This window comes from Eubalaena glacialis, chromosome 2 (assembly GCF_028564815.1).
Source record: "Eubalaena glacialis isolate mEubGla1 chromosome 2, mEubGla1.1.hap2.+ XY, whole genome shotgun sequence".
In the NCBI taxonomy this organism is placed as follows: domain Eukaryota; kingdom Metazoa; phylum Chordata; class Mammalia; order Artiodactyla; family Balaenidae; genus Eubalaena; species Eubalaena glacialis.
In genome coordinates, this window is record NC_083717.1 from 189,811,469 (window position 1) to 189,955,647 (window position 144,179).

The 144,179-nt window shown below is 49.6% G+C and overlaps 1 protein-coding gene across 4 annotated transcripts; it reads right to left on the reverse strand.

The window, feature by feature from the left end:
• Positions 1 to 18,236: 18,236 nt before the first annotated feature.
• Positions 18,237 to 109,038, reverse strand: BCL11B (BCL11 transcription factor B). Of its 4 annotated transcripts, none has more exons than XM_061182885.1 (4): positions 108,981 to 109,038; positions 95,430 to 95,795; positions 69,513 to 69,728; positions 18,237 to 20,302 (listed from the first exon to the last, which is right to left on the reverse strand). In XM_061182885.1, the coding sequence occupies exons 1-4, from the start codon at positions 109,036 to 109,038 to the stop codon at positions 18,237 to 18,239; spliced, it is 2,706 nt and encodes a 901-aa protein (XP_061038868.1). The 4 variants fall into 4 exon arrangements, with proteins under 4 accessions (XP_061038868.1, XP_061038867.1, XP_061038870.1 ...); XM_061182884.1 differs by having other exon boundaries at positions 95,430 to 95,798; XM_061182887.1 differs by lacking the exon at positions 69,513 to 69,728.
• Between the last annotated feature and the right edge of the window lie 35,141 nt (positions 109,039 to 144,179).

Genomic DNA, 144,179 nt, shown 5'->3' on the forward strand with positions numbered 1-144,179 from the left:
AATCTCAGTTATGTTTTATTTATGGGGAGTGGTGGCACATCGAGGGTGTGTTAACAAACAAAGATGATTGCTTCTGAGCCACTCTCGTCCTGAGGTAATTAACACAAAGTAATGCACCAGTTGGGGGATTCAAAGAGCCGACAACATCTTCCATAGGAAAATGATCTGCAACACCCAGGCCAAAAGGGTGGAATCTGGAGAAATGAGGAAGTGTTTTATCTCTGGTTAAAGGTGCCTCATTAAAAGGCACTGGCATACATTATCGTTCCTTTTTTTAAAAAATCCATATAACATTAAGAAAACTACAGAGTATAAAATGTCAGGGGCAGAGATGTGTGGATTTGCAGCTGTTGGTAAAGTGGGCCAGGGGCTCCCGGTGTATCTTGCATGGCATAAATTAAAAATATTGACTGCAACCCAAATAGCATTTGCAATCAGCTCAATGTGGCAATGTGTTATGCAGACCATTTGCTTTTAAAAAAATTAAAATATGAATCAAACTTGGATGACAAAGAAGTTCAACTTGGGAAAAATCAAATACATCATCAAAAGGTCACAATTCGTAGACAAATTGCTGTTAAAATTTATGACTTGTTTGCAAAACGTACTGTTGATCATTGGTAACTGCTAAATGCTTGGGCGCCTTCTGACAAAATAAATAAATAAATAAAGCACTCTGCATTCTTTAGGGGGAAAAAATATGAAAAACTACCTGGGATGCTAATACCTAGCTGAGGGAGGGTAGAGGCTGAGGCTGCTAGTCTGGGCGAAGCAGAGGAGGAAGGACTTGGGGAGCTCAGAATCCAAAAGCAAAGAGGAATGAGTATCCGCCAGGCTGACTCACGATCACTCCTTGGGAAAATCTGAGATGGCCAATTGCCTAAAAATCACAAAAATCAGAGCATCTAAACATTAACCAGCAAGGTTCCTGAGGCCCCAGAAGACGTGCTTAGAGATTCTGTGCAATTCTAAACTTCCCTAGGGCCCCAGCTCTGACCCTCATCTGTGCCGCGTTCTCTAACCTTATTCCCTACACGTCTCTGAACTCCCTGGTGGCAGAGACCACGCCCAGGTCAGATGGGCCCCTCCAGTGCCCAGCAGAGCACCCAGCACCGAGCAAGGCAAACTGGAGGGCTTTGTGGTCTCTCCCCAGCATCCCTTCCACCCTTCTTGCATTGGGAAGCAGCTACAGATCTAGGGTAAGGTAGAAATGCCCCCGCCATTCCAATCCTAGGCCCCTGGCCACCCTGATTGGTTTAGAAAACCAGGATTAAGCCAGTTGGCACATGGCTTTCTTCTGGCCAAGGAATTGGTTCAGAAATAGCCGTGTGGTCCATTTCAGGCCAATGAGAAGTGAGGGAGAGTTGGTTGGGGAATTCTAGGAAAGGGGGTTCCTCCCTCTTCTGAGAGAGCCCCTAGAAACCTGTACCCTCACTCCTTGGGACCACGTGAGGTGGGGATAGGAAGTGGAATAGAAGGAGATGAAAGGGGGAAGGTACACTGAACCCAGTTGTGAAGGATTTGAACGCCATGCTGAAGCCTCCGCAGCCCCCACTAAAGTTAGGTTGGGGCCATGTCATTGCTTTCTGGCCAAGGGGATGGGGACAGAAGTGATACTCACCACTCCCTGTCCTGACCCAGTAGGACACCTGCGTGTGACTCTCCATATTTCCCAATACTGATGGCTCAGTGCAGAGGATCCAGCAGAGACCCCCGAGGAGACTCTGATCAGCTCCATCCAATAGAACTCTCTGTGACGGTGGAAATGTCTTATGTCTGTACTGCCCAATAGTATGACCACTAGTCACATGTGGCTACTGAGCCCTTGAAAGGTGGCCAGTGCAACTGAGGACCTGAATTTTTAATTTTACTGATTTTTAAAATTCACTTGAATTTAAATAGTTTCTGGTAGCTACCATATTGGACAGCACAGTTCTAGAAGATGGCAGCAAAACAAGACAGAAGGGGCTGGAATCCCTGAATCTCTCCATAGGAAGCTGCCCACCATTCACTTTATGGAACTGTGACATTAACAAGAAATCAACCTTCATTACATTGAGTCATTGGGATTTTGAGGTTGTGCCAGCAGAAGTGTGAATGATCCTGGCTGACACACTGGAGCTTATTGGGTGTTGACTCAGTGCGCCGTGCTGAGCACTTTGCACGCCGTATCTTATTCAATCATCCCAACAACTGAAGGAGGTGGGTAGCATTAGTACCCACATGTTACAGATGAGGAAACTGAGGTGTAGGGTGGTCATACCTATGGAAAGAGGCTGAATGGGATTACAACCCAAGATATCCAGCTTCAGAGCCCCTCCAAGGTTAAAACCAAGGGACCCATGAGGGGTGTTCTTGTCGGGACCCAGAAGGAAGGCAGTGGCTACATTGGAGATGAACCCCAAAGAGTTCTATGATCTAAGGGAGCTCAGAGAAGAAGGCCCCATGCAAAAAAAAGGCACCAGGTACCTGGTGGTCTTGTTCCTGGCTTTGAACTCCTCCTTGCCATGCTGGTTTCACAGTGCCTCTGAGGGGAGGGTAGCTGATTCCCCAGGGTTCTGTACCCCCCCACACACAGGTGGGTGTTCCCCCCACTGAGCACAATGGGACACTTCCTCCTTCCTCAACTCATAGCCCTCCAGGACCTGGGATGCTAAAAGCCACAGGGGACCGTGCCAGGGCCTATGTGCCCATAGGTGAGAAAGCAGCACATGGCCTGGGGTGCGGGAGGTCCAGGAGATGGGGCAGGAGAGGATCTCAAATCATATGTCCCATAGGACATGGATGGGAGGGGACACGTATTCCTGAAGGCGGGGACAGCGTGGAGAAAGGCCAGATGTCTGGGAAGAGCTTGCAGTGTTCACAGGGGCAGGAGGCTTCCTCTGAGGGATGCGCTGTGGCAGGTGAGGTGAACTTGGGGTTGCCATCATTCATTTGGTTGTTTATTTAATACATCCATCATTTTCTGATATATGTCTAGGAGCGTAAGTTCTTCAGAGCCTTCCTCATGCCTCACCTCATCAATCTTCCAACCGTGCTGTGAGGACGGCACATCCACCCCGGTTTGCACAGAAGGAAACAGCCTGAGGAGTGATGGGACCAGTCCGGGGTGAGGCCTCAGAAAAAACTGTGGAGCCAGGAGGCGCCAGCTGATGGGGGCAAGGCCAACTCTCCCTCGCTTCCCATCGGCCTGAAATGGACCGCACCAGCTCTGGAGATGAGCGCTCATTTAACCCACACGGGACTTCTCGCATGTGAACCTCCCCAAAACACCCGGCATCAGAATCTCTCAGGATTTATGTTTAAAATGCATACTCCATATTACTCAGCCACAAAAAAAGAATGAAATAACACCATTTGCAGCAACATGGATGGACCTAGAGATGATCATACTAAGTGAAGGAAGTCAGACAGAGAAAGACAAATATCATATGATATCACTCATATGTGGAATCTAATTTTTAAAATATGATACAAATGAACTTAGTTACAAAACAGAAACAGACTTACAGACTTAGAAAACAAACTTATGAAACGTGGTGGGGAGGAATAAAGCACGAGCTTGGAATTAACATACACACACTACTATATATAAGGTAGATAACCAAAAAGGACCTACTGTATACAGGGAACTCTACTCAATATTCTATCATAACCTATATGGGAAAAGAATCTGAAAAAGAATGAATATGTGTATATGTATAACTGAATCACTTTGCTGTACACCTGAAACTAACACAACATTGTAAATCAACTCTACTCCAATTAAAAAATGCATATTCCAGGACCCAGACCTGCAGACTCAGAATCTCTGAGCAGCATGAGCTGGAAATCTGTATTTTAAATACAGCCTCCATGGATGATGCTTCTACTAGTTAAAGTGTGAGAACCAGCAGACTAATTAGGTTTCGGGGCTCCACATCTTCAGGGAGCCTGTGGGACTTTCTCCAAGAGGCAGCAGCCTCTGGACAGGGTCACTGGTCCCTAGAGCCCTCAGGATGACCTGGGTGGGTGCCACACAGCATCTTTGCCCAGAAGATGCTCGCCAGGGTGTGTGCACTGGGTGTGCAGTGCAGGGGAGGGAGGAAAGGAGCGGAGATGAAAGAACAGAAGGAGAGACGGAGGCGAGTGAGACTCAGTGATGACAGACAGACAGACAGAGTGAGAAAGTGGAGGGAGAGGGAGGGGAGGGGGCATACAAAATACTAGAAGACAGAGGAGACAGTGCAACGTGATGGCTCCCATCTGCCGGGTCTCTGGCCCCTCCTGTGAGCGAGGGCCGGCCAGGCCGGATCAGCGCCCCACCTCCGGAGCAGTGCCCACCCCACATGCCAGCCACCCCCTGCCCAGCTGTCCGGCACTCAGGGCTGGGCCAAGTGGGTGTCTCCGTGACTGTGCCCGGCAAGGATCCCCCAGACGCACACATGGTGGGGGGGTACGTGATGGAGCCAGCCTTCCCGAGTCCAATCCCAATGGCGGTCAGGAGGCTGAGGGTCGTCTGCAGACTGCAGGGGGGTCACGGGTGGGAGGCAGGGGGCAAAGAGGCTGGAGTGGTGAGGGGTGAGGTCCAGGGCTTGCTGGGAACATGGAACCACAACCAGAAAAGGAAAGGGAAAGCAATGGAGTTTTGTTGGGCACCTTGCTTGTACCAGGGGCCTTGGCTACCTTTTGCTGTTTGACCCTCACAACTCTGCAGTGAAGAGGTCTTGTCCCCATATTACAGATAAGGAAACTGAGGCTAAGAGATTACAGACCCCAGGTATTTAGCTGGTAAGAAGCAGAGCCAAGATTCCTGATCAGTCTCAAGTGCATCCAATTCTAAATTCCATATTCTTTCCACTGCACAAAAGTTTCTAAGTTCATAAGAAGACAAAGAACAGTACAGGAGATTTTGAAAACAGTGCAAGTTGGCAATACCAGAGCCATCACAAGGCACTCATGACCAATCATAGACAGGGATGTTTGGGAGTCTGGGGGAAAGAAGAGTAGCTTCAGCATAATGTCTTGGGAAGGCTCCATGGGGTGAAGGGAGTTATCTATTTATTTATAATTCTCTATCTCACCATCTTCTATAAAGTATTGAGGAGGTTACAATAAGATCACATATACAATCAAGCTGTCAAAATAGAAACTCAAAAATAATATAGAAGAAGGAATATTTTTTTCGACATCACTACAGCAATTGAAGGAGGAATATTTTTTTAAAATCTCAAACTGAACACTAAATTTACATGGAGCTTCCTGGCAGTTGTGGCAAAAAGGGAAATGCAACAGGTTACATGATTCAGATACAAGATGAACTATATGGACTTATCAAGAGAGATGTTTATTTCTCAATGCTAAGTCCTAGAAATCAGGGATAAGAGTTCCAGATGAATAAAATGTCACAAACACTTGTTATCTTGTTATACACACAGACACACACACATATATAACTACGTATATAAAACATGTGTGTATATAACAATATAGTTGTGTAGTTACATAGTTATACAACTATATAACTATACAAGTATAGTTGTGTAGTTGTATATAAAACTTGTATATGTAACTCTATACACTCTTACAGTTTTATATATATGATTGTAAATACAGTGTATAACTGTATAGTTATATATACAGCTGTAGCAGTAGAGCTAAATAGTATATAGTTATATGGTACATAGTTATATATAGCATATGCCTGTGTGTGTGTGTATGTGTGTGTGTGTGTGTCTAAACTCAAAAGAAAGGGAATCCTTCCTGTAGTAAACCATAATGGAAAAGAATATGAAAAAGAATATATATATATGTATAACTGAATCACTATGCTGTACACCAGAAACTAGCACAACATTGGAAGTCAACTATACTTTAAGTTTTAAAAAAATTTAAGTTACATGTACCTAATTTTTAAAAAAAGGGAATCCTGGAAAGAAAAAGGAATCAAAGCCGGAGTGGTGAGAACTGACTCCACAGCTCATGGGTTGCAGACCCACAAACAGAACCTGGAAGTAGGGACTGGAGTTCTGGCATCAGTCCCTGGGATGCTGGGCACCTAGACTGGATCCTTCTATATAAAACCTGGATGCTGAAGAGCTGCTCTGTTGGCAAAAACAGGACAAGAAACACTATACCCACTGGAAGGCAGTAAAGAAGTGTGTGGCCTCTCTGGGCCTTAGGTGGAAAAAAGTGCTAGGGCCAAGCATGTGTGGGATCCAGGTTTACACTCCCTTTCAAGACCAGCTGAAGTTGCTGGGGTCCCACAGAAGCAGCCATTAATGTGTTCTGAAGGATGTTTTTATAGCAGAAGTCATCAGACTCACCCAGAGGGGGAACCCACAAAGATGAACTCACAATCCGAAATCACAAACCACCATGGAATCAGATCCATGAGAGTCCTTGGAGGAAACAAACCAGAGAGAACTCAGAATCATGCAAAGAGCTGAGCAAGAGATCAAACTACTGTGCTCGAAGGATGTCAAACAACATAACAGAACGTGTCTTTAACAAACTTTTTGTTTGTTTTCATTGGCCATGGTTGAGAGAATTGTTAAGTGACAATAATTGTTTTTGTAGCCAGCCCTAGAAATGACCATCCATGGCAGATGAAAGTATCACATTATAATGAACCCCATTTTAGGTGTAGCCATAGAGATAAAGCTAATTACTAGTGCAGTTTTGTGATGTTGTACCTGGAAATGAGGTAGATCATGAAATTCAGAGAGAACTGGCCATCTTGAAGGATACAAGTGGTCAGACTCTGGTGAGAGTCTAAGTTCTGGTCCTCTTTAAGAAAGGGGACAGTCTTAAGCCCAGTTACAGGTGCTCAGAGGTTTCCAAGTGGTTGGCTCACTGGATATGGAGGCACGTTTACGAAGAGTTATTAATTGAATCCTCATCATAACTCTATGACGTAGTGTCTTGATCAGCTCACGCTGCCATAACAAAATACTACTATCTTCTGTCCTCCATCACCTCCTTTACCCCCTGTCCATGACAGTCCACCCTCCACATGCAGCCGGAAGAGTCCCACTAAAATGTAATCCAGAATCAGCCACCAGTATCCTTCCCACGCATTTCCTCCTGGCACTTGTTTTGACTCATGTGTGTCTTCATAAAATCACAAGTATATAACAGACCCTGTAATGTGTTCATTTGAAAACCTAACATTCCATCACGAACACCTCTGCAGTGTCATTTAAGTTGATCCAATAGCATTATTTTTGATAATCACTTTGATAATCACTTAAGTAAGTTCTATCACTTACTTATCTCATCCCGTGTTTTGGGGCATTTTCTAGATTTCCAGCACAGTGAACATCTTTTTAGTTAAATCTGTGACAGAATTATAGTTTCTTGAGGATGATTTTCTAGAAGAGGCGTTATGTCAGAGATTAATCAAAAAAAGGCAAGTTTGCTTGTGTTGTGATCCATGCTAGGTTTGGGGATGTATAGGCATTTCCAAATTGCCCAATGATAATTCTGTACAGAGCCTTTACATGTCTTAGAAAATCATCTGCTAGAGCAAATGGCTCCAAGAGAGAGCAAATACTGGAGAGACATTTATTAGAGCCTCTCTGACACACATTATTCACTTGAATATTTTCAGTTGCAAAGGCAATAGCACTAACCTCCTGAAACTCTGGAAAACGTAGGAGAAATGAGGCTCTCCCTGAAGCATCCGCGTCTGATATACTTCCATAGCCACACACACGTTTAGCTAGATAATTTGGAATCATAGCATATGAACATTTTCTATTCTTTTAAGAGTTAACATTAGGTAGGGCAGAAGATCTGAACAGACATTTCTCCAAGGAAGATGTACAGATGGCCAAAAACACATGAAAAGATGCTCATCATCACTAATTATTAGAGAAATGCAAATCAAAACTACAGTGAGATATCACCTCACACTGGTCAGAATGGCCATTATCAAAAAAATCTATGAACAATAAATGCTGGAGAGGGTGTGGAGAAAAGGGAACCCTCCTACGCTGTTGGTGGGAATGTAAACTGGTACAGCCACTATGGAAAACAGTATGGAGGCTCCTTAAAAAACTAAACATAGAACTACCATATGATCCAGCAATCCCACTCCTGGGCATATATCCAGAGAAAACCATAATTCAAAAAGATACATGCATCCCAATGTTCATTGCAGCACTATTTACAATAGCCAGGACATGGAAGCAACCTAAATGTCCATCGACAGAGGAATGGATAAAGAAGATGTGGTACATATATACAATGGAATATTATTCAGCCATAAAAAAGAATGAAATAATGTCATTTGCGCAACATGGATGGACCTAGAGATTGTCATACTGAGTGAAGTAAGTCAGACAGAGAAAGACAAATATCTTATGATATTGCTTATATGTGGAATCTAAAAAAAAGGGTACAAATGAACTTATCTACAAAGCAGAAATAGAGTTACAGATGTAGAAAACAAACGTATGGTTACCAGAGGGGAAGGGAAGGGATAAATTGGGAGATTGGGATTGACATATGCAAACTACTATATATAAAATAGATAACTAATAAGAACCTACCGTATAGCACAGGGAACTCTACTCAATACTCTGTAATGGCCTATATGGGAAAAGAATCTTAAAAAAAGTGTGGATATATGTATATGTATAACTGATTCAGTTTGCTGTACACCTGAAACTAACACAACATTGTAAATCAACTATATTCCAATAAAAATTTTTTTTTAAAGTTAGCATTATCTCACATACAGTTTTTCTACTATTACCAAAGTCAACCCCCTCATTTTAAATGGATATAAATATTCCATTTGAACAAAGTCTTTTTCAATCATTCACTTCTTTTTTATTGAACACAGAGGCTGCTTCCAACGTTTGGCTGTCATGCATGTCATTGGCTGGAATTTCTCTTCATGAATAATAAGCAGTGTGTCTATGTTTCTTTTTTCCCTTTGGCTACTGAGAAGCTTAGACTCAGATTTATGATTTAAGTGTAGCAACGTATAGCCTGCTTCTCTACGCTATACTTTTACACAGGTGTGTACGCCTTGCTCTATCTTTTCTTCTCTCTGGTCCTGATCTTTTACTGCTTACTTATATTTTATTATGTTTCCTATTGGCCTCCTCAGAGCTTTGTGGAATTATTGAAAAATAATTTAATGAAATGTCAAAGTGACCATCTGTAGGCATAAAACTCTTCCTCTGTCTAGGAATAGCTGACTAGTATACTTAGTACAATTGCTGAGAATAACATGACCAAATCAAATAATCACAATACCATTAAGCCCTTGATATGTACTACCCCAGAGCTTTCAGAAGGAAAAAGGGGAACGTGGTTGAAACACGATAGAGGTAACAAAACTGAACCCTCAGTTACACCACCAAACACAGGCCAAAAGGCTGAGTGCCAAAAGTGGTTGAACGTCTGGGAGTGTCACCTGCAGTCTACCTCTTAATTTCTTCCTTTCACTTACCAGTTCCTTGGGTCTGTTTCCACACTGTACCGTGGGCCATGGAGTAGATGCTTTGTACAATCTTGTCAATGGAAGGGAGGAAGAAGGGCTATGAAGAAAGAAGGAGGAAGGAGACACCATCCCTGATCCTCAGTAGTTCCTGGCTTTGCTGGAAGACCTGCCTACCCTTTGGAAACTTCAGCCTGCAATGCATTTTGTGCCAAAAAAGTTTCATATGGCCTGTCCCATAAGCGACATGCCAGCATTGTTATCACATCATGGGATTTAGACTGGGAGGGAGACCACCCACTTCCTCTAGACAGGACCCCTGGGTTCACATCCTGGATGTGTCCCAAACTAGACATTTCTTATTTTTTACATCTTTGATTACAAAAGGTCACAGAAACACAAGTATATTTTCATCGTGGCCTGTGAGAAAGAAACCACAGTAAAGGGAGACAATTTGGACTGCAGCAGGACACAATGGGGCAAGGACTGGGTTTCTAATCCGTAATGAAGACATGAATGTCTCCCCCAGCCTCATGTTGGACCCTGAGCTCACATCCAAAAGACAGAACCCTGCTTGTCTGTTCACTCACTGCCTCCCCAGCTAACTGGGAGTCATCCATGCTGTGGACTGCATCTCCAGGGTCTAGGAGCATGGGGCACTCAGTAGGAACTCCAGGATCATTAAGGAAATAAATAACTGAATAGATGGATGGACGTCCCATCCTGCCAACTGAAAGGTAAACCCCTGGAAGGCAGGAGTGAATCTTATTGATCTGTAACTTCCCAGCAGAGTCTGTGACACAGCATAGGTCTTTGATAAATGTTTATTAAATGAACAACTTGTGGGTGGTTGGCTGGATGGATAAATGGAAGGATGGATGGATGGATGGATGGATGGATGGAATGGAATGGAAGGATGAATGGATAAATGGGTAGGTGGATGGATGAACGGTTGATGGGTGGAGTGGATGAATGGATGGATAAATAAATGGATATATAGATAGAAGGATGGAGGGGTGGATGGATGGATGGACGGATGGATGGATGTGCTATACTTTAGGGTTTGGGAGAGGATTCCTATATTAGATGGGCTTGTAATAGATGACTTTTAAGGGTCCCAGCCAACTATAAGATTTTGCTTCTCCATGGGCTTCACTGTGCTTTCTCAACATCCATGCATTTTCCTGTGCCATACCCTCTGCAAGACATGCCATTCCTCCCTCACCTGTCCTCAACTTCCCAGTGAATCCTTACTCATCTTTCAAGGAGCAGCACAATTTCCCTAATCCGCCCTCTCCCCAGCGGATTAGTTGCTGCCTCTTCTGGGCTGCTCTCACTGCCCACATTGCCCCATCCTGCAGCCTTGTTTCATAATGCATTTCTTTCATTAAACAAGGAGTCCCTCGAGAGCAAAGACCAGGCCCTAGACCTCCCTGTGTGCTCAGGTCTGACCTCCAGCTCAGTCTTTGCTTTGGGAATTAAATAGACTTTTGAGCTCAACCTGCTTTGACTTCTTTAGCGCATCCTAGATGATCTTTAACCAGAATGCTATAAAATTGTTTGGAAGGCTGGACAGAGCAGGCAATTAGTGACTAAGATTTCACCTGCACACAAGAAAGTCAGAATTTGATCCTCCCTGGCTTGAACGTTACATGAGTTTCATTATATATTTCACCACATTAACATTTTTTTTTAAAGTTCTATTCATCTAGTTTTAACTCCAAAGCAGAAGAAGATGTTTTCTAGCTTTAATTGCTGAACTTACAGTTGAAGAGTGAGCTGTGTAGCAGCCTCTACTCTGATGTCCCCAACGTGCTCGGGACCGCTTAGAAAATGGGGAGACCCTGTGACCTGCAAGGTGGCTGAAGACCCCAAGGTAAAACCAGCAAAAACATGGGATTTTCTGTTCTTGAGATCCCATTCTCACCCTGAGTTTCGTCATCTGAATAGGGCACATTTCTGACCTTAACTTTCCCATCAAATTTGGTTACTCTGTGCACACACGGCATGCTCATCTGAAGGCAGAATGGGTCCTTCCAGATCACCTTAACTCTCCATTTTACAGGTGGGAAAACTGAGGCCCAGAAAAGGGAAAGGACTGGCCTGAGGTCACAGAGCTACCGATGGGACCATGAGAACTGAATGGAGCCTTTCCTTTGCCCTGCTGGTGATCTCCAAATTGGGCTTTCTTAAAAGGGCTGAGGGAAGGGACAGGCCATGAGTGTGAATGTCAGGCATTCACACATGTTCACACATCATCCCAAGCATTTTTTTTTTACTCAGTTTAGGTGTCTGTTCCTCAGCCCTAAGATGGAGGTTCTTCCCCAAATGACCACATCTCCGTGTATTCCAATCAGAAAGCAACTCACCATTTCAGTTCTGCTATTTGCACCGTTTTCTGGGCGGGAAAAATCACAAGTCAGTGGGGGATAGGCAGGACCTACAGAAAAGAAGAGAATTCTTCTCGGGGAGTTCTTATTCACTACACCCCTAGAAAGCAGGGCAAGCCACCTGCCCTGAATGGCTACCCACTCCGTTTTTAGTGCTGGACTTTAAATCCTACTTCTGTTCATCCGGTGGTTAGATATGGCCTTGGGAGCATGGTGACTTTTTGAAGACAGCACACAGAGGAACACATCTCCTTCATTCTTCCTAACATCTGGCCAGAACCCACACAGCATCTTCGCAAGCATGGCTCAGTGTTTTCATTTTTTGCAAAAAGTCTCCTTGTGAAGATTCCCAGGCTGCCTACCTTGGTACCTGGTTTGTGGATGGTGCCCAGTGAGTTTGCAGAAAAGTGACTTGACTGGAATGTTCTTTGTGTCTTGAAGAGCAGGAAACATAAGAAGAGTGGTCGAGGGGGACGTCCCTGGTAGGTGGTTAAGACTCCGCATTTCCGCTGCAGGGGGCGTGGGTTCGATCCCTCGTTGGGGAACTAGGATCCCACATGCCGCAGGGTGCGGCCGAAAAGAAGAAGAGTGGTCGAGAACCCAGTGGGTCTTTGATCCCTTTTCACACAGGGGTGGGCTCTGACCCTCACTCACTGGAGGAAAGCAACAGTTTCCTAAGTGGGTGAAACCCAAAGGAAAGCTGCCATCTTCTTCTTCCATCTTGTCGGTTGCTCTGGGCCCAGCACCGGGAAAAGCCAAGCTAAAGGCTATTTCCTTCTGAAAGACATTGCCTCCTCCTCCAGATCTGAGATTATCCCTAAAGAAAGCATCCTCAAATCTGTCAACCTCTCGCACAGGGGAAGGGAAGGTGGTCCTCCCGTGTGATTCTATTAAAACTCATGGATGGGTGGAGATGCTCTCTAGTCCAACAGCCTCCCTTCATGATGGGAACCCCAGGGGACCAGACACAGAGTAGCAGGGACTCTGTCCCACTCATTTCTGACCCCTCGGTGCCTCACCCAGTGGCTCTCCCTGGGAATGCAGGAAATGTTAGCTGAATTATGCTAGACCCGAGCCTTGTCATTCCCAGACAAGGGCTTTTAGTTCTAAACCACTTGTTCTCAAACTTGGCTGTATAAGAGTCACCTGGGTCATTTTCAAAAATACTGATGCCTGGATCTCACCTCCAGATTCTGATAGAAATTGGTCTGGGGTGAGGCCTGGACCCTGGGATTTTGAAATTTTCCCATGTGATTCCAGTGTGCAGGCAGGACGGAGAACCACTATTCCACATCACAGGGCTTCACGGGGGTAAACAAAAGCACTGTTGGTCTCTCATGGCATTATTTTCTGTCCTCCCAAATACAGGAGTAAGGGGTTGAGTCAGGAGGAAAATGGAGAAAGACCTTTAAGTCACCCTTGGAAATAAGCTGTCCATCCCCTGCCCTTGAAAGACACAGAAAAGGACAAGGTTTGGAGATCAAGTTAAATGTCCAATTTATTTTTATAACTTGAAACCAGAACAAACTTGGTTTTGAACAAGCGTACAAATGAAATGGCAGACACATGCTGAACTGAACCTTGTGACATTAAGGGAAAAAAAGAGGCCCAAAATCTTGTACAGAGAATAAAAGGAACAATAAATATTTTACTAAGCCATATTGAAATGACCTCCTGTCATCTCAACATTTTATCCATAATAAAAAAAAAAAAAGTGCCTGTTTCTTAAACAGAGCACAAATACCAAGCAATAATAAATAGTTCCAAACTTGTAGTAAAAGACAGAACCTCCAAGTAAACAACAAAATCTCATACAATAAGTAATAGAAAAGGTAATAAAAATATTTCGCCTTGCCAGTACAAATGCAAACAACTTAACTCAATGTAACTTTGCTTCACAGAGCTGATACAAAGAGCACCAAAATCATGGGTTTGCCTGTGTTCCCCAAAATCTTTGACTGTCACTTAGGACAGGGACGAAAGGCTGATTTCCCTACTTTTCACATTTTTGCTTAGAGGAATTCAGCTTCCTCCTCCCCCCCGTGAAAGACCCTCAAATGGCAAGTGGCAGGTTCCAATTTGGGGCAACTTTGAACCAAGTTGTGGCAGTGTGGAAACCGGCGGGGTCAGCTGGGTTCCCCAGGCTCGGGGCCTCTCTCACTGGGTCATCTGCTTCAGTGTTGGCTTTTTAAACATGAAAGAGAAGCAAAATGCTCATTTCTCTGCTGTCGACAGAGACAAAAATCTTTGTGCTTTAGGATGGCTTAGTCCTGGAATCGTGGTGACTTTGCGGAAGCTGGTGAGAGCTGGCTAGCTTTTGTTAACTACAGGAGGATCGCCTTGGAGGCTCTAAAGGACCTTCCCAGGGCATCCTGAGGAAAGGGCGGCCCCTGGGTCTTCGGATCAAGCAGGTAGGAAACGGACATCTCAGCGTTATCTTCCACTTCCTCTCCCTTTCTTTCTACTTTGCAAAGGTAAATGGCAAGGAGCAAAGGGCATACTAAACAGAAAAGCGCCCAGAAGAAAGATTTCTGCATTTGGTAAAGAATTGCCCGACAGGATGCTTGGTTATACTTTCGTAACCTGAAATGGTTTCTTAGAGTTCCTGAAATAAAAAATGGCTTCCTGATATAGGTATTTTTTTAAAACGTATTATTCCCTCATCCAAAAAACCACCATTTTATTATCTTAAAGCTACTTGGCTTTACAAAAAAAAAAAAAAAAAAAGGAGTGGGGGAACAGAGAGGGAGAAATAAATCAAATAAAAACGAAAAGAACAAATAAAGGACTGACAGAGGCGTTAAGGATGGAGAAGAAACACAGAGGAAGGAAAGAGAAAGAGCTATGGAAAGGCACCGAATTCGTCCCAGGCCCTAGGCATTCGGAAACTGACGGAATGTAGCTTTCGGAGAGAAAAGCAGCAAAGCAGGTAAGAAAGACAACAGGCCAACACTCTCCAAGGGATAAAAGGTCCTGGTTGTGATGGGGACTCCTTCCTGAAATCCGATTTGCGCTGGTCCCAGCCACAGATCACGTCACCTGCGCCTAGCTGATACGCCAGCTCCCTTTATTACAATTTTTGTTTGTTTGCTTGCTTGTTTAATGCTTTTTCAAGGACTAAAGAAAGCTCAGCTTGCATTTCTTTCTGCTCTGAAGGGCAGGGTGACGGCAGAGGAGGAAGATGCCCTGGGCTCTCCTCTACATCTGACATCTTTATAGATGCCTCTTAAAGAAAGGGAGGGCTCTGTGAAATGGTACCTATACCTTGACAAAAACTGATTTTTCCACTCAACACGAATAAAGAATTTCCCATCTGGTCTGCTGTGGCCACACCAGGGAGCCTTGATGCAAGGTTCAGGGCATTCAGAGTGAAGCCCTACTCGAACAGTCCTTTGTAGAGGCCAATTCCGACAAAAATATATACAACTAAAATGATTTGTGAACCAAAGCATTTAGCTACTTCTTTTTGTTTCTTTTCCTCAAAGGTTGTCAAACAACCCTTTTTTCTCCTGTACAATAGGACTTAACATACAAATTTTTTTTGCAATATTTTATCCTGCCAAATTAAAAAAATATATTATGGCAGCCTGCTTGTTTTTGTTTTTTTTTTTTTCTTTTTATTTCCAAATTCACTAACAAAAAGGTACATTAAATCCTTTTAAAAGGACAAGCTTACAGTTAAAAAATTACAAGCTCCAGTAAAAATACAGCAAGTGCCTACATCATATGAACCAACCAATATATCCATTCCAGAGAGAGGTGGGAGGAGAAAAATAAGTACAGATCAGAAATGTGGATTTTTTTTTTTCTGCAAAGCAATAACAATATTAAGCACTTCTTTTTCTACATACTTTTTCTACATGGTGTAGCAATCCCCTTTTAATCCCCAAATACAAGTTTCTATACATTTTTTTTTTTGAAATAAAAATTCAACACCCAAGGCAGAAAAAAATTTACTAAAACTCCGACTTTACAGTTACTGTGACAAGAACAAATTATTATAGACCCCACCATTTAAATTTTACTGCAACATTTTCAAGGAAAAGAAAAGGGTTTTTTTTTTTTTTTCTTGTTTTGTCAAATGCCCAGGCATTCTCGATTATTACAAATACTGGTCCACTTTTACAGTAATCAAGAAATTTTCATATATATAATATATACTAAAACCCCGTCACCAAAAGAAAACAATATACACGCAGCCACTGTGGCATCTTTTTATAACCTATTAAGCAAACTCTGAAAAAAATGATCGCTCCAACACACATACACACAATTTTTTTTTTTACCCTTGTATGTATCCAATACTGTAAACGTATTTTTAAGACAGAGTGCACTAAATTTAACTTTAGAAAAAAATTAGCCGTTGTTCCTGAATTGTTTTTGTTCTGTTTTTCATTCAACGATATCAACTTGTACCTTGTGTCACTTGAGTTTTAATTCAGCAGTAAATCACCTCCACTCCACATCTAAGCAGCGCTGTCCCACAGACAAAAGGGGCTGAGGATAATTCAGCTAATGGATATCCAAGGTTGTGCTGGGTTTATTTCTTCATTTGATTGGGTCTTATGGCATTTTCATGTCTTCAACCAGGATTTTTGAAAATTTATTTAAAGTAAATGTGGCTTTGTTTGTTTCTAAAGAAATGTACTTTTCTCGTTTTACTTTTTTTTAAAAAAAGTCTTTTCATTTCAAAAAAAAAAAAAAAAGTTTTGCATTTGTCTCAAGAGACTCAAATAGGAAGATCAGTTTTCAAGGCACTCACATCAAATTGAATGGCAGTAGAAAAACTGTCCAATAAATTATTTTATTTTGTTCTTTATAGTGCCAGTATTGTGAATGCCACGCTTAGCAATACTGACACTCAATCTCAGCCATCCCTTACAGTTTAACCCACCTCTGGGCCAAAAAGAAGAAGATGCTGCAATTTCTTGTTTAGAAGCCATTTAATTTAAATGCAAACAAAAGCTTTAAAGTGCGGGTCAACAGAATTCAAATGTCTAATCTTAACAGTCCAATGTTTAGTACCTTCCAACCTAATGGGATAGAAAAAAAAACAAAAAACAAACACCTGGGAAGTAGCGCTGGGCACCTTCGGATGGAACTCTTCCCGTTTTCCAGTAAAAGGGAACTGTAATTGGCAAGATCCTCCCCCCGCTCCCCCCACTCCTCCCCCAACCCCCGTCCGTACAATGTCATCAGTGTGCATTACATGAGAGAATAGTAACTTCCCTCAATTCACCATCAGTACACTTGTCTGCTTGGGAAACGATCAGTTGTCACTGGCAGCAATGTATGACTTCGGATTTCTGTGGTGGGGGTGATAGAGAGAGAGAGAAGCTGTCAAGCCAGAAGAAACCTGAAAGAATACCGCTGGTTTCTCTCCTTTCTGTGTCACTGCAGGCCACCACCATCTACCCCCAAAAGTACCCTCAGCCCGTTTTATTTAGTCGAATCTATGGCAAATAGCAGAGATGGCATCCCAGGGCCCACCGACATTCCAAGAAAAGTACGGGATCTGCTGGGAACGCACAATTTTAGAATGCTCTTGGGCCATTTCCCAGGGGCAGCCCTCAAAAACTCCTGTTTCTCTGGCAGTGCTGAGTTTTCTGAGGGCCTCTCCCCCCCACCACTCAAAGGTTTCCTTATGGATTGCAAAGTTGAAATCAACACAGAAAAGGCCTCTGTTACTCGGGACATCATCAGTGCTACATCTCCTTTCCGATTCTGAAACAAAGTGCTACAACTTTAAAGATTGTTATCCGCTGTTCATCCACCCCCTCCCCCAAAACAAAAACAAAAGCAAAAACGCATGCCACTTTTTATTTCAGGACAAAAAAAAAAAGGAATAAAAAAGTAAACAACTTTAAAAGTCATTTAAGTGTTGGCTTCTTCACAAGAAATTACACATGCTTAGCTTAGATTTCAAAAAAGCAGCGCCCTCCCCCCCCCCAAATTATAATTTAAAATATATGCTTCCCCTCTACATAGCTCGGGAGTCATCGCTCAGGCTACTACTGAGTTTTTAAAAAACAAACAAAAAAAACAAAAAAAACCCAAAAAACTGAAGAAGGGATGGATACCCAACAAAATCTCTTAAAGGAATTTCAACAGAAAGAATAATAATAAAAAGTACCTGCACATGCCAAAAAAATTACAAAACCCAATAAATACAGAAATTATTGCACAGTTAAAAGGCTCCACAATTTTTACTGCCTTAATCAACCCTCGGGTTTCCATAGGACTTCGCAGACACAGGTTAGGTTGGAGGGCCGCCTCCCCTGGGGCCCCGGGGGCTCGCAGGGGGTGCCGAGCGGCGGCGGCGACACGGAGGCAAGTGTCAGGTCAGCATTCTCTCGCTTGGCGACGGGGCTACTGTACAGGTGCGCGGGGGAGGGGGGGGCCCCCGCGCGCGCTTAGCTCCTCTCGGCCTGCTCGATTTTGACGTCGTTAGTCAGCAAGTGCTCGCCGTGCCACTTTTTCATGTGTTTCTCCAGGGTGCTGTAGACGCTGAAGGGCATCTGGCAGATGTCGCAGCGGTACACCTCCTTGCCGATCTGCCCGTGCGTCTTCATGTGGCGCGTGAGCTTGCTGCTCTGCGCGCACGCGTAGTTGCACAGCTCGCACTTGTAAGGCCGCTCGCCGGTGTGGCTCCGCCGGTGCACCGTCAGGTTGCTGCAGTTCTTGAACACTTTGCCGCAGTACTCGCACGTGTCGCTGCGCCGGCCCTCCTTGGAGCTCGGCCTCCCGGGGCCCGGGCCGCCCAGGTGCGGCGTGCTGCCCCCGCTGGCCGTGCCGCTGCGGCCCGACAGCCCGCCGTCCAGCAGGTCCCCGGGCGGCGTGGAGAAGCGCAGGCTGCCGTTCTCGGACGAGTGCTCGGACGACGTGGCGAAGGGCGACTGGCGCGCGTCCGTGAAGCCCAGGAAGGGGTCCTTCATGAAGTGCCGCGACGCCGCGTAGCCCACGAGCCACTGCGAGTACACGTTCTCGGACGGGATGAGCGCGGCGGGCGGCAGCTCCAGGTCCTTCTCCACCTTGATGCGCTTGGCCGCGCTGTTGAGCCCGGGGCTGGGCAGCGGCGCCGGCTTGCGCGGGAAGAGGCCCGGGAAGGGCTCGGCGCCTGGCGCAAAGCCGCCGCCGCGCCCGTTGACCGCGCCGCCCGGGCCCGCGTCGCCGCAGCCGCCCGCGTCGTCGTCGTCGCCCGGGTCCCCGCCGCCCGCCGAGCGCTTCAGGAAGGCGCCGCGCTTCTGCTTGTCGGCCAGCAGCTCGCCGTAGGGCGGCAGCGCGCCCAGGCCCACGTTCTCCATGACCTTGCCCAGCACCAGCGCCTTCTCGTCGGCCAGCGCCTTGGCCGCGCCGCCCACGCCGCCGCCCGCGCCCGGCACCCCGGCCACCCCGCCGCCGCCGCCGCCGCCGCCGTTCTCCCGGTTGCGGCTCAGCTCTGAGTCCATGCTGAAGCTCGACTCGGGCCGGCTCTCGTTCTCCAGCAGCAGCTCCTCCTCCTCCTCCTCCTCCTCCTCGTCCTCCTCCTCAGGCTCGTGGCCCAGCGACGGGTCGCTCTCGTGGTGGCGGAAGTCGCCGTCGGCCGCCTTGAGGCCCTCGCCGGCCAGCTCGCTGGTGCCGGGCTCCGGGGAGCTGGCGGCCGAGAGCCCGTCGTCGGAGCGGCCGGCCAGCGAGCCGGCCTTGTGCATGTGCGTCTTCATGTGGCGCTTGAGCTTGCTCGCCTGCGAGCACGCGTGGTCGCACAGCTGGCACTTGTAGGGCTTCTCGCCCGTGTGGCTGCGCCGGTGCACGATGAGATTGCTCTGGAACTTGAAGGTCTTGCCGCAGAACTCGCACGACTTGCTCTTGGCCGGCGGCTGGGGCGGCGGCGTGCCGCCGGGGGGCATGGGCGGCAGCGGCGGGGTGCTCAGGAACGGGGACTTGGGGCTGGGCTGGAAGGGGTTCAGGAGCCGGTGCATAGGGTTGCCGCGGCCCGGGGACACGGGCGGCGGCGTGGAGCTGTTGCCCGCCAGCTCGCGGAGCCGCCGCGAGAAGTCCATGGCGGGCGAGTCGATGGCCATGGGGTTCAGGCGCATGACTCGGTCGAAGGCACTGGGGTGCTGGGCGACGAGCCCCATCTCCTCGGCGCTGAGGCGGTGCGGGTCCAGGTGGTGGCGCGGCGGCGGGCTGAAGAGCGGCGGCGTGCCGGGCAGGCGGCCCTCGCCGAAGCCCGGGTGGTCCCGCAGGATGGGGCCCGTCATGCGCAGCAGGTTGAAGGGGTTGCTGTCGCCCAGGAAATTCATGAGCGGGGACTGGGCCACGGCCTCGGGCCCGAGCGGCGGCGGGATGGTGAGCCGCGGCGTGAGCGAGCTGCTGGCCGGCCCGGGCTCCAGGTAGATGCGGAAGCCGTGCGTGTTCTGTGCGTGCTGCAGCAGGAACCACGCGCTGTTGAAGGGCTGCTTGCATGTTGTGCAAATGTAGCTGGAAGGCTCATCTTTACCTGGGGAGACACACGGACGGAAAGGCAGAGAGAGCGTGAGAAGCGGAGGACGGGGGCTCGCGCACCACGGGGCCACTGACCTGGAGGCGAGCCAGGGCCGAGTGCGTCCCGGGATCCGCGGCTCTTGAGGGCGGCAGCAGCGGGACGGCTTCTGAGCAGGCCCAGGCCTGCGACCCCCTGGCAGATCCCCGGCAGAGGGGCTGAAGAAGCCTGCTCTGTGGGCTGGCGGCCCCGGCAAAGCCCGGACCAGGCATGCGACCTCAGCAAGTTACTCCAATTCGGTAGACATCCCTCTGTGCCCCTAAAATACGGTGTCCTTAAGCCCATCACCTCAGAAGCCAAAGGAGATGTGTTTGTGAGAATGCCTGATTCCAGTAATAGGAAGTATGGAAAGGCTGGACTGCTTAAAAGATAGCAGGGCAGATTTCAGCCGTTCAGGGCTACTTTCACACTGGCCACGGTCTAGACCAGGCACTGTCAAGCAAGGCACTACTGACATGTAGACCCTGATGATTCTCTGCCTGGGGGCCGGGGGCCGCCCTGTGCTTTGTAGGATGTTCAGCAGCAGCCCTGGCCTCTACCCACTAGAAGCCAGTAGCGCTCCCTCCCCTCCCAATCATAAGGATCAAAAATCTCTCCAGGCATTGCCAAACCTCCCTGGGGGGCAAAACTGCCCCCTCCCCCCGCCCCCCCCCCAGTCACTGACTAGGCAATCTTTGATCCAAGGAAGTTCTAAGAAGCACAAATCAAACCAAATCGCCTTGCAAACATTTTAAGAGAAACGGCGGATACCTCTGCATCATTTGGGATTTTAACTACAGGAAATCCCAGGGTTTCATACACCAGGGTCCGTGCAGAAAGCACTGTCAAATTTAAACACGGACACGTAGGAACAGAAGGCATTCGGCATGTCATGAACATCACTACTGGGTGACAGCTGCCCCCCACCATTGCCCTCCTGGCCTCACACACACACACACACCCCCCTAACCACAGGGTAGAATCTGGCCTCCAGACACCCCTGGGGAGGGGGAGGGGTGAGGTCCTTTGCCAGAAACACTGAGTGAAAGAATGTCACATCTGACAGGACGGTCAGGATTAATGGTGGCAAGTGTGGATTTGTTACAAACTGGCTCTGGTGACATCGGGAGCCAGTCTTAGGGGACGCTGGTGGCATGGAGCCAAAGCGTCCCTGTCTTCGTCCATCATTAGGGTCATCACAAAATGGAGCCCGCACCGTCCAACCAGAACCTCTTTCGTGGCCAACGTCCTCAACCTGCGGGTGAAACTGGCTGCTTCTCCAGCCTGAACCTCTTCTCCTAATGCTTCACGTGAACAGGACAGGTGTGGGCAGGTCCTGCCTTCCACCATCAGATTTGTTCACTGGCCGGGGAAGGAAAAGGGAACACGACATCACGGCTGAGATCTTGAAATACCCCTTTTTGTTTTTTCAAACTTTCTTGTACCTGGAAGATTTTAACGCTGATAAAGCACGGTAGCTGCAGACTCCCTGGTGGAGCCAAACGTGCATGTTAATTTTCATACCCCGTATCAGTAAGGGGAGGGGGGCGTACAGTGGGGCGGGCTGGAGCAGACAATCCCCATCTCAGCCACTCCCTGGAAGATTAAGGACTTCTGAAATCCCGTACAGAGACGTATTTTTTTGGTTTTCCAGCCACGAATTATGTTTCTTGGGGGCTTCACCCTTAGCAGTAAAATCCAAGTGGCTCTGGGACCAAACGTCCCGAGTTCCATACAGGTTAAACTTGACCTCTCCCAAGGTCCAAGGTCCAAGGGGCCTGGACCTCCCTGAGCCATGCAATGTGTGCGGGCTGTCCAGGGGGCAGGGGGGCAGGGTGGAGATTCTCCCAGACACAGAAGCAACTGGGCCAGATCACCCACCACTGGAAACCAAGACCTGCCTTCCAGGTCTGGTGGTCTCTGGGCATCACTGCACGCTCGTGTGCAATAGGACATGTGTGTGTGTGTTTGGTAGTGAGGAGACCAGGAGGGGTGTGGGGGGCAGGGAGGACAAAAAGGAAAAAAGAATTCCGAAGGTCAGCTTCATCTCACTTTTAAACACAGCTCCAGGAGAACTTCTGAGGCAATTTTCTTTCTCCAGGGTGTCCGGGTAACTTCCTCCTCCCAGTATGTCTGTGTAACTCAGTTCCCCATGCTGGAGCCCCTGGGGAGAATTTCCCCACCTGGAAACGGGGCCTTTCCTTCCCAAGGCCCTGGGCGGCCGTGGTCCTCGCTGCGGGAGCGGTAAGGCCACACGGACACCCCAGCCTTTCCGTCCTGCGTGCCACCCCGCTATGGCAGAGAGCGCCAGCTTCTTGGAGGCACCATCTCCTGTCCTGGCTTATTAGTTAACGCGTGTGGGGAACAGAACTCTTCCCCTCAGACAGCCTCATGGGAAAGCTGGCCAGAAGCCATAATATTTAGAGTCCCCCTCAAATCCTTTTCTGGAGCAAGGCAGAATAAATAAGTAATAAATAAGAAGATAAAGGAAAAGTCCCTTTCTGACACAGGAGCTAATAACACAAATGAAGCACCACCTCCCACAAGGTCATAGATCTTGCAATTAAGGAGCACGCTGTACCCTTCACCTCGGCTCCAGCCGCTCTCATTAACCAAGTTACTGCACACAGCTGCTCTGGTTCTCGTGTTTTTAAGACGGGCCGCCTCCCTTCCCCCAGTCTCTTTTTGCATCATCTTCATTTCCTTGGGTCTCTCCAGAGCACTTCCTGTTTCTTCTTCTGATGGCTACACATTTTCTAGAAAGTTCTACTGCCCGTGAGGAATGTGGGTATCAGAAGACAATGCAAAACTCTCAGGCAGGCCAGGAATGAAAGGGCCTATTAAAATATATATGTTTTTTAACTCAAATGGCAGCTGCTGAGAAGCATGTACCTGCATGTCCTAAAGAGTTCAGATGTTTCCACTTTTTGTTTAAAAAAAAAAAAAACAAAGAGCAAAAGACACTGCTAAAACTCTAACTGGGAGCAACTGGGAGGAAGTTAACTGTCCGGAATTCACCATCGGGGGGAGAAAAGCTCTGTGTGTGTCCCTTGCATAGGATTTCAGGGTCCCTCGTCAAGCCAAGGTAAGCTCTTTTCCCGCACCCCTGAACCCATCTGGCTCCCACACTTCTCTCCACGCCATGGCAAGATTCACTGCAGGTGCCGGTCTTCCCAGGATCTGACAGCTGCCGATGTTTTTAAAATCTCCCAGCCCTCAAAGGCCCTCCCTAGACAACGCACTTTCCGCTCTCCTTCGTAACTTTCTTTTTCAAATAAAATGTTCATTTCCATATTACCACTTCATGGTTATCTCTTACCTAGAAGTAGCCTTGAGCACTGGGGCTGCTCACTTTTGAGAACTGAACAATGTCAGGAAGCCTCTGAAGAGCCGCTCGGAACATTTTTCTATTCAAAAACTCACTAAATATTTTAAAGCCCCAACAGACACAGTCACCCATGGCTCATTTTTAAATGCAGCGGAAGACCCTCAGTGAGAGGGCTGCTTCGCACTCAGGGCTGTCCCCCACTCCTGGAGCTCAGGGCCACCTGCCCAGAGGTGAGCTGGAAGCTCTACCACGTGCCGACTTTGCTGGTGGCCCAGACAGGACCCATGTCCCGACACGCTGCCACTGTGGCTGCCGACGTTCCAACTGAGAGGTCGACGCCTAGGTTATTTTGAAGCGACTTACCCAGCGACACCAAACCTGGCCTACAGACCTAGAAACGTCAGCTGCATTTGGATCACTACATCGGGCTTGGCGACTCAGAACCCAGGGCCCGTGTCTTGTTTGCTTGCTTCCTTCCTTTTTCCTTCCCCAGACATTTTTGGTATCCATTGGCAGAAACCCACACTGGGTCTTCTTTTGCTCTCCTGGCTTTCAAGGGAGGCCCTGTGTTTTTCTCAAATTCGAAACCCTCCCTGTGATCTCTGTTAAAGAGAACCCTGGACAGCAGCGTGAGTTCATACCTCTGCCTTGACATTCCCAGCAGAGTGATGTTGATCAAGTCACTTAACCTCTCTGAGCCTCTGTTTCCTCATCAGTAGAGTGGGAATAACATATCTGCTTCCAAAGAGGGCTGGGGGAGCAAATGAGATGGCGCATGTGGACACACCCGATAAAATTCACATATCACTACGCACATGTTATGGTTGGGCTTTGCATGTTTTGTTTTTTATTATCCATCTTGTACCTGGCAGTGGATGTTTCAGGGATGCCTTTCAGTGTAACTCTGGCAGTAATAAAACCCCAGAGGAATTTTCTTTTCTTTTTTTTTTTAACATCTTTATTGGAGTATAATTGCTTTACAATGGTGTGTTAGTTTCTGCTGTATAACAAAGTGAATCAGCTATACATATACATATATCCCCATATCTCCTCCCTCTTGTGTCTCCCTCCCAACCTCTCTATCCCACCCCTCTAGGTGGTCACAAAGCACCAAGCTGATCTCCCTGTGCTATGCGGCTGCTTCCCACTAGCTATCTGTTTTACATTTGGTAGTGTATATATGTCCATGCCACTCTCTCACTTCGTCCCAGCTTACCCTTCCCCCTCCCCGTGTCCTCAAGTCCATTCTCTACATCTGCATCTTTATTCCTCTCCTGCCCCTAGGTTCTTCAGGACCTTTTTTTTTTTTTTTAGATTCCATATATATGTGTTAGCATACGGTATTTGTTTTTCTCTTTCTGACTTACTTCACTCTGTATGACAGTCTCTAGGTCCATCCACCTCACTGCAAATAACTCAATTTCGTTTCTTTTTATGGCTGAGTAATATTCCATTGTATATATGTGCCACATCTTCTTTATCCATTCATCTATCGAGGGACACTTAGGTTGCTTCCATGTCCTGGCTATTATAAATAGAGCTGCAATGAACATTGTGGTACATGACTCTTTTTGAATTATGGTTTTCTCAGGGTATATGCCCAGGAGTGGGATTGCTGGGTCATATGGTAGTTCTGTTTTTAGTTTTTTAAGGAACCTCCATACTGTTCTCCATAGTGGCTGTATCAATTTACATTCCCACCAACAGTGCAAGAGGGTTCCCTTTTCTCCACACCCTCTCCCCTGGAGGAATTTTAATGCAGCCTGCCTAATGCATTAGAGGTTCCAGGGAAGTAGAAACTTGCAAACGTTGAGGAAACATCATTTTTTATTGTGACTCTTGGGAACCAACACGCAACTGGGCTCCTGCAATGAAGTGCTACCGCCCCGCCCCCCCCCCCCCCCCGCCACGCGTAGGAGTTTTTTTTTTCTTTTTTTAATGAGCATTTAAATAATTGTTCTTCCTTATTATGCTGGTTACTCTAATAATACCAATAAAGGTATCAGGGATGTTCAATAAAAAGCACACCTTTAACTGAGTTATTATTCAATAAAAAGGCCATAATTGAGAGCAATAATTTAAGAGGGCTCTCCTAAGGCCAAGTGATACCCAGTAGAAGGGTATTCCTGCCTGCAGGGGATTTAGTGGTTCACGGCTACTCAGAAGCCACAAGCAGACACCACCTCCCAGCTCAAGCAGGGCCTGGGGTGATCACCAGCCAGGGCCTTTCTCCTCCCAAAGCTGGAGGCAAAAATGAGAGTCCTGACACTTGGACACTGAAGAAAGAACTGGGTCTTGGCTTCACGTGGCCCTCTACAGTTTGCAAAGCACTTGACAGTTGGTTTGGCATTTTCACAGCCATTAGCGCATTTCAGCGTCACTCACACGACCGCTGAGGGAGGCCAGGCAAGGACCACCTCCCTGCTGGCACGCGATGGTGCTGCAGCTCAGAGAAGCAGAGTCCCCCAGCCAGCAAGGGGAGGGCCACGTCGCCGCTCAGGCTTCCCAAGCCCCGGCTCCATCCCAGCTGCCCCCCCAGCACCACCTGAGACCGTTCTCTTTACACTTGTCAGGGCCTGTTTCACAATGAAAAGGTCCTCCTGTCACACTGTGTGTGTCCTCCCAGTGAAGGGCATCGATTACCCTTTGATGGAGTCCAGTCGGGTCCACCACGGGCCTCGTCCCTGGAGTGGAGATGTTTAAGAGAGCAGGTGAGCCTACAGGGCAACGTGCCACTCAGGACCTGGTGAAGAGGTGTCATGAGACACCGGCAGCCAGATTCTGGGGCAGGCTGTTAGATCCAGGGTCTCCCTGTGGCAGGCCCCTTCCCCTCTCTGGATTTTAGGGTACCCAGTGCCCAAGGAGAGGGCTGGATTCATTGGCCGACCACCCAATCCTCCTCCAGAATCTATGCCCATTAGCAATGCCATCTCCTCAGTGCCAAAATGTTAATAATTATTGTCACTATTATCTCTAGATGTGTAGACCCCTTATTAGTTTAAAGACTGTCTTCCCTTTCATGATCCCAGAAAGAAAATGTCAGTTGGTTTCCTTGGGGAACTCTGTTAGTTTCGTGTTCATATCATTTCTGAGCACAGTCACCTATGAAATCTATAAGCATCCCTGCTTGTTCTGAAAGCATCCTATCAAACAAAACCTCAGCCTCTCCAAGAGAGAAGGTGGAGCTAAGGCAATAATAACAGCAGTAACAAGAAACCATCATTAAACCCTTACATGAGCTGCCTGCAGCTAAGGAGAACTGTCCTCACGACTCCCAAGGTCAAGAACTGTCATCAGCACCATTTCACAGATGAGGAAACTGAAGATTGGAAGAGATAAGGTGATCAGCCCAGAGCCACACAGCCAGCTGTGCTCTAGATAAATGCTTAGTCAAAAGAGGAAAGGGTGCAGACCTGGGCCCCTCCCAAGCCAAGGGACCCTAGGGTAGGAGACAGGGCAGTTGTGTGTGCCTCGGGATCTTACCTTTCGTTCCAGCCACATGCTAGTGAAATGTGGAGGTGTGTTATTCTCCGCTAGAATTGCAACAACTTGGTGAAATCAGGCCAATTATCTCATGGAAAAGTAATAGATGCCCTTTGTTGGGTGTTGGTTCTGGTGGTGACAGCAGTAGCTCTACTGCTACTACTAAATGGTCTCCCTGGCGATGACGTGCTGAGGCAGCCTCAGTCTAACACAGCCAATGCCCCTCCGCCAATGCCCGTGGCAGACATTGCCAGTCCATCCCCACACTCCCCCACCAGGCCTCGGAATCCTCTTTAACCCAGAGCTCCAGACAGCCATTACCACCACATAGAGTGTGCGTCTGCCTCTTTGCCATCCCTGGATCCCAGCTCACATAAGCCCACTAAGTGGGGGGGACCAAGATAGATAGGGCTGAGTGGACTAGGTAGCAGGGTGTGTCCTGCTGAGAGCAATGCCTACACTTGCCTTTCATTCATTCATTGAAGAAGTAGGAGCTGGGCACCCTTTATCCACTAGGTATTCTGCTGGTATCGAGGGATGCAGCTCTCGAATTCCAGGGGGAGACGAGAGCACCTAATAACCCTCTCAATTATTTCATGAAAAGTTTGAATGCTCCCAGGGCCAAGTTCAAGGTGCTGGGAGAGAAAAGCATGCAAGGGCTTGGCTGACTTTGGGGTTTAGAACCTGCCTCACCCCGTGTAGTCTCATGATAACTCTCTGCCCGTGACCACTTACAGGAGCAATAAAGGAGGCTCAGAGACCGCAAGTAAGTTGCCAGAGGCCACGTGACTGGCCTTGGGTTATTTATTTAAAATTCATCATCTGGTCTGGATTCCAAGCTCCCTGAGGACCGGGGCTGAGCTGATCTTGCCTACTGCCGCAACTCCGGCCACCAGCAGGGTGACGGACGCACACGTGCTTCAGAATTGCCGGTGCCCGTGTTAGCTGTGTTCTGTCTGTTTGCTCCCCCATGGTCAGCGTGGCTAAAGTCATCACAGGCAGAACAAGGGCGTCTGCCCAGGTCTGGGTGAACCTTCCCAGGCCGCACAGTCTGCCCTCCAGGCGAGGCCGCCTCTGGAGCAGGGCCCAGCTCAGCACTCAACACGACCCCGCTTCCCGGGCTCGCTGGGCAGAACTCTGCCCAGCGTGCCCACGCCTCTCCGCTGGCTGTGTTCCAGCCACCAGAGGATGCTGGGATCCAGGTGACTCCAAAGAACCCAGACGCTCCGCCACCGCCCCCATCCACCTCTAAGCCGCCCTGGCAGAGTGGGCGAGTGGGCCAGCGATCCTCCCAAATCACAGCCCTGACGGCCCCTGCTGCCCGGAGGAAGCACCAGGCTCTCAGCCTTCAGGATCCGGCCGGACTCACTGCCCACTCATGCGCTGGCCCCCCACCCTCCTGGTCCTCTCCTTCCCTGTGCATCTCACACCTCCTTGCACCTGCCGTTTCAGCTGCCTGGAATACCTGCCTTTCCTCCTCTCCCTGCAAAACATCTTCTTAGACACAGCCCAAGCGTAGCCCCCTCTGAATCCCCATAGCCTTGGGGGAATGCTGCTCGACACTGATCACCACGCTGTCATCACCTGCCTTTGACTCTGATGGGCTTGACTCACGTACCACTGTGTGTGCCAGAGGTGGACTTGTGGGCGCTCACAGCCACTCTGGAAAGTGGGCTCTAATCCAGATCTTATATAAAAGAGAAACTCAGTCTCATCACAGTTAAGTGAGGGGCCCTGGGTCAGACAGCCTGTGGGTCGCAGAGCCCAGATTCACGGCTGGGTCTGAGCCCAGGGCCTGGGTCGTGTCTGACACACACCTGGCTGCCCCTCCGCCAGGCCTGCAAACTCCGCTGTAACGGGCCCTGAACCAGCCACAGCACACCGTTCCACCTGCCCCCGTGCACACCAGCGAGCTGGCCGGTGACGCAAGCTGGAGGCTCTGTGCAGGAAATGCCACGTGGAGCTTGGCTGAGAATCTAGAGGCCCCACAAGTAAGAAACCTCACCCCGCTGTGGTCCACTCACCCTGAGAGCGTCCATGCGGCAGAGGTCAGCTTTGTGCTTCCAATGCCCGGAGTTACCTCGGGCTGGAGGACTGGGCCTTCAGGCTTCACCACAGCCTCAAACCGAGGCCCCAGCATCCCCCTAGACAGCCAGGGGCACAAGAACCCCAGCAGAGTAAAAGCAGCATCCTGGGAAGTTACTAAACCCAAGGAAATCTGATCTTGTCCCAAATGGTCTAGGGACGTCCCTTTCCCATTCATTCATTCATTCATTCATTCACTCATCCATCCGGTCACCATGTGCTAGGCGCTAGGACCCACAATAGGACCTACTTACTTGGAGGGATCAGCCACAGGTGGGGGTCAGGGGGAGCAGGGGTGGGTTAAGCTGTGGACACAAAGGATTCTGAGGCAGAGCAGGATCTGCCGAGTGACCTCAGAGCATCCAGGGAAAAGGCAGGCAGGAAACACCGCGTGGAGGTGAGTTCAAGCCAGACACAGGGAAAGTGGCACCGGCCCAGATCCAGCAGGGAAGGCACTCGGGGTGGAGAGCCCTGCGTGAACACCCTCGGGGGGCACCAAAGAGAAAGCAGCTCTGTTGGCTGCAGAAGCAGGCAGGGGAGGGGAGATAGGAGAGGCGATGAGAAAGGCAAGGACCTGCGGAGAATTGTGCAACAGTGTTTCCATCCGAGGCATCCCCTGCTCCTTCTGCAGGGTTCCCCGCGCAGGTCTGTCCTCACTCACCCACACTCACCCTCCAAACCCAGGGCTAAATCGTAAACGTGAAGAAGATGCCCCGCTCTCGGTGTTCTCATTCTCCTCCTAAAAAGCCAGGAAGCCCCTCAGGACAACACCCAAGGTCTGCACAACACTACATCTGCACCCAGAAACCGTACCACTGGAGCAAAAGCTGAGAGGCTCTTCTCCACACGTCTGTTCCTTTGCTCCTTCCTCCCTTCCTACCTTTACTCTACACATGCAGGCAGTGTGTGTCGTCTGCCAGGCCCGCACTGAGCTCAGGAGGGATGCCCATGCGGAGCCTGCGGTCCAGGGCAAGAGGCTCTTGACTCCACAAACACGCAGTAAGGGCTCAGGCCACTAGTTCACTAAGAAAGGGTGTGCCATACGGTGCAGGGCCCAGAGGAGGAGAGACTGACAGCCTGGGAGGATCAGGGGAGACTTCTCGCAGGAGGAGACCCTGGAACTCAGCTCAGAAGGAAAAATGAGTCCACTGTGCAGAGAAAGGACAGAAAGTGTGTGCCCAGTGGAGGAAACTGCAGGCACAAAAGCATGGAGGTGGGATCTTAAGATTCGCGGAGGGGAGGACCTGGGTGTGGAACTGAACAGGCGATGCGGGATCCATCTGAGGAGGCTCTGAAAACACGCAAAGAAACTGAGCTGGAGAGAGACCAAATTCCATTGCTGCAAATTCCATCACAATGAAAACTTTGATTTTTTTTTTTTTTTAAATGAAGATTTTCAAGCCCACACTCAAGGTCTATTTGAATCACGAACTGTTCAGTACAACAAAATCTCAGTACAACGAAAGGATGGAGGTAAACCCCTCGGAGAGTTTGGTTGCAGACCAGACCTGCCCTTCCCAAACTAAGAAACCCTAGTGTATAAAGAAATGAAACTGGGGGGTGGAAAACACAAAGAGGGAACTTCAAGTCCAATCTATGAGGATCACTAGCCTAGGAAGCGAGGTGGCTTCTAAATCACCCTCTCCAGCAGAAGTTCTATTATTCCAGCAAGCCTCTTATCTGAACACCCACGGCTGAGAAGCCCACCTTCAGGAATGGGGTGGTCCAGACTCTTGGGGGAACAGGGAAGTATGAAAACTGAACTACGGCTGCAGGCCCCATACACCCCAGATTTCCCCCAAACAGTCTTGACTTCAACTGCTCGATTCTGTGGTCACACCAGGTGTGCAGTTCAGGCTCAGGAAACAGCCACCCAGCCCTGAAACAAAGCAACACCGCTAACTGTGGAGGGGGCATTTCGGGGCAGGGTGAGAACCGTGGTGTGTGCTAGTCAGATGGAAGAGCCGGAGGCAAGACACACAGAGTGATTTTATACGTGGCAACTCATTTACAGCATTCTTGAAAAACTACAGTGCGCTCCTCAAGATCATCTTTATACAGTTCCCCCCCTTTACACCAGGCTCCCACATGCGATGGAGATCATGTCTTCCCCGAGATAGATGAATGCATCGTCAGACTCCCTTGAAATCTGCTTTCTGTAGACTTCTCTGAAAAGGACCCACACTTTTCCAGTGGGTGTCGGTGGACTGAGAGATGAATGTACTCCCCCAACCCTCTCCCCCGCAGTACAGGGTTTTCTGAAAGGATTCTAGAATTCTGGGGACGGGAATTTAGCAGAGAACGTGAAGAGGAGGCATAGAGCAAACCATCCTTATCACTTAATGGAAAAATAAAGAGTGAATTAAGAAATAAACAGGCAAAACCCATCACGCAGTGAGCTGCTTGGGTGCTTCAGCGCCGGTGTGTACACACGTGTGCACACGTGTACACATGCCAAGCACATCTCACACACACATTCTGGCTGACACAGGAAGTCTCCCTTCTCTGTAATTCACGACTTCCTTCACGAGGCAGACCTCCATCCTTCCTTTCCTTAAATCCACAGAAGTCTCCACATTCCACCCCAGGAAGTACTGCAGGGGCAGTAAACCTCGTTTTAATGGAGCGTACGTTTAGCTCGGAGGAGGTAACTGACGTTATGGAGAGCCTCGATGCCGAGTTACACGGGTTAGCTAACGCAGAGGGGACCCATAGCCACACACCACAAACAAGCAGTAATATATTACGTAGATTGTTCTGAGCGGCGTGCATTAGAGCAAAAGTGTGCGGGTCCTCTGGGATTGATAAAACACAAGGAAACAGCAGATGCGCACCTGTAAATCTGTCTCATTTGTCTCTGAAGTGAAAGGTTATTCCCTTGTTCGGAATTTGTGATAAAAACATGCTAGCCCAAGGTTTGTGGAGAATATTTGAATAAGTTGTGTATAATGATAGGCGATGATAGGATAAAAACTGGACCTTATGAACGGGGGAGCACTATCTGTCTCACCAAGTGCTTCCCACCGCTGAGTCATGTCTCTTTAACGCATAAGCACTTCCACACCACATGTCCCCCCCGCCCTCCCCCCCCCCCCCCCCCCCCCCCCCCCCCGCAAAAGGGCTGCAAGGACTGGTACCAGACTCCACCGCCACTAACCAGTAACCACCCAAGCTTGACTCTGCCTGGGGGGGTGGATTCTTTTCTTTTGTCTTTTCTTTTTTTAGTTTTGTTTTCTTAAATATGTCTAGTACCTCCCTCCAACTCCAACCAAGAGCCGAGACTGAAGTCACGCCCCTGCAGGACCACCTCCTCCAGTATGCCATCTTTCCCGGCTGGTCATAGCCTCCGGGTTGCGGGGAGCCGAGGCCAGGCGTAGGGAGGGGCCTCTGCCCCCGTGTGGGCGCCCTGCTCCCCAGCACCCTCCCTGGAGGCGAGCAGGGGGCCTGGCAGGAAGCACCAGCTGTGCCGCGCGCCCGAGGTTGGCACCTTGGCATCCCGGCTGGAGCCGAGGTGCCCGCCTGGCCCCATCCAGGTTAACCAACCGCAATGTTACAGTAACTCCAGACAGCCTGTCACCGAGCACAAAAGTCACCAGCGAGTGAATGTTCTTTTCTGCACCACAATTAAGACGAATCAATACGACGACGGGCCACAAATGGTATTTTACTCTCAATAAGAACTCGAGCTGAGTTTATTCAGAATATTTTAGCGCTTCCCCGGGGGATTTTGGGCCGACGCAGATGGCAAATAAAGTACTCAGCCTAAGGCTACAGCACATTATGGTAATTCTAATGTCAGATGTACTTTAATATACAGCTCTATTTAATCACCCCATTATTTCACATTTCCATATGAAAAACCTGCGGCACTTCTGCGGTGCTTTGCCTCTGCCACGGTGCCAGCTTCCTGCAGCCCGCGGGCGGTGGGGAGATGGTCATCCTCGCCAGGCACGGCTCACAGTGTCGAAGTTCCCAGATGCCCCTCTGCACAACGGAGCTGCCCAGCATGATCAGAAAATCAGGGGGTTCGGAGATGCACCAAATGCCACGGGAGGTTATGGGAAAGAGAAACCTAGCAGCCCCCGCACCGGCTGCACACAGGTTCACACACACACGCAGGGGTGTGTACACACACACACACACACACACACGGGTGAGGGCTCACCACTCAGCGTCTCTCCAAACACCAATGACCCCAGCAATGTGGCTGGGTGGCCCAGTGGCTAGACCCAACCAAGGCACTGGGCTGGACCAGACACGCCTCCTGCACATGGTGGTCACAGCACTGCCCCACGCCCCGACCCCACAAGGGCAGAGGAAGGCGGCAGCAACGCCAAGGGCGGGAGGAAATGTGCAGGGGCAAGTGGAGGCTGGCTGGCGACAGAGGAGGTGGGGAGAGTGTGAGGTGGGGTGGGAGGGGCAGAGGAGCTCCAGCCCAAACCGACTGTACATCTGGAGCCAGGAGGCCCCCAGGATGTCCTGTCGGGTTTGCACTGGAGATTCTGAAGCTGAGGAGCTCAGGCCCCAGGGGAGGTGGAGTCCCGTGAATTCCAAATGGCTGGAGCACCTCAAGGCTGGCTCGGGCGGCCAGCTGGCGGGAAGAAGCCAGCGGAAGCATGGGTTTTGGCTGAGCCCAGGAAATCACTCTAACGCTGTCACATGCATACTTGGGCACATGGCGTTCCAGAGAAGCCCAGCACGAAACCCGCTGACCACCCAATTCTAGATTTCTCAAAGATGGGCTGCTGATGGGTGAAATGAAACCTGGCACCTGGCACCTGACCCTATTGGATGCCCCACTAACTAGTCAACATTTAAGGCCACAGAACAGGATTCCTGTACATGGGTACAGTATATGCCATCCAAATGAGGCTGCCACTGCCCGTGAGCGGGCCAGGTCCCCCTCCTAACATGGGGGAAACAACCTCTGAGGGAAGCAAGGAGGCAGGCGGGTAGAGAGGGAGGCAGAGGAGGCGGGGAGAGAGGAAGGAAAGAGAAGCAATAAAACTGAGAAAGTCCTAGCGTACGTTGCCAGAAACACTAGCAAATTCCTCAGAATCGTCCACTTACCAATAAGACTATCAGTTACCAAATTCTAGCAGATTTGTCTCATAAGCTCAGTCTGGGAAATTTCTTTTAGAGGAAAACTGCTTGATTATTGGAAGGTACAGACTCTGGCTATTCCAAATCCTGCAGGTATCACTGCGACAATGAGCTCACCACCCAGCACCCACCACCCACCGGAGTCGCCCCTCAAACCAGCATCAGGACTTCTTCTTAAAATACACTTTGGGGGGAAAATTCAACAGTGGGAATTCATTCTCCATTTCCAAGGCCTTTGATTCCACCCTATCATTTTTGGTGATTCGTGAACCTAAAAATAGATACTAATATTCCCCAGTCCTTTTCCTGGCTGTGGCGAGTGCCAGTTCGGAAAAAAGAGCTCGAACAGTGGTTCTCAACTGAGGACTATTTGGCCCCTCTCGGGGATTTTGGCAATGTCTGGAGATATTTTTGATGGCCACGATTAGGAGGGTGGCGGTGTTACTGGCATCTAGTGGGTAGAGGCAGGGATGCTGCTGAACATCCTACAAAGGTCAGCAGTTCTGGGGCTGCCAATCCTAAGCTAGACCCACCCCGGCTTCCCCAGCAGCACTGAAGCTGCACCTGGCAAAGCCGACTGCAAGGGGAAAGTGGGAATCGCGGGTAAGGCAGGGAGTGGGAAGGGGAGGAGAAAGAGGGGAGAAAGAGGGTGGAGAGAAACTCTGAGACCAGAGAAGAGAAGGAGGAGGGGCCCACATCATTGACTTTTGGCAGTAAGCGGACTTGTGGAATCCCAGTCAATTTCGTCATTATAGAAATCATATGAATTCCAGAACGGCCTGGAGCTGCAAATATCCGGGGCTCCTAGGGAGCTCTGTGCCTCGTAAAGGGGAATGCCAGCCTCAACAGGCAGAGGGAGCAGGGGGCATTCGACGTGCCTGCACCCCCTCCCCCCAGCCTGCCATCATAAAACCGTCCGCCTGACGGACGCCTCCCTCCAGAACTGGGCTCGGCCACCAACGCCAGGACGTCAGGGGCTGCCCTAGATTCAGCTGCTCAGACGTGAGCCTTGCAACAGCGGCTGCAGGAGATGAAAACCCAAATACACTTCCTGAAGTCAAAGAGATAAAAATACAGTTTCTGCTGCGTACACCACTCTTTAACAAGGCAGCAATCCTGACGCGTTGGGGGAGGGGGAGGAGGGAGCAGAGAGGATGACCACGCAAGCTTAAGCCCATTAAAAAAAAAAAAAAAAAAACACGATCCAGAGAGATTACATAAAAAGTACAATTAAGGACCGCTCAGAATCCCGAGGCCTTGGAGAACGTGCTGCCTCCGGAATATTTTTAGAACAATCACTGGAGTGATTCTTCTGAGTTGTAGAAACACTCCCAATCAGAAAGTCAATTTTTCCTCTATTTGCAGAAGTGAGCTGGCTCCACGGGACGGAATGCGTGTGTTTTGCTTGGCGCCTGTTCCCAACGCCGTCTTGGCAGCGTTTCCTTGGAGCGCGCTCGGTGAACCTGGCGCTCACACAGTAGCACTTTCATCTGAAGCGCCCGGGCCACGCTTCCCTAATAACAGCCTGGGAACTGCAGAACCCCTGCAAGCCCAGCCCTTTACATGGGGAACAGAGACGGGCTTTCGGGGGGCCCCTCTCGCCACAAGAGGGATTGTAAACTGGGGCTGGTGCTTTCAATAAAGCTGTTAAAAGGCGGAAAATAAAACAATGCCAGCGAGTTCTGGCGACCTTTCACCTCACCCCCACCACACACACACACGCGCACACACACACACTCACACTCACACACACCCAGCCCTGATGGCTCCTCCTTCCCTCCCACTGCCCACGCAGGTACCAGCTTATCTCTGGACCTTCTGAAGTCTGGATGGGAAGGGACACGGCCACTTCAGAACCTCATTGGGGTTGAGTCCCTTGGGCCTGACAGATCTGATTCTCCTGCTTGGTAGCTTTGGCTGAACGTGAATGCGTGAACTCAACTCTGAGCTACAGTTTCCTTCTCCACGAATGAGGTTAATACCTGTATTGAGGATCTAGGGCACGCATGTAAAGAATCTTACGTCTGGCCGGCACCCAACAGAGGAAGCTATTCATGGGTAAGAATGTGAATGAGTGAATGAATGAGTGAGTGAGTCAGTGAATGAATGAGTGAATGATTAAATGAGAGAATGAATAAATGAGTGAGTGAATGAATGAGTGGGTGGGTGAGTGAGTGAATTGAGTGGGTAAGCGAATGAGTGAATAAATGAGTGAATGATTAATTGAGAGAATGAACAAACGAGTGGGTGAATAAATGAGTAGGTAAGTGAGTGAATTGAGTGGGTAAGCGAATGAGTGAATGAATAAATGAGTGAATGAATGAATGAGTGGGTGAGTGGGTGAGTGAATGAATAAATGAGTGAATGAATGAATGAGTGGGTGAGTGAGTGAGTGAACTGAGTGGGTAAGTGAATGAGTGAATGAATGAATGAGTGAGTGAATGAATGAGTGAGTGAATGAATGAATGAATGACAGCAGGATGGGGCTAGGAGGGAGGAGGAGGAGAGGGAGCACTCATGAGCCCGCCCTTCACCATCACTGATCAGTAGCCGCGGTCCCGCCCTCCCCATCAGGGGAGCTGTCACTCAAAAAAAGGACTTCCAGGTACCATTTCCTCCCCTCCCTGGCGTCAAGAAATGTAGTTATTTCGGCCTCTTGGATCTGGCTCATCACCACTGTCTTGCTTCACACATTCCCCTTTCTTTCTCTCTGTGTTGTTTACAAAGGTTTCACTCTGTTTTCAACTAATCAGAAAGGCCCCGCTAATACACAATTAACATGTGATTATAAAAAAAAATTAAAATAGCTTCCAGAAGAAGGAAATGTAATTAAGTAGAGAATGCTTTTCAATAAGTGCTTGCTTTAACCCATTGTCAGAACACAGTCTACGTTCATCCACAATGCCTGGAACAGATGCCAAGGGCAGAATGCTAAAACAAGTAAAAAAGGACATTATTTTCGGGGGGAACAATAACCATCAACTTGGTACAACATGCTGGAGAACTCAGATTCCGGCTGCAGAGGGCTGACCTCCCCCCAGTCCTCTCACCACCCTTTTCTGTAAAAACGCTTCTCTTCTAAAAAATAAAATAAATGATTAAACCCAACTCTAACATAATAAGTGAAACAGAGTGAAGAAACAAGAGCCAAACACACATATTTACAAACTCCACCATTAACAGAAGTTCTAGTCGAGACCAGGAAAAGAGTTTGATATCACCACTTTTTAATCAAGTTCGGGATCATTTTGTTTCAGCTCATTCTGGCCAAATTTCAGAAGGGATCTCTCTTAAAAACCCCCAAATCGAAAATGGATTTTTAACCTCACGTTCAAGAAGCAATGTGACAAATTGAAGGATTTTTTTCTCCCACCTTTTCCTGTAGCCACCCCGATGAAATCCAGCCATTCTATGGGCCCGATGTTGATGGTTTCTGCCAACCAATATGGTGCCACAGCAAACTGGAAATTCAAGGACTTCCCATTTCCTTGGGAACCCTGTGAGAAACGTGTGTGTCCCCCGCACACGAACCATCTCCCAAAACGATGGAGAAGAAGCAACATCGGAAAGCTCAGGGCTGGTGGCAGGGCCACCACACCAGTCACCTGTCTTCCATCCTTTGAACCCGAGCACAGAGCAAACGCTCCCAGCCCCAGACTGTCCCCAGCCACTGAGGGAGCAGTCAGTGAACGGCCCACCTGGCCGGCCAAGAAGCTGGGGCTTCTGGACAAACATCCCACCGTGGAGGCATCCCTCTGGGCCACTCAGGACGCCAGCTAGCGCTGCCCCTGCACCTTGAACCATGCACGAGGCACCACGGTTCTATTCCCGACTCGGCGGCTGTTAGCTGGGTGACCCTGGGCAAGGTGCTCGACTCCTCTGGATCCATCTCCAGTGTGACATTCCTCATCTGTGAAATGGCCCCAAGAGGAAGCAAATTTCTGTGTCTTACAGGAAGAAAAGTGAGATTCAAAGCGTTTAGGTGTCTGGCCCGAGGTCCTGTAGGAAGTGAGGGAGCAGAGACCACGGGCCTGGGCGCTATGGCCCAAGAGCCAGTCTTCTCAACCAGGGGGCCGACTGCCCTCGGGGACAGCAGCCCCCAGGAGCCGACAGACCCTGAGGGGCACTGGGCACCCACGGGCCCCAGGTCCGCAGGACCTCGTTTCATCCCACAAGTTACGTGCTTTCACTGCAGTCCATGGATGAGAAGCCTGTGGCTGAGAATTTACTCATGTCTGTCTAAGGCCACCCAAAGTGTGAAATTAAGGCAGGCAACAGCAAGGTCATCCAGCCCTCCCCACGTACCGGATGGGAAAACTGAGGCTGCCCAGTGGAAAAAAGACTTCCCAAGTCACACGTGTGTTCGGTGAGCCAAGCCCTGGTTCCTAACCTGGCCTTCTGAGTCCCCTCGACAAACCCACCCCAGGCACCAACAGGCTGGTCCGCTCTGACCCAGGGCTTCTTCTGAAGAAAAGAAAGAGAAGCCACCAATGGCTCCCCCGATATTCCCCATGCCTCCTTCGTGGGGTTTCCCCCAGCACCCCCATTTCACAGATGAGACCAGAACGCAGAAGGCGAACAGCAGGCCCACGGCCTACACTTTGCCACCCAGCACCCTGTCATCACCCCACCCCACAACCCCTGAGATGCAGGACCCTTCCCTGGGACCCCAGATACAACGGCCTGCATATCTCAGCATTTGTTTGATAACTCCTACTAGGGTCATTGCCTCGGGTTCAGATGGAGGATCCAAGGCTCAGAGAGGTAAAGCAATCTGCCTGAGGTCACACAGCTCAAACCCATCCAGGGGCCGGCAGCCACGGCGGCGCTCAAACTAAATGTAAATACATTTCCCAGTAAAGCACCCCAACTCCGCTCCCAAGGGACAGCAGATCCCTCCAGAGCGGGAGCCTCTCTCCATCCATCCCGGAATCCCTTCATCACTTGGCACCGTCTTGACACATAGTAGGTGCTCTACCAACACCTGCTGAACTGAATCCTGCCTGCCGTCCAGAAAAGCCGTTAAAATTCTGCAGCCGGCGCCTGCCCCGCGCATCTGCACGGCGCAGCAAGAACTGACAATTCTTCCTAGATAAATATCTGGAAAGAAGTCGGGAAACAATTAAAACTAGAAGCTAATAAATGATGGAGAAGCCCATGAGCCAAGTCCTGGCCCACTTCCCAGTCTTCATTCATGCATCAAAAAACCCCAGCGGTCCGAGGCTTCAAGAGGGCAGCTGGGCAGTGGGGCTGTCCGGCGTAATATAAATGGGAATTAGATATGATCGAGTGTACTCATTGCATTCCCAACAGCAGACACTATCTCCCGACTCCCCCTCTCGTGTCTCCCCAGCCAAGCCCCCTCCTCAGGGAACTGGTGACAGATAATCTTGTAACCAGGCAACCAGGCGGAGGAAGGGTTCCAGAGTTCCTCCACTGGAGCGCGGACGGCTGTGTTCTGCTGAGGGTGGCTCCTGGGATGCAGCGCCGTGACACCCTCTTCCGGACCTTAAAAAACTTGGGGGAGGGGGCAGGTGCACGAGCTATCCCCCCCACCGTGAAAACTTAAGTGCTCTGGCGTCCTCCCTCCCCCTCCCAAGCCAGGCCAGCGGCCAGCTTTTCAGGGAGACAGGTTTCCATGTCTCCCCCAATGACAACCATGGCTATGGACGGACCTGTGACAGAAGGTCCCAGGGCCACAGTCTTTCCAGAAAAGCTCTCGCTCTGCGGCGGCCATCCTCCTTGCCTATCTGCCACCTGTAGCTGTCTTAACAAATGCTCCCAAGATTCCAGGGAGCCTCAGAGGTTCAACCGGGTCAGCTGCACTTTGGGCAAATATGTGCCTACAAAGAGAATGCCCTGTATCCATGGTGGGGGGGAGGCGACGGAAAAAGGATGTTGGGGTTCTCAACCGACAAAATGGAAGCTCTGTGTGCGGGGAGCACGTGTACCTATCCACTCTGACAAGTCAGAATGCTTTCAAGCTGTATTAGACACCTCGAGAGCTCTTTCACTGGGCGTTTGCCATAAGCCAGGTGTCCTCACATCCAAGGTGATACTGGGTCCACACCAGTTAGGTGGGTATCATGATTATCATGCTGATCATGGTAACATCGAGGCTCAGGGCTAGAGGCGGGAGCAGGAACATGTACCACGAGCTAGGAACTTGCTAGGAACTTGGCCGGGAGGATGTGTATACATAATCTCGTGAACTTTCTTCTCAGCCTGGGAGGAGACCCAAGATGCACAGCCAGGGGGGCAACCGTGTGGCTTCCTGCCTCCCTCGCCTGTGCCCTTCCCAGGGTTCATGACAGAGCCTTTGCCAGCAGTCATCTCATCTTAGGGCACTGTGTAGGATTAGGGTTGGTGGCATCGAGCAGATAAGTGAGAAGAGGACCACGGGCAGACGGGCACATCTGCAGAGGGCCCAGAGCCTGCCAGGCGCCGCCCCCGGTCTAAAGAACCCCCTGGCCCCTTCCTGCCAGCCGGCTGAAGTCGGAATGCAAAGCAGGGTCCAGACACTCTGAATTCAGGGCAGAGCTGTCATTTTCTTTCTTTCTCTCCAGTAACCATAGTGCACTTAATAAAGAAAAGGAGTGAAGTTGGAAAATTGAAAATTGGAAAGAGAATAATTTTTTTTCCGGAAGGCAAGCCTCCAGGAGGTTCCTGTGGGTATCAGAGGGTAAGGGGCACTCAGGGAGGAAATGAAGACCCTGTTTGGGAGGGGGGGGGGTGGATGTCATCCAAGTATCTAATAAGGTTTTTCTGACAACGCTAAGATACACACACAAACCGCACACTCCCTCTTCCTAGCTGCATGAACAGATATGATTCTTTCTAACATCTCTATCAGAATGGAAATGACCACGGCCAGAGACTGGGCAGACGCTGGAGCGAAGAAGATGCAGAGACTGGGGTCCATCAACTCAACAGATGTCCTCACCATATGCCCCCACTTCTGGACCGTGCAGCCCCAGACCAAGAGGAGGAGGGCCTCTGACTCCCAATTTGGGGCCACAAGAAGGGAATGGAAATAATGCCAATAAAAAGAAGAGGCCTCCCAAACGCACAGGGATCCAAGCCTTCCGTGATGGGAAGCTATCCATCACTACTGGGCTGACACAAGTGTTTTCAGCTCGTATCTCCCTGTTACGTCTAAGGGCTGAATGGTTTTCTGGGAAGTGGGAGGAGCTAATGAAACCACAAGCTTGGCAGAGCCCGAGGCAGGGTGTCCGGCTAGAAACTTCTCTTTCCAATCAGTCAAAGTCACCACAACTTTAAATCAATGTTACTGCGTCTTCTGATTTTTAAAGGAACACTTTCTTCTTGTAGAAAATTTTACAGATACAGACCAGGATACGGAAGGAAAATAGAAACCACCAAAGTAACTTCCATTAACATTTCTGTGCTCCCTTCCGGTCCCTTTTCAGTGGCCTTGTACAAACAGACATCTACTGATTGAGCTATTACTGTATACAGTTTTGGTTTGTGCTTTTCTCTCTTGATATTACATTGGGAGCATTTTCCCACATTGGCAGAAACACCGTGAAATCCTTATTTTTAATTGCTATGTGATGTGTCCCATCATACGGCTGGGACACCGTTCATGTAGCCATTCTCCTCCTATTGGAATCGACTTGCTTCCAAAACTTTCCACTATGACAAGGACACTGCAGGTGCGTGCCCATGTTTTCAGGCATATACCTAGTTAACCTTCAGGATGGTGACCCAGAAGTAGAATTCCTGGATCCAAGGGCATGAGGGATCTCTCTACATGTTCCCAGCTATGCCTCCAGCCCTCTAAATACTGAACTGCTTTACAACTCACCCTAAAAGGACACAAGAATACCTACATATTCTCAAGTCAAGAAAGCTTTCCACCTGATCGATAATTTTGGAAAAACATTCCCCAGAGGGGCTGGCAGGCATGCACTCTCCTGGTCCCTGCCAGGCTGACAATACCTATTGTACGGTACAGCTGTCTCCCCCGTGCACCCCAGAAGTACACCCAGCCCCGATGACCCACCAGCGTGCCTCTCTGGACGCCCTGGACGCCACCTCCCTCCACATGGAATGATGCTATTGTCCACAAACAATCATTTTTTAAAAAACAAACAGAAAGGGCGTGTAGGCCAATACTTCAGCGAGATAACTTGTCTGCTTCCTGAAAATGCAAGATAATGAATAAAAATGTTCATTACGGAATTATTCACTTTCCTCCCCGATTCACATCCTGGTAATTACCGTGACCAGCCTAATAAAAACTGCTACAAACCGAAGGTCAACTGGCAGTTAGAAGTGTTCATTTTCATTTCAATGTATTCATCTCTGGCTCCTAATGGCCTCATTTTCTCCCATGCTCCTTAATAAATACCACTGAATTACAGGTTAAATAGCTAAATTAAATTATTGCAATTACAGCGTGCAGAGCCCTGAATCTGGGTTTACCTTTCCCAGTTCAATTAGAGGCGAAGTTTCAACAGCCGCGGAATTCTGACTGCCGTCAATATTCTCAATTGCTGAGAATCTGCGCAGACGCCCAGAAATTTGGTGAGAGAGCTTTTTTCCCCCCGCTTGTTTCTGAGGGGCTGATTGGAGCGCTCTCGACTGAAACAAAATCACACCATCAAAAGTGGTTTTTGGAAAGAGACCACAAGGCATAATTGATTCTTTTCGACTGAAAAGGGAAAAGGCTTAGCAGGGTTCTGGCTAAATGTTCTGTGCATGCATGTGTGCGTTGTGTAGGTGTGTGTATGTGTGCGTGCGTACACAAAAGAAAGCCCCATCTTCTGAAGGGGAAAAGTACATTTCAATAAATCCAAATCCCCCCTCCTTCATGCCACTGGCCCACAATGATTTTACAGGTCCACATTAAAGAGGCTCCTCATTATTTAAATATATTCGAACGCTTGTTGCTATTGTCTCACCACAGGATTAATTATCCAACATCCCTTATAAGACAGAGTGTCTTAATAATACGGAGTGCTTGGGAAGGAAAAAAAAAAAAAACCCTCACCAGTTCTGTTTTCCCAAATCCCAAGATATGAGAGTCTATTTCTTGTGAAAGAGCTCCCCCTTACTTCTCCATCCCTCTGCTTCTAAAGGCACCAAATTCCACCACGGACAGGGACTCTTGTCTTGTTGTGGTTTGTTTTTTTTTGGTTTTTTTTAACAATCTTATTGACACACAGCACGGGTGAGCGATAAAACCCCTCTAGGCCCACCCATGAGTGTTTAGAAATCTGGGATGCTGCAGGGGTCCACATCAGGGAGAAGAGAGCCCACCCACTTCCCTGGCCCCCGAGCCCAGGCCTGGTCAGACTTGAAGGGAGGGCCGATTCCACCCCGGTGGGCGGGGAGGTAGGGGCCCGGCTGAAATCCCATTTGGAGCTTTGTCATCCCTGTTCCAAAAGCCCACAGCTGAGCGCCTGCCAAGCACTGAAAGGCTGGTCGCACCGCCAGAGCCCGTGTATGTGGGCAGCGGCTGAGACCCTGGGCACATCGGCTATCAGGGCCAGGGGTCTACTCCCCGCCCGTGGCTCAGGAACCCACATCTGGAAGTCCTCCAACCACGACAGACCTCCTCTGGAGGCCTGGGCACTTTGCCCCCACAAAGGTGGAGGATTCTCTGCCCGGGGCCCAGGGAAGCCACCTTGCCCATGACGCTGGGGTGGGGGGCATATGTGTTCACACCGTGAGGCCCACCACTCCAGCCAGGACCATGGCCAGGGCAAACACCTGTTCCAGGCCTGGGCCACAGCCCACTAGGGCCACGTGCCCCCGGCACAGGGCAAGAGGCTGGCACGGCCACTTCCAGGTCAACCCAGAACGGAATCAGAAGCAGGGGTCCCGACAGGGAGCTCCCCGAGGGCAGGGCCTGCATGCGGGTCACCTGTTGGGCCCTCCCCCGGGCCTGGCACAGGGCAGCCGGCCCTCCGTCAATATCTGCTGATCCAGACTGAATGGGCAACAGCCTCCCAGCTGTCCACGGGCCGGCCAGAGGGAGCCAGGGCTCCCTGTCCACAGCCAGGGGCCTCGGGGAGGCCCTCGGGCCTCTCTCCTCCTACACCACGCTTTGCTGACATGGGGACAGCCAGGCCCGGCGTGGTGAGGGGACGCCTGGGCGTTGAGGTAGGTCAGAGAGTGGACAGACGTGGCCCCAACTTTCCAGGCCCCCAGCATTCTCCTAAGGACCGGATTAACACCACAGAGCATCCAATTTCCCAGGAGAAGTGGCCAGTGGCCCATGCAAATATTTCTACAGAGGAAAACGCAACTCTAGCCAGGGATTTCTACCCCTGGAAGCCAAACCAAGACTCATTTTAAAGAATGCCTGAAAAACAAATTGACCATCCACTGCTTAAAATGGATCAGTAGTTGAAAAGCTGTCACACACAATTAACACATCAAATACTGGGGGTTTTTTTGGCGGGGGAGGGAGGAGGACACAAATGGTGACACCAGCCCTCCCAAGCACTAGGCATGCGCACATCTGGATCCCTGTTTGAGCCTCGCAACAATCTGATGAGACATCACCATCATCATCGTCATTATTCCGCTGGGGTGCTTCCTCCAGTTTACAGATGACAACCTAAGATTCAGAGAGGTGAAGTGACTTATCCAAGGTCAGCTGGGAGCCCTCGGTCTCCCATTAGAGGGCTGCCCCCTGGAGAAACAGCAGACCCCCAAACCTGGCACCTGGGTACCTCTTGATCTGCCGCCAGCAGCCTGCTCCACCCCCTCTGCACTTTGTCCGAGGCCCCCGATGTCAAGCTGGCTACTCGTAGGGCCCAGAAGTGTCTCTTCCCTCACACCCTGTGCGCTGTCACTCCCTTTGCCTCCAGTGGCCTCCCATCCTCCGTGCAGACTGGGGAAAGTCTTGGCCTCCCGTGATGGTCCCTGGATGCATCACACTGTTCCCTGGCCATTTACCCGGTGTCCTCCAGGGGCTGCCTCCCTTGTCCCTGGATCCCAGTGCCTAGAACAGTGAGTGGCCTGAGCAAGACCCTTCCCCCCTCTGGGCCTGGGTCTCTGGCTGGGGAGGGAGTCAGGCCAGACAACTCCCCACCCTCCACCAAGAATCCAGGGCCGCAGAGCCCGAGAGCTCTGGGGCAGGCGTGGCCACTGAAAAGCTATGTCCACGGAGAATCGTGTGGGGCTCCCTGGTCCCTGCCCTCGGCCGTCCAATACCACAGCCCACTTGGACAGGACAAACGGCAGCTGCCTTTTCCAAGCCTCCAGCACGCCCAGGCACCAGGCTGGGCCCTTCCACATGTCATCTCAATGAACTCCCCACTTCCCGGAGGAGGAAATTGAGGCTCAGACATGGGAAGGAGGCTCCCAGCCACCGAGCAGGAAGGCAGCGGCTTCTCCACTGCCCACCAGCCCCGTTCTCGTCCCCGCTGCCTCAGCAGGCAGAACAGGCCTCGATGGCCACATGAGCACGGGCCCACCACAGGGTCCATGCTCGTCTCAGGTCTGCACTTGCAAATCCCACCGTCACGGGCAGAAACGGTGCAGGCATCCCCAGGCTCTGAGCCGGGGGGGGAGGGGGGTGCATGCAGTTATAAAGGGACCTCCCAACACACCCACCTGAAGGCATCATTATAGCACAGCAGCAAGCAACCACCTCTACCTCTTGGGGCCAGATAAATCCTTTTGCAGCACCCCTACCCCAGCCCCTCCCACCCCTACCTTCGAGCCAACAGGCATCGCAGAAAGGTCCGGGGTACCATGTGGTCCTGTCCTCCCAGGCCACTGCAGATGGAAAGGCTTCTTCCTCATGGTTTAGGCCACTGCCCCTGCCCCAGACTTCCAGGCTCTTCCCGGCCCCCAGCGTGTGGGCACTCTGGGATCCTGCTCAGTCAGAGCTGACCTTGGAACGGAAAAGGCCGCACTGGGCATGATGATGGGGTGTGCAGCTGAAGGGGGACAGTCCCCATCCTGGGCAGCTGCTGCAGTTAAGACCAATGCCCCAGCTGCGTGGTGGCACCTGGTGAACTTTGGAGACCGGCTATTTCCCCGGGGGTCTGGGGTGAAGGCAGAGGCTGAGGCTCCTATGAAGCCCCAGCTAGCCTGTACCGAGAGCCCTGAGCTCCTCTTGTCTGCAGCGACTGAGGGCATCTCGCCCTACAATGCAGGGGGGACGGAGGCGCGGGCGCAGGGAGGCAGGTGGGGGACCCAGAACTTTGCTCCGCCCGCCCTGGCATTTCACCCCAACAGCGCACAGGTCGGGGGTGCATGGCGACCCCTCCCCCCAGGCCCTGCTCCACAGATGTCCTGCCAGCTGCCCACCGTGACCCCTCAGCTGCTCCCTCAGCACATCCTCAGTGACGGGGCCACCGCTGGGCAGCCGGGAGCTGGGCATTGACATGCGTCCGACAAGAGTCCAGAACCTTCTCCCTGAAAGGTGACTTCCCTCTTTCCCTGCACCCAGGCAGAGGGGGAGCTTGAGCCCAAGTTGGGGAAGGAATGTTTCAGACTAAACCGAGCACCAACATCTTAGTTCCACCCTTGGGTCCCTGAAGGTGGTCATGAAGGGCATTCCTTGTTCAAAAATGTTAAAAACGCTAAAAACCGAAAGAAACTCATGAACTCATCCACAATAAGGTCACGTGGGCAATGTGAACACAGTTGCTTGGCTTGGTTCCTAATTTAAGCCCACCTGGTGTGACAACACCTCTTATCAAAGGTACCTGGGACGGGACCGGTGGGCCAGGTCCCAGACCTGTGGGCAGGTGTTCGGAAGATGCACCTCCATTAAATTACTTTTAAAGGGAGGCTGAAATGACCGTTACTTAATGAAACGTGATTTTTCATAGCAGTGGGAAGGGGGAATTAAAACAGTTCCTTGAAGGAAGGGTAGGGCTGTCCTGGGAAGACGAGAGAGAATTCTGGGGCTGGTAACTCTGATGCTGTTTTATCCTCGGCCATTACTCCAGGGTGGTGTGGCCAGTGGTTCTCCAGACCCTAAAAATGAGCATCCGGGGACATCCCTAACTCAGAATCCAGGGCCAGCTGGGCCCATGGAGAACTCCCATCTACTCTGGGTGTCCCATCCAGGTTTTATATGGTTTGGGGAAATTCAAGGATTTTCCCAAAGGCTGCACTGCCCACTTCTGACAATAGTTAGTTAAAAGCAGCCACACTGCAAGGTGTCAGCTACACTGGCATCTAAGGAAAGGGGAAAGTCAATTCCCTGCACCTCCTGTGTGCCAGGTCCCGCCCTGGGAGCTTTACAAACCTCCACTTTCCAGAGAAGGAAAAGCAGCTCAAACATAAGTATATCTTAGCAGTCCTCGCCCCCCTCCCAGCCTTTGGGGAATGAGGTCAGGAATAAGTAAACAAACTGAGAGTAACAGGTCATGAGCAGAATGCACAATCTTCTATTCCCATATAGCGCCTCCAACAATCAAAAAAAATACCAGCCCAACTACCTCTTAACCACTGTGAAGCCATAAAGCCAGCCCCAAGGCCTTCCTTCAAACACCTTTCCTTTGCAGAACAAGTTGCTGAAGGAAGGTCAAGGTCACCCCGTAAGGGGCCGCCCTTTACAGTGAGGTCTCACAGGAAGGGAGCCCGCAAGGCCAGGGCTGCCTGAACACCTGAGGCCAGGGCTTTGGGAAGGGAACATCTAAGCCAGCGAGGTTCATCTGCCCGGGGCTGGAGCCAGTGGCCTCCTTGACCCAATTCTCTCTCTCTAGGGACAAAGATGCCGAATGAGGTCTGGGGATGCAGAATAAAAGGACCAGACCCTCCACTTTATGTTTTGTCTCAACTTCTACCAGGGTCAGTATGAGAACCTGTCTCCATTTCTGTGTGCTAAGTGCCACGGTGATCTGCAGTGCGACAGTCACTATTCCTTATCTCAGGGATCCTCAAACTACAAGCCATGGCCTGGCTACCTGTTTTTGTAAATAAAGTTTTATTGAAACAGCCACACCCATTCAGTATACACTGTCCGTGGATGCTCTTGCCCTGTAATGGCAGAGTTGAGTAGTTGCAACAGAGATGGTTGGGGCCCACAGAGCATAACATAGTTACTACCTGGACCTTTATCTTAGATAAAGCCCTGTGTTATCTAAAAAACCCTGGGATGAAGTCTCCCAGACTTGAAGTTGATGCAAAAATCTCTCTGTCTCGAAACATTATGCTTTGTTTCATAAGCAAATCGGAACTCACCATGTTTCCCTTTTTGCCAAGGCTGCCAGGAAGCTCAGAGCTAAATTCTGTACTCCTCTGCTGTGTAGTTTACTGGGATAACCTTTCCAATCGCTTGAATGTATGACTCCCATTGTTTCATCATTGCTTTAATGCTTCTGTTACTGGTTTACATAAAGTAAGAGGCTTTATATCCCTTTATTATCGATGCGGCTACGGTATAAATAATAAAGAGAAAAAGAGCATGAGGACAGGATGACACTCCAGCTCAGGGGTCCCTCTGAATCATGATAAGTCTTTGCAGACCCCACTCAGAATTCACCCAGGCAAGGGACACCCCCCCATTCCTTCCTTTCCAATCTCAACTCCCTCCAGTTGAGTCCTCTGGACCAGGAATTCCTGCATGAAGCTAGGTGAGCTTCAGGCACTCACTCTGGTCACTTCCAGTGCCCTACCTGCTTCTGATGGGCAAGACACTCATTCACTCAGACCCTCCTGGACAGCAAGGCCCACTTACATGCAGAAACAGAAACACAAAGCTCAAAGCACAGTCCGTGCCCTGGGAGCCCCCCATTCCACACAAGAAGGTGATGGACTCAGTCCGGAGGTGTGCACAAAGTGCCGCCCAGGCGAGCTGGTGCCGGAGATGCGGAAGACAGCTGGCTCTTTGGGAGTCGACAGGCTACCCAGAGTGCCGGAGGGGCTTGCCGGGCACAGTGCAGCCAGGCCAAAGGGCAGAGGTGCCCAGGGCCCAGCAAGGAACCCTGGAGGCCGAGCTCAGCCACCTGCCCACCACCACCAACGGGGTTCTGGCCAAGCAGTGTCCCACGGCTCCAGCTGGAAACCAGGCGTGCGGGCTGGGTGACCCCGAGCCAGCTACAGGCGCTCCCCGTCCTCACACCAACGTCGCGGCAGCAGCGGCCTTAGGAAGACGCGAGGAGTTTATCAATCGAAGCTGTGATGCACGGCCTGGCTGGGGTGGTGAGTCCAGAGGTCCCAGAGGCCGTGAAGGCCGCAGTGGGCATCCCCAAGGGTCCTGGCATTTAAAAGCAAGGGCTCAGGATGCAAATCCCTCGTCCTCCTGAGCAGCACGGTTTGAACTTGAGCTCAGTCGGGCCTGCCACCCCTCCCCCCCCACGGAAAAGCCCAGGTGTCACCGGGGCGCCAGCCACAGGCCCTGGGACCTCCCTGAGCCCTGGATCCCGGGTGTGCACAGGGACCTGCCCCCGCAGAGGCCAGCGTCTCCAGGGCCGCCGTGCCGCTAATCACCACACTATTTGCTTGGAGTTTATTAGGCAGTTGCTGCCACTGGCTGCCGGCAGGCTCTCATATTTACACCCAGCTTTCTCGAGGTCTCCCGAAGTGCGGAAGTAATAAAAGGGCCGTGCCTTCGCGCCGCTGGCGGGGAGGATAGCCCAAGCAAAACCAAGCGCGGGGCTGCGTTTAACCAGAGGAAAGGGGCTTTCGGGCTCCCTCTGGCTCGACTTCAGGATTCCGGCTAACAACCCTCCCTTGGGTGGTGACACGCCCAGCTGCCTCCATCCTGTCCAGGGAGGCTGGGGACAGAGCCTCTGCCCAGAATTCAGCCAGACTTGCTTGAAGCATTCCTGACCCAGGGCGCAATGGGGTAGCGTGAAGGTGTATTTGCAGGAAGGACCACTCTGGCTGTCCGTCCACCCATCCCCCAGACATCAGCAGGCCCCTTCAGTGAGCCAGGCAGGATGCTCACACCAGAGATACAGAAGTCACTAGACACGGTCCCTGCCTCAGTCTAGAGAGGGGGACATGCAGGCAGACACCTACACTGCAGCCAGGCCAGGGCACCCAGGAGGAGGGAGGGAAGGCTCCCTGCAGGGAGCACGTCCCGGGGGCAGAGCACAGAGACAGCTGCACAGGAGGAAGGCCAATTCAAAGCACATCTAGAGGGAGGAAGAGAAGGGCTGTGGCCTCGGAGACCTGGGATGAGCTTCCCTCTGCTGCTTCATAGTCGTGCGGTTCTGTAGGAGAGCCTTGACCTGTACAAGCCTCAGTTTCCGCATCTGTAAGATGGGAGTGGCCACTGTGATGAGGATTCAGGAGGTAAAGGATTGGAAAGATGGGGCCCATGGGTCCCCAGTCTCTCTCAGCTCACATTCCTACTAGACCCCAAAACTCTTTCTGTTGATCAAAACATACAACCTCAGCTGACATCAGCCGGGAATTCTCAGGTGACTGAAGGGCAGGCTCGTCTCTGGGGTACAAACCCCTAGAGACCACGGAGACCATGTGATGGAACAAGCCGAGTCCCGAGCCAGGACCAGGTCAGCGCAAGGGCCTCCCCAGCCCGTGGCAGCTGGGACAAGCAGAGAAGAGAACCGGCGGCCACAGTCCCGCACCCGCCCTCTCGGGCTCACAGTGATCTCAACCAGGTACCAGAGAACGCGGGTCCCCGGGGGCCGGGCGGGGAAACCTCAGCCTCGGGTGGGCCAGCGCCCACTACTCCAGGCAGCCAGGCCAGAGCAAGACCTGGGAGGGTGAGGCAGGGGCAGGATCCCAAAGAGCTCACCTGTAGCTCAGGTGAGAGGTGAGAGGCCTGGGGTTGAACTGGCCGGGTCAACCATCCTCTCTGCCTCTAAGTCTGTGACCTCACGCCAGGCCTTTCCTTCTCTGCATCTTCACTGCAACACTGGGCAATGCGGTCTGCTCCAGAGGGTCAGACTGGCCCCGGCACACACCAGCCCTCAGCGAGACAGCATCATTTTTACAACGGCTACACTTAAGCCGAGGCCTCCCAACTACCTCCCCCCAATTGTCCAATGACTTGGAAAGACCCACAAGACCCAGACATTCCCCTCAAGGGCTGAGGAGACAGTGCAAGGTGGCGTCTCCTCTCCTATCAATTCCCTCACAGCAAAGTCATGCCAGGATGGAAATGAAATTTCAACTTCTGGGCTGGTGTGATCAATTAGTAGTGGCAGCCTCGCTTAGCCACTTAAGGTGCCCAGGCCCAAAGGACAGAGGTGCCGTGACTGACTAGTAATAGCTGCCATAGGTACAGGAGGGGGCAACGGAGGCACACGTGCTATATACACACCTGACCCCAACACATCTCTGGACCACAGCGTGCCATTCCTTCAGGAAGAAACAAACAAACACAGGCAGAACACGGATTGTAGAAAATAGGAACGCTGGGACAGCTGGTCCAACAGAATGGCCAAGACCAGGGAAAGGAGGAAGAAGAGTTGCCTAGAATTTCCATAAATCGCTGAATTTTACCAGCAACAATAAACACAAGGCCATGGGTTTTCTAGCCCATCTTGCCTTCAGAGGTGTTTACTGAGAAGGTTTTCTCCAGGGAGAAATAACTGAGAATAGATCTCTCTGCTCAGCTAGCCACCTCCCTGGCTCTGGCCCCTTTGCTCTGGGTCTGGAACAGGCTCCCAAAGGCACCCAAGCAGCTCATGCCCAAGGACCAGGAAACCGCCATCCTGAGGTTTGGGTTCGTGGCGAGGTGCAGAGGGCCATTCAAAGAGGAGACACAGGCAGCAAAATCGGAAAGCCAGCACAGGGCAGGGGTTCCCAGGCAGGGAACTGAGGGCACGGCTTCCCACAGGGGACAAGGAGGTCCAGGCGAGCCCCAAAGAGCAGGTCACACTGGTCTAGCAGGGGACACTTGGGTACTCCAAAGCCTGGGGCCTCCACACATAGGATACGAGAGGACCCTGAGGCAGGGGCCCAGCCCTCATCATCACCACCTCTGCTCAGCTGCCCCCAGCTTGGGTCACCATGGAGAAGACACCTTCCTCTCTACCGACAATGACAATGGTCATCACAGGATGGTCAGTAAAGGTGCCCTTGCTGGGGCCTTGCACGTGCCAGGCCCCATGCTTAGCGCCATGCACATACTGGAAACTAGGAAACACCGTCATCTCTTCTTAGTAAGTGAGGAAACCCAGGCTCCAAGACAGAAGTGAAAGGCCACGGTCACCCAGTTAGGAAGGGGCAGAGCCAGGGCAAGCCCAGGCCTGGCAACTCCCCGGCAGGGTTCTCTGCCCGCCCATCTCTGCCTCTGAAAGCACCAGCACGGTGGCCAATATGCACCAGGAGAGTAAGAGCCGGGGTCCCCAAGAAAGCCTGCATTCGCACACTAGGGCATCATTTGGGTCTCACTCCCTCTTGGTCCTGTGCATGTTTCACTGCTCCCTGGCCCTTCACAAAGCAACAGAGCAGCTGACCATGGAGCCTGGTCTTCAGGATGGAGGGCAGAAGCACCGTTCATGCACACACATGCACATGCGTCCATGCACGCAAACACACACGCGCATACACACGTAGGCATGCACGCATGTGGCTACACATACATGTACATGCATGCGTGCACACACACATGCCTCCTTCTGGACACTCAAGTCCATTGCCCTTACTCCCCAGGGTGACCTCCTTAACATAAATGAACCTGCTGCTGTAGGGTCCGAAGGCTCTGACATGCTGGCCCACCTCTCACCCAGAGGTTCACTTGAAATGTTTACCCACCCTTCGGAGTCCTCCATCACGGGTTCCTCCGATCTAAACCTTTGTTTATTTTCTGGGAAATTTAATGGGTAAACAAACTGCTTTTCCAGCCTGCGCTTCTCATGGTCTACATGGGCTTTTTCTTCTTACTCATAAAAAGAGGAAACTTCAACTTAATAAAGGTAAATGAACTTGAACCCCTGCCCACTCCTACTGCCCCACACGCATCCCCCAAAAGATGTGATGGTGCCAAGCTCAAGAAACCAAACTCTGTATCCCATTCCAAACCAAGAGCCTTCCCCTATCCTGACTGCTGACTTCACGGGTCCATCCTCCCCACACGCCTTCCGTCTCTGTCTTTCTCAGATGTGTCCCTAAGCACTGTCCTCCTACCTGAGGATTCATCTGAGTGGTGGGCGGGCTGGAGCATCTTGTGGAATAAAGAGAAGCAAAAGCAAAATGGACCCCCCCAAAAAAGGCTAAATTTCCAAAAATCAAGTGGCGCACCCAAAGCCAGAGAGGCGCAACTCCAGGTCGGCCTGACAGCTACATCTTACAGAGCTCAAGTCTCGTATTTCTTCAATATGCAAAGCTGCTGTTTCCCCTGGCCCAGCAGAGACTTCCCAGACGACACTCCCTCCCTCCCTGCCCCCCTGCAAGCTGCATCTGGGGCCGAAGGTCAGCTTACCTGTTGCCCAGGCCCGTGGTGAGAGGGTGAGAGGGTGGGAGGCACAGGAGACAACAGCCTGGGGGCTGACCCCAGCCTCACTGAGCTCTTCAACCTCCCCGCCTGCCTTGGTTGCTTTCCCCCAAAGCAGGATGCACGGCCTTCAGACAAGAAGTCTCTGGGTCTGGCCCCTCCCCTCCAGTGACACCTCCCTGCCTTGGTTTAGGACTTGGACATCGGAGGCTCCTGGGAAAGATATCCCAAATCTAGAGACCAGTTTTTCTTCTTCTTCCTTCCTTCCTTCCTCCCTCGCCCCTCCCTCCCTCCCTCCCTTCCTTTCTTTTTCTCTGCGCTGCACAGCTTGCAGGATCTTAGTTCCATAAACAGGGATCGGACTCGGGGCCGGGCAGTGAAAGCCCCGCGTCCTAACCACTGGACCACCAGGGAATTCTCAAGACCAGTTTCTTTGAGGGCACAAAACCTAGTCTGTCTTCTGCACCCTCACCTGAGCAGGAAACCCACCAGCAGAGGGGACCCTGGGGTTCTGTGCCAGGGCCGGGCACGGAGTGGAGAGCTCACTGTACCCCACGCCCATCTGCCTCCAATTCACATGAGCAGACAGATATGGAACCTTTTCAACTGGACATTAATCATTCACAGCAATTAGATCCTCGAGACCTCGCAGAGGGAGTGCGATGAGCCCAGGAAGGAAGGAAGCCCCGAAGCGCTAAGCAGCATGGCTGCGCCAACCTAAGTGTGCGGACACCAAGGGAGATAAAGGCCCCGGGTCGCTCCCTCTCACCTGCCGCGTGCAAAGCCCCAACTGTGATCAGATGGTAGAGGGCTGCGCTGCGAAACGCTCGGTGGATTATTCTGCAGTAAGGTATAATTGAAAGGATTAACACGAAGGCGATGTTTCCCTTCCAAAAATTCGAGGAACGCCAAAACGACTCTCATCTGGTCTGCTATGACTCATGTTTTAATAGAGGAACTTAATTTTCACTTCTGAGGAATTTGGGCTCCGGGAAACATCGCCTAAGAAACACTCGTTTTGCTGCACCGACAAGAAGTACCGCCACGCCGAAAGTAAAAATAAAGGTCCCCCAGCCTGTCCCCTGTCTCCCAGAATCCACTGTCATCCATCGGGTGGGGCCTCCATACGCTGGGACAGAGCCCGAGGTCTCAGGGGAAAGGGTGGGGTCTGAGGTCAACCAGGCAGGTCCTAACTTGGCGTGGTGGCCCTTCCCGTCTCAGAGGCACTGCTCAGGCCGGGCCTACCCAGAAGCACCTGGCAACACTGCACAGCAGCCCCTGGCACGGTACACTGTGTGGGCAGGATGTGAGGCTCCTGAAGAGGGACGGTCTCCATACCCCGACCCTATGGTATCCTCCGCCCAGCAGCACTGGCTCCCAGGAGACTTAAGCCCCAGGACACTGACTCCTGCCCCTGCCTGAGCCTGGTCCTCACGCCCAGCAGGGGCCGATGGAACCAGGGCTCAGAGGTCAGGACAACCTGTCACCACCCACCAGCTGCCTGATTAGTGGAGGCAAGATTCCCTACCTCCATGATGAGACATCACAGAAGCTCCAGAGACGCCCATCCCTTCCCAGACCCCGCCCTCCTCGCACCATCCATGTGCCCACATCCGTGTCCCTGCCCTGAGCCCCACGGAGACCCTGCCCCCCCCGGGGACCCTCCAGACACCCCACCCCACTCCGGATTCCAACAAGTGTTGAGTTTTACCTAAAAACTGAACCCACGATGAGCATCTGGGGTGCAGATTTCTTGCAACCAGCAGTACCTGGCAAGCCTCTGCTTTTCTGCCTCTTTACCTTCCCAGCTGTATTTTCGTATTTACATTGCCCCCAGCAGGTCCCTAGCGCCCACAGCATCTAGCTGATGGATGGTTCCTGAAGGGGAGTAGGGATCATGGGGGCCGGCTTGAGGCCGCAGCACCCGAGTACCATCGTCACACCATGGAAGAGACCCACAGGTGAGAATTTCCCATCAAGCATGCCTGGACAGAGGATGCGCCAAGATACCACCAATCTCAGGTGCTCATCACCGCATCCTGGCAGCTCTTCTGTTACCTGACGGGCCGCAGCAGGAGTCCCTTCTCTGTGCTGCGCGCCATTCACCAAGGCTTCCGCAGGACCCGACAGTGACCAGGATGGCGCCTGCCACCCCTACCCCAACCCTGCAATGGAGAACAGATATCCAGATCCCCTCCCCAACTCTTCCCCACCTCTGCTCCGGCCAAGGGAGAGGCGCTCATTTATAAGTTGCAGATAATGTCACCCACCATTCATCCAAATGTGTCACTTACATCCCATTAGACAGTAATTATTTTTTAATTAAAACTAAGAAAACTGGCATGCCTGTGCCGACTTTATGCATCTGTTATGGGTTAAAATAGCTTTTAAAAAATGTTTCGGAGACCGCAGTCTATTGTGGCCATGGCCTCTGCCAAAGAAAACGCAAGCTTGCTTATTTTCTCTGTGGGGCGCGACAGCGCCTGTGTGTGCCGGAACAGAATCGGCTGGCCGTGAAAAGAATTCTAAATAAAACACAAACATGGAATTTGGCAACGCCACAGAAGCAAGCTTAAGACTAATTCCAGCATGCGGACGGCTCTCACATAGTAAGTCTGGCTCCAGCATAAATGAAACCAGGCACTGTAAAATACCAAGCAAGTTGGAGTTTCAACTTAAAGGGACAGAACGCTGGTTCCAGGTATAAAAGCTTATTAAGCCGGCTCACACTGGCTCCATAAATCCATAGGTTATTAGCTGTTTGCTTTCAGCCAATCCCTCTTAAAGAGATGCATATTAGGAGAGAGAGAAAGAGAGAAGGAGAAATGAAAACCATCACTTTGCACTTGACTTTTAGCGCAGCCATTCTGGAAATACTGTGTTCATTATCTCAATTAGAGGAGAGAGACTATCAGACCTCAAATACACACAAACCCAGAAGGGAGGGGAAGGTGAGGGGGGGCCCGAGGGATGCAAGGTAAGAAAGCCCATCGCGTGGCAAAGATGAAAACGGTCCCCCCCCCCGGGAAACCAGAAACATCAGGGGGTGGGACTCGGCCACAGGGGGAAAGCCATGTGGATGCTGGAATACCCCCACCCAGGGAGACAGCAATGGTAAGGATTTTGATAATAATTACAGCAACAATAAAAATAATGTAGTCATACCTGCTACTGTTCACCACCTTTCATATACCAGCTGCGGCTGAAGGTGGTATAGTATGACAGGGACAGTTCTAAAGTCTAATCAAGTGGTTAAGGGCTCTGAAGTCAGACTTGCCTCAGTTTCCAAATGTGTAAAATGGGGATAACAGTGCCTTCCTCACAGAGCTGGGGTGAGGGATGCTGAGGATGGAGCCCCACGGTAAGCATTTAGCAAAGCACCCCTGTCAGAGTTGGGACTTGAACTCAGCCGTCCAAAGGCAAAGCTGGCACCCCCCCACACACACACACACTCTCCTGGGCAGGGCACCCACGGGACTGGCCAGATTTTCCGGACTGGGAACTGCGGGCTCCCTCTGAGATTGGGGTGGGGCAGGGGCCGCAGTCTCCCCCAGAAGGTACTGAGAAGGCCAGTTCATCCCCAGAGAGAGACTTGCCCTCAAAGGCTTCAGCAGACCTCAGCGCTGAAACATGATCGCACACACCGCAATCCAGGAAGAACTGCAAAGTTCAGGGAAGAAAAATAATCAAAAGTGTCTCCACCATAAACACCCGGCCCTGGGCAGAGGTGCGGGCGGGGAAGGGCCCTGTTCTGTGCTGAGAGTGCTTCCACACCACCACACACACACACACACACACACACACACACACACGCTTATATACACACACTCACATATACACACACATGTATGCATGTACAGACATATAAACACATGCACTCACATATACACTCATACTCACATATACATACAAAATACACGCATGTGCGTATACATACACACACACATGCACATACATACATACACACACTCACATTTACACACACATGTATGCATGTACAGACATATAAACACATGCACTCACATATACACTCACACTCACATATACGTACAAAATACATGCACATGCGTATACATACACACACATGCACATACATACATACACACACTCACATATACACACACATGTATGCATGTACAGACATATAAACACATGCACTCACATATACACTCACACTCACATATACGTACAAAATACACGCACATGTGTATACATACACATGCATGCACAAATACACACATTCACATACACACACACATGCATACATACACACACTCACATGTACATACACACGTATGCATGTACAGACATATAAACACATGCACTCACATATACACTCACATATACATACAAAATACACGCACATGCGTATACATACACATGCATGCACAAATACACACATTCATATACACATACACACAAATATACACTCAGATATTAACACACAAACACACTGGGCCTCCTATTACGGAGTCTGTGCCAGGCCCAAGGACCTGGCAGAGGCAATGGGAAAAACCAGGGAGAATATTACATGAGGCGATGTTTTGCTCCAAATGAAAAAGCTATGGAATGTTTTCCCTCAAGTCTTGGTTATTTCTTGCAGGTCCACTCAGACCCGGCTCATCACAGCCTCGCCCAGAGGGAAGCCCTGACCCTCCTGGTCCCGGAGTTAAACCAGCTTCAGTCCTCCCAGTGGACCAGGTGTGGCCACAGTCAGGCCGCTCAGAGACTATCCTCCCAGCAAAGATATGCACGGCCAAATGGGGGTTCCTGACCCTCTGACCCACCCCCCGTCCCCACCCTGCTCCACAGGCTGTCGCACCCTGACGTGGTGACATCACACATGTGCATCTTCCTGAAAAGATGCTCGACGTCTTAGAAAATGCAGACTAAAAATACCCCTGGCTTCTCAGCGCCGGTTTACAAAAATAATTATATTTTCTTAAAAAAAAGTAGATTATAGGCAACTATGTGTCCGGCTATTTTTAGCTTCTATTCAACTCTACTAATTTTTTCTCATAATAATCATTGCAGACTTTTTTTTTTAAAGCCACCCGCCTCTCTGTTAATAATTGTGTTCTGACTTGGCACGGGGGATTCGAGGGAGGGCACACAGCCTTCCGTAAACCATGCAGGTCTGAGTGCTGCCCAGAGGTGACAGCGTCTGAGAATCACCGAATTCCTGGGGGAAGGAACATGTGGCCATTCCACCGGAGACCAGCTCCAAGTTCAACCCACCACACATTTGGGGGACTCCCCGCATGTGTCTGAATCTGTCTCAGACCTCAGGAGTTCACAGAGGGCACCGAACTGGGGTTCCTGGCCTGGAGGGGCTCACAATCCAGGAAGGGGTATGTCGTGGGTTGAATGGCGGCCCCCCGAAATGAAACACCCATAACCAAATCCTTAGAATCGTGAATATGACCTTATTTGGAAAAAGGGTCATTGCAGACATAATTAAGTTCAGAATCTGAGATGTTGCCCTAGATTACCCGGGTGGGCTCTAAATCCAATGACAATTGTCCTTTTAATTATCCAGGAGGGAAGACAGACCCCCAAGGAGGAGGCCACGTGACCAGGGAGGCAGAGACGGGAAGGATGCGGCCACAAGCCAAGGAATGCCCGGAGCCACCAGAAGCTGGAAGAGGCCAGGAGCAGATTCTCCCCTTCAGAGGGGGCACAGCCCTGCTGACATCTTAGCAAGGCTGGCATGATGACCCCCAAGCAGAGGCAGACAGGAGAGGCTCAGAGAGGGGCAGCACAGGCCCCGGGACACCAGCCAGCTCTAACCTTGCCCCCAGGTGTCCCTGCTCTAAATACACTTTCTGCTGAACTGAACCCAAATCAACGCCCTGAGGACACAGCAGGAAGGAAAGTGAAAACTGTCCATTTGCAAAATTTTCTTCCCCTCAACTCTCAAGCTAGTGAAATGTTTAGCTGACAGCCAAAAACCAACATCTGGGAGACGGGGCCATGGTGGGGAAGCGTTTACAAGAGAGATTGATGTTAGAGACCCTGAAAGGAACTGAAGACACTGGCCCGTGACCAGGGCCACAAGCACCAAGCCTGAGTCAGGGGGGGCCGGTTCCATGCCGGACGCTCAGGCCTATTAACCACATAACCTGGGCCAGCTGGTGTCCACATCCCTGAGACTCGGGGTCCTCAACTATAAACTCCAACGATCAGGTGAGGAGACTGGGCCCCTTGAGCCCTGCTGGCAAGGAATGTGAAACGGTGCAGACACTGTGGGAAACATGTGGGCGGTTCCTCATTGAGTTAAACTTGAATTACCATATGATCCAGCAATTCCACTCTGGGTATTCACCCAAAGAACTGAAGGCAGGGTCTCCCACTATTATGCGTACACCCACACTCCCAGCAGCACTATTCACAGTAGCCAGAAGGTGGAAATAACCAGCGTCCATCACAGGATGAATGGATCAACTCTGGTCCAGCCACACAATGAATATTACTCAACCTTCAAAAGGAAGGTGTAACCTCTATGGGAAAAGAATCTGAAAAAGAATGAATATATATATATGAACTGCATCACTTAGCTGTATACCTGAAACTAACACAACATTGTAAATCAACTCTACTCCAACAAAAAATAAAAATTATATTTAAAGAAAGAAAGAAAGAAAAAGGAAGGTGATTCCGACACATGCTGTAACCTTGAGGGCCTAATGCTGAGTGACACAAGCCAGACACCAAAAAGACCGTGATTCCACTCATAGGAGAGCCCCCGAGTGGTCAGACTCATAGAGACAGGAAGTGGAATGATGGCTGTGGGCTGGAGCGGTGGGGGGGTGGGGGGATGAGTGTTTAATGGGGACAGAGCTTCCATTTGGGATGACAAAAAAGTGCTGGCGATGGATGGCGGTGATGGTAGCAGAACAATGGGACTGTACTTAATGCAACTTGACTAAAAAGGGTTAAAATGGTACATTTCATGTTTTGCATAGTTTACCATGATTAAAAAAAAAAAAAAAAAATTCCAGCACACATAGGCTCAAACCGTTGCGAGAAAGAATCGGTGCAGATGATCGTATGCAGCCCGTGCACACAGTGGGCCCTCAAGCAGTGGTTCCCTTTACTAGTAAAGCAAGAATAAAACAAGGCGCTGGTGAATAAAGCACAAGGAAATTCAAGACAAGGGCGCCTGCGTCAGAAAGCACTGCTTACATACAGCTCCAAGGGCGACTCAGGCACCCGGGGGCCTGGTCCCACCAGCCACTCCTCACCTCTTATGAACAAAGGCAATCATTAAAAATGTCTGGGCTTATGAAGAGACTCCAACTGCCCCTGTCTCTGCAGGTAGTGACTCCGTTTTTGCATTAACCTCCCTGGAGAAGTTCCGAGCCCTATGATCCCTGCCGCCAAAATCATAAAACACAGGCATTCTTATCACCCCGAGCTGCTCTGTGATTCATAACTTGCTCCTCTCCCTCACACCTGCCAGGTAGAAGGCCAGCAGGTGGGCAGTCTGGGAGCCAGAAAGCAAGAAAAGGAGCAGGCTGTGGTTCCCAGACCCGAGGAGACCTGGGTTCAAATCCCACCTCTGCCGTCTACCAGCTGTGCAATTCCAGGCAAGTCGCATCACCTCTCTGGTCACAGTCTCGTCACCTGTGAACTACAGAATAGGTTGCCTTCCTAAGGGAGAAGCTTACATGTGTGGGAAGGGCCCTGCAGAGAGCCTGATGCACAGTGGGGACACAAAAACGATGACCAGGCCATGACCCGGTGGGCCCCTGCTGAGTGTAAGGACATTGATGGGAGAGGAAATCACGGTGGATGCATCACCCACCCTGACCACACACCGTGGTCACACCCCACCCCCACCCCGGGCTCTCGGTTATTATTAAATAACACCCAAGGAGGGGGTGGGAGTGACGGGCAGGCTATGATTCCCCATAGGTATAACGCCGGGCAGCTCCGGGCAGCTAAACCCCACACAGAGGGACCCCTGCCCGCCAAGGGTGTCTTCCCATCGTTTTTTGGATTAAATTGGCCAGCCTTGATTATGTTTGGATAAACTTTATTTCATGGTTTAGACTATTTGGGTTTGATTGTGAAATATGTACAGTACGCAGCCCCTCTGCCCCGACCGGCCCTGGGGTTTGAAAAGTCAAGTACATCTTGTTCCTCCCACCAAAAAAGCAACAAAGAACACCTCCAGCTGTAAGGATGGTGAAAAGTTGGTTTCTCCTGAAGGAGGAGAAATTGCTTCTAGGGAACTGTGTATGAAAATGAGATGGGAACAGCATTCCCTGTATTTATTTGGCTTGCTCTCACAAACATGAACACACCTTTTCTGGGTCTTCATCATCCACCAGCACCCAGAGGGCTCGGCCAGCCCAAGCACTGGGAAGACCAAGATAGGGATATAAGTCAACCTGGTATGTGAAGGAATTTGAGGTTGATTTGATAAGAAAAGCTTTTCCCATGCTCCAGGCCTCTTCTTCAATGTCAAAACTTCCCTCTGGTGGTCTGAGGGTCCAGAAAAACTCTGTGTCCCCGCAAGTCACTAACAACTCAGACTCCTTAGGGGCCAGCCGGGGCTACAGAAGGCTCACTGGGTCAGCAGGACCCCTCTTGGCAGGTACCCACACCCACATCTGTCACTGACCCACGCCTTGGAAGAATCCTGTCCCCTCCGCCAGCCTCACCTTCTCCATCAGGAAAACCCCAGTGGTCCTCGGGGGCCCTCCCAGCTCCCACAAGCCCAGTTGTTTAACTTCCTTTAAGCAGAGAAAGGCATCACGGAGCGTGTACCTTGCACTCTGTGCTCCCCCACTGCCGTGAGCTCCTCTAGGGCAGAGACCCCAGGGAGCTCATTCCTGGATCCCTGCATCCAGCCCAGATCAGGCACCAGCACGATCGGTGAAGGAAGGAAGACGCAGGGGACTCTCCCAGGATCGTGTCTGAATGTGGTCTGGTCTCTCACGGGTGAGCTGCTTTCCTGTTGCCCACGTCTGAGCCACCAAGCAGTCCAACGTGAAGCCGGAAGGGAGAGCCGAGAACACTACTTCACAGCTGGCCAGACCTGAGTTCCGATCTCAGTTCTGCTGTTTGTGTGCTGTGTGACCCCCGGGGCATTGCTTGGCCTCTCTGAGCCCCAGTATCCTCATGAGCAAAAGGATGGAGCTGCCTTTCCTTACAGGTGTTATGACGACGGGTGACTGAGTGAGGTATGCAAAGTGCCCAGGACAGTGCTGGGAACTAGCAGGCCCTTCAGACACAGCGGCAAGTCTTAGCAGCAGTGATGGCGGTGGGCCTTCCTCCTCTTTCATTCATGCTAAGAAAACCTCCCAGGCAGGACTTTCAAAGAGATGGCAACCAAGTCATCATCGAGGTACAGGGTACCCAAGGCTTTTCAACAGCCCAGCCTTCTCCTTCCTGCCCCCCACACTTCCCTCTGCCTCTGCTTCCCCACGTGCTGGTGATCAGCAGTGGCCACCCCAGAGTGGAGGCCCATCAGGGGACCCTCCAAGGCAGGGATCAAGAGCAGATACTTCTACTGTCCCCATTTCCCAGATGGGGAAACTGAGGCTTGGAGAAAGAAAGTGGCTGGCCCAGGGTCACATATTGACACCCGTGCACCTTGAGAACAAGGACTAAGCACGGTCCCATCTCTGGAGCTTCCCACAATGCCTGCAGCTCTTCCGCCATTATGTGTCCACTATGGCATTTAAGTTCAAGCATAAATCCATGCCACAGAAGAGATGCCCAAGAAGAGATGGAGCTGCCAGCGATCAAAGCACAACCACAGAACGTCTCAAACCTGGGATGCACAGAGGCAGGTCCCCACTGCAGATGGCAAAACTGGGGGTCCGAGAGGCTAGGTGCAGGGCTCCCCAAAGCAAAATTTCTATCCGTTGCCAAATCTAACTGCACGTTTCATGTGGCTTCAGCTAGACGATGAATTTCCTTCTCCAGTTTTCAATATGAACTCAAGAGGGGCAGTATAGCCTAGTGGGCAGAGCCTGGGGGGGGACTCGGTCCAAGCTGGCTCTGCCACACACATCTTGTGGTCTCTTCCCCACTCTCTGCCTCGGTGTCCCCATCTAGACAATGAAGGGGTTGGGTGAGATGATCTCTCGGGGCCCCTGATCCTAGATCGTTTAAAATTAACTCAAGCCTTCAGGTCACCAGAGGCGGACCCATTTCTGGAGCATTCCATCCAAGCAGAGGGCGCACAGCCTCCTCTGCCCCTTTCAGGTTCCCTTTCAAGCTGCAGAACGTGGCCGCCTTGCTCTGAGATCTCTGATGTCGGTGGTCAGTGCTGGTTCTTCACATCCACTAACTGCTTTAAAGCGCTGCACCCAGCGCTGCATTAAAAATTAATTACACATGCTATTCTATTGCCAGTGCATAATGTAATGAGCACCAGCTGTGCTAAACAGCCAAACTCCTTTTTAAGACAGCTATAAAAAAAAAAGAAAGAAAGAAAGAAACTGCACTTCCAAATGCCTCTCCTGTCAGAGCAGAAAAACAGCAACATCTTGTGCGGATTTGAACAGAACTCTTTGATTTAGCTCTGCCTTCAGAACGTCTGAAGGGCCGGCTTGGAGAGGGAAACGAAATCTGGTGAGGCTGCACCGGTCTCCACTCCGGGATGTTGCTGGGACCCCCCTTTTATCTAAGGACAGTCACGCGGGTAGGTCCCCCTGCCCCCCACTAGGCAGCCTCGCACTCCTTCTGGCCCCCAATCCCCGTCTGGCACCCGGTGGTGCTGGAGGAGATGTGAGTCTGCAGCTCTGGCGGACAGGGGACTTTTCTGGAGTCCACCCAAGCCCTGCCATCCTCCGTCCCGGGAGCCCTGCAGCTCTCCATGGCCTCTCCCGGCACTTCCTCCAATTACTGAAGGAGGTGCCTGGGTTCTAAAGGCAGGTGGTCAAGGGCAGCCTCTGCAGCAGCGTGATCCCAAGAAGCCAGCAGACACCAGAGCAGACTCCAGGAACCACGGATGAGCTGGACCACCAGCCCCTTGCACGATGTAGACACCGGCACAGGGCGTACAGATGACTCTTTAAATTTGTAATAACTCCCCTGAAAGCCCTTCCTCCACAGCGATCCAACCACCATGGCCCCTGGGACCTGGTGAGCCCAGAAAGACCCCACAAGGAATGCGACTTTGCAGAATCAGGAGAAAGGCAAGGGCGTGTCTGGAACCTTCCCCGAGAGAGTGCTTCTGTCCACCCACACTCACCCACACTCACTTCTCTTCTTCACCCCATACTCACCCCTCCCTCCAAGGTCTCCATGGAGGCCCCCACGCCCCACCGGAGCGCCTCTGCACCCCCTGCCCCAGACTGGAGGCATGCACCAGCAGGGGTCTGGAGAGCATTGCCATCTTGGTCCACATCGCCCTGCGGCTGCCCACTGATCCTCCAGTGTCAATCAAACCCAGACCGAAATGAAACTACGGCTTGCTTCTTGTTCTGGTATGAAATGTGCAAAGCACAGACCATATCATTAACATAAAACTTCCAGAAATAAGACCACTTTCCAGACAGACTGTATTAATTGCATCAAGCTTCCACAGCTAGGGTGGTCTAAGCTACGGCATCCCATTGGAAGGATTCGGTTATAAAAACCAACGCAAAATGAACACTGGGATATAATTGAAAGAGGAGAAGACGACAGATTCTACTGTGAAACCCTACTATTTACTTACAGGTATTCTTTTATCTTTATTGTCCCTTTAACCCATGCCAAGAAACCCCAGACTAGTTAAATAACACAGCAAGCACAATTTCAGTAGAAAAGTAAATTGAATTTAACTTTACAAGATTGCCCTGTGATTCCAGCGTATACTAATGACTGCAACTGACTCCTTCCATTAGATCCAAACACTTCACTTCCCCGAGCCGGGATCCTGCGCGTTCTTGCTGAAGACCTTGAACTTCACCAAGCGCATGTATTAATCATCATGGCTGATGACCATTTGTGGCTTTTAAATATGCAATGAAGTTTCTCGGTTCCTTTTCCACTTCCCAATGCTGGTACATGATCTGAGCCAGCCAAGAGGCTAAATGCCTTTAAGAATGGAAACTAGGGATCCAGCTTGATTCCAAACAGAGCCGAGCAGGTAATGATATAACGATGTGAAACCCATCCTGCTCATGCATGAGTCAGAATGTCTGGAGGGCTCGCTCAGCAAGAGGCATTGTTCTCAGCACCTGGCGTGTATGACCTCAGCCAGTCCTCAGAACAAGTCTTCAATGACCCCCATTTTACAGGTGGGGAAACTGAGGCAGAGGGTGGCAACGACTTGTCCAAGGTCACAGAGCCATACAGGACTGAGCAGCCTTCACCCTGCAGTCTGATACTCTGATGACTGCCTCCCAATGGTAGAAACCTCAGAATAGGGAAGGGTTCAGGGGTCCAAAGCCCAGCGGTTCTCTGAACACCCCACCCCTGCCTTGGGAACCCCAGCCAAGTCCCATACCCAGGCATCCCTAGCATCTCAGTAATCGAAACTGATCAATATGTTCTGCTTTAGAGATCAATATGAGGAGCCTCGTTTTTAAATGCTACATATGTACCACACACACGTGTGTATGTGTGTGTGTATACACACACACATATATATATATATATATATATATTTACACAAGGGGAAACTGAGGCCCAGAGAGGGGAAATGACTTATTCAAGGTCACTGGCCAGGTGGAGTAAAGGCCAAGACCACAGCCTTAGACTTTTGATTCCCTGGGCGCCTTGGAGAAGTTCCTACGTGGAATTTCTCAGGGAAGAAATTTCAGTTTCCAGGAACACCCCAACTCAACAGAGTCAAAAAGCAAAGGGGACCCCTCCTTCCCACCGTGACCATCAGAAGGAGATCTGGGGTTGGGGTCCTGGGAGGCGGGGCTGTTTGGGATGCCGCCAGCCGGAAAGGTACACAAACACACATACCTGTGCGGTTTTCTCCCCCATAAAATCACATCCTTCTATAAATAACCTCAAATGCATTCACGGGCATGCAATTAACCTGTGTGAAACACAGTTACACCAGGGTTTTCCGTATTAATTTGAAGAGATAGGTTCAGTGCGTCCTGATCCGAAAAGGGACAGAACAAAGTAAGGACGGCGGCCCCTTTCCATCTTTACAGAGGACCGCTTCTTCCTAACGGGTTACTGGGAATTTAATGACTCCATTCAAACTGCTAATTAAACAGGCACTAAAAACACTTTAGCAGACAGCCCAGTGCCAGGGACAGAAGCCACAAAGGGACCAAAACCACTGGAATAGGATATTTTCAGGTACTGAAACTGATCTGAAAATACGATGGCACAGCCTGGTGCAGGCTAATGACCGCAGACCCATCGATGAAAGATCAGTGCCGGCAATCAGGGTAGAGCGTCGGAAGCTGAGAGTCGGCCCCTTAGCAGGTCAGGAGGAGAGGTCCCAGGGACCCCAGGAATAGACACAGCCCCACCTCACTCCCCTTCCCAGCACTGCCAGCAAGCATAGCGGCTGCTCACGGGCTCTGAGCCCTCACGGCATCAAATTCTAAAATCGAGGAAGGCCTCTAAGCCAGGTGAGTCGACGCCAAAGGTGAAGCAGGTGCAGGATGAGTGACCCAGGATCAAACCCCACTTCTGCTCTTCCATCCCCTCCCTACAGGTCCCCATTCCCACTCCACCACCCGGCCCACCAGACTGCAAGCTGCAGGAGGGCTGGGACCTGCCATGATGGACCGCACTGTGGTTTGCCCTAGAATGAATGAATGGGGAATTCCCCGGCGGTCCAGTGGTTAGGACACCGCACTTCCAGTGCTGGGGGCCAAGGTTCGATCCCTGGTCGGGAAACTAAGATCCCGCAAGACGCGCAGCACGGCCAAAAAAAAAAAAAAATGAATGGATGAATGAATGAATGAGTGAGTGAACGAATGAAGGCGAGCCTCATTTTCTCATCTGTAAAGTGGGGACAGTAAATCCACCTCCTAAGGTGACCGTGAGGATTAAATTCAAGAACGCACACAAAATGCCTAGCACAAGGCAGCACACAGCAGGCCCTCGATTCACGGTCCCTACAAGGAAGCGGGTGGCACTGTGGCTGAGAGAGTGACTGGGTGAGAACGTCCCCAGGATGTAGGCAGAGGCATGTGGCTCAGCGGGCAGAGGGGTGGCCTTGTCGGGAGGCATCCTGACAACAAATCCCAGTTCTGCAACCTGGGCCCAGCCACTCACCCTCCCCGAGCCTCTGCTTCCCCATCTGTAAAACAGGGGTGTAACAGCTCCTGCTCGGGACCACAGCTTCTAAGCAGAGCCAGAGGTTAAGCGAAGCGGAAAGTTAAGCAAAGCCCCAGGCACTCCACTGCCAGGGAAAGCGTGTTCCCGCACCACAGAACTTAACCGAGTCCAGTCATGAACACTCAGGCTGATCTTTGACAGTACGGCCCCCCAAGTGGTTGCAGGGCTGCAGCACTAATTACAGGAAGCCATTAGAGCAGGGCAGCCACCCAGACGGAGCAGGCATGCCACACTCAGCAAGCAGGGATCACAGCACAGACCTACGGAGCTGGGACCGGAGCCCCAATCACCGTGGGCACCCGGGCAGCCCGGGGCAGGGAGCCGGCTTCTTTGTAAGCTGTGCAGACTCCTTCCCAGGTGATTCAGTCTTTGCTTTGTGCGTTCAAGACACAAGCCCAGTACCTATGACGTCACGATCTGTCACAGCAAGGGGTGCTGAAGGCTGCAGGCCACCCCACCAGCAGGAAGGCCCGGGGAGCTCTTGACCCTGGAGCAGGGCCGCCTGTGGCCCTCTGCAGATCTGTGGCTCTAACAAGGACCATCCCTTGGGACAGCTTCAATTAAAAGCAAAACCTGCCCAATAAACATAGTTTTCCTTTTACCACCCGAGTCAAGAGAAAGCCTGCCATGTGCCCGGTGAGAAAGCAGGGACACAGAACCTGCCCCGGCTCGGCACCATCCCTCTCCTTTCCTGGCCCCTGCAGGACACTCGCCACCACCGGTGTCTGTGTCGGCATCCCGGCTCCCGTGGCCTCAGTGCTTTTTGCATCAGGCTCCACGAAGATACTGGGCAGGAGAGGCTGGAATGAGAGGTCCCTGCCTGCAAATTCCAGGGACCCCAGGCCAGAGCAGGAGTTTGGGTTTTGTTTGGGGAGGGAGAAGGGATGTAACAGAGAGCAGGTCGGGTCGCCGCACTGCCCTGTCTGCCCATCTGTATAATGGGCAGCCACGCCGACCCGGAGCTGGGCGCTCAGCCCCGCCCCCTACCCCTACTCCCCACACACCCCCCCACAATGTTTCACTCCCTCCCAGAGCCAAAGCTAACAGGCTCCTTCAGAGAAAACTTTTTCCTAAAAGTTAATGGGCAACACATTCTCGCAAAGAGAAACTCAGCATTTTGGACGGCTCCAGGGATGTACACAGACAACCAAAGAATCTTCTCCTAGCCGTGAGCTGGGGGTGAGGGTACTGGCTGGGGTTGGGGAGAGGGGGCGGCAGTGGCGAGGGCAGAAGAAAACCTCAGATGTTAAACGTTATCCAATTAAACTTTAGCTAAACAGCCCAAAGAGATGAAATTTGGAGGCTGGGGGAAGGCGTTCTGGGAGTGAGACCTCAGAATGGGTGGAGGCACGGGGGGACCTCCTGACCAATGGGGACCAGGGCACCCGGGTACAGTTCTGTCCACATCCTTCGCCACTTCCCCGGCGCCTCCCCAAAAGTGCCTTCCGGGGTGCAGGTTGCACGTCTCCCCTGGGTCCCCATCTTGCCCCAGCCCACCTGGGAGAGGCAGCTGCCAGCCCTGCCCAGGGCACACCCGCCATCCCCGGGAGCCCGCCCCCACCGCGGCCGTCGGTTACCTGACAACTGACACTGGCATCCAAAGGGAGCCTCCGTCTGACCCTCACCCTGAGTCCCGTCACCCGAGACAGGGCGCGCGCTGCAGCACGGCAGGGGGAAGCAGGGCGGTAGAGCGCCCAGGGCACGCAGAGGTGAAGTAATCACAGATGTGTGAGGGTGGGAGGAGGAAGCAGCTATGGGGGCCATCGCTGGCAGCTGGGCAGGCCTGCACGGCCCTGGAGAAAAAACAATAGAAAAGGCTGGTCAGTCGGACCCTGGACTGGGCAAGGGCTTCAGGGTGTGGAACGGGGCCCGGGGCAGAGGGCTGCAGGCTGCCCTTCCAGGGTGGGAGGCTCAGGGTGCCAGCCCCTGTCGGGGGCTTGGCGGGGGCGGGGAGGGGGGATGCAGCCGGGACTCGGGCAGGGGCAGGGGTCAGGGAAGCGGGTGGGGCCTGAGGGGCTCCTACGTCCTCAGCTGCCAGGTTGGGCTGTCTTGGGACCAGACTTCCATCCCAGGGAGGCCTAATGCCGGGGCTGGGACAGATAGGAGCTGTTGGGGGCCCCTGATCCCAGGAAGGTCTCCCCAGGTGGGGACTTCTGGAGTGTTCTGGAGCAGACTCCATTTGGGGATTTGTTTCCCCAAATCTGGGCCACCCCCCTCTGGAAGACCCAGGAAGTTCCAGGCCACCACTGTTCGCTCTATCAGGATGGGCTGCTGGTGCAGGCCTCGGACACCTCCAGGCCACCTCCCAGCGCCTGGGCACTGCTGAGCCTCCAGCCCGGAGGACCGCCAGCCGGTGCCCCCTCCGGCCCACAGTCCTCAGCAACCGACACCTACACGCAGCACCCAAGCCCCAAGGCCTGTGGGACGGCTCTGAACACCCCCCCCCGAGAAAGCCCTGGCACCGCCCAGCACCCCTCTTCACACCTCCCGGGTCTGACAGCCACAGCGCAGGGCCAGGGGCCTGCCTGTCTCCACCAGCCCTACAGCTCGCCCGGGCTCCCCGGCAAGGCCTGCGTTTGATTTGGCCGTTTATCTTAAATGGCTAAGAGACCACCAGGGCAAAACATTTGTGTGAAGCCCTTGCCAAAACCACAAGTGAAGAAGCCCAAATTCCCTGGGTAAATAATTGAGCGGAGAAGCATCAGACAAAAGGAAAACATCAACAAGATGACGGGCAGCTGGGCCCCGGGCCGGCTCTGCCAGGGATGCCACCCCGCACCCCCATGCTGTCAGTGCCCTGCACAGGTCTACAGGGGTGGGGATCTGCCCACTCTACAGCCCCCATGAGGGAGTACCCCCTCCAGAAGAGCCACAGGGCCCTGCAAGCCCACCGCGAGTCAGCAGCCTATCAATCTTGATCGTGAGTGAGCTTCCCAGCATGCCCTTGGGGGCAGGGCTCAGAGACCCACTGCACAGACCAGGAAACTGACCACATGACTGCAGAAAACTGCAGACACCAGCAGCCACCCCCACCAAAATCCCAGCTGGCTGCCTGGCTCCAGAACCAGGGCTCTTTCTCTGTGCCCCCTGTCTCTCCAAAACGGGTATTATCCAGGACCGGGGGCATTAGAGCATTTGAGGACCACTTGCACATGTCCTGCCAAGAGGCCAACGCTAACACCACCACCAGCACCTGGCCCCTCTGGGCCAATGAAGACCTCGTGCTAGGCTAGGCTCGGGGCTCAGGCCATTTCTGAGCCCATGACACAGCCCTGGAAGGTGTGGCCAAGACCTCATGCGCTGTTCCAGCCACAGACACTGAGCGCAAGGCCGTGCCCCAGATTTGGTGCAGGCCCTCAGGAAAGGTCAGCATCTGAGACCAATGTCGGCCACCTCCTCCCGGAAGCCTCCCCTGGCTGGTCCTTGCCTGAAACTCCCCAGCAGCGGACACAGCATGTTTGTCCTGTCAACCACGCCAGCCCCGCGTCACATAATGGAAGGCTCCGGGTCATCGTAGCTGTGACAGCGGCTTTGTGCTGGGCCCCACCACAAGGAGCTGGGCTCACCTCACCACAAACACCCCACTTGGCAGGGAAGACCACCCCCCATTCCACAGGGGGGAAACTGAGGCTCGGGGAGGTCTGGACTCGAACCCAGTGTGTCTCCAAAGCCTGGATGTGCCCTGCCTCCGCCTGGGGCTGCAGCTGGGGTGGAGTAACCAGGGCACCCCAGAATCTTGAGAGGAAGGGTGGGAGGGAGCCTGAGGGTCCTTGGGCTGAGTCGGGCCGCTGGAGGTTACAAGAAACAACTCCGGGCCCCCAGGTTCTGGGTGAGGCCACAGCACAGCCACCACCATTTACCACGGCTGAGAAAACCAGCAGGATGCCCAGGTAACTGCCGTCCCAGGCCGGAAGGGTGCAGAACCTGTGTGTCCATGGTTGGGAGGAAGGACCAAAGGGCGTGTCTGGCCACACCCCTCTCCTTCTGGAAAGGTCGGGCTGAGTTAGGCCAGAGTCTGTAAAGGCAAAAAGTCATCCTCCAACTCAGGTAGGGGTGGGGGGCTGGGCCGCCCCCTGGAGGGGCTTCTGAGTGGCCTCATTAGACTTCTGGCCTCCATGAAGCCCACCTGCTCCAGGGACTGGCTCAGTGGACGCAGGGGAGAGGGCAGCAAGGGTCAGGGGCTTCCAATCCTAAGCTGCCCACAGAGGACCCTCAGGGTGCTCTCAGAGGACCCTCTGCCCTGGGGGAGGTCCCCTCATCCCAGCCGGAGCAGCTTAAACCAGAGCCCTGCCCAAAGGTGGAACTCCAAAAACACTCTTCTGAAGCTGCAAAAGCCCCAGGTGATGCCAGGAGCCACCTATCGTATGATGACAGGAAGTGTCCAGAAGAGCAAATCCACGGAGACTGAGATGGAAAGCAGAGAAGTGGCCGCCAGGGGCCGGGGAGGGGGGCCGGGGGAGTAAGGGCTAAAGGGTAGAGGGTTTCTTTGGGGGGACGATGGAAATGCTCTGGCGTCAGATAGTGTGACGGCTGCACACCATTGTGAACATACTCAAAACCACTGACTGCACACCTTAAACTGGTGAATTTTACATTATGTGACTCTTATCTCAATTTTTTTTAAAGCCCAACATGAAGACTGTCTCTGGCTGCAGCACCTGTCCCAGGCCACCTCCCAGCCCTGGGGGTGGCTGCCTTGAAAAGCGCAGCCAGGGAATCCAGAACGCACTTGACAGAGGACTTGAGACCCTGTGACGAGACTGTGCACCTAAACACAGGCGGAGGAAGCCCAGAGCACAGAGGCTACGCCGCCTCGGAGAGAGGCCCACGTCCGAGGCCCACGTCCGTCTCCTCCTCTGCCATCTCCTGGCCGCGTGACCCGGGCTGAGTCACTGTCTCAGAGCCTCGCCTTTAAAGGAAGGTCAGGACACGCCTGGCCAGAACCAGGCTTCTAGTAAACACCCAATAACCGTCACTATCCTTCATTTATTTTCCATTCTGGAACTTTCCCTAACTCCCTGTGGGTCCTCCCCCACAGCACGGCAGCAAAGGCCACCACCACCCGTCCCCACAAAGCCCTGAAAGGCACTCCTTTAAAAAGGCACTTTCTTTTGAGATCTAGGCCGGCTCCCCCCTGGAATTGGAACAGACACACGTGCACCGAGGTACGTGGCAGAGGGACGCCAAGACGCCACCTCAGCTTTACGTGGGATCCAGGTGGCTTAAAGATAAAATCCCGGCTGGCTCGATTCCTTATCATGGAAGTTCACTTTGGTTAAAGGAAAAAGAAATAAACAATGGCTACATACGTCATCTCTCTTAAGCCCAGCAGCCTTCCTATCAGATAGCTATTAGGACCCTCCTCTCACAAACAAGGAAACTGAGGCTGGGTGTCCAACACCACAGGGCTCAGAGGGCTGAGACTCTCGCTCTATGCAATCCGTACAGAAAGGAACAAAATGACCAAAATTAAGACCCCTAAAATGCTTCCTAAGCTCCAAATCCGGGTGATTTTGAATGCCTCCATTCTGCGGGAGTCTGTAACCACCCATCTCCCTTCTAGAGGGGCCCCGCAGATCGTCCTGCTTCACCCTGCACACATGCGCACTTCCCAGCAAACACGCCCACACGGACTGATGCGGACACAAAAAACTCCCTGGAAAAGCCCCAGCCTGGTTTCCAGGGGAAGGCGAGCCTTTCCCAACGCTGCATCCTCGGTGTCCCCTCCCACATGGGAGGGTTACAGATTCCTAGCTAGCAAGAGGAGTTCTAGAATACACTGTGCAGGAGATGTATATTTTTCTCCCTACTGCTGCCTTTCAATGGATACATTTTTTAAGCCAAGAACTCCTACTGATGGTGCAAAAATGAGTCATAGATCAAGGAGGGAGACAGGGAGTGAGTGCCTGTGAGTGAGGGCCACTGGCAAGGAAACCTGACAGTCCCCGCGCCCCCTCCCCCCATGCCGAGACATTAATTCTCACAAGTCGGAGAAAATTACTATGCATGAATGCAAAAAGCATGATCAGGAGTAATTAACATGGCTTCATATGCAAATTTTATTAATGCAGAAGTACAAAGTCATTATGCAAATGAGACTTACGTCAACTCTCTTGACAAATATTCATCTCTGAGGCTCAAGTTTCTTCCTTTTTATTTATTTATTTAATTTCTCTCCCCCTCCCCCACCTTTTTTTTCCTGGTGGTTTGGTTTGGTTTTTCGATTTTTTTTTTTTTTTTTTTTTTGCAGGTGGGGGGCAGGTAGTGCTGGTGGCCACTTCTGTGGCAGCAAACCACGAGGTCTGTTTGACAAGTCTGCAGAGTTGTTTTTCAACCAGAGAAATTTATTCTTGCATTGTTGATTTTTTTTTTTTTTTTGCGGGGGAGTGCTGCTGGCAGGTACAAGACAGCTCATAGGAGAAGAGGAAAAAGTAAAAAAATTAGAAAAAAGCTCTGGGCAGCAGGCAGCCAATCAAAACGCCAGAGCCTGTAATGAGGGCGATTGATGGCTGTTTGGCTTTTACTGCAGGGTAATGAACTAGACTCCAGTCTGAGGAGGGGGAAAATATGAATATTCATGAGACTGTGCTCCTGCCTTTGATGATTAAAGAAATTTTTAATATTCAAATAAGCACTTGCCAAGTGATTAACAAAGAACATGCACGCAGAAATATGGAAATGGGAGCCGGGAAAGATTTGAGAGGCGAACAGACTGCAGGAAAGGCAGCCCCAAATTTCATAAACAAGATAGGCAGATAACCCAGTTCGCACGCGGGCAAATAAAAACATTTCTTTCGATCGCTTAAATATTTTGCCAGCTACTTTGTCTTAAGGGTGATAAAAATATTATGTATTAAGCGGGAGGGGGTAGCAGGGAGGGAGAAAGAGAGAGAAATCGCATGAAGTCCAATGCTCTGCTCACACCGAAGACTCCTGATCCTGACCCTAGCCCACCTCTCCGCACCCCGATGGGAAATTGGGACTCTTTCTGGTTTGCTAGAGAGAGAAGATGGAGGGAAGACAGCTTAGACTTGAAAACCCAGTGATGGAGGTTCTGGCCTGCCTGTGTGGGGCACTGCGTAGTGGGGATATGGCCTGGGGTTGGCATGTCCACAGCAAGTGGTCATTTGTTGCTTCGAGGCTGGTCCAGAGGCCCAAAGGCAGGGGACCATGACATCTAGAGGCGGAAGGGGTGTGATTCTTAGGGTCTCCAACCTGGAGAGCTCAGGGCCTCCTCTGGACTCAGACCCTGGTCAAAACACCTAAGGAAAGTAGTCATAGGGAATAACAGGTCCATCTCGAGAAGGTGAGCAGACTCAGACTCTAGCACGCGGTCCGGCCTGGGCCTCTGCAGGACCATCGAGGGAAAGGGCTCCATCAATCCAACAGCCTCCATGAGCTGTCTGCTAGGGCTCCTATTTTAACAGCTCCACCACGGGTTCACGGTGAAGCACATAATAACAGTATTAGCTAGTAAAACGATCCTGCGGTTAAAATACATCTAATTAGCAGCCGATGACATCCATTTTGGCAATTTCCTATTTGAAAGAAGCAGAGCGCTACCTTAGAGACAGGCAGTGGATACCTACCCAATAAACCCAGGCCTTTCCATCATCTGTCTCTTTCTCTCTCTCCCTTTTTTGGGGGGACTGGGGAGGGGTGGGTAGAGAGTGGGGAGTGGCTGAGACAGTGGGAATAGAGAAGAAAGATTCTAAGGAGTCTTCTTTGTTACTCAATTTCCGAGCTACAAGGGTCCTGGGGGAGGGGTACTCAAAAAATAAATTCCTTCACTCCACAGGTATTATTTCATGTCTTTTTCTTAGTTTTTCATAACCAAGCTCTGGGAACCAGTGAAGACTAGAACTTGTTTTTCATTTCACTATATATATATATATATATATAAAATAAGACAAAGCAGAAAGGGAATCCAAGGCTTTACGTGAACGCAGTGAGTCGCCGTGAGAACCTGCAAGCCCAAGGTCAGGTCCCCAAGGCAGGCCCCGAAGATGAGTGGGTGTGGGGACATGGCTTGGTCACTGCACCAGAGCGTTTGGGGGACCTAAAAATCCCCTATGGGGCGCTGCGGCTCCCCAAGTCCCACTTCCCACTACTGGATTCACATTTAGTCAGGCAAGTCTGAGCACCCACCAAGGTGTCCCTGGCTGCAGCAGGTTTGGGTTTGGGGGTGCCTGTGTAAGGTCCTTTAGAAGAGAAGCAAGGAAAAGGAGAAATGAGGTCTCACGGGGCTTGCACAGCTGCGTTTCAAGCCTTCCTTTACGGTCATTACAGGAGAGACAAAACACATAGCTCCAATCCATGCCTTTCCTGAGGCTGCACGCTGCAAACAGCAGCCCTCTGGCCTGCCTGAGAGGGTGGAGATTCCGATGCAGGTGGAAGGGGCTGCTTGGCTTCCCTCACTGCAGCCTGGGCCTGGCCGGGCTTAGGAACACCGTGGGTACCCAGTGCCGGGCAGCAGGAGGGAGGCCTGCGAGAACATCTCTGGGCTTAAGGCCAGGTCCACTGCCACTCCCCCAGTGCCCATCCAGAGACCGCCCAGAGCCCTGGGTTAACACCAGGGCATCTTCCTGCACCCACATTCTCAAGAAGGCTTGGCCACCGAGAGGAGGCCAGAAGCACAGCCCTCCCGACACCCCGAGCCAGGCCACCTCCCCCTTGTGCGCCTCCCACCTCCTGTGCTCCTGAGATGTGTCATGGTGAATCACCGCTTCAACTATTTTTGCTCTGCAGTACGCGGCACATTTAATGCATCCCAGAAAAGGGAGAGGCGAGGCGCAGGAACAACCTTGCCCCCCAAAAACACCACCACACCCGCTTTCCTCCTTCCACCAGGGCTCGGAAAGGGAACACCCTCCCGGGCAGCTGCATCTTGCAATTAGAAGCAGGCACACACGCACACCCCCTGGCCAGGTCCAAAAGCACCTGTTCCAATGCCTACCAACCACAACTTCCTCAAGATGCAAGCAGCTGAAACACTCCAGGGCAGCAGATCCGCTTTCCTGCGCCCTGAGCCAAGTATCAGTGAGGCTACATCACAGATTCCAAAACCTTCCCTGGCCCTTCCAAAAGGTCCAATAAGGGAGCAGAGGAAATTTCAGGCACTGCTGGGGAGGCAGGGTGTGGCTGAACCATATTCTGTGAACCATTTCGGGGTAAGATGGAGGCAGCTGAGCAAGTACTCGGGCTGACCATGCCAACCCCTAGTGGGCACCTGCAGGAGAAAGTGCACAGCTTCAACTCTCCTTTTGCTGTCTTTCGGGGAAATCCCTGGAGCTCTCTGAACTGCTGGGATGCCAGTAAACACAATCACTCGTTCTCCAGCCGGGAGGTGAGGCCTAGGCACCGCGGCTTCGAGACACACACAGATAAACAGGTATGAGTCCTCTGGGATGACCTCAGCAGGAAGGGTCGGCCAAATTGGGGCCCACGATCCTGGAATGGGCAGGCCTGGGGACAACAGAAGGTGAAACCATGTGTCTCACTAGCTAGAAAAATGTATGCATGCACATCTATTATAGAGAGATTGTACATATATGCATACACACACACACACACGCACGCAGGCATCCATCAGCGAAGTGGGCATGTTAAAATGTCTGCATGCATTCCACGCAATCTATAGAGGCCAAGGACAAACCAGAGTTGACAGATTCTGTGAATCTCACCAGCAAAAACAGCCGACCAATACCTAGCAGAAGAGTTTCCCCTTTCCCCCTGATTTGGGCCTTCTGATCAGAAGCTGGGTGGCGGCGTCAATCTTCAGCAGTTTCTGCCCTAAAACACAATGTATGCAAGATCCTCAAGGAATCTTCTCTTGGGCTGCATCAGGAGCCACAAACAGCATCAGCACGTACCTTCACGAAGCACCCCTGGGCAAAAAGCTCAGTCTATACGTGGACGTCAGAAGCCGGTTAAATCGTTTGGATTTCAAGCAGGAAGACTTTGGGACTTGGGGTCAGGACCCTGCGGCCCTTTCCCAGATGGCCAAGCTCCAATGACCAGCTTGGCCAGGCAGGCCTTAGACATGTCCCCATTCATTTCAGCCTGGGGGGAGGGGGGAGGGGGAAATCCACAGTCAAGACAGAAGTCACGTGTCACATGAAGGGAAATAAGCCAGGAGATGATTCTTCAGATTTGGTGCCTACAGTGAGTTTTAAACTAAGGGCATATTTTTGTTTCGCGTCAGCATCCACTGGGCCTGGTATCTGAGGGATTCCTGGGAACACCGAATCCTGACATTTGTTTACAAACTGGTGAGTTCACAAGTTGTCGTGGTTTGCAGGTCCCACCAACTCCAACACTGGCTTTGCCATGTGCAGAGCGCACCATGGAACCACAGGACAAAGTCTGAACTATGAGAATCCCAGAGAATTAAGAACGAAAATAAGGCAGCACAGCCAATGAAAAGAACATCAAGTCATTGGAATGCCCAGCAAGGTGCCCAGCAAGGAGGTTACCCTGATGACTCAGTCTGAGAGGAGCAGGCAGGAAAAGGGATTACAATTCCAGGTGTTGATGGAGTTGTGGATTTGAGCAATGTAGGCACCATCGACCTTTTTTAAGATCAGACCACAAAATTCTACCTGGGCAATAAGGGAACATGCAACCACAAGGGCCAGTGGAGTTCCTTGTTTTAGATGGACTAGAAATTTAACTCGATTACAAGGATGTTTTAAAAAATAATAAATAATAAAGGAAGACAGGAAGGAAGGGAGAGAGAGAGGGAGGGAGGGAGAGGGGGAGGGAGGGAGGAAGAGAAAGAAAAAGAAGAAAAAAATCCAATTGTATTAAAAAAAAAAAACAAAAACCCTGCTGCAGTGTAAATGCATTTTTTGGTTTTAGTTGCATTTATTAGAGTTACATGCAATTGATCTCTACTATTGTAATAAAAAACCCAGCTCCCCCCTGCATTTTGTCGTTGATTGAGTCTTCTCCTTTCATTTCTTTTTACCTTTTGCTAACGGACATATAAAACACTGAGGTTCAATGCTTCGCATCACGTAAGAACAAAATCTTTCTATGGCCTCTTTATGTCTCTAAGCCAAGTCTGAAATGTCACTGACTAACTGGCCTGTCATTGAACAGGCCTATAATTACTTTCAACAAAATAGTTCCTTTAACTGAGTTTTCTGTAGGTAGATGGCATTTCATATACATATTGTGAGCCTTCCTTTCAGCGCAGGTAGCATTTGATGGCGAAAATCACCAATGTCTCTTCTCAGGGAGCCATCTGACAGCCACCTTCTTACTTCTTTTTCGACGTGAAATCATTTTCCTTTCCTAACACACCAACAGTGACGTACAGTGTGTGCACAACAAAATTTGTAAAAATTAACACTTTGCCGGATTAATTTAATAAAGATTGTTAGCACATTAACACCAATAACATTGCTCCTTGCGATTCAATCTAGCCGCGTTCCCGGTGTCGCTGTAACAGGGGTTTACGTTCAGCTGAGGTTTACACCGCCATGTAATGTAATTAAAGAAACCGAAAGTGCAGTCCTCAATGGAAATATCATTTCTATTGCGGAGTATTCCCATTAGAAATTGGGGGAAATCAGAGCACGCTGACTTTGATTTTGTTGTAATTTTCTTTTCCCTTGGCTCTCTCTGAAACAGAGCTGATGTCCTGGACCTCAGACCGAATGCACTACAAAGATTCCCTGATAAGACCCGCCTAGCCTCCTGGAAGCAGCACCCAACATTTATGTGCCATTGTTTTGATTTTGAAACTGTTAAAAAAAATTTTTTTTTTAATCTCTAGTCTATATTCGGCTGTAATTCTCTGCCCAGCAAACAGCATCACGTCGTGAAAATGACTTTTCAGATACCCCCAAACAAGATTATGGATAAAAACCCAAAGGAAGGGAGGCCTCCCTAGCTGTTCTTATATATAAACAACGATAGTGTAGCTAGAATCCCAACAAGCTCCAAACCCCAAACCTGGACAAGAATTGAGCTATCACCTCAGAGGATGATCACAGCAAAAGCACTTGCTCGGGAGGCCTCCGAAACTAAACAGACACAACGCCAACCTGAAAACAGGGGAAAAAAAATCTTTGTACTACATCATCCAAAATGGCAGAGAAAATTAAGTCTTGGGGCAGAAATGAACCCGACTCAGCTCTCCGGGCCGAGCAAACAAAAGTGAGACGGTTTCTAAGCCTGCTTGCCGCAGGTCCTTGTGCTGTGCAGGTGACTGAGTGGGGTTTTTTTTCCCCTTCCCTAAGTGCATTTTAATACCCTTATTCTACAATACATCCTAATTTCTTTGGGGAGAAAGAAAAAAAAAAATTAGTGTCACTTAAAAAACGTCACTCTGTTTTGCAAAATCCAGCAGCTTCCTTGGCAGCAAGAGAGGCTGGCTGGCATTATCCCCTCATTTGACAAAACTACTATTTCTGGGCATGTGCTCAAAAACAGGTAGGAAGCAAATGCTGAGAAATAAGGAAGTAAAAACAGCCAACAGATTTTTCACTACCAAGAGCGCCAAGCGTAAACATGATTTATTTAGCTGTGTTTAACGTCTGTCCTCCACACAGCTACGAGACCACTTGGGTTGAAGGAAGGGTGGGGAGGAGGGGACAGAGTCGGGGGGGGGTGGAGCTGGGGGGACAGCAGGGGACCGTGGAGTGGGGGGCGGCCCTGGACGAGGACTTTCTGAACGGCTCCGTTCAGAGTTTTAGGAGAACAAGAATCTTTAGCCCCAAAATACATGCATGTGTCAAAAGAAGGCAGCAGTAATCTGCTGGTTAATTAACGAGCTGCCACTAACAAAAGATGGAAAACCCAGTTCATACAAACAATATTTACATGGGAGCTGCGAGATCCTGTCCCCAGCCCCCCACAGTTGCCTTCCTCTTCTGCAAACCACGTGGGCTGGGTGCAGGGAACGGCGAGGAGGCCCTCCGGGTTGGGGGGTTCCGAGCTTCCAAGTCCAGGGGGAAATCTCACTGCCTTCCCTGCCCACCCTTGCATGCCCACGTGGAATTGACTGAGGTCTGTATTCAATTAAGGAGCACCAGACAGCTTCTGGCTCCAAGCCCGCACCAACGCAGGCTACGGGATCTGCGGTGCCTCCTCCACCCCCTCCAGCTCCCACGCCGATGCCAGGGAACTAGGGCTCCATCGCGTCCCCCGTGGAGAAGGCGGAGTGCCACACTCCCCCACTCCGACCCCAACCCTCAAGCCTGGGGTCTCGGCCCTCCTGGGGTGAACCGACCACATACGTAAAGAAAGCATCCGTATTTTCCAACTAGCAAAACTAAGCCAGAGGTTTGGGGCCTTGCCAGAAGTGATTCCTATTAAAAGTCGAATTCAAGTCATTCAGCATTTGCTGGAAAAAGAATCCAAGCCTCTTCAAAAGAAAAACGGCAACAAAAATGTAAGACGAAGCCCCAACAGGACACTTGGGGCCTCCCATTTCCCCCGTGAAGGTACCATTTCAGTGCAGCCAGCTGTGTGCTCAGTGGGCATAAATGCCAATTTTTGTTAGCTTTGTGACGCGGTGGTAGAGCAAACCGAGAATTTCCTCACCAGTCTGCACTGAGTTCCTTCCTCACCTGCACTTAGCAAGACGGTGCACTTAAAGGCTGCCTGCTGTATGCACTCCTCCCCAACACAAATCTACACTCCCTTTGCTCCACTCCTCTCCTGGGACCAGACACCAAATGTCAGGAAAGATAACATTTTCTGGTGCATTCAGGTCAAGGACAACAACTCTATATTAGGATTCTGAATCACATGACAGTCCCCAACAATAACAAAGAGCTGAGGGAGAGGGGGCAGCTCCCTAAAATGAATGGGGATGGGGAGAGGTGTTTCCTATTGGTATTAGGTTCCTAAATTGGAAATTCAAGTCCTGCCCCTCACACCCCTCCTAAATCTCCCAATTCTTCCCCCTCCCATTGAAAATGACAAGCTACACAAGCAGCTGTTTGATTCCTTTCCTTTGCAAATTAGTCACCCTGCCCCCATGGACTAATAAACAAGAACAGTTTACACTTTTATGATGTCTTTGCAATCAGCAATGACTTCACTCCTCCAGAATGATTTGTTTTCAGATCTGGATGGCAGCAGGAGCATAAACAATTGGATAGCCCCATTTTACAGATGAAGAAAGGAAGAGATGAACTGGTTTGCCCTGCGCTTATTTAGGAACAAACCCATTTCAGACTTGCAGGTCCTTGCCTACATCTAGGATGCTTCAACACGGCCCCCAGCACAAGAGCAACAGCTAATACTGATCACAAGTCTAACCCAGACTCAGGTGCTGCCTGGAGGCCATGCTCATAGAAAATCCTCTAAGAAAATCGAGATTGCTCACAGCAATAACATTGAAGATGCTTAACTGCACCTCTGGAGGAGGCCTCCCCGGGATCCCTTTGGCTACCAATTCCATGGGTATTTCTACACGATCCAGCCGACAAAATCCCCCATTCTCAAGCAAATCTCCAAAACATGGCTCTCGATCAAAGCAAGGCTAGTCACCTGTGCCCTGCAGACCTGTCCCACGGCTCAAAACAACATGCCGCAAAAGCAGCCCACCTGCCACTCGGACACTGAAAGGTGTGTGTCCTCCAGAGGAGGGAGAGGACCCAGAGGGACTGCGAGCTCTCTTCGAGGATTCTGAACAAGAACCTTCCACCACTCTGCCCCAAGCCTTAACCAAAAACTAGCGGGAGAAATCACTCGTAAGTTTTATCATTGTTGAACCGTCAAAATAAAGAAAACAGAAATAAGGTGGCCTCCTCCTCCCCGCGATAGCCATTAAATCAGCCAATCACACATTTACCTGTCTTGCAAGCCAAACATGATCACACCCGCACACACACACACACCTGGTCTCCAAAAATCCTGCAATGGACATCCCTCTAAAGGAACTGCAGAGACCCAAGAGGAGGCCCCTCGAATACACACCCATAATTAGTGTTTCATGTTTCTTTCTGTAAAGGAATCCGGTAACATAAATATTAATCAAACATGAGAATCTGCCTCTTCAGTCTTGGACCATTATGAGTGTCGGATTGTGATCTTTACCCGTATTTACAGATATTCAAAGGCAGATTCTATCTTGTTAGAACTGTTATAAATGGACGTCTGAGAAATCAACGAGCAAGTTCAGGCAGATATGAAAACCTTCCTGTCCCAGACTGGCAGCAGCTTTGAGTTCCCAAGTGTTGAATTTGTTACCTTTTCTGTAGGCCTTTCAAAAAAAAAAATTGACAAATGCCTTCAGCAGAAAAGCTAGCTGCTCAAAGTTCGGGTAAGCTAAATCTGAGATTTTTTAAGATCAACTCTTACTCAAAATGCCATGAAAGCATTGTTTACAAAATACTTTAGCCTTTGAGAGCACAGAAAGTGCCATATTAATATTCTGTTATGATTTGGGTCAGCCCACATCATAAATATATATGTATACACTTTTTTTTTTAATTACCTTGACTCTTGTTACAGCAAATATATTCTGCTTGGTTCAGACCTACTTCTGAATAATGGAAAATAGAGACATGGTTCCAATTCTAGCTAGAAAAGCTGTCATGCTGAAGGTAAACTTTTAATCTTCTATAGGCAAACAGCATACATTTTTATTTCCAGAGCAACAGCTTTTGGGGAAATGTTTGAACATTCTCTTAAGAGCTTTGTGGTAAATACATTGGGCGTCCAACCAATGCTTTTCTGGGTCTTTAAGGGCCTGTTGGAGTGCTTTAAACAATTGGAGGCCAATTTTTAGGAAGCAAAAATAAAGAGCGACTCCTAGTACGGTGACCATTTGCATTCAAATTCTCTTTGGGGGGGTTATTGTAAGAGGTCAGGCTGGAAGAAGGACTGACATTAATTCCCTGTAATTCCAGGAGGCTTTGTGCCCCATTCTAGTGGAGGGTTCCATTCCCACACAATTGGGAAAACACTTTTGTTCCTGGGTGCTTTAAAATCCCAGCCCCAGGAATTCCCTCTAGAAAAGCAGGCTCCCTCTCCTCCCCCGCAAAAACAAAACAAAACTCCAAAGAAAACCACTTTGGAACAGGGCTTTTGGCCCGGGATGGACATAAAAGGCACAAGGGAACTCTTTGAGGCACCTTGCAACCGGGCCTCACCTGGATCTAGGGAACTGTGGGACTCTGTCGGGCCGGGCCAAGGCGGGTTGATGAGGGCGGCACGACCCCCTGGAGCATAGGCGGCAGGAGGAGAGGGGATCCCCAGGCGCCCCCAAGACCCGGGACCAACGCCAGGGAAGGAGTGCCACCCCAGCCTAGGAGGCCCGCCCCTCGCGCGCGGCGGTTGGGAACGGGGGGGTCCACTGGCAGGAGTTTTCAGGAGTCCTGAAATGCAATTCCCCACGCACGGAAAGGTCGCCAGCACGGGCGCACGCCGGGGGTCTGGGGAGGGGGCGGCGGCGGCGGCGGGTGGAGGAGAGGCGGCCCTGCGCGCACAAAGGGGCCCCGGGCCCGCGGCCTCCCCGCCCTTGACCTTGGGTCTCCGCCTCCATCCATCTCCGCGCGCTGCCAGGGAAGAGGGCTGGCCCGGGGCCAGGGGCGAGCTCGCCGGGCGGCTTCGGAGCCGGGGACCAGAGGGGAGGATATCGGAAAGAAAGACTCAAGGGCAGCAAAGTGCTCCGAAGAAACCTGCATTCCAACTCCCCCGGCTCCTTCGGGAGCCGAGCCGGGTCTTGGGGCGTCTCCGATTCACTGCACGCCTCCGCCCCCAAGGAAAAGTTGCACGGATGCGCGAAGGAAGCCCCCTCCCCTGGGCTAACCCTACGACTCGCCCGCCCCCCGCCTTCCACGGACCCGGGCCGAGAGGGGGAGGGGAGCTGTCACGGGAGGAAGAAAGGAGCGCGCCTTCCCGGCCAGGCCAGACGCGGGCAGGGTCAGCTGCGCCTCCGCCCGCCCCTCGCCGCCCAGCTCGGGCAGCTGGCCCATTAAGCCCCCGAATTATGCATGGGCCTGAAGCCCCCTCGGCCCTCCCGCCCCTGGAAGACGCAATCTACGTGGGCGGCGGCCGGGGGCCGGCAGGGCAGGAAGGAGTGGCTGATGGTCGCACAGCCGCGCGCCCGGGGCGCAGACCGGAGAGGCCGCTGGAGAGTCGGCGAGCCCGGCTGCCCCGCGGGGGCCAGACGCGCCCAGAGGCCCTCGAGCAGAGCCTCTGCACCCCCGGCGGGACCAGGACCGGCCGGGAGAGGGGCACCGACCGCAGGGGAGGCCCCCGGAGCGGTCACGAAGTTGCCAGAGTGTCCGCCCATTTCCCGTACGAGGTGGGGGGGGGGAGGGGAGGGTTCCGGCCGCCCCCTCGCCCCTGCCTGAGCTCTGCACCACCCGCCGCGGAAAAGGCCATTGTGTGCCCGGTCTTGGCAGGGAAGGGAGACTAATGGACCCCAACCTTGGAGGCCGCCCCGGGGGGCGGGACCTAAAGTCCCCCGCCGGTGTGGCAGGAGGCGCTCCGTCCCCGCCCCCTCCCACGGGGGAGGGGATGATTTGCAGGTGGTGGGCACCGTGGGGGGGAGGGGAGGAGACTAGGCTGGGGGTGGGGGAGTCGCAGGAGATCCGGAGAGGCGGCCAGAGGAGTCTTACACTTTGTAACCGTCAGGACACACGGGAAATTGCGTTCGTGGTGAGGCAGGTGGCGGCTGGTTTCATGGGAGCGGGAGAAAGGGGTTCAGTCTCAGAGTTGGGAGGATTTAGGTGTCCATCTTCCCACCCTCCCCCGTAACGCGCCAACGACCCAGGCCTCAAAGCGCAGGGCAGCCTCGTAACCCCTCGGAGTCGGGCATTCCCCACAGCAGACTGCTTTCGGTGTCTGGAACCGCTGTGCTCCAGGCGGGCAGCACGACCCCGACGCCAGAGTGTGGACCTTGTTTGCTGTCTTAGGCCCCATTTGTTTCCTCTCCCCTTCCCTCCGAAGCAAAGGCCAGGTCAGGAAAATTACATACTTCTTTTTCCCAGCGAATAAAGTCGCCTCGCCTCCTTTGCAGGGAAAGTTTTACAAGCCAATGATGTCAGTGATGCAGGGAGAAGACCACACTGTTTAGATTTCTTAATTGGCTGGCTTTTAACTCGGGGTGGGAGGGGGAAAGAATCCACTCTGGCTCCCTTGGAGAACTTAGTTTTGTGGGGTCTACCAACCTCAAACGTTTTAGCCAGTTGCTGGGGTGGGAGGGGGTCATCAAAGGTCTGTCCCGTTTCTCCTTAAGGGAGAGGAGGAACCCTAGATGACTGTGGTCACACTGAGCCCAGGACAGGTAGTCCCTGGCCCCCAGCCCCAGGGGAGGACCCCTAGAACCCAGCTGGGGGCCATGCTCTCCAGATGCCATGCTCTGGCCCAGAAAAGCCTTTGAAATAAAGCCAGCGTTTCCTCCACTACTTTCAAGGATCCCCTTGGTACCTGATGTCAGGAGAACAAGAGGGTTTTCTGGACACTGCTGGGACAGACAGGCATCCTCCCTCGCGCTCCATCACAGCCCAGGCACCGAGGCTGTCAGGCCGCGGGGCTCTGCACATGCGGGTTCTTCTTGGGTGGGCGAGGACCCACGCACCTCTTGGCACCTTTGAGTCTGGATTCATCTGCCTACACCTAAGGCTGTGTCCACACTTGGAACGTGAAGGCGGTGGAAGCTGCCCAGGGTATTCAGCCAGGGTCAGCAGCCCTGATCAAATACTGCCTTGGCTTAGAGAACCAGCTTGCTGTCTCAGGCTGGGGGATGCACCCCACCCTTGGTGGTACATCCAAATAACTGCCTTCTCCTCTCCACACCAGGAGGGGGGGATTCTGACTTCTCACGTCCAGCGAAAGGCCCTTTTGTTGCTGTTCTGCCACCCAAAGGAGCCTGGGGTCCCAGTTTCCATGCTGTCTGAGCAGCGGCAGGCAGCCCTTCTCCTAGACCTGTCTCTCATTCAAGTGGTCCCACCTCTCCCTCCCAGGCCTCCCCTGCCACACCCAGCTAGCCTCAGCAGAGACTCCTCCTTCTTGAACACCCCCCACGCAGGGGGCCCTCCAGAGCAAAACCAGCAGACCAGGAAGAGAGCCCTAAGGACACACACTTAAAAACAAAATAAAACGAAGCCCTGCCTTCTCCAGAAAGGCCTCCCTACCCCTGAGTCCAGCTAAGGGCCTCCAAGTCCTGATCCAGCCCACCCTGCCACCTGGAGCTCCTCCCTGGGCTCAATTCCAGCAAAGCTGACACTCCTGCCCCCTTAGGTCACTGGCTGCCACCTAGCAGTGCCTGGGCCAGGATGGGTCCAGATTCTGTGGGACCTGAGGTTTATACAATGCGGGGCGGTCCTCGTAACAAGAAAACAAATACCAAGCCATATCTACAACACTGGGGACAGTGCCCAGAAGGGGCCTGGGCACTCAAGGGACCCCGAGCCTAAATTCCATCAGCCTCACAGGGCCTGCACCAAATCCTCCCAGAAGAATCTTCACAGCTTGGAGCAGAAAGAGACCCTGTTCATCCTTCAGTGTAACAGTTTTCATTTTCAGCCGCCAATTTCTTCAAAGAAAACCTACTTCCTAAGCCCAATATGTAACAAATGAGGAAAGTCCCTGAATGAACTTGCTTTATTCAATAAAATTAAACTTTTTGGCTTCTTAAAAAAAAAAAAAAAAAGGAAGGGAATTTAGGTGGAAAGTTGGAGTCTCCCCCCTACCCTGCTGCCAGGCTCCGGCAGCTGTTAGAAACCACTGGTGGCTCCTTCTCATATTTTGGCTAAGGAAGTTCAGGCCCAGAGAGGGGTAGGGTCTGCTCAAGGTCACACAGCATGCGGGCCACAGGTTTGGGGCCTGCCCCTCCCCACACTGCATCCAATAAGCTCACCTGCCTGTTACTAACCCTACCCTGGGTGGGGGTCAGCTCCTAACAAGACAGTTTTGCACAGACGGCAGTAGGCACAAAATCCACAGACATGCCTAAGACAGGGCTGGGGGGTCCACTGTCCTGATTCCTTCACCCCACACTAGACCCCAAGTGCCATCACGGAGCTTCACCCTTAGGGTGGAAATCGGGAGCAGAAGGGGCCCGTGCCAGCCACAAAGACCCACATGAACCCTGGGCGGCCTGGGCTCCCTGGAGATGACCCGGTGAGGACCCCATGCCACCCTGCGAAGGTCACTGGCCGGAAGTCAGGAGCCTAGTTTCTAGACACAACCGTGCCACTGACTCACAGGGTGGCTGTGCAAGGCGCCTAACGTCTCCAGGACTCAGTTTCCTCGTCTACAAAATGAAAGTAATATCTGATTTACCGCCTTGGTGGGGCAGAGACAGCGGATGGGAACGTGGGATGAAATATGACCACCGGCAGCCCATGCCTCACCACAGGAAAGAGCATGACTGCCGGAGTTTACACCATGGGCCCCTGTTCACTGGCTGTGTGACCTTGGGCAAATGACTTAACATCTCTGTGCTTCAGTTTCCTCTTCTGTAAAGTGAGGTTGCTAGGAGAATTAAATCAGTTAACATGTGTAAAACCCTTCAAACAGTGACTGGCACGTTGTAAGTTCTAATAAGGATGTGTTAAAGTAAAAATCCAAATATGAAAAACTCAGTCTTTTTGTCTCCTCGGTGAAAAGAGGAATCCAAGGGCACAGGGGGTGACAGCCCGGCTGCCTTATTTATATAACTTACTGACGTAGAGCCCACTCCAAAGAGATTCTACAGCTGCTGGTTATGCATTAGTCAGGCAGGAAAATTAGGGGGGGGAAAAAGCTGTCAAATGCCTAATAAAAAACTTAAGTCAACTACTAACTATTTACTGTCAAATAAAAACCCTAATAATAATAATAATAATTGAGGCTGAATGCTGGTTAGGTTCTCCGCTTGGGAGCCCAGTGCCTTTTTCTCTCATTCTCTTCCTTTACTTTCCTTCCCCCTTCCTGCCCTACTGCTGGAAGCAGGGATCCACCTATATAAATCACAGATAATAAGGTCCAAGACCTAAAAAGGGGAGAAAAAAATGACCCTTTAGCTGACTGGTATTTCGTGTCTTCTTAATTCAATACAACTTCCAACTACGACTCAGTGCTACAGTCACGTTGCGTAGCTGCTGACACTCTTTGCCATGGTTTGGACAGTTTACCAAGGTACCTGCCATGTCCTGCCTCCCTGGGAGGCCAGCAGGACAGGGACCACTCACCCCCATTTACAGGTGAGGAAACCAGCACTCGTGAGGGGAAATGGCTTGCCTCAAGCCGCAGGGCTGGGCAGCCTGGTGTGGCCAAAGGTCACCTGTCCCTATTCAAGATAAACGGGGTCTGGACTCAGCCCTGCCAGCAACCAGTTACACAAGCTCAGACAAGTCTCGTAATAGGCAAGAATGGGGAATCAGCAAAGAGATCGTTCCAGCTCAGGCCAGGAGGCCAGAAGCCCCATGCACCCCACTGGCGGCTCTATTATTAACAGTTAAGAATCCACAGGGACCTACTATATGCATACATTGTCTAAACCAAACCTTATAACAAGCCTGAATGGTAAGAAAGATTATCTCCATTGTACAGCAAACAGAGATTTGGAGAAGTGAACATATGGCTGTAGGTCATACAAGTCACTGGCAAAACCCAAATTCCAGCCCTGGTCCATCTGAATTCACATTTTATTGCTTGCTTTTCTGCCACCTTCACCAGGAAGTATGGGCAACTGTATGAGGATGCCTGGGACTGTGCATCAAGGGTTTGGGGGGCCTGAGGCCTCCTGGCAGTATCTCCAAGTGTCATACCCGGGACAGTCTTCAAAGACCACCTTGAATGGGGTCTAGAGATAGTGCCTGCCACCAATGGCTCCACCAGCCAGGCAGAATTAGAATACCTCTTCTCCCTAAAGGCCTCCACACCCTGTGCTATCCGAGGAAGCCAGGCAGACCTGAATCTGATTCCACTTTGCTGTGTGACCTCGGGAAAGTCCCTTAACCTCTCTGAGCCCCAGCTCAAAGTGGGATTAGAAATATCTGTATTTCAGAGTGGGGTTAATGGTATCTGTTTCAAGACTGACATCTATTTCAAGGTGAGAAAACCCAAGAAAAGCACCTGGCACGGTGTGGGTGACCAAGTTGGCCCCCTCTTCCCCACCACCCACGGGCCCTGCCCAAGCTCTGAGGTCAGCCCTGCAATGCCCAGCACCCCAGCTGGAGCCCAGGGCCCTGTCCCTCAGACAGAACACTCCATGACTCCTTGGTGCAGACAGAACTAGTAATTAGCTGTCACGATTTAATAATAAAAAAAGATAATCCATGCCACAACACACATGGATTTAACTAATCTTAATTTGAAGGGAAAATAACAACTCTAAATATATCAAATGCAAGTTTTTTAAGACAACCTGCAAGTGGGGTTTATCTCCAGTTTCCAGCACAAGCAAGTTATTTAGTTTCTCCCACTGGCCAAGCTAATATTCTTTTTTTCACACTTATTTATTTTTTACAGTCTGATACGAACATTCTCAGAGCAGCATGTAAATCCTCCAGCTGAGCGGAAGCCCTTTTCTGCAACGCATTTTGTCACTGGGACCCCAAACCAAAGCCCTGGTCTGTGCCCTGCCTGCTACGTGAACCCCACCCCCTACCCGCAGACACACCCCTGGCCCTTCCTGGGTTCCCAACAGAGACATACAGAGCGGGTGGAGCCATCACAGCAAAGACCTGCCCGCCACCTCCAGCCCAGGGGGACCTGCCACCTCCTGTCACCCACTGCCTGTCTCCTGCATTTCTCCAGAAATCTGACATTTGGGGTTTGGGAGGAGGAGCAAAAAAAAAAAAAAAGGCAAAAGGCAAACCTATTTCTGACAGCTGATAGCTCATTCCTTCCGTGATAGCTTCTTCTGGTTACGGAAGGGGTGATAACACGCAAAAATGAAATACCTGTGATCAGGGGCTATAAAATAGGAATTCTAAGGAGGAATCTGGAGAGAATGGCTGAGAGAGATATCCAAAGTAAGTTTTCAAGATTCTGACTTAGAAAAGCAAGCACCTCATGCCACCAGGCAGGGTCCACGCTCTTTTAAAAGATTTCTAGATGCTTCCACTTCTCAGTGGTCTACCCAAGGCCAGACCCTGTGCTAGGTGGGCACTTGACACCCTCACCTCATTGAATTCTGAGCATGAAGCCAAAAAAGTAAGTGCAGACAAGGAAACTGACGCCCAGAAAAGTAAAGCGACTTGCCTGGGTGGGTGCGTAAATCCCACCCTGGCCGACTGGCAGCAGAGCCTGTGCTCCTTCAACCCCCCGGACCCCACCCCCAGGGCGACCCGCCCTCAGAGCTGTCACCATATGACAGTAATGTGACTGAAGACAGGGGAAGGAGGGGTGACACACCAGACAGGACATGTGAGGGTTGTCCTGAGGTTGTTTCTGACGATGGCATCCTCAGAACCCCATGGAAATTTCTCCCCGATCCCAAGGAAACCTACAGTCACTGATACCAGGAGATGACGGAGCCAGGGAGAGAGCAAAGCATCCGTAAGGGAAGGCGGAGGGTGCTCATATTTGTAGTACGTGCACCGTGCACCAGGCACATGTCATTTAAACGTCATGGGTATTGTTAGGTAGGTTCCCAGACGAGGAGGCTGCAGCTCAGAAGGTCAAGTCACAATGCAAGGGGCCGGCAAGCAGCAGGGTGGGGCGCAGACTTGGGCTCTCCAGTGTAGGCCGCAAACCCAGACACCCCTATCCCCCCCTTCTCCTCACCCCTTCTCAGGATGCCCATCCCAGATAATAGCTCAGAGACTCATGCACTTTGCAAAGCCTACACCCCACTCATCTCCCCTCCCAGGCTTTACTACTCCTGCTCCCCTTGATGGATGGGTCCCCCAGCTCCATCATAACCCTCCACAGAGGCAGGGAGAATGCAGCATGAAGGGATCTTGAGAAACGTAAAGAACTCCTATACAGGCAGACATGTATCAGATGCCTGCCCCCGAGTCAGATCTCCAGCCAAAGGCCTTACCTCTGACCAATGCCAGCCCTCTGTCTGTAGATGCGCCTTGGACACAAGCTCCAGGGACCTCCTCCACCCACAGCTCATGGTCAAGGAGCAGCGCCCCGGACCTCGACCGCACACATCAAGGGCAGGGCTGCTCACACTCCGGCCGTGTCCCCCAAGCAGGACAGAGCAGCAGCCCAGATGGCCATCCTCCCACATGCTCCCACCCCCTGGATGTTCTTTCAGGTGGGGATGTCCGGGGCGGGGGAACGGCAGTAGGTGCTCAGTTGTTGGTTGAATGAATGAATGAATGAATGAATGAATGAATATCCTCCAGGAGACAAGGCTTCAGAAACGTCCTCCTTCTACTCTCCTACTTCTCTATCATTAAAAAAAAATTAAAAAAGAAGAGTTAACTATTTCTTTTATACCCGTCTCCAGAATACCATCTCAAAGAAAGGGTCCAACCCTGGTGTAATGACCTACGGAATTCCAACACAGTTCTCGCCCTGGGGATGCCCTTAACGGTGGAAGGGACCCCACATATTTACAGGCCAGCCCTGCCCATCCACCTCTGGAGCCCTGCCTCTAGAAGCACCTGGCAGGAGGAGAGTTGGGACCGGCCCATCTGGACCACACTCAGACTGCGGGCTCCAGGAAAAGCGGGACCCTCACGACCACCTGGGCACCTCGCCTCAGACAGCCAAGCCAGAGGCGGCGTCCCAAGGATCAGCACCCCCGCCCCGGCCAGCTACCGACCGGGGCCAGCTCTGGGGACAACAGCGGAGCACAGACTGGCCAGAGCATCCGCCTGCCATGGCCGGGGAGCAGGCACAGGAGAGGCCTGGGCGAGGCCAGCGGTGCCAGCGGCTGGGGCAGCAGCTGTGTGGATTTCCAGAAGCCTGGGTGGAGAAGCGCCTGTGATTCCTAGTCCCCCTCTTAAAATATAAAGACTCAATTATCTTTGAGCAGCTTGCTTTACACATGAATTGACACATTTATTTTACAATAAATAACTGAAAGTTATCTGTGTTTCCTTTACTGTTAATCTACACAGAGAAATAATAAACAGGGCTTGTCTACAAAAATGCAACTACTGCAGTCCTCAGAATTCAATTAAGCTAAAATAATTAATACTCCCACCATATTAAATGACTATACATTTGAGCTACTGCAGTTTTGTTCTTTAATCTTTTCTTTTTATTAAAAAAAAGAAAAGAAAAGAAAAGTTGGTGCCAAAGTAGGGAGGGGAAAAAGCAAAAAGGGAAACTGGGAAGGAAAGAGCATGACGGGCTGTTAAAATGGAATGGTCGTCTTCAGCTGACACAGCATGGAGACTGTCTTGTGCTTTCGATTAAAATAACATTTTAAATGCTTTGAACAAACATATCTCTTTAGACTTCTAAGGGATTATTTTACATATTTCTTCAAGAATGAAGAAATCCATTCGTCCTGTTGCTGAACAGAAAGGGCCAAGAATATCTTTCGTCACACACAGAAGAAAAATACTGTAGGCCACTGCAGTATTACAACCCAAAAAGGGGGGGGGGATGGCGGGGGACAGGGGAGACAGGGGGTGAGGACAAAGCTGCCTCGGAGATTAACTTTGCCTTTTATGAAATCATATTTAGCCGCTTTCTTAAACAAACCTACCCACAAGGATCTGCAGCCTCTCATTGGAAAATACCTTCAGTGTGAAATAAGGATTCGGATGGGTTCTGGCGAAAGCAGGAAGAAAGCCCTTCCATTGAAACATGAATAGGGGACCGTCTCATCGGCAGAAGCCACCCTGAAAGGTCTGTGTGCACTGATGCCAGGTGTTTATACCACTGGTGAAAACTATCCCTCTAGCGTCAGACGAAGAAAAGAAACACAGAGAAAAGGGGCCCAACACCTTTGTGGATCATGGCTCCGGCCCTAAGGAAGGAAGGATCACTCAGATCTACATGGTGCTCTGAGAAACCAGGGTTTACAGGACTTTGGCCTGAACATGTCAGACACTTTTCTCAATGCCCTTGGCAACTTAAGAGTGTGGGAGACTTCGTGCTAGGACACCCACAAGAAGGCCAGCCGCACAGGCCAGTCTGGTTAGACGGGGTCTCCCCAGGGCCCAGCCGGTGCCTGCAGGAATCTGCACACCACCGCAGTCTCTTCACAGGAGAGAGAGTTCATTAACCCCACTGTACAGATGGGCAAAGGGAGGCCCAAGGTCACAGAGCTGCCAGGTGGTTGCCACAGAGCAGCTGGGCTTGCTGCATCACCCTGACTGCCTGCTGGGTGATGGGGGGGTTCCTGGCCATGCCCATCCATCTCACCCGTGGGAGCAGAGTGCCCCACTTCCATCAGGCTCACCCCGCAAGGACCACCCAAAGCCTCAGTCCGTCCAGTCCGTTTTGGACCAAGACACGGTGGAGATGGATACACAGACTTCCCAGCCAGGCACCTGCTTGTGCGCTGCCATACCAGAAGGGACCCCCCCAGGAGAAAAGTTCCACTAGCAAAGCATTTGTGGAGCCTCTGCTCCTTTAACCCGCACACCAGGCCTGCCAGGATTGTCCCTCCTGGTGACACGTGGAGAAACTGAGGCTCTGACCCTGAAGGTAGTCCAAAGTCTATCGGCAGGGTCTAAACCCTCACCTGCACGAACTCTGATAGCGTCTTGCTGCAGGACAGACTGTCGTTTCTAGGAAACACAGGCCAACCAGGGCCCTGAGCTCAGAAGTACGAACCGGAAGCAAACACTCTGGGCTGCACGGAGCACAGGCTCCCTGGAAGAGGCTCTGGTGCGCCGTGACCTTGACCTGGAGAGGACTTGATGCAAACTCCCTGTGGTAAGCAGACCTGCCAGAGGACGCAAGCCTCTACACCTGTTCTTCAGGTGCTAAAAGCCAGCTGTCCAGGTGACCGGCCAAGTGGGCATGCCAGAAGGTACGGCCAACCTCCCCCAAGGGGCACATGCTCCAGCAACTTCTCACAGGCCCCTCCCCAGACCTACGCCTAGGATCAGGCAACATCAGAAGGGGCCTCTTTTGACAGAAGGGAAACTGAGGCCAGAGAGCAGAGGAGAAATGAGGGCCCTGCCCACATGCAACATCTCATTAAGCCTCACGACCACCCCAACGAGATGGGTCTCATTCGCTCCACTGCACAGATGGGGAAACTGACTTGTCCAAGTTGTGAAGAACGAATTCCACCCAAGACTGTCTGATTCCAAAGCCAGAGACTAAGCCAAGAACGCCTGCAAAGGGAAGGCCAGCTAGCCTTCCGTCCTGTCCTCCTGGCCACCTACGGATCAGGCCCCACAATGGAGCCTGTTGCCAAAAGCAAAGCAACCATCATCAGCCCACTGGGCCTCTCCGAGCTCCAGGCCCGTCTCCTCCTGAGGGTCACTGGACGGTGGCCCCTCGGCAAGGGCGAGCCCACCTGTGGCCCCATCCTGGTAACCCCCAGGCCCTCCCAGCACCAGCACCCTCAGACAGGGGGCGAGCCTCCCGCAGAGCGAGGGGCGAGGGCAGGCCTGGGACCCAAGAGGTGGCTTCGGCAGCGGCCAGACAAGTGCAACGTTCCATACCTGCAATGTTCTCCTGCTTGGGGCAGATGCCTTTCGTGGGTGAGAGCAGGTGGTCATCTTCGTCAGGGGTGACCTGGATCCCGATCTCCACCGGCTCGGACACTTTCCTGAGCTCAGAGCGTGAGGAGGGCGGCGGGCTGCCCTTGTCCAGGCCTTTGTCATAGCAGCCACCCAGGCTGCCGCCACACTGCTTCTTCTTGTGCTCTATAAAAACCAGGATGTCCCCCAGGGGGAAGTTCATCTGACACTGTCCACAGGTGAGCAGGTCAGGGTCGGGGCCACCCACCATCAGCCCCAGGCTGCTGGGCTCCTCTATCTCCAGACCCTCATCTTCCTCGAGGATGGTGGCCTCCACATGCTCAGGCTCTGCTGGAGAGAGAAAGGAGAAGGGAAGGGGGGGGGGCAGAGAAGACAAGATGGGCTTAGGCAATCACAGGCACCCATCGCTCATTCCAACCCTTCCCCACCAAGAGGCAGGCCCCTCCGCTGCAGGATGCTAGACGTCACCACGTCCTCCCCACAACTCCTGGAGGCAGGGGGTTCACCATCCTGCGTGCAACAGATGGGCAAACTGAGGCTCCGGGAGCAGCGCTGCAGCTCCCAGAGGTTGTTGCTTAAGTGGTACTGATCTTACTGCTTTCTAGTTTATTTCCTGCCAATTTCCCCCCCACCCCCAACTCAGCATAGGGACACACACATGACCACCCGCACATCCACACACATCTTGGTTTCACCAGAGACTGGGCCGTCTAGAGAGGCGTCTCTCAAACTTTGCAACATCTAAGAATCACCTGGGAGCTTTGAAAACCCCCGACACCCAGGCTGCACCCCAGACCAATTACACTGAGAGCCAAACATCAGGCTGTGTTGTTTCTTTTTTTTTGTAAGATTCCCAGGTGATTCCGATTGGCGGCCAAGGCTGAGAACCGTGAGCCAGAGCTGTCTCTCCCTGCTTAGGCTCAAGCTGCCCCCTCCCTTCCCTCCCACCTTTCATTCACGTCCTCCCCATTCATAAGAGTCCTGCTTGCATTCCTCTACCTGAGACCTGGCTGCACACCAGACAAGAAAACAGAAACCCAGACGGGCGTCCCAGGGCCAGTCCTTACGAGAGAAAGGAACCCACGGGCTCAGAAAGCAACAAGTGAGCGTTGGTTCAAAAAGAAATATTGAAAGAAAAAAAAAAAAATGCAGGGAAGAGACGCTGCGAGTTGGCTGGCTGAAAGAGGGAGCCGGCTTTCCTGCCAAACTCTCTGCTCCTGGTCAGCCTTCTATCGCTTTGTAGATTTCCTGACACTCACCAACTCCCCACTGTCCTTTTTTGTTTGTTGGTTTTATTGTCACTCCCAGAAAAAAGAAAAGAAAAAAAAAATAATTCTTCAGACTACAAAAGCATTTCTTGGCAGATGACAAACCACACTTTCAACGGGCTGTACATTTTCATATTTCTTTAGCAGCCGATATATCTCCTTTCATTCTTTTTTGTAGGGGGCACGGGACCCAAATATTTTGAAGCTAATAAATGCCTCAAAAAGCAGCAACCCCCTCAGGGAAAACTGGGAGACACGGCAGCCGAAACTGTCATAAATAAGGGAAGCAGACGGTGAGGTTGCAGCCTTCCTCGGGGTCTGAGCACATTCGGGGTGGAATTTTTCGAGAGCAAATGTCAGTCGTCCTGTAGATAGCACAAGCGGCAGGGTCTTCAGAGAAGCAAGAGGGCAGCCAGAGGTCTGAAACCCGAGGAGGCAGGTACATTTTAAGTTGTACGGTATTTAGGAAAGGATAATGAAAACCACAGAAGAACAGAGGGAAGAAATGGAATGGGGGAAAACACATTCCGTGGCAGTGAAGTTATTGACGGGCCAGAGCCAAAGAACAGATAATTTAAGGAAAAAATTCTGTGGCATCTTCCATCCTACATATAAATCACTGTTCTGCATTTTCTGAACACAAGCTTCTTCAGGGCCTGTGAGAGTCCATGTGTAAGACCGAATAGACGGCACATGTAACATGTATGAACTAGGCATGCACGGGTCAGTGCACAGGTATTGCTGAGAAGGGAAGTGACAATGTGAGATCCCGCCTGTGCTTACAGAAAAGCAGACAGAACCCTCGATGAATTACACGTAGAAACGCACTGGAAATGTGACCGCACAAAAACACCCCGCAGATGAGGAAATCGGAAATCTCTCGTCTGCATACCTTTAACAAAAAGAACCTATAAGGTAAGAGAAACAGTGTGCACAAAGGCAGCCCCAGAAACCCTTAATTACACTTTAAAAAGAAATCGGAGTTTATTTTAAAAAGAGTTGGAAGACAATGCTACATAATTAATTTACCAATTTATTTTATGAAAAGACGCTTTGCTATGGTTAAAATGTAATCACAACCCTCACACGCCGAACAGTGGTTCTAGGGGGGGCTGGGTTCCAGAACGGTTTGTGAACGGTTTGCCAGAATGTAAGAGGTAATTATTCGGTGCCTCTTTTCCCTTTAATGATCTAACATTGAGCAATACTGTTTATATTGAAAAGCTCGCACCTTTAATTACCAATTACATATACATAATTTCAGAGCCAAAGGAGAGGGCTGTGAAAACAGTTCTTTAGAAATATAAGGATGTATTGTAGGCCATTACTAGAGAAGGAACTCTAATAAATGGGGGGGAGGATGTCAAAATATTGTTTTGTTAAAAAGAGAGAGAAAGAGAGGCACAAAGGAAATGTGCTAAAATGCAAAAAAAAAAAAAAAAAAGGACAAAATGAAATTGAGAATTCAAATGAAACAGGGGTGAGTTCTGCAGAGGTACCCGGGCCCTCCTGAGCGGGCCTGGCAGCCGGCTGCATCCATAAGGGCATTTGATAAAAAATAAACAAAGACCAGAGCTCATCCATCCAAATCCCAGCTTGATCATCCTTTCTGAGGACGGGGAGGTGTTTTCTGCCATCTAATTTCATCTTTGGTTTCCTTGTTTTGGTTTTGCTTGGTTTTGCTTTTCATTAACTTTTTCAGCCGAGTCCGTCCATCCGTACTCCCGGTGGGAGTTTTGGGAAGAAGCATGAATATCTCCTCTCTGTTGGGAGGTTTTAAGCTACATAATTTCAAATTTCTTTTCTCCTTTAAAAGAAACACAGACTAATTTTAAAATAAGCAAAGGTCACCTGTTCATAAGTATCCCTCCCTCACCCCTCCATCTTTTGCTAAGGACTCTGTACCAGTAATTTTTCCTTTTTCTCCTTTTTTTTTTGGTTTTGTTGTTTTGGTAACATCTGGTATTCTTTCCTTTATTTGGCGGCCTCTGCCTTTTCACTTTCCTCATGCAGCAAGCCCTTGTGAGCCCCAGTAATTGAGTTTGAAAATATCCGAAGCCGTTCACTGGGCTGCAGGTCTAATTTCTCCCTCCAGCCAACCAGCCTGAGCAGCCAGGCGCTGCTGGCGTCCCATCCCGCAGACGGCTCTGAACTCGGATCTCCAGACCCCGGGTCCAGCTCACTGCCTCCTCCAAGGGCGTGCAGGAGAAAAAGAAACACAAAAAAATCCCCTTCCCCCGCCCCAACTTGCAGTGTTGAAAGTAAAACTCCTTAGGATGACAGGGGTTTTCACCCAACTCCAAGAATGGGGTTCCCTCTGCCCAGCCCCTGGCACGTGGAGCTCTGGGCTTTGACTCTGCAGGAGGCACTTCCCAGGAAGGCAGCGACGTCACCCCGAACCCCAAAACTGTCAAATTTCTAGGCCAGAGCAGGTGGACCAAGACAGCTTGCTGAATCTCATGTTCAAGGCCTTCGGAGACACCCCCAAAGATGGGCTGTGGTTTCACTTCCGCTGGCAGGCGGATACCGAGCTGGGCGTGTGGGGTGCATGTGTGTGCGTGTGTGTGTCTGTGTGTGTGTCCCTTCTTAGAACCCTGTCCCTCACAGAAGAAATAAAAGGAGAAAGAACCACTTGCCCAAGCTCAGAGGAGGGCAAAGTGAGACGGGCCTGGCCCCCACCCCAGAACCTTCCTTCCTCTGACCTGTGGGCACCTGGATGGAGCCCACACAGCCTCAGAGAACCGGGCCTCTGCTGTGACAGGCACCCTGAGACGAGAAAGCACCAGGAAAGTGAAAAACCACATACAAACGAAACAGCCTTTCAAATTCCCAGACCCTACAAAACCAGCCCCTCAGGCTGCCCTGTCCAGCAAACTTCTTCAAAAAAAGAAGGCAAAGATGAGGTCTTTTCCCCTGAGAGGATTTCTGCTTTCATGCAAAGCTCCCCGAGTGTCAGGCAGCCCTGGAAAACACTGCTGCCCTCACTAGTACGAGCTGAATAAAGTAGAGGGATCGCTAAAATGTTTGACTCATTAGGAGGAAAAATGAATGAATGCAGCAGACGACCTGTTTAAACGTCAGGTATCAGATTGGGGTGGGTTCTGAAATGTGACGTCCGAAAGCACATGGACAAACGTGTATTTACACACACACACTTACACATTTGTTGTAATTTTCCTTTACAACAAAACCACATTTAATTCACAAGGCGAGGCCTCCTCCCAGCTGATAAATGCATTCAGAAGCAGTGAAATCAGGGTTCGCAGATAATAATGGACGTTGTTGTTAAGTGGATGGGGAAGCGCTTGGTCCTAAGACTCGCTCCCCCATGCTTGGCTGGGAAGGAATTTGGGCAGAGGACAGATGGAAAGACATCATTAACACCGGCCCGGCCAAGCAGCCCACAGGCCCCCGGCAGCTGCAAAGGCTTAGCGGGCCTTACCTGGTCAGGGACTGCCCTACACACACGCTGGGCTCCAAGGGCCCCGCCCATCCTGGGTCTCCTCTAACAACTGCCCCGGCACCTGCCCTTCGGGGAATTCCAGCCAAGGGGCCGGCCTCCTGCTGTCCCCAGAGCACAGCGTGTGTGCCCTGCTGCACACACAGCGCACAGGCCCGTGTCCCCTTACCCCTGCACTGATTCAAATCCAAATCACTATCCTTAATGGCTAAGCCACAGACCAGGAGAATCCTACATAGAATTATCGATTCAGTGATGGGGGGGGGGTGGATAGGGGAAGGATGTGGGGAGGAGGGGTGCCAGGCTCTCAAAATCTTGTGCCACCAATGTCACAGCCGCCATCCTATTTGCACGAGTGTTTACAAGAAATGTTGAGCATCCATCCGCCCGCCGGAGCCCTGCCTCTGACTGGAGACGTTACACCTGCTTCCTACGAAGACAGAGCCTTTGCCAGCCAGCCCGTGCTCACCAGTAATCTGCAAAAGGATCTTTTCACGCTCCTCCCCGCGAACATTCAGGGAGGGGCCGAGACCCCAGGCGACACCTAAACGCCACTAAAACGCGCACTCGACAGAGCGCAACACTTTCTGAGCTTCCATCAATGTTTAATTTATTGGCTCCAAGAGAAAATAACAACCGTGTGTGGCGGGGGGAGGGGTGGATGGGAGAGGGAAGGAATCAATTCTTGGTGGAGAAAATAATCTATGACTAGATGACGCTTAAAGGCTCGACAAGACATTTATGAAGTTCTCCGCACAGAGGGAATCGCGCAGTGCCCGGCAGAGGAGTCGCAGATAAGCGGGGAGCCTCAGCCGAGCCAGGCACGTGTTCCGAGGACGTTCCTCGAGGGGCCACGGAGGGTCAGGACGCAGCCGGGTCCCTGCCCCCCGTCTGCCCACCAAACTCCCGCCTCCAAGCAAGGACCCGGGGAGAGTGCAGCCAGGCTGGTCGGAGACAGGTTCCACCGAGAGATGAGCTCTCTCTTCCCGGACCACCTGCCCTCCAGGGAGAAGGGCTGAGGACTCCAGCCTGTTCCAGGTGTCACCCAGACCCCGAGCCTCCTTGAGACCCTCAAAGGCCACCTCCCCAGCTCCCTCAAATCAGCTGCAGGGACGGGCACACACCAGGGCCGGCCACCACCCCACAAGGCCCCGTCTGCTCCATGCCAGACACAGCACATGCCTCAGAATGAAATGTTCAAGATTTCTGACATCTGGGCAGAGAGAAGGATGCCAGGGCACAACCTCATCTGTAACGTGGATTTCCCTTCCCGTGAAAATGACCCAGGGTCTGGCTGACTGGGCCCATCATGGGGAAGGCCGGGGCTTGGCCTGCATTTCAGGAAGGCGGGGATTCCTGATCCCAGGAGAGGTTTGGGGTGCAGGAAGTAGACTCCAGGTGGGAAGTTCTGCGGGTGTAAGGAGCACCCCCATATACATACACACATTGTCCTCCATGCCGCCTGCCTGGTTTCAGAATACTTGAGCATGTTAAAATCAGCTCGCTGAAACACACCCTAACTTGCTCCATGGGCTCAGTCCAACCTCTCCCCCCTCCCCCACTGCATCCACCTCTCCAGATCCCCCAAAACTGAGCTCCGGAGGCTGGGTCTCACACATTCAAAAGCAGGAAAAAGAGCCCATTAAGGAAAGCAGCATTCAGGTGTATTCACAGAGCCCGTCCACTACTAAAAGGTTACTAAGAAAAAAGTCAAGTCCGTGATACCAAAGAATGGAGTGACCTATGTTTTAAGAAATAAAATAGTTCTTTAAAGAAAAAAAAAAAAAAAGGAAAGGTACAGAAATACTTCTAAACACATTCAGAAGATTCCATAAAATTGCAAACGCCTTAAATCTTCAGAGACACAACAGAGCTCATAACGATGCGATATAAAAGCATTCTTGGGGGCCCAACGAAGATATTTGTTTTATTTAACGCTGTGCTTTTTCAAAGGTGCTAAACAGAAGAAAAGAAGGACCGTCCATACAGGACGCTGAACTACAAGCCCTTAACTGGAGGAGATTCTCTGAGGCTGACAGCAAAATAGCAAGAGTGGAAACTGCTTTCAGCATCTCGTTTCCAAGGTAGAAATTTAAACATGATCCTCCAACCCTTTTTTAATTCTTAGCAGGGCATCCATTTCTGAGGTACATGTTCATCACAGTAGCATTGGCATTCACCTTTCTTGAGTCATTTTTGTGTGTTGTTTTAGCGCAGAAGTTGTTAGAACATTCTCAAGTGTATTTGCATTTCAGCAGTTCAGTTGAAGGGGGTCATAAAAAAGTTGTGTAAAACAGAGGATTTTTTTTTTTTTTTTACTTTGAAGTTACCTAATTTTGTGTGGTCTGGGATTTCATTATAGTACCAGAGCTCAGGCTGGCTGATTCAACACCCAAGCAGATTATCAGCTGCCTCGGAAAAAGAAATAAAGAATGAATTTCTTGAATTTCAGCAACTACACAAAAGACTTGCATATGTCAAAATGCCGGACGAGAGTCCCCGTGAATGTAGCACCATTAATCAAAGCACGATCTGGTGTCACTTTTGCCAGTAAAAACGATGCTGTTCCCCTCACCCCACTCACAGGCTCGTGCAGAAGACACATGAAGTGTATCCCTCTGCTTTCATGTGTCTCCAAATAGCCTGCTCTCGGCACTTTTTATACACGCCTAGGGAAAACTACTGCTCCAGGGAGGCGGTCAACAAACGGCTTTTCTTGGGGAGGGGACGACAGCTCGGGTAGATCTCACTGAGGTTTGGCTCTCTGGGAAGGAAGGAAGATTTGTGGGATGGGGAGCAGGGGGTGGGGAACAGGACACACAGGCCCCCAGGCCCAATCGTGTGAGTAAATAAAGAGAGCTGGGAAGTGACAAAGCCACTCTTAGAGCAGCCGGGTGACACAGACATTCACCCCTGGTCTTCTGATGTGCCCTCTCCTCATGAAAAAAATACACCAGTGGGCCCGCAGCTAACACCACCTGCAGATGCTTGGCCGGCATCAACAACTTGACCGTGGGCATGGTCCCCAAGGAGCATTTACTTTCCCTTGTCCTCCCAGATGTGACAACAGCATTAAACTTAGTCCAAAGTCCCTGGAGAGTTTCAGCTAAAGGTAGGACCTATCTGGACAGCCAGAAGGTCCTTCCTTAAGCCATAGGAGATGCAGGAGATAGTCCCCAAAGGTCAAGGACCCCATCTTTACCCTCCCCCATATAATATTTTTCTTCACACATTGTGGTATCTGTAGTCTATGTTTAGTTACAGCTTGTGAAACTCCCCCAAGTTCCAAGGCAAAGGATTGGGGATTTCTGAAATGAATTTTTTGAACGGTTTTCTGCAGGCCAGAGGCAACTGCCCCAGCCCAAGGCTTCGAGGTGACAGTGAAGCCTCATCTCTGAGTTGTCAAATGAGCTCGCTGCCACAATATGCTTACAGCAGGCTCGATTCAAACATTAAATGAAGTAGAGAAATCATCAGATAAATTGCTGGCCCTCTGTACTGGAGAGTGAAGGCTCTTGCTCTGGCTGATGACAGCGCTAGGCTTTTGTCTGACCTAATTTATTTCTCTTCCAGGTTAGAATAAAGCACTCCTTTCCTGTCGCCACGTAACCTCTTCTGCCCATATACTGAACTCAAGCAGAAGACTCTGGGTTAACTGTGCTGTCTGCAGATTTCTTGAACTTGGAGAAGAAGACATTATAGATCCACAAATTCCGTGATCAAAAAGCACACATATTCTCCAGCACGAAATTACACGGTTAGGGGAGAAATCATCTCATTAAGGGCACCGTTTGGGGTGAAAGGTATTAGCAACGCTGGGTCTAGCAAGCACATACTGCTTCCAAACAAAGTTTTACACACTATTTGAGTTGGCATTTTATCTCTTTGGGGAATGGTGCTATTTCCTTCAGTACAGTGGGAACATTACCTAATAAATGGAATTGAGAATCCAAGTGTTATAAAATCTGAGCTGAAAGGATTTCCACTCATCAAGCTGTTTTAGACGCATGACTCCCCAGAGCAGTGGCAGATCCCCAGGTCTGTGACATGCAACACAGGAATGGACAAAACGAGGTTCACTCTTCCCAGACCCCCCTCACCCCATCAGGCATGCCTCAACGACCTAATGCAATTCAGAAAGTCAAGACCACAGACTAACCGGAGGAAACACGCCCGTTCAAAGCTAACAATTGTAACTGGATTTTTTTTAAAAAAATTTTAAAAAAAAGAAAATTGCCCCCATCTGCCTAGTGAGGGCTTGTAAATCAATGCCGATGGCTTGAAAATAGATTTCTCAAACTTATATTCTCATTTTGTCCTGCTCGACTCTCTGCAGGAAAATCAATATTACAACTTCACACTTAGGACATTTTGCAGCAACGTAAACTGCTTTCGCGGCTGATGGAAGCCGGGTCCCGGCCCCTCGCAGCGACGGCTCCACGCATGACACGGGCACCGAGCTCCCCCTAGCTGCCAAGAAGCGCCAGACGCCGCTGGGCGTTGCAGCCTTGCCATCAACTAAAAGCCAATTCAACTGAAAGTTTATTTTGGAAAGTATTTTATCACAACAAGCAACAGAGAATGCAAAGCGATCGGAGAAAGGAGATGAAAAGGAAAAAGAGAAGGCGGGTGCAAGCCGTGTTCTAAGCCCAAAGACAGTGCCAAGAGCTCGATTCTGATAAGGCGCTAGAAACCGGTGCCCTCTACAGTGGGAAACTGATCGATTGCTTTGCCTGCTTCCATCTCACCTGAGACAGATGCTAATTACTGTCCGGTGCACCCAAAATCGGCCTTCCCTTTGGTCAATAAGACCCATCTAGCCCTACACAGTGGTCAGCAAAGCATCACACCCCACCATCTGACTCAGCCTCCCTCCATGTTCCTAAGGCCGCCTTCACCAAAGCAACTGCATTCACTCCAGCACTTGAGAAATGACTCGTTTTCTGTTATGAAATATTTTGAAGGCCAGACAAAAATCGCCAAGGCCAAAGCACAGACAGAGAGCCACCTCCCACCCTCAAAAAAAGGAAATATGCCCCCGTACATAATTTTCAGGGAGGGAAAGACTACCCTTTAAAAATATTATGGGTTGTTAAAATATGCTCATGGCTATTTTCTCTCAGGTGTGAATTACAAATGAATAAAATCCGCCTGGCATAACACCTTGGATGAACACATTTCTATTCTCCCTTAGAATCAGAGCAGCTGACTTGTATCACACTTCTAATGATATGGGGTTCCCTTCTATGCAGAAGGGAGACAAACTTCACTCCCCCCACCAACTACCAAAAAAAAAGAGGGACCCAGGTCTTATGTAATTTATCAGAGGCCCAATTTTGAAAGATATGTGGACACCTGGAGATATACTCTACCCTGGGGAGTTAAGATAATTGTAAGCACAGCGGCCTTCAAAACACACAGCCACAGCAAAACCTAATTTAAAAGGCAACCATGGAATTAACACAGCCTAACTTCCGCGTCAAATCTTGGGTCTCTAGTTGTTCTGCAAAATCGTGAATTCATACGGAAAATTACTAATCTTCCAAGGAAACCTGTTGGTGGGTTGTTGAAAAAATCACCTTCGCTGGTGCTGTGTGATCTACCCTGGCCTTCTTATTTCCTTCGGGAAGCCTCAGAGCTCCTGCACGGCCTGGGGTTCATTTGCCTCCCCACTCACCCGGCCTGGCCCAGCGGGCTCACGGCCCTTCCCTCTGCCTGGTCAGTCACTGCTCCTCATCCTCCCCTTTCCACTGCTGTCACTGTGTTGTTTTGTGTTTGTTTTTATTGAAAGCTCTGTCTGTCCTCCGGTTTTAAAAGCCATATCCATCTGGGTCAAACATTTTGAAACAAACCAGAAGCCTAAGTCTTCATCCCCAGCTGTCTCCCACTCTCTCTTTTCTACCTCACCCCTCTTCTCACTGGCCCTGTCTGTAAATTTAACTAGCTCATTATGGAGCCCTTCTCCCACTTGCCAACCCCCCTGCAAGATGATCGATGCTGTTTGTGTGCTCTTCTGTTTCTCAAACCATCAGTTATCCTAAGTTGCATCATCTCTAAAGAACCTGAGGCCGGCGGGCTGCCACCCAACTGAAGATGCACCACGTTTTAGGCTGTTTCTTTCAGATTTAAAATCTAAAATGTGGACCCCGGATCGGGGCTGTGACAGCACCCATTTTGCTGGCCAGGGCTCCAGAGCACCCGAGACCCACGACTCCTGCATCATTGTGGAGAGGCACACTCACACAGGCCCTACAGCCTAAACTGCATCCAATTCTTGCCTTTCCCCTGCCTGCACTCCCACCTCCCGGGTGACATAGGACAGACAGAAAAGCCAGCTGCTTTTGGATAATAAATAGCCTTGTCTGAAAACTGGTTGGACCACTCTCCCTGCTTAAACCCCTGCATATGCCCTGGGCTCCGTGCACCCCAGAAAGGCAGGTGGGATATCCTTTGGCCCCTGGTCTCCTTCTCCCCACCTCTCCTTCCCTGCCACTGCTCCGGTGTCAGCCGGCTTTCCCCAGCACTGCTCTGAGCAAGACTGATACAGCCGTGAAACAAATGAAGGATGGAAGGATGTTGCACTAGGCACCCCTCACCCCCCATGCCCAGCTGCCGCCAGTCCTCCTGGCCAGGGCTTGCTCCTGAGGTCGCAGGAACACCAGAGAGGAGAGAGCAAAAGCAAAGCGAACCTACCTGCTTCTTTCCCCCTTTACACACAACTGCAAACACTCCTGGCTCCTTCGCTGCTGCCAGCTTGGCAATGCACCCCAGACAACTCCCCCTTCCCGGACCCCCCTCCCCAAACTTCCCCCTCCTCAAAAACAACCCTTGCAATATACAGAGGCTCTGTGGGGCAAATTGCCTCCTGGAGAAATTAGGCGTCTGCAAGTACAGACATTCTAACAGCCACTCCACCATCTAAACGGGGGAGGGGGGTAGAATAAGCGATTGCTAAAGGATTGGTAAAGGACGAAATGTCAACTGGCGATGAGGACCTTGATCAAACCAGGCTCAAATATGGTTGCAAAACATTTTGTTTTAAATGCAACCAGCGAGTCTTCTTTGATGTTACAATGATGAAAAATAGAAGTCCTCTTCCCTCCCTCCAGAAAGGTATCCCTCTCCCAAAGCAAGCCCACTTTAATATCTTTTCCCTTCCCCCCAAAATAATAATAAATCCACAAATTCTTACTAATGTATCTGCTGTAACAAAGAAGAGATGGCAGCAGCAAATGCTCCAAGCAGATGGCTCCTATGCTGGGTTTTCAGGGGAGGGGAGAACCCCTTTATATATTTATTTATTTATTTAAATTTTTTAAAATATAACATAAATATTCGGCTCTCGGCCGCCCCGCAGCCAGTCCTCGGCGGCGGCTGGGCGCGCAGCCCTCTCCAGCTCCGCGCCGGCAGCCCGGCCCCAGCCTGACGAGGTGCTCCAAGGATTGCAGGAACACAACCTGCCCGCTGTTTCGATGGCACCCAGAGGACGTTTTATTTCTATTGCAGTTTAAAAAAAAAAAAAAAAAGCAAAGGCGACCCAGGCACCGCGAGAGAAAGGACCGCGGGGAAAGGTTTGCGCGCCGCGGAGCAGCGGCCCCGCGGGCTGCGGCGGGCGGGGAGTGCTGCGAGCCGACCTTCCGGGTGCAAGCGTGCAGGCAGCCGGGCGAGCTCCCCTGCAAACCCCGTACCTGGCCCGCTCCCGCACGCTTCTTCCCTTTGCTAAACAAACCCGACTGGGGCGCTGGAAGCTGCTGCGTCTCTGCCCCGCTGCCTGACTTTGCCCGCCCCGCCACTTGCTTGAAATCCACACGATTTCAGCCGGTGGATTTCCACTGCGACCTGCCTTGTTTATTTAGATAGGGGAGATGAAAGATCCGAGATAGGAAGATGGGTGAGAGATTGATAGATCTCTTTCCTTTTTTCTTTTTTTCTTTCTCCCCCCCCCCCCACTATTTTACAAGCACATCCCTCTCTTCCCACTCCTAGCTAACAACGCTTTTTTTTTCCCCCGTGGCGGGGATTTTTCACCAGCCCCCGACGCCCCCACCTTTTTTTCGAGTGGGGGAAAGAAGACAAGATCATCCCAGGAGACAGACGGAGGTGGGGAAATGGGGGTTGGGGTGCAGGAGCCCGGCAAACAGCCACGCAGCTGGATTCTTTTGCAAATAGCAAGAGGAGGGGAGAGAAAGGCGGCTGCGGAATCCTAGGACCGGCGTGGCCGGCGCCCTGGCCGGCCGGGTGCAGCGCCTGGGGGACTCGGAGCCGGCGGCCGCCCCTCGCCCCGCATCTCCCCCAGGCCCGAGCGCACCCCGCTCTCCTCCGCCCGCGCCGTCAGCGCGGACCCACGCGCTAGCCAACTTTTCCCCACTTCCCGGCTCCCCCCTCCCCCTCCGCTCCCCCAGCCCCCTCCCCCTCCTCTCCAAACCCCGCCACCAGCGCCGCCGCCGCCACACACGCCGCTCGGAGGGGCGAGAGTCCAGCCGGGATCCGCGCGCACACACACACCTCTTCCAGCCCGCGCGCCCCCTCCCCGGCCCGGAGCCCGCTCCGCAGGCCCCCGAGCCCGAGGCGCGTCTGACTGCGCAGAGCCCGGACTCTCCGGGCTGCAAAGAAACTTTCCCAAGGCCCCCCGCCCCCTACCATGCTCTGGGCCGACGCCGCTGCCTCTGCGAGCCCGCGGGCCTCCCCGGCGCCCGGCCCGGCTGCGCCTGGCTCGGTGTCCCCAGCCCCGGGCGCCCGGAGCCCCATCCTCCGGCCCCTCGCGCGCACGCCGCAGACACTTACGGGTGATGAGCTCCCTCTGGGACAAGTGCTGCGGGTTGCCCTGTTTGCGGCGGGACATTGCCCCGGCATCTATTCTGGCATCGCCCGGAGAGCTGCACCGATGGGGGGAGTCGGGGGAGGGGTCCGAGCCGCCGCCGCTGCCGCCGCGCCGCGCCGCTGCCGCCGCTGCCGCCGCCGCCGCCGCGCCTCCTCCTCTGCCCGGGTTGGTGTTTTGGTTTTTTTTTTTTTCCTTCCCCTCTTGCCCTCTCTTCCTCCTCTTCTTCTTCTTTATTTTGCGCTTTCTTCTATGCTGTTTTTTGTTTTGTTTGCAAAAAAAGAAAAAGAGAAGGAAAAAGAAAAACCTCTCGATCTAAAATAGGAGAAAGGCAAAAAAAAAAAAAATCTGCTCTTGCTTGCCGCGGACTGGCTGGTTTCTTCAAAAATATATTCTTTTCAAGGAAAAAAAAATTGCTTACACTTCTTCAAACTGCTTGGCCTCCTGGACTTGCAAATGTCTTCTTGAACTTAAACCGGATTTTGCACCGGCTCCTGACACTTTCTTTCAGGGTCTGGTAGGTGGAAAGCGCACTTCTACCAGGAGGGGGGAAAAGGAAAAAAAAAAATGCAAACAAATAAAAAATAGAAGAAAAAGAAAAGAAAAAAAAGCAAAGAAAACTTGGGGACTTGTCTCGTACCCCCTCACCCCGCCCCCTCCAAAAACCCAAAGCAATGTAAAACTGCCCCGGTTCGGTTGTTTCTGGGTTTTCTGCGGGCTGCCTGTTTTTTCTCGGAGACTGACCCTTCCGAGGCTCTGGGGGGACTCCAGGAGCGGCTCCTTCCCAGTTCACCTGGCAGGCTGGCGCCGGCCAGAGAGGCTGCCGGGTCCCCGCGAGCGCTCCCCAGCGCTCCCCCGGCGCCGCGGGCCCGAGGGGAGCTGGGCTGAGGGGCGGCTCGCCCAGTGCGCCTGGGTCGGTGCGGGCGCGGACTGGGAGCTATAGATTGCAACGTGAAGATGGCGGAGTCCGGGTTCTCTGGGAGCTCTCGGTCTCTCTATGGCTGGGGCTGCCTCTGTACAATGGGATAAAATTCAAGTTCAAGTGCGGACGTGACGTTTAATCTGCACTAGAGACAAAAAGACCCAGAGAGTCGGAGCACTGGGGGCGACTAGCGGTGGCTTTTTAACATTGTACCCTGTAAGAGAACAAGAAAGCACACACACACACACACACTCGCGCGCGCGCGCGCGGACACACACACACTCACACACATTCACCCGTGCGCACACCCGCAGTCCAGGCCGGCCACACGTGCAGCGTTTTAGTGCGCTCCTCTCCTCCCCGTACACTGCCAGCGCAAAACGCCCGGTGGGGCGGGGGGGGGGAGGACGCTGGGCAGGATATTTTTAAATAAAAGAAAATCCTCCATCCCTCCTCCCCTCCAGGGAGCTGGACCCCGAGAGAAGAGGGGCGGAGTGCGCTGTGCGTGGAAGTAAGTTGAATCAACGCAAGTCCCCACCCACTCATCCGAAAGCTCTTTGGGGGGGGGCGTGGGGATGGTTGTGAAAGAGGGTTGGGGTCGACACGGGGACTGGGGGCAGATGGTCAATTGCTTCATCTCCCTCGAAAAGTAGCTTGGTTGTTTTCACTTTTGTTTTATTGAGGGGTCGGGGTTAAACTTCCAAAAAGTGCCTCCATGTAAATCCTGATATTCCAAACTCGGCGAGAGCGAAGCGGACAAAATAAAAGATGCTAAGAGGAGAGAATGAAGAGCACATTTGGGGGAGGGGAAACGTGAGACCTTGCCTGAGTCGCATTCCGGAAGGAATGTTCACCCGAATCTGTGCGCTCCCTCCGCCTCATCCCATTAACTCCTTGGGGTGTACCCGGACACCCCGGCCCCAACGTCGAGATCTGTGGGAAGCGTGGGGGTGAGGGGCAGGGCTGCTCCACGTGGGAGAGGTTCTCGTACCTGCTGACCCAGAAGTAGGTGTGGCCGGATCTCTGGACCCACTCGTGTGGGTGACTCCCTCAGGTCCCCCAGTTCCCTCCCACCCCCTGACAATTACTGCAGCCTGGAAGTAACGCCCCCCTCCCCCAGGGCTCCTCCGCCCAGGGCAGGACTGGAAATCGCCCGTCAGACTGGGAAGGACACAGCTGCCTTGTCAGCCGTTTGATCTGCAGCCGGCGAGGACAAGAGGAGTTGTGGGCGCCTGTCCGTGGCCCGGGGACAAGGCCAGGCCGCAGCCCGCGTGGACCTCCACCCCACCCCCCGCACCTCCAACCTTCTCGTCCCTCCCCAGGCCGCAGCCAACTTCATCTATTTCGCGACTTGCCCTCCCGGCTGGGCGCGCCACGCGGCCGGCCCCCTCACCCTTCCCAGGGCTTCTCGGGTCTGGGCCGGGAGGCGGCGAGGGCGGGTCCGGGCCTGGCTCAGGACTGGGCTTCGCGGGCGAGCCCAGCTGCACCCACCCCACCCCGCCCCCAGGCCGGGCCCTGGCGGCCTCACCGGAGCGAAAGGCTGGGCCGTGACGCCTCCGGGCGCGCCGCCTCCCTCAGGGCCTTTTCCTCGGGGGAGGACACGGGGGTGGGGGCGTTCGCCCCCAAGGTCGTGGGTCGGGCGACTGCACCGACAACTTAACAGAGCGCAGCGCCCATTAGCGAGGACAGAAAGACCTCCCAGCCCAAGCCACCCCCACCCCTAAAAAATAATAACAATAAAATGTGCCCTAGCATGCAGCTCTGCGGACCGGGCGGCAGGGTCGGCGGACGAGCGGGTGGAGACTGGGCGGAGGGGGCGGCGTGGGGGGCGAAGGGGCGCGGGTGGCGAGCCAGTCCGCACTAGCTACCCACCCGCGGCTGCACGCTGCAGCCCATCACCCACCACCTACACCCCACCTCCACGTGGTCCAAAGTCTGGAAGCACCTCCTCCCATGCAGCCCTACCACGAAAATCTTTCCAGGAAAGTGGCCTAAGTAAGAAAAAATGCCCACACGCACCTTAAATAAACTTCTTAAGAAAGCCATAAACCGGCCATCCCAACTTGCCCACATTCTTAAATTTGGGAGAGCTCTCTTTCTGAGCACTGGTGGTGCGAAGTCCAGAGAGGGATAGCGCTTTGCCCAAGGTCACACAGCGCACGGGGGCAGGTCTGGACTCAAATCGCCGCGGCTGGCCTGCCTCCCCGCGCCGCCGGCGCTCCGGCGCCCGAAATCTCAGCACGCGACCCTCACCCTCCCGGGGCCGATTGCAAGGATGCGGGGACCCGGTCTGTGGCCTGGGGGAATGGGGCAGCCCCCTCCTAGGAAGGGGGCCCCTCCGCGGACTGTGCAGGGTGCCCGGGGCCCCGGATGCAGCTGCCTAGTCGCACGCGCTCGGGCGCCTGGGTCCGGGGAGGGGGCACCCCCGCCCCACCCCCGCCCCACCCCCAGCAGGAAGTAGCGGGCAGGGGGCGGCGCGGGCCGCGACTGACCCGGGGAGCACTTCCTCATTGGCCCCACGCTGCCCCGACGGCGGGAAGAGGGACGCGCGGGCGGGCCGGCGCAGGGCTGGACACGCCGCCGCCCGCCGGCGCGCTCCACCTCGCGGCGGCCAGGGAGAGGCTGCCCTGCCCCTGCCCAGCCCTGTGCTGGCCCCTTCGCCCTCCTCCCCCTCCTCCTCCTCCTCCTCCTCTCGGGAGAGGCGGCTGGGCGCAGGCAGCGAGCGATCCCAGCTGCCGCTCCAGTCTCCTTTTTTTCCCTCTGCCCGTCTGGCACGGGCATCATTAGCGCTGAAAGCTGTTAATGTCTGGTCTCACAGCTCCCCCTTTAGTCTTGCTATGCTCCCTGTCTCGCGTTCCAAGTCGGATCAATAGCTGCCTCTCCGCCGACCTTGACCTCTCCCTCGACCCCGCCCGGCTTCGGCAGCTGGCCCCCAGTTTCCCCACTCTCTCGATGCCCGGACAACAGGCAGGCGGAGCGGCAGTGGGGAGGCGGAGCTCCGGTCACAGCCCCGTCCCTACCCCCTCCTCAGGACCCCTGGCAGGCAGGGGATCCAAGACCCTTCTGAGAAGGTTACTGCACACACACACAGACACACACACACCACTCCCTGACCTATCAAGCCTTTGTTTAGAATAAAAGTCACTCCCATCCCCAAAATAGGGTGGGGGGCGGGGGGCAGGTGCTTAACATATGAAAATATAAATGGGAAAAGTGCAAGTACAAATGTGGTCCTAAAGTAATACCACAATACTTCCGACTCTTTTCTTCAGAACCTGCTGTAGACCTACTGTGTGCTCCTCCCAGAGCTGGGGCTTTGTGCAGACTGCAATCAGACAGAAAGAAATGCCACATTTTCTGCACCATCTTTCAAAAAAAAGGAGAGGTCAGAAAGCTTTTTGAACTCACAAATATTTCTAGCTTCACAGTGCGTTCCAGCAGATAATCCTTAATATTTTTTAGTTTCTTTAAATTTCTTTATTGGGGACTAGTTCGGAAATCATAAATCATTTATCAAATCAGAGTGTCTTTTTATTAACCTTGTGTGGAGCTCTGATTCCCAGTGTGTGCTGTGCGGACCACGCCATGCAATGGGGGGGCAGATTAAACAGTCACGTGACCCCCTAGCCAAGCTTCTTGTTTAAAATTCTTTGAACAATTCTCAGTGCTTAACTCTTAGCTAAGGTGGGGCTCTATTCGAGATTCTGCAATGTTATCGTTGCCTTCTGAGCTGTTATATTTTATATTACGTCTTTACAAAAAATTGGAACGAATCGAGACGTGTAGTGTCAGTAAAAATGGGAACCCAATATTTCTGCAGAAAGAAAATCGTCGTTTCATTTGTTTGTTTGGTTTTTAAACACGGATCCACCCTCTAAAATGTAGTCAGATAACTTTGTAGCAATATAAAAACTCAACAACACATCTTATCAAATTACCTTGGGCTTCATTTCTGATGCTTTAAAAAAAAAAAAATCCAGTCAAAGAGAAGGCAAATCTTTTCGTATTCACAGGTGTAGGGCAAGCTCAGAGGCAAACTGTGTCTGCTGATTTCTATTCCTTGGAGTCTATAAACACTATTGACTGCGACGATGAGGATAAGTAAAACACATCGATCTGATCAGTGGATTGACTTGTTTTAACTTTCGAAGAAACTGCAATGGAAGTCCTAAGCAAATCATATTTATGTACATATTAATAAGGTTCCCAAGATGGCCTTTATCTCCTTCTTTACTGTTCCAGAATCTCTAGGAGCTATCAACTCCAGAAGCCTAAAAAGACAAAAGAGGCATTTTAAGCTTCCTGGCGTATCTTCTAGAATTATTTTATGTCATTTCTGAAAATTACAGCAAATTTCTAAGAGCCATAGCTCTCAATTAAGGCTTTGCTAGATTTGGAGAAGTTTTTTGCATTGTCACCTTATAGCAGAGACAGGACCACAAAACTTGCCTTCCAACAAGTGTTAGGTTGATACTTTCCATGCACTGAATTTAGCAACATTGCTTTTGTTAAAACATGGCTTCATTTGCACCTTATTTGTTTCTGCAGTAATACCTGGGCTTGATACAGTGGTAGATTTCTGACTACCAGACGCATGGAAGCTCTAGGAAATTGAGGCATCCCTGCCTGCTGGCTTTATAGCTGCAGCTTGCAAGGGGTTAAAACAAAGTCACTGTTCCTGATTCATGTATTATTTTCCTTAAAAAATACTTACCCAGCTCTCCGTATATGAAAAAGACTTACGCCCACATTGAATGTTCCTAGCTCTGTCCCTGTCATCAGAAATGATATTGAATGGCTCAGTACTAGGGGATCTGGAACTATTTCTACAGCTTTCTCACCTCATTTGGAATTTTCTTGCCTTGCTAATTTTAATTCTTTAGTTGAGTCATCAATTCAAATTTGGTAGGGATTGGCATCACCCAGTTGGTCGACTTGGTAGAAATATTGTTCACGAAGATGTTCAGACTCCACCAAATCCCACCCCCCCCCCACATACACGGAGATCAGAGTGGTTGTGCGGAGTGTGGTGTGTGAGTGTGTGTGTGTGTGTGTGTGTGTGTGTGTGTGCTGTCCAAAAAGGGTCTCTCTGCGGCTTTCCGTCTTGTCACCAAGTCTCCAAATTGTATATCTGAAAATGCAAAACGCACACACAGACACCAGTTTGAATTCAGTGGGCTAGTGACCGTCAATCTACCCTATTTAGAGCACAGACAGGGAAGAGAAAGAGAGTTAAAATGGTTCATTTGAGGAAAGAACTGGGATTCAGAAGGGAATTTTCAGTTCCAACTCTGGCTGTCAGCGGCTGTCGTCAGACCTGGCGCTACAATGAGGTGTCTTGGTGATAGGAAACGGGGAGGCGCCAAGGAGGGAGGCAATAATGATCACCTTCTTAACAAGGGTTTTATGAGGCTGTGAGGATTAATTAGTTTGTATCCTTAAGCAGTTTGAGAAAGAGGAAGTTTCAGTAAATGCTAAGCTGGAGTTGTAGACACCTCTGACTCAGTTGTGAGCTCTGCGCCCCTCCCCCCCGCCCCCCCCCCCCAACAATCGTAGGCTCTGAATGCTCCTGTCTGTGCTGTGATGCTCTACAAAGGAAGTGGTGAAAAAGGGAAGTGAGGGGGAAGCACTCACTTAGGGAGGAGCACAGGAGAGAGAGGCATGAGTCAGGCGAGCATCCCTCTGAAAGGCAAAGGCACTGTTAATGAGGATGCTGCAAGGGGGCACTTACCAAAAAAATAAACCTAAAAACCGGCCAACACCTTGTTTTCAGATATGTCTTCCAGAGCTGGAAAAGACAAGGGAATCTGGGAGAGCTCATCGGCTGTTTCATAGTTTTAGAAAGACCCACAGTATGCTTTCAAGTGAATTCAACAAAGGTAGTTTGTATCCTAGAAAACACTTAAGGGCCATTCCCTCTGTTCAGTCGCGGAGGGTTAAGGTTGCAAGCTGACAAATAAACAAGCCTCTACAACACAAAGTTTGAACTGCAGGTGCATTATTGGAGGTGGAATAATATAGCTACAGTACGTGGAAGTTATCAAAGTTCTTCCATTGTGCGCATTCTAACACATTGCATCTGCTTGAAGACACAATTTACAAGGCTCAACTTACAAGGCAGACAATTTGCTACAACAAAAGATAATTAATGCTGTAGAGGGAAAACTGAGACGCTGGATTGCCGTGCATTCTGGTATTAGTTTAAGCTGGGTCCTTTAAAAAAAATGATTTCAGTGTGATTTTTAAGCCTTTGGAATCATTGAAACAACAATGGCTTCTAAAATATGGATGTGGCAATAATGTTTCCGATTTGAACTTGCAACAAATCCCCTCTGCTTCTCTCTCTCTCTCTCTCTCTCTCTCTCTTTCTCTCTCTCTCTCTTTCTCTCCCATATGTGTCCTGAAATGGAACACTGCACAGGAGCAAAGACACCCATCTTTGACCTGTCTCCGGTGGTCCACCATCTCCACAGGGCAGATCTATGGTCGATTTTTTCACATTTGAATTTGGACTTCCAGATTCCAACCCATAGATTCATCAACTGTTGAGATTTAGCACAGGCATCTGCAGTTTCATTATTTGTATCTGATTAACAGACACAATTAGAGAACTGAAGAGTGAGGACGCCTGTTTGGGGACCGTCTCGGTATTGTACCCAGACCACACATTCCAGCTGGGAAGGAACACAGTAATGTAGAAAGCATTAGTGGATTTAACGCTCTGCATCATGTTTGGGGAATTGAATTGTTGATGTTTCTGGCAAGAACTCATATTCCAACTGAAATCTATCAAACACCTTAATTAGCTTTGGGTACCTAAAGGCACCCAACCCAGAGGCAAGTTGGAAAGCAGGAGAAGACAAGGGCAGGAGCTGCACGAGGGTGGCCGGGGCCTCCCTGAGTTCCCCCCAGGGTCCTGTGGCCTCAGTTTCAGGACCAGGATGCACGGGCCATGGTGCGAAGTTGCAACAGCCCTGACTCTCACCGCGGTGGCCATGGAAGACAAGATGGAGGATGTTTGGATGGTTTGACGGGTGTCAGCTAACGGGATGGGAAGAGGCCACAGTGACACGAAGCCGTTGCCGATGGTAACTGAAGTCTTTTCCTTCAGCCAACCATTCCACATGGACCTCAGCACAAATTATTGTTTTCAATTACCACCTGTGTATTCCTTCCCATGCAACTTATTGATGTAAAATTACAGCTACACCGGTATAAATAAGTTATGCTGCAGTTGTAAAATGGAAGAAATTTTGTTGTAGCAATTATGTTCAGCAAGATGACAAAATAAATTTCCAGAGCTGTGCCTGCAGTAACCTGGGGAATTTAAACCTCATAATTTCCATTCATTTCAGATAATTTGGAGTAATTTCTATATGTAATAACTTTGTAATGAAAAACACAGCGGTACTGAAGTGATTTCACTCAGTTTTTTTTTTCTCCTATGGTATACATGGCACAAAATAAATGATAAAAATAATATTTCCTTTTTATATGTGTGTGTGTTGAGTAATTCCTTCAGCAAAAAAATCATAAACTAATACCCAGACTAAATCTCTGTCCACAAAATGAAAAATAAATTGAGTTAAAGAAAGTGAAAAAGTATGAAAGGCTTTGGATGTTTTATTGTGACTTTATTGAATTGTCTTATTCTCAGGTCCCTTCTGATCTCTAAGGGTTACACTTCCCAAGTAAGGGGTGAATGCAGGCCTGCCCCCAGATTCCCAAGAGGGGGCCGCAGGGAGACCCCCAAAGCTAGAATATCCAGGCCAGGTAGCGATTTCTTCCCCAGAAACTGTAAGGAAAGGCGGTCTCCTCCTGAGATCAGCTGGGCTGTTCTGAGTTGCCGCTTCTCATCAAGGTCTTTAACAGCAACTTTCTCCGTGACTGGAAATGACTTATTAGGCTGGGCAGTGGTCACGGAGGGCCTCCTTTAATTAAAGACATGTGAGGTGGTGCTGCTTCCCTGGCTGCGCCGGTGCCCTGCCCGACCTCTGACAGTGACACCCGCCACGGATGTACAGAGCCCCCAAACGCCCCGTGTGACCCAGCAGAAGCTCCCACTGCATTGTTGGAGGTGACAAGGATTACAGCAGCTGCATTACTCCCAGTGCCGTGCAATTAGCCTCCGGGGCCCATCAAGGGTTTCCTCCAGAATGAAAAATGGAGGCTGGATCTGGATGAGTCATCTATCCCCTAAACCCTGCCTGCCAGGAGGGAAGGCCAGACCACTTGCCAGCCCCCGAGAGGGCTGCCTACTGCCTCCTACTAGAGTTTCTCCCCCTGCCCTGCACGATCCTGCCACTGCGTGCAGCCAGGGGCACAGACCTGGGGTCTCGGGCTGTGTACCAGGTGCCCACTGGCTGGGTGGTCTGGGGAGAGGGGAGAGGGCCTTCATTCTCAGCTCAGCGCCCTCCCTTGTCAGATGGGGCTCCAGAGCACCTGTGGGCTACTGGCTGAGCAGAGGTAAGTGCTGGCCCAGTCCCTGGCACATAGCAGTCACCCCATAAGCATCGCTGTGACTCATCCTTTCAACAATGCACACTGATGGGCGCCTGCCGTGTGCCAAGCACGCTGAGGTCCAAGGACTGCTGTGTGGTTCCTCGTTCAGACAGACCTGAATTTGCCACACCACCCCTGCTCCGAGGACCACATGGTAAAGCAGACACAGTTACAGGACTGCAGTAGTTGTAACATAGCCCACCAAAGCGTTTCGTGGCCGTGCATCCTAAGTGCCATAGGAGCAAAGGAGTAGGGGGCAGGGGTCCTGAACAGAGTACAGAATTTTTCCCAGACCCTCAAGGCCTGCTAGGTCCGAGAGAGAGACTCGGGCGGTTTATCTTATCTAATCCTGGGAAGAGAAGGACCTTCATCCCCAGGAAGCCCAAGGCCAGTCGTGAAGAGGCCGGGCCAGAATCACCACCAGGTTTGTCTTGGGTACAACCATGCCACCAGCCTCTGCCCAGATGGGACTCCCCGCCATCCTGCAAGGCATCAGCAGGTGGCTGGAGGCACCACTGGGTGTGGAACTAAGTCAGCAAAGCAAAGTGAGTGCAGGACCGGAACCCAGGAAGAAAGAGAAAATTTAAAGAGAAGCAAGGATGGGGTTAAGAGAGGAAGTATTTTTCCACTGGGGACAGCAAGATCCAGGAAAACACGACCATGGCTCTGAAACCAAATAATCTAGAAATGGGATGAAGGAGCAAAAATAAAGAAGATCTGGATATGCCGAATCTCAGAGAGAGCTCAACAGAAGAAAGGGGCTTGAAGTCCAGCCAGAGGGAGTGGGGGTAGACAGAGGGGTCTGCTGGTTAAATTTTAGAATAGACAAATACTAATACTGGTACAGACTGTTACAGAGTGCAGAGCCCGGTCCCCACTCCGACTTGAGTTTCTCCTTCCAGCAACCTTGTGAGCTGTGCAGGGCGGGGCACAAGCATCTCGATCCACACCTCCGAGAGGCACAGGGGTTGAGGCCCTGCTGTACCCACTGTTTGCTGGGAAACCTCAGGAGAGCTGCTTCCCTTCCCAGCATCCCAGGTCCTCCTATGTTACGTCCTAGACTCTCAGCGAGGATTACATCAGATAATCTATTTGAAAGCCCGGATCACGGGGCCTGACACATAGTAGGAATTTAATAAATTATAGATATTATTCTTTTCATGGAGCCTTACGCTGAGATCAAGAGGAAATTCACATCCAACCCAATCTATGGTATACACTTGAGCATTTCATTTCAGGAGTGAAAAGAGTAATTCTCCCTGGATTTCATTCATGAGCATATTTAACTAATGTTGGTGAAGCACCTACTATGTGTCAGGGACCAGGCTAAGCTCTGGGCAGACCCAGAGGTTAGCCTTGTCTTTATCAGCAAGCAGGCACATCACTGCACTCTGAGCTCATCAAAGCAGATGGCAGAGTCTGCCTTTCCTCCTCTGCCCATGACGGGCATATAGTAGGTTATCAATGAACAAGACAGCAAGACCTCCATACAAGACTGAATAGGTCTGCACGGGGGCCCTGAAAAAGCCAAGTCTGCAGAACTAAGACCGAGAAGACACCCTTTGGTGTGTACGCAGGCGCCATCTCGGAGATGGGGACCAGAGCCTCACCATTTCCTTCTCTTAATCTCCAAATTCCCCATAGTCAACATTTATGGCTTTTATAATCAGCCACAAGAAATTAAAAATTAAAGGTTATGGCCACTGTACTTTGTGTTAGCAGAGAGGGGGGAGATAAACTAACCACCTATGAAAAAAAGACTGGAAGAAGATACAGAAATAATGACCACTATTGTGTTAGGATTATGGGATTAGAGTGTCTTTTTAAAAAGCTTAATTTTCCAAATCTTCTAAAATGTCGTAGAAGATTTGCCATACATTTTTAATAAAGTTTTGCAAAAGAATCACAGGAGCAGTCACTGGGCCCTGAAGAGCTCTGTGGGCTCATCTGGCCTTAAGATGCAGTGGTCGGAAGGCACTGTCCTGACACAGGAACCATCCTGGGGGCAGGGGCCACTGCGAGACAAGGTTGGATGGGATCCTTTTGAAGAAGCTCCCTCATTTTTTCCCTTCATTCCCTTCTGTTTGGAGGCCTCCATCACCTGAAACTGCACATTGGGTAAGACTCTCAGAAGTCCAAAGGGGCAGGTGTTAAATGTCCCCTCTCCCCACCTGCTGGGGACACCCAGGAGCTGGCATCCTTCCCTTCCCACTGTGCCATCAGCATCAGGGAGCCGCCTGGCTGGGCTCTGTGCAGGGTACGTGCTAAGTGGGGGTAGTTTTAGACACGCACGATAAAGAATGTCCTCCCGAAGCTTCCCCCTCTTTCCCACCTTCTGTCATCCCGGGAGATAAATCATTTATGCAGCTTTCACAGAAGACTGACATTTTCGACTTTTTTAGCAGAATAAATTTATAAGGTAAATTAGGGGGTGGGAGCCCTAGTGTCCTAGGCAGATTCAAACTGGTAATTACAGAAGGCCTAATTATGTATTCACCACGGAGCCTTCTGGAACAGGGAAGGCTACAGGGTGGCTCTTATTCCTCCTGCAGAGGACATTCTCCCCTGGAAACTTCACAACCAGCGTGTGAGACGCTTTTTCTTCCAGCCCCGAGCCATTGTGGGGAAGTGCTCCCGTCAGCGACACCCAAGCCCTGGTATTTGCAGAGAAAATCCTGACCCAATCAGAGTGCCCAGATTTTCCCCAGCAGTTGTGAGGTCAAGTATTCTTCAGATCAAGGGGGCCTGACTTGGATAAAATAAAAGTTATTTTTTAAACCACAATTTTTTCATTTTTTTTTTAAATATTTATTTATTTGGTCGCTCCGGGTCTTAGTTGCGGCTCGAGGGCTCTTTCGTTGAGGGTCACCGGCTCCTTAGTTGTGGCATGCACGTGGGATCTAGTTTCCTGACGGGATCGAACCTGGGCCCCCTGCACTGGGAGCACGGAGTCTTAACCACTGCGCCACCAGGGAAGTCCTACCACAGTTTTTAAAAAATCTTGCTCTGCCACATCTTCCCCAAATTCCACTAAGAATTCTAGATCTACATTTACCAGCCTATGGTATCAAAATTATCATCAGAGCTATCTTCCGTGCTTGGCTGGGGACTCCTTGGGAGACGAAACTGTGTCTTTTACTTCTCCATCTCATCAGAACTCGGCTTGGGGGGCTGGCCTCTCTATAGTTGCTTAATGAATGAATGAATGGCCAGCAAAAGTGCACAATGACCCTCAGAAGTGAAGGACCCTGGTCCTCAGCAAAGTGGTGATCTGGGTAATCGCCAGCCTTTCTCACACACCCCAGCACACTCGATGTTTGCATGTATCCGCTCATCTTAAATGCTGAGCCCTCCTCTCTGTGGCCAGCTCTCCCTCATTTTCCAGTGCCCTCTCTGCTCCCCAGGTGTCTAATCATTCACTTGGTAAATATGGATTGTGCTCTGTTGTGGGATGAATTGTGTCCCCCCCCCAAAAAAATATGTTGAAATCCTAACCCCTGTACCTGTGAATGTAACCTTATTTGGGAACAGTCTTTGTAGATATCATTAGTTAAGGTGACCTTACACTGGATTAGGGTGAACCCTTAATCCAATATGACTTGAGTCCTTATAAGAAAAGGAGGGGACACACAGAGAGAAACACAGAGAGGGCGGTCCTATGTCCACGGAGACAAAGATTAGCCCAGCAGCCACCTGAAACTAGAGAGGCGAGGAAGCATCCTCCCCTAGACCTTCAGAGGGAGCGTGGCCCTGCCGACACCTTGATCTCAGACTTCAGGCCTCCAGCACTGTGAGACGATAAATGTCTGTTGTTTTAAGCCTCCCGGTTCATGATACTTTTGTTACGGAAGCTCTAGGGAGCTGATACACGCTCCTGCCGTGTGCCAAGCCCTGAGCGAGGCAGGGGAAGCAGAGCTGGACCACGCGGATGAGGGTGCTACTCTCAGGCGGCTCAGAGGCTACAGGCCTTTTCTTGAAGGCCGTGAAACACTGGGAGAAGCTTCCCAAGAGTTTCACATTTGCAAAGGGAATGTTGACAAGAAGTGTCAGCCCTCCTTGTCACCCTAAAAAGACCAGTGATGACCGGACTAGAAACACCCCGAGGCCAAGACGATGGCGGGTCCCTCCTTCCATCCTGAAGCCCCACTCATACACCACGCTGCCCTCTCATCCTCTCTTGGTACTTGCACAAACTTCAGACTCCAATTATAATGGCAGAACTTGAGGAAAAGCAGAAGAGCCTTCCCATCGGCCCTCAGATCACACGCGCCCAAGTAAGCTCACACCCAGCATGGATACAAGGTTGACTCTAAAATGAACCGGCACCTCTGAAACTCTGCAGCCGCTTGAGGTGTTAGCTTGGTGTGTGGTTGGGTTTCGTTTTCATTTTGGGGTTTAATAAACAAAGAATAAAAAGCAAGAGGCAACAAAGAACAGCCCACTTCGTAGTGGTGGTAGCCAACGACCATGCAGGGCTAAGGAAATGGAACTGGATAAAAGTTGGGTCCCTGGAGTTTTACTGAAAACTCTTTGGGGTGAAGTAGAAGACCCACTGCTTTCTCTTCCCCCACCCCCCCTGTATCATCCGGTCAAACAAAACCAGCCCTGCTCCTACATGTGCCAGAGAGGAAAGAAAACTCTTTACCTTTCTCCCCCATGGACCCTCTTAAGAAAGCTCCAGCCTGGGCAGAACTGACTCCGGATGGCTCTACCACTTTCTGGCCTGTGTGTGCAGCCACTGGGGAGCCAGATGGAGAGTTCACACTTCTGAGAAGTGCTGGGTTCACGCGCAGATGCAGGCATCTGCAACTTTGACCAAACGCAGGGACGAATGACAAGTGGATATAATTTAGCTAATGCAGGGACTGTCTTCCTGCTAGACTGTGAGGGAGTGGAGAAATGGGGATGGGCTTCCAGGCATGGTCTGGAACGGACATGGTCTGCACCCCTACTATGTGCCAGGCCTAGTACACATAGTAGGGGTACAGTTGACATCTACAGTTGAACAGTTGACACCTACTCTTCCAACACACGCACCCTGTCAGGTACGTATCAGTATATCGCATTTTACAGGAGAGGAAACCAAGTTACATAGCCAGCCCGGTGCTGCCCAGCCAGAAGTGGCAGAGTCAGGATTCCAAGTCTGGTGGTGCGGGTACTATTCATTTCTATGTCCTCACATCAGTCAGGCTTAGGCAGGCTGTGCTGCAGAAACAAAATAATCTCTAACAGGAAGAGTTTGACACGAGAAAAGCACACAGTTTTCCTGATGTCCTATACTTTGCATGTCAGCGGCCCTCCTGCCCCTCTAGCCACTCCAGGTGGCCTCCAGGGCCATAGCGGCTGAAGAGGGACATCAAAGAGGCCACTGGCTCTTAACTGCCACAGCCAGAAGTGACACACATCACTTCTACTCACAGCCCATTGGCCAGAGCTAGTCATGTGACCCAGCATAACTGCAAGGGAGGCTGAGAAATGTGGACCAGCACCTGGGATATTGGAAGTCTGTGCCTGTTGCCACCATATCCAGAAACAGCACGTACTTGAATAAACGGGCAAATGGGCCTTAACTGGAAATTTCTCTACCAGTCAGTCTGGGGAGCAGAAGTATGGCTCCACGACAGTAATAACATGCCTGATTTGTTACATAACTGTACTTAGGATTCTTATTCTGAGCTTTTTTTCCCCCCATCTTCTGATATTTACTCATGGCACTGTTTCTTTATCCATCTCTCACCAGGCTTGCCCCCATCACATGGAAGAAGTGAGGGCCTTCAGGGCAACACAGAGATCTTAATCTAGAAGACTTTATTCCTCATTGTGCAACTTGCCATTGGGAGCAAACAAAGCTACAGGATGTAGAGGTGACCAGTCAGCTCCTCAGAAAAAGAGGATAATGGATGGAGCCCCTCTGGTCCAGAAATGTGTCCATTTGACATGACAGTCAAAAAGACTTTCAAACTCTGGAAGGTGTGAAGTAGGTGCGTGGGATGATGTAAATCACCCAGGCTTCACTTCAAAACCCTCAAAATAGTGTTTGATGGATGGATTTAGATCAGAGAACTTTTAGACTGGGAGGAGCCAAGGGATGATGCCGTCCACCTACCTCAGAGGGAGTCTGAGGCTGGGGGAGGGGGCTCATGCCCAGAGGGGGAGCCCGGGCCTCGGGGGTCGGCCCCCCTGGCCCTGGCTCCCAGGCCGTGGCTGCAGTCCCAGATTCCCCAAATGCCCTTTTGATCTGTCAGTCAACAAATGTGAAACGAGCTGTTAAGAAACCACAGGACTTTGTCACCATTAGGCCTGACAAAGGCTCGGAAAAGCTCACAAATCCGTCACCTAGGACGACACCTGGTGACAGGAAAATGGCAGGCGTGATGGGAACCTTCCATCATCAGGGAAGGAAAGGGGCAACTCACCACGGGGCTTCCCTCCCTCCAGGCCATCTGCTCTCAGTCTCCCCGCATCACTGGGTGCCACCCATGCCGTGCTTGAGGTCAGCCTGGCCAGACCTCACCTCAAACAAGGTGTCTCCCTTCAGGAAGGCCACCAGGTCCTCAGAACCTAAAGGGACTGACTCAGGAGGGACAAGGGTGTCGGGGGGCAGCAAAGAGCGTCATCCAGGCCACGTGGCACCTCATCGAGGCCTGTCGGGATCCCAGTCGGGATAGGGGCCTCTCCCAGGGGTCTTGCCCTGGCACTCAGGCCACCCAGAGGTGAGTCTCACCCCTCTGCCATGTCCTCGTGGGTCGTGAGGCCCAGCACCCCTCCGAGTGGGAAATAGAACCCTCCAGACTGCCAGGGACTCATTGTCTGGATGGGTCAGGATGGACAAGCTTCCCCAGGGAACGCTGAGAGCGAAAGGAATCCCAGGATGAGTGGTTTAGCCCCAGCTGGTGACGGATGGGGAAACTGAGACCCACTGAAACCTCATCTCCAGCCGGGCCACCTCCTCCCTGCAAACCAAGCACGGCCTCCCTGCCAGCACCCGTTCCCTCTGCCTGGGGGGCTCTGGCCTAGCTCCTGCAGCAGGTGACAGGCGGCAGCTCACCATTCAGGGCCCCATCCTGGAAGCCAGCCCCCCTCAGCCCACCTTGCTTAGGCGCTCGCTCTGTCGTCCTGTTTCCGCACCAATTAGCCCTGCTCCAGCGGCAGCCCCTCCCAGGCTTCAAGGGTTCTCCCTCAGCCCCTCACCCAGACAGTGAGTAACTGCGGCCAGAGACCAGGGCTCACACAACCGTGTGTCACCAGCTTCCCCCCACCCCAAAGGAGGCTCCCAGGGTTAATGCACGGAGCAGCGAGGGGAGAGGTAGCAGGTGAAGCAGAGGATGAGGGTGCAAAGATGCTGATGGGGGGAGGGGCAGGATGATGAGGCTGGACCAGTGAGTGACCCACGGAAGTGCTGCCCTCGCTGGGACATGCTTCCTCACCAGAATGCAGAACCCAACACACTGCATGATCTCAACTAAGAAAAAGAAACATATAAAAGAAAATAGTTTATGATATTTTTAATAAAAGGAAAAGAAGGCAAGGAACAGAGAGAAAAAGAAGAAAGGGAGGGCGGGATTAAAAAGGCAGGAAGAAGGAAAGAACGAAAAAAAGAAGAGAGAGAGAGAAGGAATGAAGGGTGGGAAGGAAGGAGGAAGGAAGGAAGAAGGGGGAGAAGGAGAAGGAAGGGACAGGAGGGAGGGAAGGGGCCGAGGCAGGGAGGCAAAGACAGACTAGAAGATGTGCCAGGCTAATTTCACTGAACTTGATCCTCAGGGGCCCCTGGAGGGGTCTAGGCAGAAGTGGGGCACGGGAGGATTTGGTGCCACACAGGGCCCCCTGGAGTTAGCCTGGAGCAAGGGTCATGCCTCAGTTCTCCCCACGGCTCACCGCTTAGCTCAGGCAACCAGGTGTAAACCACTCAACTCCCCCGCAGCAGGTCCTGCGATGGGCTAGCAGGGATGCAAGACATGCTCTGAGTTGTTATCTGTGCAGCCAGCCAGGAGACATTCTCCTCTGGCTTCTGAAAAAAAAAACAAAACAAGACAAAACCAAAAACAAACCTCACTTCTTTTTTTACATCATCTCAAAAAATCATTTCCTGAGCCCCTACTATGTATAAAGGCTCCTGAAGTGAAGGACAAGGGTTGCTGGGTAGGGACCAAACCGAATTCAAATCAGAGCTCTGATACTGCCTTGCAGGGTGACCTTGGGCAAGGTACTTCACCCCCCTGCACCTCAGTTTGCTCATCTGTAAAGTGGGAGTCATAGCAAGACCTCAGGCCCCCTGAGAACTCACTGAGATAATGCAGTCAAAAGTACCAAGCCGAGCATCTGGGTATGGAAGTTTCCCGATACAAGTAAATGGGATCCAGATAAATGACCAATACCAAGCAGAATGAAGCAAGTTGTAAGGAGATGAAGATGGGGGATGTTGTGCAAAAACAAAGGCAAGATAACTTGACTAGGCAGATCAGGGAAGGCTTCCCAGAGGTGGAGGCCTCTTGCCTCCCTTTCAAGGCTCAGCCCAGCACCACTTCCTCCAGGAAGACTTCTGTGACTGCTCATCTGGGTCAGGTCCCCCTGCAGAGCTTCCACCAGCCCTGGGCTTCATCCATCACACTGCATCCCTCCCTGGGCTGTAAATTTCTATAGGTCCACTGCTGCTGCTAAACTGCCTGGGGCAGAGATGGTGTCTCCTTCATGCCTGAGTCCCCAGAGTCTCACTTGAATGACACATCCTAGGTACAGAGTAAATGGCTCCTATATTCGGGGCTGTAATTAAAACATGCTGTGATTTTCCCACATCTCCCCCAGGTACCACCCCATTTCTCCAAGAAGAGAAGATTCTTGAAAGAAGTTATGTACACTTACTCAGTTGAATTACTCTCTCCCATTCCCTCTGGAAGCCACTCCATCAGGTTTGGCTCAGCCAGCTCCAGCCAGCTGCTCTTGTCAAGGTCGCCACTGTCCTCCATGTTGCTAAACCCAGTGGTCAGAGCTCGGTCCCCACTCTACCAGACCCATCAGCAGCCTACAGTGCAGCTGACCACCCCCTCCTCTTCAATGGGCTTCCAGGAGGCCACATGCCCCTGGGTTTTTTAACCCCATCTCACTAGTCAGCAATCTCTTTTCTGGTCCCTCCTCATCTCTCGACCTCTGGACATAGCACAGCCCCAGGGCTCATGCCTTGGCCTTTTTTCTCAATTTACACTCACCTGTTTGGTGACACCAACCTGTCAAGTCCTTTAAAAGCTATCTACATGCCAATGACTCCCAAATTTATATTGCCATCCCCTGAACTCTCACTCCATCTACCCAATGACCTGCTTGACCTCCTCACGGGGTGCCTAATAATCACCTCACCCTTAAGGCCTCCAAAACTGAGTCCTGAACTTCCTCCCCCAACTTACCCCTCCCACAATATTCCCTAACTGGGCAAATGGTCATAGATCAGGCTAAAGTCCAGAGAGTCCGTCCTGACCTTTCTCTTTCTTCCACGCCTGACATCCAATCCGTCAGTACATCTTACTAGTTCTACCTTAAAAGTCTTTCCAGATGTGACCAGTTCTCACCACCTCCACTGCCACCTCCCTGGACCAAGAACCTTCTGTCTGGGCTTTCCCTCTCCATCCTTGAGTCTGTTCCCAATAGCCAGCCTGACCATTTGAAACATAAATCAGATCACCACAATATTCTCCTCAAAACCCTCAATCACTCAGAGTAAAAGCCAAAGACCCTACAATGGCCTGGGTGGTCTTAGGTGGTCTGGGCTCCATTACCTCTCTGACCTCATCTCCATCACCTCTCTGACCTCATCTCCATCACTCTTCATCTCTCTTGCTCTCCACTGGCCTGCATTTTGTTCCTCAATTCACCAGGCACACGCAGGCCTCAGGGCCTTTGCACCTTCTGTTTCCCCTCTCTGCTATACCCATCCCCTCCCTCGACATCTGCGTGATGTACTTCCCTCTCTCCTTCAGGTCTCTGCTCAGTGAAGCCCTCCTGGTCCAGCCTATTTTACATTAAAACACAGACAACTTAGATGAAATTAACTAAGTTCTTGAAAAACACAACTTATCAAAACTGACATAAAAGAAACAGAAAATCTCAACAGTCATGTCTATTAAAGATTGAATCTGTAGCTTAAAACTTTCCTCCCCTCCCACCTCTTTCCTTGCCTCCTCCCACCCCAACCAAAAACAAAAGCAGACCTTTAGGCCCAGAAGAATTCACTGGTGAATTTTTCCAAACATTTAAGGAAGAAATGATACCAATTTTTCTCAAACTCTTCCAGGAAATAGAGAAAGAGGGAACACTTCCTAACTCATTTTATAAAGGCAAATAATGCTGATACTTAACACCTGACAAGGATATTACAAGAAAAGAAAATGACAGTCTTTTACCCCTCATGAACATAGAGGTGAAAATCCTAAACAAAGTATTAGAAAATTTAATACCACAATGTATTAAAAGGAAAATTTACATCATGACCAAGTGGGATTTATTCTAGGAATGTATGTTTGACTTACTATACAGCAATCAATGTACTGATGTGGAATGACCTCTAGGATATAGTATAAGTTGAAAAAGCAAAAGAGTATCTATAGTACATTACATTTGGTGTAAAAGAAAGGGAGAAATTAGAAAATATACATACATCTGCTCATTTGAACAACAAGGAACAGGAAAGATAAATCAGGGACTAGTAAGGTTGGTTACTGTGTTAGCTTTCTAGGGCTGTCATAACAAAGTACCACAGTCTGAGGGGCTCAAACAACTGAAATTTATTTCCTCGCTATTCTGAAGGGTGAAGTCCAAGATCAAGATGTCAGCAGGGTTGGATTCTTCTGAGGCTTCTCTCCTTGGTTTGTAGATGGCCACCTTCCCTCAGGGTATGTTTGAGTTTTAATCTCTTTGAGAAGGACACCTGTCCTATTGGATTAGGGCCCATCCATATGACCTCATTTTAACTTAACTTACATCTTTAAAGTCTCTATCTCCAAATACAGTCATACTCCGAGGTACTGATGGTTAGGACTTTAACATATGGATTTGTAAGGTATGCAGTTCAGTCTGTAACACTTACCTACAGGGCTTGGGTGAGAATGGGGTGGGAAGGATGGAGGGGATAGGAGATGGTAGAATAACATTTCTCTGACTATAATATTTTATATAATCCTGACCATGTTAATGTTTCACATTTTCAAAAAAGAGAGGAAAATCAACAAGGATGAGGGAGGGGACCTAAATTAGAAGAAACAAAGTAAGAGCTGTATTTCAAACAAATAACATGACTACACTGAAGGGAGAGAACTAAGTAACTTTTGGACACAGCATTTGCATTATATGCCCTCAGACAATAGAAAAAAAGAGTTTTAAACAAATATTGAATTCTAATTAGTAGGCTTCCTTTTTGCAGAGGTATGGGTTAGCAATTCTGAAACTACTCTCTGCACATTCTAGGATGGCACAAATAAGTGAGTATATTGTTGATAACAAGAGCCAGGCTTTCCACTTTTGAGAAGGGAGTTACAAATATGGAAAACGAATCTGAGGCATTGTTGGAAATTGGAGTTATTAGCGTGAACCCATAGTTTTTAATATACATATGTATAGCAAGATACAGAAATAAGTATAAATGCATACGGATGTGTGTGTGTGTGTGTGTGTGTGTGTGTGTACAAAATTTCCCAGCTCTGTCTGATAACAGAGCTGAGTAGCAATGAGCATATATAAAGACTGGATCTTGGTTTATAAATACTATTCTCCACTAAAAGGAACGAATGGCTGATTCCATTGGGGCAGGGAAAGCACAAGATGAGCTTGGAACATCTTCTTGTAACAAAAAGTAAGGAAATGTTCAAAAAAAATGATGGAGGCAGGTCAAAAGTACAAGAGTCAGATCAAAGGGGCTTCCACTGGGCCAATCTGGGACCATTCAATCATCACAATAAATAATGACAGCAAATAATTATAACCTATAGAATAAAGTAAGACTTTATGAGTCCTTACTGATTCATAAATAAATGAAAAGAAAGGTTCTTCCTTACAGTAGAAAGTCAACTAATAAAAGTAGAAGGAATGACATCATTAGGAAAATCACCATTTGGTAGTATGTAGTAGTGGTAATGATAATAATAACCCATTCTAACAGTAGAATAAATGCATAGGATAAAAACCATTTTAAAACATAACTGGCCTTTGCTCTTTAAAAGTATCAGTGTCATAAAATAGGAGACCGACTGAAGAGGCATGACGAATGTGTCCAACAGATGACCTTGGATCTCCTTCTAGTGTAAAGAACATTATTGGGACAATTGGTGAAATCTAAACAAGGGCTATGATTTAGATAATAGTTTTGCACCAATATTAATCTCCTGATTTTGATGACTAGACCGTGGTTATATATATAATATATATTTGAGAAATCCTTGTTTTTAGGAGGTACAGACCCTGAAATATTTAGAGATAAAGAGGTATCATATCTACATCTTACTCTTAAATAATTCAGGAGAGAGAGAAAGAAGGTAAATGTAGTAAAACATTAGCATTTGAGGAGTTTGGATGAAGAATACCTGAAAATTATTTGTACTATTCTTACAACTTTTCTGTACATCTTAAAGTTTGTTAAATAATTAGTCAATGTAGTAAATTGAATACCATTCTTGGCACTTTCCATCTCCTCCCTGTGCTTTATTTCCTTCTGTAGCAGATATCGACACACATCAATGTAGTATATTTTACTAATTTTGTTTGTTGTCTGTCTTCACTTACCAGAATATAAGCTCATGAGGGCAGAAAGTTGGATCTATTTTGTCCACTGCTGTGTCCCCGGCAACTAAAATAGTGATTGCCACAGCATTTTAACAATAAACATTTAAATAAATCATTTGTTCAGAGTAGTGTTTAATACATATTTGTTGAATGAACTAGTGGGGGAAGGGGGAAATGAATGTTAAGCTGGGCCTGGACAGCAGAGTTCTTGTGGCCTCAAGATTAATATTTGAATGCAAACATTAATGGGAAGAACCTAATAGAGCATCCTCCACAGCCTGTCACTGGAACTTGCTCTGCTGTGCTGCTACCCCAACCTGGTTTTCATTAGTCTATTCCCACCCCCAACAGGAGTGAAGGCACTGTTGGCATGGCCCCAGGAAAAATGTCTGAGACATAGTCGTCCTTAGCCCCCAAGGTGAAATGGAAATAAGTTCTCCAGAAGCCACCAGAACCCACCAAGATCCAATCACAAACCCAGGACTATAAGTCAAACCTCCCCAAATATTCTCTCTGAGTGTACTCACTGCTTTTCCTTGTAGGCATGAATGGAGGGCAAAGGAGGATCCAAAAACACCTGCTTTATAGCACAAGTTTGGGAACAACTTGGGAAGAGGCAAAAGGTCCCGAGGAAGTTAAGACAGCAGAAAAAAATACCCGCTCCCTTCTCTCTCCCTCTTTCTCTCTCTCTCTCTCTCTCTCTCTCTCTCTCTCTCCCCCTCCTCCATCCCAGAAAATTTATGATCAGCTGTCGTGCTTTAGCAATCCTAGTCAGTTTCTCATCATAATTTCCACTCCTATTTTAGAGCAGTAGTTCTCAAAATTGTGGGATCATGAGACTCACCTGGGATACCGATTCAATAGGTCTAAAGTGGAGTCCTGGAATGTGTATTTTTAACAAGATAAAGGACCAGAATTCAAATCCAGGAATCTGCCTCAGAGACCATGCCCTCAACCACTATGCTATGCTCTTCTGATTCTGATAGAATCAAAAAAGTGTGCAAAAAGTAATTATGAAGATGTCCACTGCAAGATTTTCCAATATCACAATACTGGAAAATAACTAAATGTTTACCAATAAAAGAGTGATTCATTAAATTATGACACAGTGGAATTCTGCTCTCAGTTAAGACGGAGAAGCTTTCAGGAGACCAGTGTGTCTGTTAAGAACAAGTATAAAATCCAGATAAAGTTTTAAAAATTCTTTTTGAAAGCATCATGACTGTAGGCTGGGATGTAAAGCAATTCTCAACAAATTTGAAAAGACTGAAGTAATTTAAAGTTTATTCTTGAACAATGGTGGAATTAAGCCAGAAATCAATAACAAAAGAAAAACCCAAAATGTTGGAAATGAAGTAAAACACTTCTAATAGCCAGTTGGTCAAAAATACATCGAAATAGAAATTAGAAAATATTTTAAATGAAACGATAATAAAAATACAACATATGAAAACATATTGAACTTAAACTGTGATTAAATGAAACTTAAAAGCAGATATTATAAATGAAGAAAGGCTGAAACTGCATGGCCTAAGTATTCATTTCAAGTTAGGAAAAATAAAAGCAAACAACACAAAGACAAAAATAGGAAATAATAAAGAATAAAGCAAAAATAAATTAAAAAGAAAACAAGTGTATACTAAAAACAATTAGCAAAAATAAAAATTAGTTCTTTGAAAAAAAGATTAAAATCGATAAATATTCAGAAAAATCAATCAAGAATCAAAGAAGGAGAAATTGAATTACCAATATAAGAAATGAAAAGAGGACATCACTACAGATCCCATATACATAGAATAACCATTTTCCAACATTTGAATTCTTAGATGAAATGTCCAAAGCCCTAGAAAAGTTCAACTTTTCAAAATGGACACAAGAAGAAATAGAAAATGTGGCTAGTATATAATTATTTTTTAATTGTTTTATAATTTAAAATCTTCCCAAAAAGAGATGTCCAGGCACATACAGTTTCCCTAATGAATTCTTTCAAACATTTAAAGGAGAAGTAATGTCAACATTACATAAACTTTTCCAGAGGACAAAAAAAGGGAGATTACTTCCCAATGAATTTTATAAGACCAGCATTATCCTGATGTCAAAATTCTGCTAAAGGCATATCAAGAATGTAAAATTACAAGTCAGTTCCTCTCATGAAGATAGATGCTAAAATCCTAAACAAAATTTATGCAAGTTGAATCAAATGATTTATAAAATCATGACCACATATGATTTATTTCAGAAATGCAAGGATGGTTTAATATTTGAAAATCAACCAATTTGATTCACTAAACTCTCAGAAAATGCAGAAAAATTATGTTATCATTTGATAAAATTCAACATCCTTTTCTAATTAAAAAATTCTTAGCAAACACAGAATAGAAATGAACTTTCAGAAATTATAGCCATCAATGTAGTCACATTATTATTTCACACATTGAAATTAGTATCTTATATTTAAATTTGGTTGTATTCTTTTAAAATTCATTTTGCAATGCTTATAATTTTTAACAATAATGTGTAGTAATGAAGGTACAATTTAATTTAAAAACTATGCTAAAAATTAAAAAACAAGAAATGAGCTTTCATACTCTGATATAACGTATAAAAAACCGATAGTTATAATCATCTTATCCTTTCTTCTTAATATAGAAAACAAGGATCCCACTACTACCATTTATATCAACATTGTTCTGAAGATTCTAGATGGTGTGATAAAGAATGAAAAATAAATAAATGATATAAGAATTGGAAAAGATGAAACAAAACTGTCATTTTCTCAAACAACACAACATATGTAAAAAATCCAAATAACCCACATATGAACTATCAAAATTAATCAAAATTAGTTAATCAAAATTAATTAATTAATCAAAATTAATAAGTGAAGGTAGCGAGATTGTTAGATACCAGCTGAGTGTGAAAATATCATTCTTACTTCTATATAACAATGGCAAACAATCACAATATGAAATTTTGAAATGATACCACTTACACTTCTGGCTTATTGTAATGGCAGAGGGAACTGGTTTGGCAACTACTCCCAAAGATAACAATTGTAGAGTATGAGCAAAATTTATCAAAAGAAAAAGTATTTGAAGATATTGTAAAGTAATGTAAAGAGGGCAGAAATCACAGGAGACTTTTGTTATAAAAGAGGCCATTGCAGTGGGATAAAATTGCAAATATGTTGATTTTTTCCCTGATGTGACTGAGAGTGATCTCCAATCCTCACAGAACCTATGGCAGAAAACCTCAGATTTACAGGCTTGATGAGGTAGAAGTGGTATTTCAGAGATAGCAGAGCAGCTAAAAATTTAAGGGGGTGGGGATGTTCCTGGAAACCAGAGAGCAACAGAAAGAAAAAAGTCTAAAAAATCTGAGTGTAAACGCTACCCAAAACCCTGGATGACTGCTAACTTGTACATGCATACTGGAGAGCACAGGGAACCCAGTGAAAAATCAGGCAAAAATAAGAGAAAAGCCTACCTTTGAAAGATAGAACTGCATTGGAAGAAATTTGAAAGTTTGCTGCATTTTTTACTAAGGATATTCCCCAGTATGCAGAGCAGGCTGCAGAAAGCTGAATTGTTACTGCATATAGAGGTCAGAGCTCAAGATTGGTAAAACAGCTAGAAAGTTAAGGGAGAAACCATAGGAACAAGGAAGTCAGAGAAAGAGTGAATGACAAATTGTGGGTGTAAGCTGTCCAAATCTTTGGCTAACCACCAAATTATGCTGGTACACGGGAGACCCCAGGGATCCAAACTAAAAATACAGCAGCTAGAAGCTGAAAAACTGAGGATAGAAGAGATGATGTTTGAAGATTGAGACCTGGCAGATTACCCACCAGCTAGAATCGAAAAACAACAATCTTCAGAAGAACATAACAGAATCTAGAATACTGTATTGTCTACAATGTCTAGTTTTCAACAAAAAATTACTAGACATGCAAATAAGCAAGAAAATATGACATGTACCCAGGAAAAAGTTAATAGAAAGTGACTCCAAATGGGCACAGAAGTTGGATTAGCAAACAAAGACTTCAAAGCAGCTATTATAAATATTTAACAGAGATGTGGAGTTTTAAAAGGGTAAATAAAAATGTGATCTTAATGAATAAACAAATAGGAAATTATAACAGAGAAAACAAAACTATTAAAACGTTAAATGAATATTCTACTGCTGTAAAGTACAGAACTGAAATGAAAAATGGAAAATTTATTAGATGTGCTTAACAGCAGATTGAAGATGAGAGAAGGAAAAATATCACTGAACGTGAAAATAAATGACTAGAAGTTGTCCAATCCAAAGCAGTAAGAAAAAATTGAAGGAAAGGGAACATCTAGAACTATAGAAAAATATCAAGAAGTCCAATATACATATCAAGGGCGTTCAAAAGGCGAGTAGAGAAAGTTCTGAAAACAATGTTTGAAGAAATGTTCTAAAATTTCCCATATTTGGTGAAAAATGTTAAGTTACAGACAAAGAAGCTAAACAAACTCTAAGCAGGATAAATACAAAGAAAATGACACCTGAGAACCTCATAATCAAAAGGCTGAAAACCAAGATAGAGAGAAATTCTTGAAAGCAGTCAAGAAAAATGGTACATTACATAGAGAGGAAAAAGGGAAAAAATTAAATACTGACTTCTCATCAAAAACAGTGAAGATTAGAATGTATTGGAATTATGTATTCACAGTACTCAAAGAAAAATAAAACTAGCAACCAAAAAAGCTGTCCTCCAGAAATGAAAGCAAAATAGAGACAAAAAATGAAATAGTCCAACATTACAAGAAATGCTAAAGGAAGCTGAAGGGAAATGACACCAGATGGTAATTTGTGTCTATAGGAAAGAATAAAGAATAAAGTGCACCAGAAATGGCCACCATGTGGATAAATTTTAGGATGTATTTATTTCTTGTCTTATTGTCTTTAAAAGGCATATAATTGTTTAAAGCAAAACTAACAACACTGTATTATTGGGTTTATAATGAATATAGATATAATATATATGATGATAGCATTAAATATTACCGCTGTTTCAAGGTTCCTCCACTTTACCTGAAATATTTCAATACAAATTCTAAGCAGATAAATTAAAGATGCCTAGTGTAATCTCTAGGACAGCCCTTAAAAAACAATCCTAATATATATAGCTGTAAAGATGAATTTAAATAAAACATCAGAAAATTTGATTAACATAGAAGACAGAAAAAGAGAAATAGAAGAACAATAACAAAGAGAAGACATATGAAAAACAAATATCAATATCATAGACCTGGACTTCTCTGGTGGCACAGTGGTTAAGAATCCACCTGCCAATGCAGGGGACATGGGTTCGAGCCCTGCTTCGGGAAGATCCCACATGCCACAGAGCAACTAAGCCCGTGTGCCACAACTACTGATGCTGCACTCTAGAGCCCGTGAGCCACAACCACTGAGCCCATGTGCCACAACTACTGAATCCTGCGTTCCTAGAGCCCATGCTCCACAGCAAAAGAATCCACTGCAATGAGAAGCCCGTGCACCGCAATGAAGAGTAGCCCCCGCTCACTGCAACTAGAGAAAGCCTGCACGCAGCAACGAAGACCCAACGCAGCCAAAAATAAATAAATAAATAAATAAATAAATAAATCTACTTCTTAAAAAAAAAATCATAGCCCTAAAACCTACCAAATTAGTAATTAGGTTAAATATAAATGGGTCACACACTAAAATCAAAAGGGAAAGATTGTTAGACTAGATAAAAAAGCAAAATCCAGCCAAATGCAGTCAGCAATAGATGCACTTTAAGTGAAGACGTAGACAGTTTGAAAGTAAAATGATGGCAAAAGATGTACCATGCAAAGAGTGAGCGTAAGAAATTTGGAGTGGCTCTATTAATATTACACAGAGTAGCCTTTACAAAAAGTATTACTAAAGTGAAATTCATAATGATAAAAGAATCAATAAAGCAGAAAGATGTAAAAATTATAAATACATGTGCATTTAATAAAGCAAAAACTGATAGAACTAAAGAGAGGAAGGAAAAAATAACAATCACAGCTGGAGATTTTAAACATATTTTTAAAGTAACTGATAGAACAACTAGAGGAAAAAATCAATAAGGATGTGGAAGATTTAACAATACTATCAAGCACATTAACTAATTGATATTTTTAGGATAGTACACTCAACATCTGCAGGATACAAATTCTTTTCAAGTGTATATAGAATGTTCTTCAAGATAGATCATACACTGGGCCTTAAAATAAGTCTCAATAGATTTCAAAAGGTTAAAATCTTACAGATTATATGCTTTGACTAAAATGGAATTAAATTAGTTATCAATAACAATGAGATGCCTAGAAAAGCCCCAAGTATTTGGAAATTAAACAACACACTTCTAAATAACCCATGGATCAAAAAGGAAATTGCAATCAAAATAGAAAGTATTTTGAATTTAATGATGGTAAATATACAACATATTGAAAATGTGTGAGATACAGATAAAGTGATGCTAAAAAGGAAAGTTATAGTTTTAAATGCACATAGTAGAAAATAAGTCCTAAAATCTGTGCTGTAACCTACTATATTAAGAAGCTTTAAAAAAAAAAAAGGATCAAAATAAAAGTAAGCAGAAGCAAAGAAATAATAGAAAGCAGAAATCAATGAAATAAAAACTAAACAATAAAGGGAAACCAAATGTTGGTTCTTTGATAAGATCAGTAAAGCTGATAAACCACTAGCTAGAGTAACCAAGAAAATAATGATCAATTTCAAGAAAGAGGAGACACAACCATAGATCCCACAGACATTAAAAAGATAACAAGGACTTCCCTGGTGGCCCAGTGGTTAAGAATCTGCCGGCCAATGCAGGGGACACAGGTTCAAGCCCTAGTCCGGGAAAATCTCACATGCCGAGGAGCCACTAAGCCGGTGCGCCACAACTACTGAAGCCCACGCGCCTGGAGCCCGTGCTCCGCAAAAAAGAGAAGTCACCGCAAAAGGAAGCCTGTGCACCACAACGAAGTGTAGCCCCCGCTCGCTGCAACTAGAGAGAAAGCCCGCGCGCAGCAACAAAAACCCAATGCAGCCAAAAATAAATAAATACATATTTATTAAAAAAAAAAAAAAAAGATAACAAGCAGTGTTCTGCTCTCTCTGGCAGGGGAAAGAAAGTTTGATTTGCAGTGTTTGCCAAACTTCCATGTTGTAAATATTGCCACAATAACTGCTTTCAAGCTATCAATGTGACATCACTGAATGTGAGATTAGAAAGCAATGTTCACAGTCAACTCCTGTGAGCTTTTAAGAGCTGGGTCCATGCAACAACATCCCTCACAAAAATGGACATAAAAGTTTTTACCAAAATACTGTAAATAACATTACTCCAATAGATTCAACAGCCTAGGTAATATAAATTTTTGAAAGGCATGAATTACCAAAACTAACTCAAAAAGAAACAGAAAACAAGTAGGCAAATAACTATTAAAGAAACTGAATTTGTAATTTTAAAATCCTCTTACGCACACAAAAAATAGTGCCAGGCAAATATAACTTCACTGCTGATTTCTATCAAACATTTAAGGAATAAATAATACCAATCCCACACCAACTCTTTCAGAAAATAGAAAAGGAAGAAATACTTCCTAATTTATTTTCTGTGGCCTTGATACCAAAATCATTACAATAAAACATTACAAGAAAAGGAAATAATAAACAAAATCACTTATAAAAATACACAAAATTCTTAACATTAGCAATCAATTCTAGCAATATATAAAATGACAATACATCATAACCAAGTGGAATTTATCCCAGAAATGAAACATTGGTTTAAGCTTTGAAAATCAATCACTGTAATTTACCATATTAATAGAATAAAGAAGAAAACTGACATGATTATCTCAATAAATGCAGAGAAAGCATTTGAAAAATTTCAACATGGATCCATGATTAAAAACTCAGCAAACTACAAGTAGAAGGAAACTTCCTCATCCTGAAAAAGGGTATCTACAAAAAAAATTACAGCTAACATCATACTTGATGGTAAAAGACTGAATGCTTTCCCCCTAGGGTTAGATACAAGGCAAGAATGTTGACTAAAACTGAATGTATGCATTCCCTCTCATTCACTCCTCAACGGAAACGTGAATCTGAGGACACCGAAAGACAGGGTAAAGATTGTGCATAGCCACGTTATTCACTACAGCCCCAAACTGGAAACAACCCAAATGTCCATCAGTAGTAGAATGGCTAAATAAACTGTGGTATGGTCATATAATGGAATACTGTAGATCAATGAGAAAGTAAATGAACCATTGAAATATGCAACAATATGGATGAATCTCATGAAACCAGATACAAACACCTACATACTATGTGAGTCCATACATATAAAGCTCAAAAAGCAAGCAAAATAAGCCATGGTGATAGAAGTCAGGATAGAGGGTATATTTGAGGGAAAACAATGACTTTTGGGGTGCTGATAATTTTCTATTTCTTGATATATGTGATGGTTACACAAATGGGTTGGCTTTTAAGAAATTCATTAATTTATACAGTTATGGACTGTGTATGTTTTTCTATGTGTGTTATGCCTCAATTTTTTAAATTACTTTAAAAATTATGGTGGCTCCACACTATAAAATGCCAGGTAACCATTTTTTAATGAGGTAGCTTTCCCTACTTGTACTAATTTGAAAATCTCCTCAAGACACCTTAAGGGAAAATAACAACAACAAAAAAATCATATAGAGTGATAGTAAATTTTAGAATGGTCTATTTATTATGCATGCAAGTGCTGTGTGTGTATACACATGTACACATACATTTTAGATGGATGGATAGATATAGAAAGATAGATATTAAATTGAAAGTTTTGAATGAAGCACAAAGATACAATAAATTTGAAATTCAAAAATGAGAGTCCCAACCGAGATGAAAATTTTCAAAGGAAATACCTAAGTCAGTGGCATATCAGAGAGTATCAAGTGTGGCCCCATGAGAGCAGTCTACCCTGTGCACAGACAATTGTCTATACATAATTTTAAAACAATAACAAAACTAAGTAAGCATTGCTCTTCTTTTTATTAACACCATGCATTGGCCATTGTAAATAATGCTAGTAATAAAATACTCCTCCTGGAAAAGAAAAATCTTCAGTTGGTCTAAGTTCTAAATAATTGCTGCTATTACATTTGAGTTTTAATAATTTGTAGGCAAGTTTCAAAATTAGCACATTTTATTACTTACCCTTTATTGAATATTATACCCTACGTGGACATTAATTCAAAAAACTTCCAGTTAAATGGTTTGTACCCAATACACATGAACCCAGTTCCATGTGTGCATTTGGAAAGTAAGTTCATAATGGTTAGGAATTGTTCAAGCTTGCAAACTGAGAAGTGTGGTGTTTTTGTTTGACGTGCAAATTTTAGCTCATAAATAAAATATTTTACTAAATTTAAATATACTTAAGGACTTCCCTGGTGGCACAGTGGTTAAGAATCCGCCTTCCCGTGCAGGGGACACGGGTTCAATCCCTGGTCCAGGAAGATCCCACATGCCGCGGAGCAACGAAGCCCATGTGCCAGAACTACTGAGCCTGTGCTTTAGAGCCTGCGAGCCACAACTCTTGAGCCCGCGTGCTGCAACTACTGAAGCCCGCACGCCTAGAGCCCGTGCTCTGCAACAAGAGAAGCCACCGCAATGAGAAGCCCGCACACTGCAATGAAGAGTAGCCCCAGCTCGACACAACTAGAGAAAGCCTGTGCTCATCAACGAAGACCCAACGCAGCCAAAAATAAATAAATACATAAATTTAATTTTAAAAGTTTATTTTAAAAAATATACTTAACATTGATACTTCCTTTTCTTTTTTAAACATCTTTATTGGAGTATAATTGCTTTGCAATGGTGTGTTAGTTTCTGCTTTATAAAAAGTGAATCAGCTATATTGATACTTCTTTTTAATTGTTAATTTTTTAGAAGTAAATAATGATCATTACTGATTATTGTACGATCATTTTCAACAAAATGATCAACAAAAATGATTTTGTTCTATTGAGAAGGAAACGTGTTAAAAAGCTTTGGCTTCAGGTGTTAAATATGCCACTGACCACAAGAATACCATAGGGTTTCAATAAGAAAATGTATACAAAGGTCATAGCATAGTGCCTAGTGTATAGTAGACACTCAGTTCATGGTAGCTTTTGTTATTAACATTCAAAAGTGATTGGTCCCCTATCCACCTTCCTCAACCATTTATCTACTTCCAGACTTTGAGAAGTTGAGATTCAAATTGAGATAAAAGTTTCAACCATGTGCCAAGCCCTGTAATTAGTGTTTTACATGCATTATCTAATTTATTACTCACAAAACCCTAGGAGAACAATTTTTTTATCCCTAGCTAATATATTACAAAACTACAGAGAGTTTTTCTCAAACTTATTTTCTCCAAATTATTCAGCTAATAAATGGAAGTATAATGATCAGACCTATGTTTTTCTGATATTAATCCTGCACTCTTTCTATGTAACCATCCTGCAAGTTGTTATACCATCATCATCATCATCAACATCATCACCACCACTACTACCACTTATGAGCGTCTACTCAATATGCCCATACTTTGTTTGACATACTCCATATAAAACAATTTTTTACCCACATTTTACCACTTTCTTTGTTCTGCTTTCCTTCATGCACCTCATACTCTTCATCTGGAATCATTTTCCATCTGCTTAAAGTATATTCTTTAGAACTCTTTTAGTGAAGGTCTACTGGTGGAAAAATTTCTGGTTTTGTTTATCTTAAACAAAAACTGTGTTTAATCCCCATTACTAGAATATATTTTCACTAGATATAGACTTCTAGGTTGACTATTTTTTTCTCTGCACGTTTAAGATACCATTCCACTGTCTTCTGACTTCTACTGTTTCTGTTGAGAAGTCAACTGCCAGTCTGTCCCTCCTTTATGTATTATGTGTCTTTTCTCATTTAAAAAAAAAAAAAAATCTGCTTCTAAAATCTTTTCTGTTTTTGGTGTCCTGCAGTTTCATTGTGTTATGTTTTCTTTTAATTTAACTTGCTTGGAATGTATTGGGTTTCTGAGAATTTTTCTTTCCTCAATTCTGGAAAGTTTTTAACTGTTATCCCTTCACACTACTGGCTTTGCCCCATTCCCTCCCCTCTCCCGTGTGTCCCTTCATCTCCCTCTCTCTCTTCTTTTCTATTCTTCTCTCCTTCCTTTCTGTAGCTGTGATTAGATGACATTTGGACTCTATCTTTTAGATCTCTTCACCTCTTGTTCATATTTTCCATATCTTTGTCTTTTTGAGTTAATTATCAATAATTTTCTTGTTTTTACCTTCAAATTCACTAATTCTTTTTTTATTGAAGTATAGTTGATTTACAATGTTTCAGGTGAACAGAAAAGTGATTCAGTTATATATATAGGTATATATACATATATTCCTTTTCAGACACTAATTCTTTCTTAAACTTTTTCTAAACTGCTATTAAATCTGTCCATTGAGTTTTTAACTACAATTCTTATATATTTTTTACATTCTAGGAGTTCATTTTCTAACCTACTTGCTTCCTACTCATTTTAAATTTCCTCTTTTATTTCTTAAATATATTAAACATAATTTTGTGCATTCTTTATATAATACTGATATCTGAAGTTGTTGAAAGATGTATTATGCAGTGTCTCATTCTGCTTTCTCTCTCTCTCTGTCTCTCTTTCTCTCTCATTTTCTTGTGTCTAGTGATTTTTACATTGAAGTTGCTCATTTTCCGTGGAACTCTGGAAAGTTTTTAAAAGCCTGGGATGAAAGTGGTTTCTTCTGGAGAGCATGTTTGTTCTGTTCTGTCAGGTACCTGAAATCACTACCATTATGGGGCCACTTTAAGCTAAAGTCTCAGCTTGAAATTCTTTGGGATCCCAGGTTGTGTGAATTCGGGCTACAACCTTCCTTGGTTACAAATTCTCAGAGGAAGCTTCATTTTCCCTCTCACCCAGCTCCACAGTTCAAGACAGGCATTTTCCCTCTCAGTCTCAGTAGGGGAGGATTGATTTCTAGTTCTCTCTTACATGGTGGTGTGCCCTTCTGCACTCCTAGCTTCATACCGAACTTCGTATCTTGATCAGGTCCTGAACTGCGTCCTCTTACTCCTTTGCCTCAGGGTATATAAAATCAATTCTCAACTTCACCTGGTTCAACAAATGTCCCTGAGTCAAAAGCTAGCTTTAACCCTCTGCTGACCTTCCTGAGTCTCTGTCTTCACTTACAGCCTAGCCTGATATACCTTACTTTCTCACCAGCTCATGGATGCATTTAAGATTTTTTTCAATCCAAGAGTTTTAGTTGTTTCTGGTAAGAGAATTGTCCATTTTGTCCACAGTGTTGCCTCAAATAGAAGTTCCTGGGCCTCAATGTTCCTTCAAAATTGGCTACTACCCGTGCCCCCGGGGTTATTGGGAAGACCAAATGAGCTAACAGTTTTTAAGATAATTAGTAAACCAATGATTCTGTTGTGAGAAACAGACAGGGTCAAACACCTCAGACAGCAATGAGGACGTACGCAGAGGCCCACAGTCCAGGGCTCCAAGTGGATCCAACTCTAAGGAAAGGCAGTCATTCGGTGCCAATCAACCCTCAGCATCTTAGTGCCATGACACTCCATCCCCTACAAGCAGAGACTGTGGGGATACAGGCTTCAGAGATGAGGTGGCCTAGGAGCCAAACTTGAGGGGGCTTCAGATGGAGTTGATGGGGAGAGACTGGGGGAGGGCATCCCAAGCAGAGCCAACAGCATGGACAAAAGCACAGAGACCTGCAAAGGCAAGGTGAGTGCAGTGAACCGGCCCGTGAGGGCAGTGATGGCTGAGGTTAGAAAGCAAGGCTGGACATTTAGGTTGCTTCCATGTCCTGGCTATTGTAAATAGTGCTGCTATGAACATTGGGGTACATGTGAAAAGAATCTAAAA

Excerpts from the sequence above, each read along its gene's own strand:
- BCL11B (XM_061182884.1), bottom strand. The coding sequence starts at position 109,038 with ATGTCCCGCCGCAAACAGGGCAACCCGCAGCACTTGTCCCAGAGGGAG. Across the intron at positions 69,729-95,429 it reads CAAGCAGGAGAACATTGCAG|GGCCGTGCAGGCCTGCCCAG; the intron begins GTATGGAACGTT and ends TTTTTTCTCCAG. Across the intron at positions 20,303-69,512 it reads ATGCCAGTGTCAGTTGTCAG|GTAAAGATGAGCCTTCCAGC; the intron begins GTAACCGACGGC and ends GTGTCTCCCCAG.